This window comes from Eubalaena glacialis, chromosome 17 (assembly GCF_028564815.1).
Source record: "Eubalaena glacialis isolate mEubGla1 chromosome 17, mEubGla1.1.hap2.+ XY, whole genome shotgun sequence".
NCBI classification, from domain to species: domain Eukaryota; kingdom Metazoa; phylum Chordata; class Mammalia; order Artiodactyla; family Balaenidae; genus Eubalaena; species Eubalaena glacialis.
This window is the reverse complement of record NC_083732.1, coordinates 47,963,572-48,107,750: the sequence shown is the minus strand read 5'-3', so window position 1 is coordinate 48,107,750 and position 144,179 is coordinate 47,963,572. Positions and strand designations below refer to the sequence as shown.

Sequence of the window (144,179 nt, the reverse complement as noted above, 5' to 3'; positions counted from 1 at the left end):
GATGGTCACTCTGCAGCTCCAGCCACTAAGGCAAAAATTGCCTGTAGATAGAATTGTGCTTGAAAATCCCTCAAATCACTCATAAGTTAGAGAAACAGTATTGAATCCCCAAAGAATAATGCTTATTAGTACATATGTGCTATGACACCAAGTTAATTGGTATTTACTATGTCATGTCCTTTTTCCAGTTGTGTGTTATATGACGGAGCTGGGAGATTCAAAGAAACAATTACATAGTCATTGCTCTTGAGAAAGAAGTTGGATCCCTGTGAGTTAAGTGCATTTTATACTATTCTCTTGTATATTCCATGACCAAAGTACAACTATGGTAGAGCATCTCATGCAGAAATACAACATAGATCTCACTGAATTAGTGGAAGTCATCTGCAATCAGCTGTTGACCATGAGGACTTTAGAATTTTAATCAAGGTTGATATGGTGGTGAGCCAGAAATGTATCAATTCATCATCAGTCAATTTTTCATAAAAACTGATCAAAAATAGAAGAATGAAGAAAGTAAGAAAAGCAAGGGGAGCCTCAAAAGGATATTGTTGGCTTGCAACAATACCTGAAGTTAAACTGAACCAACAATTGGGATATAGGAAATAAATTCCACTTTGGCAGCATGGTCAGGGCCTGAAATGTTGCTTCTAAATTTCAAATTAGCAGTAAACCTTGGTCTCCAGTTTCTTCTGAACTTCACTCTCCAAAGTTTCAGATCTGACTGTTTCACTACACCAAGGCGTTTGGGAAACAGAATCTTCTTGATGGCATTTCAAGTCTAACATTTTACTCTAATGTGCACTGTACAATTCAATCAATTGTTTAACAGAAACCAGGTATAAGGGTCAGCAAACCTGGCTCAGCTATGAAGCTACTGAAAGAGTCCAAGTTTATAGATTTTTTTTAATCTAAAATAAACTGTTATTGGATTTCAAGGGTTTAAATGAACTCCACAATGAAGCAATCCGATAAAACCACCTCAAGAAAGACAAGCAACAGAGGAATCAGAGTTCTCTAGTGATAACTGAAGTCATTTTGTGCCAGAAAGAATTATCCAGTGAAACTATTAAAATCTAATCAGGACCAACATTTGCATGTTAAAGGGCTCAAATCTAAAGTTCCCTTCTGTAAAATTAACATTTTCTGTCTTTTAAAGAGAGTATTGGGTCTCAAATAGAATAATGATAAAATAACTATTTTCTTTTCCCTGCCTTCCCCCCAACTCTCATCCCCCATATTGTTTTCATGAACAGAGTCCTGTGCAGGGAGAAGGAAGTGGGAAGGTTGTGAAAAAACATTCCATGGGAGGAGAAATTTGCCCAGACCTGGTCATTTAATTTTTGGCTTCTCTTCATCCACTGCAATTGTGTAGTCTGTTTTCAGAAAATGGAGAAGCAAAAAACACTCCCTAAAGTTAGAGTTCTGGTATTTGAGAGCTTGAGTCAGATTTCTATGGAATAAGAGAAGGCAATTTGTTGTCACATGTGTTATTATCAAGTATTATTATCAAGTGAATAAAGACCATATTGGGCCATAAAACATACTGTCCCAAATCCAGGAAAACAAATCTGTGGTGCTGGTGGGGGTGGGGGAAGGCTTCTTTACACTACTGAGGAAACATCTGTGGCTTCTCCAAATTGGTTCAGAAGAGTGACTGGCAGAGGTTTCCCTTAAGAACAGATTGATCTCACAAGTTATATATTCATTTTAAGAAGAAAAAGAATGTATATATATGTATAACTGAATCACTTTGCTATACAGCAGAAATTAGCACAACATTGTAAATCAACTATACGTCAATAAAATAAATTAAAAAAATAAAAAAAATTTCAAAAGAAGAAAATGTTTATTAAGGTTTCAGACTTCTGCTACTTTACAAGGCACAGCTCTAAAAGGGGAGGAACAACCTACATAACTTCACAAAGGAGGACAGGCAAGACTCCAACAGAACAGGGTGTAGTTGTGGTTTGGCTGCCTTTCTTAAATGATGATTCCCACTTTCCCACTTTCTTTCTGAGCTAAGCCACTTAAGAGGGAAATTAAACTCCTTGGTGACAAAGGGGGGAGGGAGAAATATAAGTATCTCATGAAAGACTGACAGACTAGATGTGGTCAGTATCTAGTGGGTTTTAATTATGCAGGCCCTTGACCTGGCTTCCTCCTTTCTTGCCTGCCCTTGAGTCTGGTCATTGCTTCTCGTGCCACCACTAGAGAGATGGCAGGAAAGACCAGGAGTGAAACACAAACTGAAAGTGTAGTCCTGTGGAGCAAACCCAAAGTCTTGGGTCTTGCACAGTTCTTAAGTGTTTCATAAAAACTTCTCTGATAAAATATGAAAGGAAAACAATACTATTACAAATTAGATTGATGTAATGGTCAGAAGTAATATTGTAATTTGAAATTGTTATATCAGAGTACAATTTTAGAAGTCTTTACCTAAATAAAAATAGGGATAATCCACTAGGGATAAAACCTGTAGTTAAATATTAATCAAACTTTAGGAAAAAAAAGTCATCAGTTTAAAAAAAAAATTAATTACATTGCCACATTCTGGCTCCTATCCCTATTTTTTTTTTGTCAGAAACAAATGAGAATTATTAATATATATCAAAGTACTTTGTAAAGTCTGAATAACTACTCATATGAAATAGGGTTTTGGGGGTTTTTTTGTCATTTTTGGTTAGGTTGACCACTCTAAATTTAGTTTCTTGTAATCAGGCTCATAAAACAAGTCTGGAAGTGCTTGTTCCAACCTTCTATGATATTTACTGAGCAGTGCCTATATTCCAGCTATCGTTCTCAGTCCTGGAAATAAATGACAAGGCTTCTGTTCTTACATTAGTTGTGTGGAAGAGGATAGAGCAATAAACAAGAAACCAAACATAAATAAGTTGGATTAAAAGAGTGTTTGGGTTGTAAGAACATCAAACAGGGTGATATAAGAAAGAATGAGTGAAATGAACTACTTTAGCTTAGGTGTTCAGGGAAGGCCTCTTTGACAAGATATCACTGAGCTGAGACTTGAATGTTTAAAAGGAGTCATCAGTGGTGAGAATGAGCTTACTGTTTTGAAGGATAAAAATGCTAGCAAGACTCGAATCTAGTAAACAAGAAGGAGAAGGTTATGAGAAGGTTTCAGAGTTATGCAGCAGCCAGATGCGATAAGATCTGGTAAATCAGAATATGGGGTTTGGATTATATCTAAGAGGAAAAGGCATTGAACATTTTAAACATAGAGCAATAAAATCTGATTTATGCTTTTAAGAGATCACTTTTGTTCACCTTTTGGCCATGACAGACTAGGTTGTTTAGGATCAGTCTTCCGACTAAGAACTAGAAAAAGAACAATAGGACTAATAACAGACTTCTCAACAGACATATGAAATCTAGAACACAGTTGAATGATACTTTAAAATACCGGAGGCGGGGCAAGATGGCGGAAGAGTAAGACGCGGAGATCACCTTCCTCCCCACAGATACATGAGAAATACATCTACACGTGGAACTGCTCCTACAGAACACCCACTGAACGCTGGCAGAAGACCTCAGACCTCCCAAAAGGCAAGAAAATCCCCACGTACTTGGGTAGGGCAAAAGAAAAAAGAAATAACAGAGACAAAAGAATAGGGACGGGACCTGCACCAGTGGGAGGGAGCTGTGAAGGAGGAAAGGTTTCCACACACTAGGAAGCCCCTTCGTGGGCAGAGACTGCGGGTAGCAGAGGGGGGAGGCTTCGGAGCCACGGAGGAGAGCGCAGCCACAGTGGTGCGGAGGGCAAAGCGGAGAGATTCCCGCACAGAGGAGCGGTGCCGACCAGGACTCACCAGCCCGAGAGGCTTGTCTGCTCAGCCGCCGGGGCGGGCGGGGCCTGGGAGCTGGGGCTCGGGCTTCGGTGCTAGCTGGGAGGGAGTCCGGGAAAAAGACTGCAGCTGCCGAAGAGGCAAGAGACTTTTTCTTGCCTCTTTGTTTCGCGGCGCGCAAGGAGAGGGGATTCAGAGCGCCGCCTAAACGAGCTCCAGAGACGGGCGCGAGCCGCGGCTATCAGCGCGGATCCCACAGCAACAGGGACGCAGAGGGAAAAACGGAGAGATTCCCGAACAGAGGCTCGGCGCCGAGCAGCACTCACCAGCCCGAGAGGCTTGTCTGCTCACCCGCCGGGGCGGGCGGGGGCTGGGAGCTGAGGCGCGGGCTTCGGTCGGATCCCAGGGAGAGGACTGGGGTTGGCGGCGTGAACACAGCCTGAAGGGGCTAGCGCACCACAACTAGCCGGGAGGGTGCCCGAGAAAAAGTCTGCGGCTGCCGAAGAGGCAAGAGACTTTTTCTTGCCTCTTTGTTTCACGGCGTGCAAGGAGAGGGGATTCAGAGCGCCACTTAAATGAACTCCAGAGACGGGCGCGAGCCGCGGCTATCAGCGTGGACCCCAGAGACGGGCATGAGACGCTAAGGCTGCTGCTGCCGCCACCAAAAAGCCTGTGGGCGAGCACAGGTCATTCTCCACACCGCCCCTCCCGGGAGCCTGTGCAGCCCGCCATGGCCAGGCTCCCGTAATCTGGGGACAACTTCCCCGGGAGAGCGCACGGCGCGCCTCAGGCTGCTGCAACGTCACGACGCCTCTGCCGCCGCAGGCTCGCCCCGCCTCCTCCATACCGCTCCCTCCCCCCGGCCTGACTGAGCCAGAGCCCCCGAAGCAGCTGCTCCTTTAACCCCGTTCTGTCTGGGCGGGGAACATACGCCCTCAGGCGACCTACATGCAGAAGCGGGTCCAAATCCAAAGCTGAACCCCGGGAGCTATACGAACAAAGAAGAGAAAGGGAAATCTCTCCCAGCAGCCTCAGAAGCAGCGGATTAAAGCTCCACAAACAACTTGATGTGCCTGCATCTGTTGAATACCTGAATAGACAACGAATCATCCCAAATTTAGGAGGTGGACTTTGGGAGCAGGATATATTAACTATTCCCCTTTTCCTTTTTTTGTGAGTGTATATGTGTATGCTTCTGGGTGAGATTTTGTCTGTATAGCTTTGCTCTCACCGTTAGTCCTAGGGTTAGGTCCGTCCTTTTTTTTTTTTTTTTTTTACTTAAAAAATTTTTTTTTCCCTAATAAATGTTTTCTTAATAATTTTTTCCTTATTTTCTATTTTTAAAAAATTTAAAAAAAATTTTTAATAAGTTTTTTCATATTTTTTATTTTAAAAAATTAAAAATTTTTTTTCTTAATAATTTTTTTCTTATTTTTAGTATAAAAAATTAATAAATCTATTTTTAAAAATTAAAAAAAATTTTTTTCTTAATAAATTTATTCTTAATGATTTTTTTTCTTATTTTTTATTATAATTGCTTTATTTTATTTTATCCTCTTTCTTTCTTTCTTTCCATTTTTTCTCCCTTTTATTCTGAGCCGTGTAGATGAAAGGCTCTTGGTGCTCCAGCCAGGCATCAGGGCTGTGCCTCTGAGGTGGGAGAGCCAACTTCAGGACACTGGTCCACAAGAGACCTCCCAGCTCCACGTAATACCAAACGGTGAAAATCTCTCAGAGATCTCCATCTCACCATCAAGACCCAGCTTCACTCAACGACCAGCAAGCTACAGTGCTGGACACCCTATGCCAAACAACTAGCAAGACAGGAACACAGCCCCATCCATTAACAGAGAGGCTGCCTAAAATCATAATAAGGCCACAGACACCCCAAAACACACCACCAGACGTGGACGAGCCCACCAGAAAGACAACATCCAGCCTCATCCACCAGAACACAGGCACTAGTTCCCTCCACCAGGAAACCTACACAACCCACTGAACCAACCTAAGCCACTGGGGACAGATACCAAAAACAACGGGAACTACGAACCTGCAGCCTGTGAAAAGGAGACCCCAAACACAGTAAGATAAGCAAAATGAGAAGACAGAAAAACACACAGCAGATGAAGGAGCAGGGTCAAAACACACCAGACCTAACAAATGAAGAGGAAATAGGTAGTCTACCTGAAAAAGAATTCAGAATAATGATAGTAAGGATGATCCAAAATCTTGGAAATAGAATAGACAAAATGCAAGAAACATTTAACAAGGACGTAGAAGAACTAAAGAGGAACCAAGCAACGATGAAAAGCACAATAAATGAAATTAAAAATACTCTAGATGGGATCAATAGCAGAATAACTGAGGCAGAAGAACGGATAAGTGACTTGGAAGATAAAATGGTGGAAATAACTACTGCAGAGCAGAATAAAGAAAAAAGAATGAAAAGAACTGAGGACAGTCTCAGAGACCTCTGGGACAACATTAAACGCACCAACATTCGAATTATAGGGGTCCCAGAAGAAGAAGAGAAAAAGAAAGGGACTGAGAAAATATTTGAAGAGATTATAGTTGAAAACTTCCCTAATATGGGAAAGGAAATAGTTAATCAAGTCCTGGAAGCACAGCGAGTCCCATACAGGATAAATCCAAAGAGAAACACACCAAGACACATATTAATCAAACTATCAAAAATTAAATATAAAGAAAACATATTAAAAGCAGCAAGGGAAAAACAACAAATAACACACAAGGGCATCCCTATAAGGTTAACAGCTGATCTTTCAGCAGAAACTCTGCAAGCCAGAAGGGAGTGGCAGGATATACTTAAAGTGATGAAGGAGAAAAACCTACAACCAAGATTACTCTACCCAGCAAGGATCTCATTCAGATTTGATGGAGAAATTAAAACCTTTACAGACAAGCAAAAGCTGAGAGAGTTCAGCACCACCAAACCAGCTTTACAACAAATGCTAAAGGAACTTCTCTAGGCAAGAAACACAAGAGAAGGAAAACACCTACAATAACAAACCCAAAACATTTAAGAAAATGGGAATAGGAACATACATATCGGTAATTACCTTAAATGTAAATGGATTAAATGCTCCCACCAAAAGACACAGACTGGCTGAATGGATACAAAAACAAGACCCATATATATGCTGTCTACAAGAGACCCACTTCAGACCTAGAGACACATACAGACTGAAAGTGAGGGGATGGAAAAAGATATTCCATGCAAATGGAAATCAAAAGAAAGCTGGAGTAGCAATTCTCATATCAGACAAAATAGACTTTAAAATAAAGACTATTACAAGAGACAAAGAAGGACACTATATAATGATCAAGGGATCGATCCAAGAGGAAGGTATAACAATTGTAAATATTTATGCACCCAACATAGGAGCACCTCAATACATAAGGCAAATACTAACAGCCATAAAAGGGGAAATCGACAGCAACACAATCATAGTAGGGGACTTTAACACCCCACTTTCACCAATGGACAGATCATCCAAAATGAAAAGAAATAAGGAAACACAAGCTTTAAATGATACATGAAACAAGATGGACTTAATTGATATTTATAGGACATTCCACCCAAAAACAACAGAATACACATTTTTCTCAAGTGCTCATGGAACATTCTCCAGGATAGATCATATCTTGGGTCACAAATCAAGCCTTGGTAAATTTTAAAAAATTGAAATCGTATCAAGTATCTTTTCCGACCACAACGCTATGAGACTAGATATCAATTACAGGAAAAGATCTGTAAAAAATACAAACACATGGAGGCTAAACAATACACTACTTAATAACGAAGTGATCACTGAAGAAATCAAAGGGGAAATCAAAAAATACCTAGAAACAAACGACAATGGAGACACGACGATCCAAAACCTATGGGATGCAGCAAAAGCAGTTCTAAGAGGGAAGTTTATAGCAATACAAGCCTACATCAAGAAACAGGAAACATCTCGAATAAACAACCTAACCTTGCACCTAAAGCAATTAGAGAAAGAAGAACAAAAAAACCCCAAAGCTAGCAGAAGGAAAGAAATCATAAAGATCAGATCAGAAATAAATGAAAAAGAAATGAAGGAAACAATAGCAAAAATCAATGAAACTAAAAGCTGGTTCTTTGAGAAGATAAACAAAATTGATAAACCATTAGCCAGACTCATCAAGAGAAAAAGGGAGAAGACTCAAATTAATAGAATTAGAAATGAAAAAGGAGAAGTAACTACTGACACTGCAGAAATACAAACGATCATGAGAGATTACTACAAGCAACTCTATGCCAAAAAAATGGACAACCTGGAAGAAATGGACAGATTCTTAGAAATGCACAACCTGCCAAGACTGAACCAGGAAGAAATAGAAAATATGAACAGACCAATCACAAGCACTGAAATTGAAACTGTGATTAAAAATCTTCCAACACACAAAAGCCCAGGACCAGATGGCTTCACAGGCGAATTCTATCAAACATTTAGAGAAGAGCTAACACCTATCCTTCTCAAACTCTTCCAAAATATTGCAGAGGGAGGAACACTCCCCAACTCATTCTACGAGGCCACCATCACCCTGATACCAAAACCAGACAAAGATGTCACAAAGAAAGAAAACTACAGGCCAATATCACTGATGAACATAGATGCAAAAATCCTCAACAAAATACTAGCAAACAGAATCCAACAGCACATTAAAAGGATTATAAACCATGATCAAGTGGGGTTTATTCCAGGAATGCAAGGATTCTTCAATATACGCAAATCAATCAATGTGATACATCATATTAACAAATTGAAGGAGAAAAACCATATGATCATCTCAATAGATGCAGAGAAAGCTTTCGACAAAATTCAACACCCATTTATGATAAAAGTCCTGCAGAAAGTAGGCATAGAGGGAACTTTCCTTAACATAATAAAGGCCATATATGACAAACCCACAGCCAACATTGTCCTCAATGGTGAAAAACTGAAACCATTTCCACTAAGATCAGGAACAAGACAAGGTTGCCCACTCTCACCACTGTTATTCAACATAGTTTTGGAAGTGTTAGCCACAGCAATCAGAGAAGAAAAAGAAATAAAAGGAATCCAAATTGGAAAAGAAGAAGTAAAGCTGTCACTGTTTGCAGATGACATGATACTATACATAGAGAATCCAAAAGATGCTACCAGAAAACTGCTAGAGCTAATCAATGAATTTGGTAAAGTAGCAGGATACAAAATTAATGCATTCCTGTATACTAATGATGAAATCTCTTGCATTCCTGTATACTAATGATGAAAAATCTGAAAGTGAAATTAAGAAAACACTCCCGTTTACCATTGCAACAAAAAGAATCAAATATCTAGGAATAAACCTACCTAAGGAGACAAAAGACCTGTATGCAGAAAATTATAGGACACTGATGAAAGAAATTAAAGATGATACAAATAGATGGAGAGATATACCATGTTCTTGGATTGGAAGAATCAACATTGTGAAAATGACTCTGCTACCCAAAGCAATCTACAGATTCAATGCAATCCCTATCAAACTACCACTGGCATTTTTCACAGAACTAGAACAAAAAATTTCACAATTTGTATGGAACACAAAAGACCCCGAATAGCCAAAGCAATCTTGAGAACGAAAAACGGAGCTGGAGGAATCAGGCTCCCTGACTTCAGACTATATTACAAAGCTACAGTAATCAAGACAGTTTGGTACTGGCACAAAAACAGAAATATAGATCAATGGAACAGGATAGAAAGCCCAGAGATAAGCCCACGCACATATGGTCACCTTATCTTTGATAAAAGAGGCAAGCATATACAGTGGAGAAAAGACAGCCTCTTCAATAAGTGGTGCTGGGAAAATTGGACAGGTACATGTAAAAGTATGAAATTAGAACACTCCCTGACACCATACACAAAAATAAACTCAAAATGGATTAAAGACCTAAGTGTAAGGCCAGACACTATCAAACTCTTAGACGAAAACATAGGCAGAACACTCTATGACATAAATCACAGCAAGATCCTTTTTGACCCAGGTCCTAGAGAAATGGAAATAAAAACACAAATAAACAAATGGGACCTAATGAAACTTAAAAGCTTTTGCACAGCAAAGGAAACCATAAACAAGACCAAAAGACAACCCTCAGAATGGGAGAAAATATTTGCAAATGAAGCAACTGACAAAGGATTAATCTCCAAGATTTACAAGCAGCTCATGCAGCTCAATAACAAAAAAACAAAAAACCCAATCCAAAAATGGGCAGAAGACCTAAATAGACATTTCTCCAAAGAAGATATACAGATTGCCAACAGACACATGAAAGAATGCTCAACATCATTAATCATTAGAGAAATGCAAATCAAAACTACAATGAGGTATCATCTCACACCAGTCAGAATGGCCATCATCAAAAAATCTAGAAACAATAAATGCTGGAGAGGGTGTGGAGAAAAGGGAACACTCTTGCACTGTTGGTGGGAATGTAAATTGATACAGCCACTATGGAGAACAGTATGGAGGTTCCTTAAAAAACTAAAAATAGAACTACCATACGACCCAGCAATCCCACTACTGGGCATATACCCTGAGAAAACCATAATTCAGAAAGAGTCATGTACCAAAATATTCATTGCAGCTCTGTTTACAATAGCCAGGACATGGAAGCAACCTAGGTGTCCATCATCGGATGAATGGATAAAGAAGATGTGGCACATATATACAATGGAATATTACTCAGCCATAAAAAGAAATGAAATGGAGGTGTTTGTAATGAGGTGGATGGAGTTAGAGTCTGTCATACAGAGTGAAGTAAGTCAGAAAGAGAAAAAGAAATACAGTATGCTAACACATATATATGGAATCTAAGGGGAAAAAAAAGGTCATGAAGAACCTAGTGGCAAGATGGGAATAAAGACACAGACCTACTAGAGAATGGACTTGAGGATATGGGGAGGGGGAGGGGTGAGATGTGACAGGGTGAGAGAGTGTCATGGACATATATACACTACCAAATGTAAAATAGATAGCTAGTGGGAAGCAGCCGCATAGCACAGGGAGATCAGCTCGGTGGTTTGTGACCACCTAGAGGGGTGGGATAGGGAGGGTGGGAGGGAGGGAGATGCAAGAGGGAAGAGATATGGGAACATATGTATATGTATAACTGATTCACTTTGTTATAAAGCAGAAGCTAACACACCATTGTAAAGCAATTATACTTCAATAAAGATGTTTAAAAAAAATAAAATAAAAAAAAAATAAAAATAAAATACCAATAAAAAATAACTGCCATCTTAGATGTATTTGTGTATCGTCTAGGTATCAATAGAAATGCATACATATGTGTGTGGGTGGACACACACACACACTCACACACAGATGTTCATAGAGGTGTCATTCATAATAACCCAAAGTGCAAACAACCAAAGAGCCATTATTAGTGGATTAGATAAATAAATCAAGGTATACTCATACATTGAAACACTATAGAAAAGTGGAACTGAATTAACTCCTGCTATACATAATAACATGGTTGGATTTCTTGCACATAAAATCCAAATGAACATCATGTCACCAAATGAACATCATTTTTTAAAATGCTAAAAGATATTCTTCAGGCCAAAAAAGAAAAAGTTTGCAGAAGGAAGCTCAGAGATGCAAAAATTTACATAGAGCAATTAAAGTTCAAATGAATATTTATAGTGTGAAACAATGATAGTAATGTCTCATGGGGTTTATAGTACATGTATAATTAAAATACACAACGACTATAGTTGTTAGTATACACAACTATATAGTTGTTAAAATATGCAACAAAAAAGTCTAAAGGTAATAGAGTTAAACTGTTCCAAGGATCATGTGTTGTTCAAGGCCAAAAATAGACCAGATATTCTTAAAAAAGAAAGAGGAAGAGGAGGAGGGGAAAAATGAGGAGAAAGAGGAGAAAAAGAAAAGGAGGGGAACAGCAAAAAGAAAGTAGGACTTAATTTATTGAATCAAGATTTACTCGATAGTTATAGTAATTAATATTAGTGTGGTACAGGCTCAAATACAGACAGACAACAGAATAGAATACAAAATAAATGAATAAGTAAGATTAAAAATACAAAAAGAGTGGTCACCATCCTGTGAAGACAATCAATTATAAAAGAGAATGAAAAAAAAGTGATAAGACCTATTACAAAGCAATTTCAGTGGCCCAGGTGAAGAATGATGGTTATTTGGACTCGGATATTAAAGCACACTCGTGAATGTAAAGATACTTGATTTACAACCAAAGTGACACTGCAGAGTAGTGAGGAAAGAATGGTCCTCTTGGTAAGGGTGATGGTTCAATTGAATATTCATGGAGAAAACATGAAACTGACCTCTATCTCACAACATACATGAAAATGAATTTCCATATGGATTTGTATATCTCATTTTGAAAGATAGAACAATGAATATAGAATATAAATAGAGTATCTTCATAAATTTGATATAGGAAAATATTTTTTAAATGGACGCAAAAAGCTCTAACCCTAAAGACAATAACTGAAAAAAAAAAAGACAAATTCCTAAATCAGACCACCTTAAAATAGAAACTTTGGCACATCTTGAAAGAGGTGAAGAGGTGAGCCACAGAATGGGAGAGCATACTTGTAACAGATGTAATTGACAAAGGCCACATATCTAGAATGTGAAAGAATACCTACAAATCAGCAAGATAGACAACCCAATAAAAAATGAACAAGAGACTCAAACAAGTACTTCACCAAAGAGGATATCCAAATAGCCAATAAACATTTGAAAAAGTGATCAAACTTAGTAGTTATAAAAGTAAAGCAAATAAAAATTGCATTGTAGTACCAATACGCATCTGCCAGCTTGAATAAAATGCAAATGACAGACAATATAAAGTATTGACAAATAGGTGGAGCAAATGGGACTCATACCCTGCTGGTAGAAATATAAAGTGTTATGCACAACCTATGACCCAGAAATTCCACTTCTAGGCATATATCCAACCAAAATGCATACATATAAGCCTATGAAAGTATGCATGCATGCATGTGTATGCACTCCTCCACACACACACACACGGATATTTATAGCTTCATCTTTCATAATAGCATCAAAATGGAAACAAACCAAAGGTCCATTATCAGTGAATTAGATCAATGAATTGATGTATATCCATACATTGGAATACTATAGAACAACAGAACTTGTCAAGCTCCTGCTATGTACAACAACATGGTTGAATTTCATAAACATAATGTTAAACAAAGGAAGTCAGATACAGTGGCATATATATATATATATATATATATATATATATATATATATATATATATATATATATGAATTATTCCATTCATGTAAATATCAAAGAAAGGAAAAACTGATTTATGGCATTAGAAGTCAGGATAATATTTTCCTTTGGGGAAGAAGAAAAGGATAATGATAGGTAGGTATTAAGGGTGAAGGATTTCTGGAGTTCTGGTAATGTTTTATCTCTTGACTTAGGTGTTGATTATGATTGTGTTCATTTTGTTATCATCTAGTGAACTGTACATTTATAATATATTCACTCTGCACTGTGTTATATTCTAAGTTTTTTCTTAAAGTTCACTTTGCTATGAAGAGACTCAGTAGTAGAGGGAATGGGGAAAAAATGAGACGACCTGTTACAAAGAAACTCCAGTGGTCCAGGTGAAGAATTATGGTTATTTGGACTCAGATATTAAGAGTAAAAATGGAGAGAAGTAAGCATATAAACCTATCAGAGAGATATTGGTGATGGAGCCAATCAGCTCTCCTGACAGATTCAATGCAGAGGGTGCGGGAATTAGAAGGATCATGGATAACTCCTACAACTATTTATGTAACAAGACAGTTGAAATAAGAAGTTAGGTATATATCTTTGGAGTGAGATGAGGAATTAATAATTTTTCCTTCAACATTAAAGTTGGAACACTCTGAGACATTTCCATAAGGCAAGTAGGTCAATGGATGTGCACATCTGGAGTGCAGTGGCATGGTCAAAGCTGGAAATTTCTGCTCAGGAATCATCAGGTTGGCACCTCAATTAACAACCTTATCTATGTTTCCCTCATCATCCTATCTTGAAAGAATTGGGAATGATGAAGGAAATAGAATAATACCTAGTCCTAAGCCTTTACTGTTTGTCAACCACTATTCTATATGCTGTATATGTATTAACTTGTTTGGTACTTATAACACCTCCCCTCTGAGATGAAAAATACTGTCTTTATTACCTCTATTTTACAGATAAGGAAATGGAGCTGCTCAGAGATTAAGCAACTTCCACAATTCCCCATAGTTAGAAAGTGTAAAAGCTGAGACTGAAATAAAGAAGACCGAATTTGAAGTCATCATCTTTAACTGCTATGGACACTGCCTCTCCAGGAAGAGAGAAAGGAAGGGGAGAGGTGCCCCAGTTTTGTTCTGCTGCAAAAAACTCAGTGGGTTAAGACAGCAATCATCTTATTATATCTCACAGTTTCTGTGGGTCAGGTATTCAGGAAAAGCTTGCCTGGGATCCTGGCTCAGGGTCTCTCATGCCATTGCAGTCAGACAGTGCCTGGAGCTGGAATAGCTGGGGTCAGGGTAAGGGAATTAAAGTAGCTGGGGGCTGGCCAAGCATTCTATTTCTCCATGTAGCCTCAGATCCTCTCCATGGGATCACTCCATGTGAGCCAGACTGGTCTTCCTCATAGCATGGACACTTCAGGGAAGTCAGACTGTTTTTTGGTAGCTCAAGGTTCCAGGAGAACCAGGTGAAATCTATACTGCCTTTTATGACCTAGCCTCAATACTTACATCACTTCTGCTGTAGTCATAAGCCCACCCATATTCAAGGGGAGGGAACACAGGCTCCCAATTCTAGATGAGAAGAATATAAACATTACATTTTAAGAAGAGCATGTAAGACCAGAGATATTGTTGCAGTCCTCTTTGCAAAATAAAATATGCCAGATGAGGAGAAGAGTTTGGACAGGGAGGAAGGAAGAACAGATGCAGAAGAGAGGGCAAAATTTTTACAACTAATATAGAAAACTTTCATTCAACAAATAATCGTCAACAGCCTGTACGTGCTAGACACCACTAAGAATTATGATGAGCCAAATGTGATCCTTTGGGGAGCCAAATGTGATTCTTGAAATAAAGAAGCCAAAATTGGCTGGGTGGGAAATTTATATATAAAACACAGAGTAGGAGGATTTAGGAGTTCCTATAAGAGGACCACAACAAGACTCAAGTGATTTTACAGTGTAGAACTGGGGTCAGAAAACTACAACTCACTGTCCAAATCCAGCCTACCACCTGTTTTTGCAAATAAAGTCTTATTGGAATACAGCTATACCCATTCATTTACATATTGTCTATGGCTATGTTATGCTACAAAGGCAAAGTTGAATAGTTCGGACAGAGAACATATGGCCCACAAAACCTAAAATATTTACAATCTGGATCTTTACAGAAAAAAATTGTCTAACTCTGGTGTAGAATATTGTGCATCCACTCAGATGAGAGAGAACTGAAGCCAAGAAGGAAAGTCCTAGATTTCCAGCATGGCAGAGAGGAATGCACAAGGGCTTCTAATTCAGGAAAGTGAAATTATTGGCCAACCACTTGCTAGCCTCATGATCTTGAGGAATTTACTTCATTTCTCTAAATCTTAGTTTCCTGTCCTGAAGAAAAATCTTAGTTGTCCTTTTACTGCCCAGGATGATGCTGTGAATCAAGCAAGATGATGTAGGAGCAAATGCTTCATACCCTGCGAAATGCTAAACATATGTACTGTCCTCTTACTCTATATTTCCTCTCAAATAAAGCTTTGCTAATGGTCTTTCATCTCATCTTTATTTTTACACTCAGGGCATTGTTTTTTTTTTTTTCTTTTATAACTTCAAATGAGCACATCTTTTCCTATTTTGATCACAGTTATTCTCTGATCTTTGGTCCTTTCTTGCTTTAAGACACTAGAAACTAATCTTTAAAAATCCTGACTTCTCCAACTACTCTTACTTTCTGTTACTCCTTTCTAATAGAGTCCTCACTCATCTCTCTTTTACCTTGAAATTCTTTTTTTTTTTTTTAATTAATTAATTTATTTTTGGCTGCGTTGGGTCTTTGTTGCTGCGCGCGGGCTTTTCTCTAGTTGCCGCGAGTGGGGGCTACTCTTTGTTGCAGTACGTGGGCTTCTCACTGAAGTGGCTTTTCTTGTTGCGGAGCACGGACTCCAGGTGCGTGGGCTTCAGTAGTTGTGGCACGTGGGCTCAGTAGTTGTGGCTCGCAGGCTCTAGAGTGCAGGCTCAGTAGTGGCGCATGGGCTTAGTTACTCCGCGGCACGTGGGATCTTCCTGGACCAGGGATCAAACCCGTGTCCCCTGCATTGGCAGGTGGATTCTCAAACACTGTGCCACCAGGGAAGCCCTAAATTCTTTTTTTAAAATCTCTTTCCAACCCATATTTCTACTTTTTCACATATTGCTTTTGGAGGAGTGTGCTGTTGGAAGGAGATACCAAAATTCTCTGATTCTTTTTGACAAAGTTCCTTGACTCTGTTCCACAATTGCTCAAAAATATTGGTGCACTTTAAGTATTGGTGCATTCTAAGAAGTCCTGAGAAGATAATTCTATAGGGATATTTGGGAATCTCTTTCAAGTCAATGAGCTCATGACCATAATGACCAGAACAATTTAATTCAACTTCATTATATTCCTATGAGTCTAAACCACACCATCATTCATTGTTGGACCTTGATTTTCTGCATCCTTCATCCTATCACTACATTAGCTGCCAATCCATCCAAGACCAGGACAAGTTGTCACCAGTCATCTCCTTTTACCTTCATCTCACTGAGCATCTTCTATGCAGTTTACGATCTCCAAAGGATTGAACTGGTCAGGAAAATCTGACCACATGGATTTTGAGTAGTTATAAAACTTCCATAGTGAAATATCCCATTCAAAAGGGTAATCATTTCACCACTTGTTTCAGATGAGACTTTGAGCTCAGGCACTTCCGAGCCAGCTGATCATTTAATACACGTTCCATACACAGGAAATGTCCATTACCAGAAACCTCACTAAATAACTATGACAATAAGTTCAAGAATGTCATGGTTAAGGACACAAACAGAGCAGCAGGATTTCAAGAGTTCTTCCAGGGAGAACCACAATACGATTCCTGGTATTTCATGGTGAAGACTAATTGGGAAAGTAACTGAGGATGATAATACAACAGAATTCTGGACCAAAATTTAGTCAGCATCACAACCTAGTTGAGGAAATGAGTGACTGTAATGAAATTCTTGCAGACAGAGTGTAAATGTTGGATTGGGGCCACTGGGAGGAGTACTAATGTATCTGTGTGAACAGGGTAAAGAAAAAGCATCTAGAAAGAGTTTGAAGGGGAGCAAGATTAGATGTAGTGAGTTTTTAAATATCTTACCTAGGGAAAATTTCTACCTCTATGACAAACACACTGTGTTACAAATTCCTTATGAAATTTCTTTAGATGAAATTTGTTTTGGTTTTGGCCACATTACAGGCATGAGCAAATCTTTTAACTTGAAGCAATTTGTATGAAACTGCACATTCACTGGACCTTGAAAATGGTCAATTACATGCTTTGTTGAATGAATCAATTTGTGTCCTGGCAAAAAACAAAAAGCAAAAAAAAGCAAAAAGAACAAAAACAAAAAAAAAACCGTGAGGCCAAGAGCAATGCAATTTCTTTACATTTTTTTCCATTTCTTACTTCTTTGTGTCATATTTAGTCATGTCTGCATGATTTAGTTGTGTATGTTATAACTGTCCTGCCCAAGGTACTCATGACCGGCACTAGAAGGAAGGTGATATGATGTTAGGATAACTCACTGAATTGTAGAATCTTACTTCTCAAGCAGCCTTAGAAATAACCTAGCTCTGTGGTTTCAGAACAACCACACACTGACTAGAGATGTCCAAGATTAAATCCTAACAGGTCCATGGCAAAATGAGAAAAGTAAGGATGATTTTCATGTGTGCATCCATATATGTGTGTGTACCTGTGTGGTATGTTTGCCAACTTTAGTTTCTTAAAAAGAACTGTCCATTTTATTACATTAAAATGCTCTTTCTCTTATGAAGTGCTAATTGTCGCTGATGTTAGCTATGTGTGTGTGTGTCTTCATGCCGTGGCAAACTAAAATTATGGCAATACTCTGTTTGCCCTACCTCCCACCCCCGCCAATTTTTTGAAATTGTACTGGTACGGTACATAAAATCTGAAAATCCTACTTCCCTTGATCCCAAAATTATCCTGTCTAACTAAAAGTTTATTATGCTAATAAATAAATCTAGAGAGATGGTTTGGGAAAAACCCTCCTTTAAAAGTTAGCAGGGGAAAAAGTATGGAATTTCCTCCATTCCTGTTCCTTTCTCCCACAAAGAATCAGAATCCTTTCCTAAACCTTGAGTCTTCTACTTTGGAGAAAGTCTGGGCACAACAGCCCATCCGCCCCCCCTTCACATTCCTAGAATCAGCTGCAGTATTTGTGGGTGGGACTGAGTCTATTGCCTTTCCTGTTGAATCAGCAAAGGGGCAGTTGTTAAATTGTGTTCAATCTTCTACAAGGAAGAAAGTCATGGCATATCTGGAGCTATTCCAGAGATCAGGCTCAGCAGGTATCAAAAATTCATTCCTGGCTGCTCCTGTGGCCTACAAGAACACTAATGTTGGAAACCAGGTCACATTTTCCATTTTTTTCTTTACCTATACCAGGCATGTTTACCAGAAGATAGTATTCAAGAGCACTCTCTCCATGCAAATGAAATAGTATGTCATTGCATCTTGAATGATTTGGGGCCAGAGAGCATGAAAAGAAAATTAGATGTTTTACTTTGGCTCAATGTATACCAAGAAAGAGCCAACCAATATGTATATTTTTATTTTCACATATTGAAAACATCTTCAAAGATGACAGATTGCTAACGACCCAAAGGAACACAGTAAATAGGTAATCTACTCTCTAGGAGTAGATGATTAATTATTGCCCCTCTTATTCAAAGATGACCTTGTGGATAAGGTGTTTACCAATAGGTGTAAGTGTGCCCAACCAGAAGTCCTTTCCACATTGTGCTTCATGAAGGTAGCCCTTGGTTTTATACAACTGGCATTGAGCACCCAAACTTCACAATGTGTTATCTCTGTTTCTGGGACACTAGCCTTCCCAGGATGCCATTCATTTATTTATCAAATATTTATTAAATACCTACTGTGTGCATGTCACTGTGCGGTAATGCAAACAAATGAGATACAGTCCTCACTCTTGAAGACATTAGTCTATTTGAAATATATTGAATATCTACTGTATGTTCAGTGTTATGGACTAAATTGTGCCCCCCAATTCATATGTTGAAGCCCTGTCACCCAAAGTGACTGTATTTGGATATAGGGCCTTCAAAGAGATAATTAAGGTTAAATGAGATCATAAGGGTGGGGCCCTAATCCAATAGAACTGGTGTCCTTATAAGAAGAGGAACAGACACCGGAGATGTCTCTCCATGTATACACAGAGTGAAGTCATGTGAACATAAAGCAAAATGATGGTTGCCTCCAAGAAAGAGAAGAGTCCTCAGCATGAAACATAACTTGCTAGCAAGCACCTTGATCTTGAACTTCCCAGCCTCTAGAACAGTGAAAAATAAATTTCCAGTTGTTTAAGCCACCTAGTCCATGGCATTTTTTAATGGCAGCTCTAAGCAGAGTAAGACACTAGGCAATATACAAGGCATATTACACACAAACTTAGAGCTGTGCTTTAATGTGTGTCCTCTGTTATAACCCAGACTGGTTCTAGTTTGAGGAGTAGGGTTATTTGTTTTGTTTTGTTTTCTCAGGACCCTCTGTGTGACTCTTCTGGTATCTGGCTTCCCACTATAAAGCCATTCTCAAAAAATTCAGTGCTCTTAAGCTGTTGTGTGGCTGCACGGAAGCTGTTCCTGAGGTCCCTCTCCTGAGACGGAATGATCCTCTTTCTCTGTATTCTCTCTCTGTTACTTCCATCAAGACCTCATTCAGAGAGGAGTGTAGGCAGATATACCCATTTATAATACATGAAGATGTCCATAACTGATAACACTTATTTCTCATCTGAAGATTGAGTACACCACTACCTTGCTACTTAATGTGTGGTCTGCAGACCACCAGCAGCAGCCTCAATTGGTAAATTGTTAGATATGCAGAATCTCAGGACCTTCTAGACTGATGTGTATGTGCAATAGAGTTTGAGAAGCTCTGCTCTACCAATAGTTAAAATAATTAGTTAGTCATGTGTCCATGAGTCAGGCAGCACCTCAATGAGACTCAGCTCCAGCTTCCTTAAACTGGAAAAAACCATTCAAATAATCTTCCACTCCATTCTGCCCTTTCCAATCATCTTGCTCCTGTGAAGTTCATTCTCCTTGCCAGATGTTGTTGTGTGCCATGTAGTGTCTTCTGCCTCCTTTCAGGAACATTGGGCCACAAATGCAATCTCCTAACCCATTTGCCCGAGTCCTACTCTGCCTATTCTGAATCATGGTCTCCTCGCTCTATTGAAATAAGCTCCCGATTCCTTCCTCACCTGAGATCTAGACCTGTTGCTATGCTGTCCCTTAAATCCCAAATGTTTTGATGACGAATCTCTCCCCCTTTCCACTTTATTAAGCACTTTTCTCAAATCAACTCAGCAGAAACTCTTCCCAAGGCAAGAAGAGCTAAAGCTTTCATTACTTCAAATCTTTTCACAATTAGAGTTAAAATTTAAACATATTCATGTGTGTACACTTACAACCAACTAAACAACAACAAAAAAATCAAAACCACAAGGGAAAATTTAAAAGAAAATAGGTAAACTGTGTCAAGGGAGTAATATGTGCTCTGCATAGCATTGAGTACATATGTCCTGAGGCAGAATGATCTAATGGTTAATGAGTCTGGAAGACTCAGGGGCCAGACCACCTGAGTTCAATTTCTGATACACCAGAATAGTTATTAAAAAAAAAATAACTCCTAAAAATGCCTGCCTTATGAGCAGGAGTATCTTATGAATTATCTGGTCATTTGAACACTCAAAGATGTAACCTTTTTTCCTAGCTAATGTCATAGTGCCATGAAAGCTAATTCTGCTCCAAGAATATAAGAATATCACAGCTCCAAGAGTATGGGAGTATTACAGACACAAATGTTAGAGCATAGTGGCTGACAGTATGGAACCTGACCTCAGGGTTTGAATCCCATCTCTGCCATTACCAGCTGTGTAGCTTTGAATCAGTTTCTTAACTTCACTATTAATTTTTGTCACTGGCAAAAAAGAGATAATATTAATGTCTCTGTTATAAGATTGTTTAAGTGATTAAATGAGTTGTTTTTTGTAAAAGTGCTTAAACTATTCCTAAATACAGTGTCAAACATGTCAGTTATTATTTTAACATCATAGCCTATTGGGTACAGGGGCTTTTTTAGAAAGTCATCTTCCACAGCAATCCCCAAGCCCAATGAAAAACATGACCTTATATGCATCCCTTACCTGGGGTAGTCAGCCTGCCCATTACTGTTCTAGAGATCCCTGTATCTTAAAGAAATAAAAAAATTTAGGCAGCGGGGTCTCAAACATTGGATAAAATTGATAAAGGTGATAGATAAGTGAATCTATTATTTCAGTTATCCATTCAGCAAATTCATATTATTCACTGGGTGCCTGCTAGGTGTCATGTACTGTCTTCATGGAACTAACAGTATAGCAGCAGAGATGGGCCTGAAAAACTAAACTCCAAAATAAACATACAACTTCACACTGTGGTAAGTGCTTTAAAGGAAAAACAAAAAACATGTTCTCTCTCTGTTAGAGAGAATAATAGGGGAACCTACTTGAGCATTAGGTTATAGCAGCAGTGGAAGAATCCAGAAAAAGAACCTTTTCTCAACACTTAATAATAACGCATTGCCCAAGACGTTTTTAAAGAACCACAAGTTCCATGTGGTCAAATCCTTCTTAAAGGAATTCTTTTAAATTCTTCTTGAAGCTTCATAATTTACATTGTCTTGTTCAATGTAGGTCCTGGGAGGGCCTGCACTAAGGAATACCGTGTTAATGAAGAAACTTTGTTTGTCTGTTCTGTTCACTCCTTTGTCCTCAGAACCTAGAACAGTGTTAAGTATATCAGAGAAATTCAGTAAACACTAGTTGAATAGTTGAATGAGAAAATTAATAAATGAACAAATCATGGAACCATTTCTATATAACATCTATTAAAACCCTCTAGGACTTGTGCTCTGGGGAAGACATGGGGGACCACTGAGGAAACACTGTCATGGAGGGAAAGCCAAGACCCAGCCCCTCAACCCAGTTCATGCACTTCCATAACTAGTTGAGTAGGAGTGAGGCACAAGTGTCATGATGGAAGCTAGGGGAGAGGAATGAAGCTAAAGACTTTTTCCTCCTTCTACTTCATTCTTGTATGGAGACATTACAAAATCCCTGTGCTTGCCATTTCTAAATTTTTTGCATGTATTCCACCCTCACATTCTCCACCCAGTTTTTAGATTTCCCTGATCCTATTCTGATGTCTTCTTCCATTCTGATGCTTGCTTTCATTTAAACCATCCTTGACAGCTGTTTTTAGGTCTTCAGTCCTTGTTGAGTGGGGTTCAGAAATTTTTTCCCTCACAGTGTTCACATTGTCACATGTTAAACCTGGGTTACAAGGAAGCTGGACCATATCAGATCCAAGAGCAATCCATCATGCACTGAATTAATCACCAAGATATTCTCTAACTGTAAGAGCATAAAGTGCTAGTGCCATCCTGTTGCCAGATAGTTGTGGTTACGAGAACTTCATCATTCATCTGTGGAACAAACCACATTCAGAAGTTTGTTCAAATAAGTAGTATGGTTGACATATCTGTCCCCAAATTATGGCCCTTCTGTAGAGACAGAAAGCAGATTAATGGTTGCCAGAGGCTGAGAGGAGTGGGAAATGGGGAGTGACTGCTTAATGAGTCTGAGGATCTCCTTTAGGGGTGATGAAAATATTTTGGAACTAGATAGACCTGATGGTTGCACAACATTGTGAATGTACTAAATGCAACTAAGTTATACACTTTAAAATGGTTAATTTTATGTTATGTGAATTTCACCTCAATTTAAAAATGGCCCTAGAAGACATGAAGAACAGAATGCCCCCTTAACAAAGAATATAATCTCATATACCCAAAATTCTCAGGATGCCTGAACTGTGGCACCCATTCTGCTATACTTCAATGACAAAAAGAAAGATGGAATATTGGCTTTGCTAAGGCAAAGAAGAGCTGTGGTCACTAGGCATTTGTTATCAGGACTTTGTTAATCACTTGAGATATATGAACTTATCTATTTAAAGCAGCTTCTGGATCTCAGGATGGAATCACAGTGAGAGGGCGTTGGTGTAGCAGGAAGAGAGCACAGTTACAAGATCCACTTTTTAAAATGTTCCTGTGAGTCTGGAACTAAAATATGTATGGGCAATAGGTATAGGAGAGGAATTGCTAGGGTGGGAAAAATACAGCTGCAAGGAAGAAAAAAGGGGGTGGGGAGAAATGACTGTTTCTTTAAACACATGTATTAATCACACTTCAGATGCAATCCAAAGTAGGAAGCCACAGCTGTGAAGGGGAGGGCAGAAGGAAGCATGATTATTATTTTAAATATATTTATATTAAATCATTACTGAAAATAGGAAACCAGACTAGGAATTTGCAGCTGGGAGTATGGCAAAGGGAACTTAGTCTTTGAAATGGATGTGCTAAATGGGTCTTCACATGGGTCAAAGAGGGCATCCTCTGCAGCTGGATGTGGGAGAACTGTTGGAGAAGGCTAGTTTGTCTACCTGTCACCTTAAAATATGCTCCTTCCCTTTCAGTGTAGGAGCCTTTTACGAAATAGAGAACTTATGAAAATGAGAGAAAAGAACAATTAGCTTCCTAACTGGGTTATTTTGATTTCTCAGCTTTAAGAAACTCCATGGATTTTTGTAACACAAAGTCATTTTTTTTATTCCTCTGGAGGAAAAAGTATCAACATTCTTAACATTCTTTGGATGTTAGATAGGGAAGTTCTTTAGGGCAGAGACTATTAACCTCCCAGATTAACTTCCATATCCCAGAACCTACCACAACATCTGGCACATTTATGGAAGGATGGATGAATGGGTAGTTGGATGGATGGATGGATGGATGGATGGATGGATGAATAGATGCTCTTACGAAACCAGGACCGATAATACATTGAAAAAGAGACATGGGCAGTACCTACAAAGAAATTAGATTTTGGTTTAAAACTGTAGAGTGACCTTGAAAAGCTTCATAGACAGAAAAAGGATAAGACAACATATACATTAACTTGGGTACCCTTCTTAGAAAGATGTAATAGAGCCAAGGAAAAATGAGCCAGAAGGTGATGACAGAAAGGAGATTTTGGAACAATTTGGAAAGAAAATCTCCACCATGTCCCCAATTATTCCACCTTATGAGGAGACATTAGGTCCACCATGTCACTTAGGAAGTAATGCTGGCTTATCAGGAATAGCACTGGCTTTTACAATCTCACAGACCTGAATTCAAATATTGGTTCTTCCACTTGCTGGCTATGTGATTTTGAGTGAGCAGCTTTTTTTCTGTTTGTTTTTATTCTTGTTGTATGTTTGTTTGTTTTTGAGTAGCTTTATCTTTCTGAATCTCAAGTTTCTTATCTTATAAAAATGATTATGTTAATAACAGCCTTGCAAAATTTTTGTGAAAATGTAAGAGAGTACCTGGCATGTAGGAATATTTTTAAAAGTGTTAATTCTCTCTCAAGTAGATACAGTAGTGCGCTGGAGTCAGGTTGTACCAGCTCATGTGTACAATTGGTTTACATCTCTTATCAACTATGTGTTCAGTATCCTCAAGTTGGTGGCTTGAAATTCACTATATTAGGAGTATTTACACCACAGAAATTGGCAAAGGTGATGATCAGGTTTTTTTCTGGTAATACAATTGTTAAACGTTTGCCAGTATATCACTGACTAACATCCTAAGTGAAAATGTGGATGGTTAGAAAGAATTCTGGTTTGGGGGTCAAGAGAACTAAGTATTAACCCAAGCTTTGCAAAGTACCATTTGTATGGTCTTGAATAATTCACATTCTGGGCCTAAAGTTTCCTTATCTATTATCCCATGCCCTTGGATTGGAAGAATTAATATTGTTAAAATGGCAATACTACAGATTTAATGTGATCCCTATCAAATTACCCATGACATCTTTCACAGAACTAGAACAAATAATCCAAAAATTTATATGGAGGTATAACTCTCCCAGAATTCAGACAATACTACAAAGCTACAGTAATCAAAACACTGTGGTATTGGTACAAAAACAGACATACAAATCAATGGAACAGAATAGAGAGCCCAGAAATAAATCCACATACCTACGGTAAATTAATCTTTGACAAAGGAAGCAAGAATATGAAATGGGAAGAAGATAGTCTCTTCAGCAAGTTATGCTCAGAAAGTTGGACAGCTGCATGTAAACCAATGAAGTTAGAACACACCCTCACACCATGCACAAAAATAAACTCAAAATGGCTTAAAGACTTAAACATCAGACATGACACCATAAAACTCCTAGAGGAGAGCATAGGCAAAACATTCTCTGATATAAATCATACCAATGTTTTCTTAGATCAGTCTCCCAAGGCAATAGAAATAAAAACAAAAATAAACAAATGGGATCTAATCAAATTTACAAGCTTTTGCACAGCAAAGGAAACCAAAAAAAAAAAAAAATGAAGACAACCTACAGAATGGGAGAAAATATTTGTAAATGATGCAACTAACAGAGGCTTAATTTCCAAAATATACAAAGAGCTCATACAACTCGACAACAAAAAAACAAACAACCTAATCAAAAAATGGTCAGAAGACCTTAATAGACATTTCTCCAAGGAAGACATACAGATGGCCAGTAGGCACATGAAAAGATGCTCAACATCACTAATTATCAGAGAAATGTAAATCTAAACTACAATGAGTTACCACTTCATACCAGTCAGAATGGCCATCATTAAAAAGTCTACAAATAACAAATACTGGAGAGGGTGTAGAGAAAAGGAAACCTTCCTACAGTGTTGGTGGTAATGTAAGTTGGTGCAGCCACTATGGAAAACAGTATGGAGGTTCCTCAGAAAACTAAAAGTAGAATTACCATATGATCTAGAAATCCCATTCCTGGGCTTATACCCAGACAAAACTATAATTCAAAAAGATACATGCACCCCTATGTTCATAGCAGCACTATTCACAATAGCCAAAACATGGAAACAACCTAAATGTCCATCGACAGATGAATGGATAAAGATGTGGTACATGTATACAATGGAATACTACTCAGCCATAAAAAAGAACAAAATAATGCCATTTGTAGCAACATGGATGCAACTAGAGATTATCGTACTAAGTGAAGTAAGTCAGAAAGAGAAAGACAAATAGCATATGATATCACTTATGTGTGGAATCTAAAATATGGCACAAATGAACCCATCTACAAAACAGAAACAGACTCACAGACATAGAGATCAGACTTGTGGTTGCCAAGGTGGTGGGGAGGGATAGGGATGGACTGGGAATTTGGGGTTGGTAGATGCAAACTAATACATTTAGAACAGATAAACATCAAGGTCCTACTGTATAGCATAGGGAACTATGCCCAATCTCCTGGGATAAACTATAATGGAAAAGAATATTTAAAAAAAGAATGTATATATGTTTAAAACTGAGTCACTTTGCTGTACAGCAGAGAGTGGCACAACACTGTAAATCAACTATACTTCAATCATGCTTCAAAAAAAACAGAATTCCCTGATTAAAAAAATAATTTATCATGTCTTCTAATAATGTCAAAACAGCATTTTTATAACTTAGGTGGATGAGACTGAGAAGAGTTAAAAAGAAAGAGTAAGAAATAAAGAAATGCATTACTATTACTCCTTGATATTGCTGAGGTGCGTTATAAGGGATTGATAAAATTTTAAGCAAACAAAAATAAAAACAAGCTCTGATTTTAATGTATGTTTCTTCTGAGATGAGAATGATCATTCTTACCAATTAAAAAAAAACTCTAAATGGCAAAAAAAAAAAGTTTTCTTATCTATAAAATGAGAGGGTTGAGATAGATCAGGTTCCAGTTTCTGATAATGATGGGTTGCTATCTGGATAACCCTCCCACTAAAACCTAAGAATGCTGAATAAAATATATTAAAATATACATATATTCTTAAAAACATCAAAGACCTAACAGGAGAATGAGTAATTATCAGGACAAAACTGAAAGAAAACAAGAAATCCATGCCATAAGCAAGAAAAAGTTCCTTGTGCCTTGAGGGCATTTGTCAATTCCAACAAATTTTGATTTTGACTTTGTTGGCCTCAGTGGGAGGTAGAAATTTAAAAGCCTAGACCCACATAATATAAAGTACCTAATAAGTGAATTTCTCCACATTAAGTTGGAACGTTAAGATAAACCTCCTTGGCAAAGATATACAATGGAGAAAAGACAGTTTCTTCAATAAGTGGTGCTGGGAAAACTGGACAGCTACATGTAAAAGAATGAAATCAGAACACTCCCTAACACCATACATAAAAATAAACTCAAAATGGATTTGAGACCTAAACGTAAGACCGAACACTATAAAACTCTTAGAGGAAAACATAGGAAGAACACTCTTTGACATAAATCACAGCAAGATCTTTTTTGATCCACCTCCTAGAGTAATGGAAATAAAAACAAAAATAAACAAATGGGACCTAATGAAACTTCAAAGCTTTTGCACAGCAAAGGAAACCATAAACAAGATGAAAAGACAACCGTCAGAATGGGAGAAAATATTTGCAAACGAATCAATGGACAAAGGATTAATCTCCAAAATATATAAACAGCTCATTCAGCTCAATATTAAAGAAACAAACAACCCAATCCAAAAATGGGCAGAAGACCTAAATAGACATTTCTCCAAAGAAGACATACAGATGGCCAAGAAGCACATGAAAAGCTGCTCAACATCACTAATTATTAGAGAAATGCGAATCAAAACTACAATGAGGTATCACCTCACGCCAGTTAGAATGGGCATCATCAGAAAATCTACAAACAACAAATGCTGGAGAGGGTGTGGAGAAAAGGGAACCCTCTTGCACTGTTGGTGGGAATGTAAATTGATACAGCCACTATGGAGAACAGTATGGAGGTTCCTTAAAAAACTAAAAATAGAACTACCATATGACCCAGCAATCCCACTACTGGGCGTATACCCAGAGAAAACCATAATTCAAAAAGACACATGCACCCCAATGTTCACTGCAACACTATTTACAATAGCCAGGTCATGGAAGCAACCTAAATGCCCATCGACAGATGAATGGATAAAGAAGTTGTGGTACATATATACAATGGAATATTACTCAGCCATAAAAAGGAACGAAATTGAGTCATTTGTTGAGACGTGGATGGATCTAGATACTGTCATACAGAGTGAAGTAAGTCAGAAAGAGAAAAACAAATATCGTATATTAACACATGTATGTGGAACCTAGAAAAATGGTACAGATGAGCCGGTTTGCAGGGCAGAAGTTGAGACACAGACGTAGAGAACAGACATATGGACACCAAGGGGGGATAACTGCGGTGGGGTGGGGATGGTGGTGTGCTGAATTGGGCGATTGGGATTGACATGTATACACTGATGTGTATAAAATTGATGACTAATAAGAACCTGCAGTATAAACAAACAAACAAACAAAACAACTAATACTAAAGTTTCATTGGGTTATTTGTATGGAAATATGTTAATATAAATGTTTCAGACATTACATGAAATTTCTAAAAATCTTATATGTTCTGGTATAATGTTATAAGTCATAATTCTAGTTATTACTTTAAAATGTATATCTCAGAAATAACTAAATTTCCTTGTCAATTGCATTATTATGAACTTTCATCAAATCTTTAACCATCGTCATTTCTAAGTCTTTTGTCATTTACAGTCAGTTCTGGGTGTACTCTGATGCTTTTGCAAATATGTTCATATAAAAGGGTTTCATCTTCAAGGAATTCATGGAAAAGACTCTGACAGGTACAGGTTTCTGGTAAATGTACTGCTGAACTGAATGAATAAGCATTTTCAGAACTCTAATGAAAAACTGATGAACTCATAAAAGTGCTAACAAAAGATCAAGATGAAAAAAAATTAATTACATGGGACTGAGTGAACTGATGAGGATGATTATAATTTTTGTGACTTTCTGTTTGAATTAAAAAAAAAATTCCACAAGGACTCAGAAGCAAAGAATATACAAATCAATTTTCACTGCAAAGTAAAGGAGCTGTTACAGTGGAGGATTACTGGACTGAATGTCAATATTATGACATAGTATGAGTGTGTTTTGTGTTTGGTAATTGCAATCATTGTTGCTTTTGTTGTGGTCATCCATTTACAATGCTTGGTGTCAGTTGATTTATCTCTTGTAAAAATAAAATACAGTGTGTGTGTATGAAAAAAAAAGAAAGATAAACCTCCTCTCCCATGCTCTTGTAATCCACTTTTCAAGGTTCAGGTAATCTGAAGTCTTCAACTTGGGTGAAAGTAGCCTTGGACTTTGGTTCCTTCGTGTGCCTGAGATAAAATCTTCTCAGAAAAAAAAAGTGACTTTATCTTATGCCTCGAGTATTCTAGGAATATATCGTAGTCAGAGATAACCAAACATTTAAGGAAAGAAGGCACCATGGGTGACAAGCAGCAAAAATAACTAGCAGCAGAAAACCTATCCACAAAAATTTCAGATATTAAAATTATCAGCTGCATACTATAAAACAACCAAACTTAAAAGATAAGCTTGAAAATATACGCAAGGGGTAAGGAAACTATAAAAAGTAGTATAGCAGATTTTTTAACTCAATATAACTTCTAGAAAGAAAAAAATAATAATAGCCAAAATTAAGAAATAAGATCTTAAGTCATAAAGTGGCAGTCTGAAGGCCAAATCTAGCCTGAATACTAATGGGGGATTCTGAAGGTATGGCCCACAGTGTTGAAATAAAATCTTGAACCAATCTTTAAAAATAGTAAGATTTCACTTAAAATTCAAATTTTGAGCTTGTCTTCTAAATTGAGATCTGGCAACACTGAGCCAACTCATACAAGACAACGATCCGCTAAGATGGAGCCCACGCCCTCTAGTTTGCCACAGTCTCCACCACTTCCTATCTTCCATCACTGAGGCTATGTGAGTTGCCATTTATCAGGGGTTGGCAAACTCTTTCAATAAAGGGCCATATAGTAAAATATTTTAGGCTTTGCAGGCATTCAGTCTCTGTAATCATAACACAAAAGCAGCCATAGACAATACATAAATAAATGAGTGTTGTTGTGTTCCAATAAAACTTCATTTACAAAAACAGGGAGGAGGGAGGAAGCTGAACTTGGCCATTGGGCTATAGTTTACTGACCCCCACCATATATCTTTTCACTTGGACTACTGTTTTTCTCAGAGTAATATTTCTCCCTACTCATGTCACTGTCAACAGTGGGAAAAATACATATATATATATATATATATATATATATATATATATATATATATATATCTCAGTGTATATATATACTGAGAGGATCATGTCTTTCTAGAAAAATAAGCAAGATCATAAAATTGGGATTCTCCACTCATTTGCATTACCTCTCTGGCCTCTGCAGGCCTTTGTATTTGTGTCACCAACTCTAAAGGATATCTACAGTTCCTTCCAACTCTATAAATTTATAGTTTGATGACCAATGTGGCAGAAGTCAGACCCCTGGGCACTGTGCCCTCCTCATTTCTCTTATCAGCTACCAAGCCCTCTGTAAAGTCATTTGTTTTGAGGTTAGAACCGATATATAAGACAAACCATTTGGGAAAGGGGCAAAATAGTACTTCCCCATGTGCAGAAGCAACTGATAAGGATAAATATGCTTGTTGCTCCTACTTTTGTTTCCTCTGCTATAATCTAATTTTTATAAGGGTTTGCTTACCAAGTACAGAACAGAGGAAAAGATGAAGATGAACCCTATTCAAGTTCTTTGAATGTCAGATAATTTTAAAAATAAAAAGAACTAATACTTAGAGACAAAAATAGATTAATTCCACAGTTTAAAGCCAACTTCCAATCTGAAAGTTCACCACAGGCAGGATTTTGAGTCAGTTCAAGTTGTTCTAATGGTTTTGCCCTTTTCCTTGACTCAAATCATAGTGAAATATATTTTACTGTCTTTTAAACAAAAATCATAGTCTCAATTAAAATGAACACAAAGAAAAAATAAACAAGATTCTCTTTATGACTATTTTCTGAACCCATTCTGAAAGATAATTCCATGTGTACAATCCTTTTATAGCTAAAACCTCTTGTTTTCTTCTGGCTATTTAGATTGGATAAGATGCAATAAAAATTATCTAAACCCAGGTTCTTTTCTAGAGTAAACTAGATTATAATATTAACATATTTCATCAACTCCAAGAGGTACACGTTTCACATTTTAATATTTCCATAATTGAGGTGACTCACAATTATTATTCTCTAGTTAACAGTTGTGATGTAGCTGTCATTTTAGACACATGAACAAGCTTAATTGTTAATCCTGGTGGAATGATTGAACAATGGCAACTTCTCCACAGTTCCATTAACAAACTACTTAAGAACAATTTGAAGAACGAATATGAGCACTGGATGTTGTCTGACCATCTTTTGTTGACCTTATGGTCAGATCAAGGAGGTTTCTATATCAAAATTTGCAGAGTAAGCATTTATAGCTGGAAGAAAATCCTAGATATTATAGCAGGACATTAAGAAATATTGCATCATTAATGCTTCCAATGGTACAAAGGAATATTCTGTGGGAAAAAAACATAGACATCAATAACTATTCATTTAAACCTGATTCAGGACAGGGCTTCCAGCTACAGAAGAGTTAAGAGTTTGGCAAACCTTCTCCCCAGAAAACAAGTTTAAACTGGACAAAATTGTCAAAAATTGTCATTCGAAGGCTCTGAAAAGTCATCATAAATAAACAATATAGTATGATGCATTAATTCGTGACAAGCTACTAGAAGTTTGAATAAGAACATTGGACACCTGTAGAGTTCATGCTCTCTTTTTTTAGGGCATAAAACTATTCTTTCTAATACTACAATGGTGGATATATGTCATTATACATTTGTCAAAACCCATAAAATGTACAACACCAAGAGTGAACCCTAATGTAAACCATGAACTTTGTGTGACAATAATGGGTCAACATAGGTTCTCAGTTAAAACAAATGTACTTCTATGGTGTGGAATGTGAATAGTGGGGGAGTTTATACACGTGTGGGGACAGGAAGTTTATGGAACTCTCTGTATTTTCCACTCAATTTTGCTGTGAACCTAAACCTGCTCTAAGAAAGAAAGTTTATTAAAGAAGACATTCAGAATATATTGTATAAAGAACTCCTACAACTTAATAAGAAGACAAGCAGCACAATTAAAATGGACAAAATATTTGAATAGATATTTCACTGAAGAAGATACATAAGTAGCTATTAAATGCACAAAAATACTCAACACCATTAGTCATTAGGGAAATGCAAATTTCCCACATGGCCAAGCAATTCCATGCCTAGGTATATACCCAAGAGAAATAAAAACATGCATTCACAAAAAGCCTGGCACATGAATGTTTATAGTAGCATCATTCATAATAGCCCCAAACTGGAAACAATTCAAATATTTTTAAACAAAATGTGGCATATCCATACAATGGAATATTACTCAACAATAAAAAGGAGCAAAGCACTGATATGTGACACATTATAGATGAACCTCAAAAACATCATGCTAAGTGAAAGAAGCCAGTCACAGCAGAACTACATACTATATGATTCTATTAATATGACATTTCCAGAAAAGGCAATTCATAGAGACAGAAAGTAGATTACTGATTTCCTTAGGCTAGGGGTGGGAGCACAGATTAAATGAAAACAGGCAGGAGGCAACTTTTCAGACTGATGAAAATGTTCTAAAACTGGATTGTAGTGATGGTTGCACAACTATATATATTTTCTAAAAATAATTGAACTTTACACTTACACTGGGTGAATTTTATGATACACAAGTGATATCTCAATAAACCTATGTATGCACAAGAAGCTAAAGATGTATAGTAATTTACTTATCATGAAGCTAGTTTCATGAAAGTCAGAACCAGAAATAAGAATTCCCAGCCAATCGGCTTTCACTATGATGGTTCTAAGGTTCAGAGGCCAACTGAAAAAAAAAAAATTCAATGGAATAACAGCTTTAAATCACTTTTGAAAAAAAATGTGAGGTATAAATTAGTGATAAATGAATAGAAACATGAGCAGATAAACAGACATATATTTTAGACATTCAATATCAATAAATCCAAGTCGCTAATATTCAAACATGAATTTTATTACAGGGTCTTTATGTTCAGAAATATCTACTGTCTTATTCAGTGTGGTTCATTCTTGCTGCATGTGTAGAAATCCAGTCTCTCAACTCACACTAGAAGCTCTAGATGATCATAGGTCATGGTTTCCTACGCGGGGTGCCTTCCTCAGCCTGCTGCTGTGCACAGAGCACTGCTTCAATTAGCACTTGGGTCCCATACAGCTTCCCATGAGGTCAGCTCTGCTATATTCTCCATTCAGCTGTTTATCCTTTACAGTTTACTGGAATTCCTAATAGGCCACCAGACTTAACCAAAAAGCACCATCTTCATTCTCCTCACTTTTCCTGACTCCAGGGAGACCTCAAGATTTGTCCAGGGAATAAGAATCTCAACTTCATATACATGAAAAGGAGCCTGCTTTGATGTTTCTTTTTTAATCTCCATAAAGAAAATAAAACTGCCCTTGAAACCTAGAAACAAAATTTTCCCTATATATTTTTAAAACTTGGGGTAGATGAATGGAAACCCTTATTTTTGTCTTTAAACTGTGGTATATGGCTTGGGCAAGATAAGCAAGAAATTTTTCTTAAATACCAAGACTCAATCTCTTTTTGCCTGTGTTCAAGAGAAAATATGGAGCCCTCTGGTGGTAGAATTACTATACTCAACAATTAAGTTCCCTAACCTAAACCTCTCTTAGTAATCTAATTGCAAAAAGTTATATTTCACATTCAGAAACTTGACCATTCTTAATCTTCAAAGGGGCCTTTTATCAAAAGTAAGTGCAGGTTTTTATGGCATGTATGTGTTTTCCTGGCAAGAGGTTTGAAGCTAATAAATATTTAAATCCTTGGAATAGCACTTTCTAAATTATATCAAAGTGAAGTTAGAGGTTAGAAATGAGCTTCAGAATCACTCTGATGATTAGAAGTTCACTCTGATAGTCCCTAACACACTTGAATATAAAATAGTTTCACATATCAAAACCTTTTGCAACTATTGTGGCTTATTTACAAATTTTACTGCATCTTATACCCAACATTTAAATCTCTTCATTAGTGGATGAAACTGTTCTTTTGTGTAACATCATGTAATATGTAGCTTCTAAGATGCAGAGGGTTTCTTGAGATAAATTATGCTACCACTTTTGTTCTTTTGAGAGAAAGCAAGAGAAAGAGAGATTCATTATAAGAAATTGGCACATGCAATTCTGGAGACGGACAAGTCCCAAGATTTGCAGTGTGAACGGGCAAGCTGCAGATACAAGAGAGGTAATGGCTTAGTTCCACTCTGAGTCTAAAGGCTTGAGAACTAGGTAAGCAAATTGTGTAGTTCCTGTCTGAAAGCTGGCAGGTTTGAGACCCAGGAAAATCAGACAATTCAGTTCTAGTTTGAAGTCAGGAGGTGAAAAGCCAATGTCCCAATTCAAAGGTCATGGAGCAGGAAGAATTCTCCCTTATTCAGGGGAGCGTCAGCCTTTTTTGTCCTCTTCAGGTCTTCAGCTAAGTGGATGAGACCCACCCACATTAGGGAGGGCAATCTGGTGTACTTAGTCTACCCATTTCAATGTTAATTTCATCCAAAAACACCCTCACAGCAGCATCCAGAATAATGTTTGACCAAATATCTGGGCCTTCAGTGGTCCAATCAAGGTGACGCAGAAAACTAACCATCACATATCCAGAAGAGAAAAAAGATACATAATTACACACAGAGGACCAAAGATAAGAATTACAGTAGACTTCTTATCAGAAACCATGCAAACAAAAGACAACAAACTAGTATCTCAAGTGTTGAAGAAACTGTCAACCCAGAATTCTGTATGCAGCAAAAATATCCCTCAAAAATTAATCCATACATGGTATAAAATTGTACAGAAGTAAACACACACACATACACACACACACACACACACACACACACAGACAAACAATGATGCCACTAGTTTTGTAAGATGCCTTCTAATTCCTAGAAATTGACCTATATCGTTTGGACCATAAATCTAACTGGCTTTGCTGATTGACGGGAAGCAGAAAAAACTACCCCCTTTGGCTCCCATATTTTTCCCCTCTCACTACAAAGATGACAGTAACATAGTCATTAGCAGTGAAGGTCCAAATGCCTGATAGAAACAAGGAATAAAAAAGTCAACAATTGCCTAATCTGACCCTGAATGTTTTTGTTTTATTTTATGTAATCACCTAGGGCTCAGTTTGCAATTTGTTGACTCATCCAGTACCAGTTAAGGGGTATCGCTTCCTGACCGTGTAGATTTGCTTCAAAGGCTTTGCTGAGGTAAAAGGTCAGAAGTAGGTTAGACATGTGCATTTTATATAGCTCACCACATAAGCACACTTTATCTAATCATTACTTGCATTATTTCCTTAGAGCTTGCACTGGCTAATTCTTAGACTCGTGTGTTATTTTCAGAAAATCAAGTCTCCTCTCTTCTTCGGATTTAGTCACACAAATTGCATCAGTTCTTAAAGAAAGCCATACCTCAAGACCTCACAAAGAGGTATCTATTACCAGGAGCTCTAAGCAAATGTTCTTTTAATTAGCTACATTTATCTTTAATCCCTGTTTTGACAGAAACTCTAACATAAACATACATTACCAATACATAAAACCCAGCTCAAAGTATGGTTAATTTTTATATTTGACAGAGCCAGTTGGAAAAAATAACTTTGACCTTTCTCCATCTTTGTGTGATGTCACTACAACCTAGTCTCCAAACCTAAATCAGAAACAGTGGCATCTGCAGCTAAAGTACAATAATGATTCTTAAACTGCTCCTTAAAAGTGGCAATAAAAACTCTAATAAGACCTCTGGGTCTTATGTAGAAGCAGCTGCAAAATCATGTTAAATAATTTCTGCAAGGACTACAGTAATTATAAAACTGATTAAAGTTTACCTACACTTCATTCCTAGAGGGTTTTCACCAAGGACTTAGAAACCAGATGGTCCAAAACTATGCATGATGGATATATTCCATGAAGCATGTCCGTTGTCATGGAAACAACAGAAATAACATTATCTTTACTGTCCATTCCTTCACAAAACCATGTATTTTAAAAGTTGCCGCCAATTTAAGCACAATTCAAAGGAACACTTAGGTACCAGGTCAAAAACGGGTGCCTGTACCCACTTTTAATACTAAATCCTGATGACTGAATTCACTAAAATATCTTTAGTGAAGCAGTTTACTTTCTACAGGGGTGTTTAAAGACAGCCTTCATAATTTTTGGAATTTTAATACCCTGTAGAGAATCAGAAGGACTAAAGATCCTGAAGAAGTGAAGCTGGTGCTTAGAGAGGGCTCCTCTTCTAGAAGAACAGTGTTTGGGGGTGAAGCATCCTTCCCTGCAGAAAAGCCAGTCTTGCTTCTCCCTAGAGCTATCTCCTCCAGCTACACCCTGAGCTTATCCTTATCCTTCTACTAAGAAAGAGTCTTACCAAACTTTTCTCCTCTTCAATGTCTTCAGCCTCAGTCATGACACCAATAATAATAATCGAACATTTCTTGAGCACTTACTACGTGCCTAACAAGCATCATGCCATTTCATCCTCACAACTACTCTATATCACCCTTATCCCTATTTTATAGATGCGGGAACTGTGGCTTACAGCAGTGCTTCTCTAACCATAATGTGTATATGAATCATTCAGCGATCTTTTCAAAATACAAGTCCTCGGGCAAGGACCAAACTTCTGCATTTCTAATAAGCTCCAGGTGATGAAGATGGATGCTAGTCCATAGACCACACTTTGAGTAGCAAAGGCTTTGATGGTTAACAAACATACCCCAAAACACTCAACTATTAAGAACAAGATCCTGCGTTTCTAGCCCATAATTTCCTGACTCTAGAACTCCAGCTCTTAATCAGTATGCTCTCCTATCTCCCAATCCCATCATGTACACCACAGCAGCCTCTACTTTAAAGTAAACAAGAGCAATAACAACAAAAAGACAAGTTCTTAACAGCCCTGACAACTTCTACCCCATCCTCTCCCCTCAGCCAAGTTTTACAAACCAATAGTTTATACCTGGTTCTGGTGTTTCCGTGCTATCCACTTCATTGCCACTCTGAAATCTCATTTCCAAACCTATGACAGAAATTGCTGTCTCTTTCTATCATTGATTGTTAAAAATAGCCCTGGTCTTACTTGTGTTCAAATTGCCTACATGCTTTTTCTGGAGTACTGAGTACTGAATATTGAGTATTGAGGTATGAATTGGATTCTTTAACAAGTAAATGTAAGATAGGTAAGAAACTGAAGATAAGCTACTATTTAAGTAAGGAAATGAACCTAAGCATAGTTTGGAAAATAGAAAAATCAAGAGAAAATTTACCTCAAGGGGACTTTTGTCATTAGGGGGATCTTGGTAGACCCAGGGACTTCAGGCAGATGGGACATGACTCTGAACATTCAGGAGGTGGAAGATGGAATGTTCCAGATATGGCCTGGAGATCTAAAAGAGAAACCAGACTGATCTGGAAAGGTCTGGGTTAGTAAACAAAGTTTTCAGGGAATTAGACCAAGAGGATCAACCACCAGTGCTACCTTCCCCCAACTAGACTAAGCAGTCTCTAATTCCACGGTGTACCTGAGATTTGCACATCTGTATTTAGAGGATGAACCTTGAGAATTTTCAACCAGTGGTAAAATATTCCAGACTACTTCAGGCATACAGACCATGTAAGGATCTGCCCATGGAAGTTAATTTTAGGGGGTTCCAGAAACATTTCCTAAACTAAGTCATTGCCCCTCTAGATGTCTCTCCCATGTTCTCCCCTGCTCTAAAACTTTTCCTACAATTAAGAAAGGCTTTGGAGTCAGGCAAATGAAATCAACTCCCAGCTCTACAACTCATAAACTGCATAACCTTGGGCAGGGTACTAATCTCTCTTAGCCCCAGTTTCACCAACTGTCAAATGGCAGTACTAATACCTTACATTGCTGGAATACTGTAAGATTTAAATGGGCTAATATATGTTTTTAAAATGTCTAAAACCACACCTGGAACCTATGGGGTTGGGTTCAAACTGTGTTAGTTTCTTTCAAGTCCCTTTTTGATGTACCTATGCCCATTTTCCTTTGCTTCTGTAATACTGAACCTCTGACCTCAAAATTTCAATTGTTATGCTAAGATTCCCATGCACCTACTTTCCTTTCTTGTTTCTCTCCTGGTTCACACATGCTTTGAGCTTGAGTGAGCCTGTTCTTCCTGGTGGCATGCAAAGCTACGTCTGCAAGCCCAATGCTTTAACTGATTTTAGCCCCAATTTCAAATTTCCTAAAGGAAATCTAAAACAAATCAAAAATTTACCCCTGAAACCTCCGTTTTCAAAGTTCCTATTCTAGCACCACCATTTTTTGAGAGGTCCCTAGTCTTCAAACCTTGCAGCCATTTTGGCTCTCTGTTCAAATTCATTCCCTATGACAGTCAGTCATCAAACCCTGTGAATCCTTCCTTCACAGAATCCCTCCTATCTGACCCTTCTTCTCCATGTCCACTGCCACCATCAGGACCCAGACCCTCATTGCCTCAAGAGTATTTTCACAGCCACCACGCTTGCTTCCCTGCCTCCATTGCCTCCCCACATGAAGAACTGAGCATCACTGCCAAGCTTCTCTGTATCTTTCCTTATTTCTTTCTTTATCTTCTACTGAAGCTCCACCGCCTCAATCTTCCCATGGTGTGCACCAGTGTATTTTTTTTCTTACACAAGAAGACTAATAGAATGGTAGTTTTCTGCAATCATCAAACGTGTTGGGCTTTAGCCTAGTGCAGCTACTAATAAGCAACCACAAAAAGATTATCAATTTCTGAGGGTACACTGTGTGCCATGTGCTTTGTCATCATTATTTCAATCCAGCCTAGATGAAATTCTGGAAATGATCCAAGGAAAAATAGAAAATAGGGGCTTTGCTATCTAATACATTTGGAAAACATTATATAATTGTCTCATAGGTAGTAGCTTTTGCCTTTGGATGGGTGAGGTAAGCTACCAGCATCAGAACCCATTTCTCATGTTCTTATGCATCTTGGTGACAGTGGAGGCCACTTCCCACTAGAGAGACTGAAAACTCCTCACACTAATTTTCCCAAACTTCCCATTTGGGGCTTGGACACATAGCCTAGACTGCGTCAATCAATTTAAGAATTCTGTATTAATTTTCCATTGTTACCGTAATAAATTACTATAAACTTAGTGTTTTACAAAATTTTGAATGTATTTTCTTACTTTTCTGGAGATCAAGAGTGCAAAGTGGGTTTCACTGTGCTACAGTCAGGGTGTTAGCAGTGCTGGTTCCTTATGGAGGCTCTGAGGGGAAAATCTGTTTCCTTGTCTTCTGTGGCTCCTGGAGGCTTCCTGCAATCCTTGGTGCATGGCCCCTACCTCATATCACTTCACATTCTTGCTTCTGTCATCACATCTCTTACTTTTTTTTAAATTGAAGTAGAGTTGATTTACAATGTTGTGTTAGTTTCAGGTGTACAGCAAAGTGATTCAGTTATACACATACATATATATGTCTATTTTTTCTCAGATTCTTTTCCATTATAAGTTATTACAAGATATTGAATATAGTTCTCTGTGCTGTACTGTAGGTCCTGGTTGTTTATTTACACATCTCTTACTATTCACTGATCTTCATACTTTCCTTTTATGAGAACCTTTGTGATTATCTTGGGCCTACCCAGAAAATCCAGGATAATCTCCCTATCTCCAAATTCTTAATCACATATGCAAAATCTCTTTTACCATGCAATATAATATATTCATTCACAGGTTACAGATATTAGGACATGGATATCTTTGGGGCCATTATTAAGGTTACTACAGACCCCAAGATTTTGAATTGGAAGATAATAAGACAATGAACGAAAGCTGTGGAGAATCCATAGTGACAGCAGAAAGTGACTCCAGAGGCATCATCTAGTTCCCAGAGGTGGCGGCAGCACCCAGTGTCAGCACCCACAGTAAAGGCAGTCAAGCAGGTGCACCAAGGACTCAGTGACAGGGGCAATGTGTGTTCCCCAGACTGGCTTAGTCTATCAAGGTGGCCCCCGTGCCCCTCAACCTTCGTTGTCTCTGCCCTTTCTCCAAACCTGGATCTACAGTATTCCTGCCATTTCTATGAGCCACCCAACATCCTTCTAATACATTCCCTTTCTACTTACATCAATCAGAATGAGTTTGTGTTGCCTGCAACTAAGAAGCACTTTTAAATGTTCCCTTCCTACATACTCAAAAGGCAAACTAGCTGAACACAGGATTTTGGACATACCAGAATAAAGATACTTATTTAATTGTACTTTTTTTTTTCTAGTGTTTCCCAATTTTATTTGACCACAACATCTCTCTTCTTTGCAATATTCTCTTCCTAAACAGTGTGCCATAGAACAGAATTGAAAAGATGTTACCCCCAATTTTATAGATAAGGAAATAAAGGTTCAGAGGGTTTAAGTAAGTTACCCAAGGTTACACAACTAACATGTGCCAGATCCAGGATTTAAAACCTTATCTAATGCCAAAGCTACTCCATCACATCTCCCCCATTAAAATGCCTGTGTAGCAATAATTTAAATTACAAATGAAATGATATATATCTAAATATTTGAATGTCATGATTTTTTAAAGTTTATTATAATTATTTAGTCTTTTCATGTGCTTTCAAGTCACAGGCTTTACCAATATGATAGCACTACCAGAGAACATGATGGGGGGAAAGAGCTTTCTGGGGTGATTATCACTTACTATATATAAAGAAAGACCATTTACAAGGGTACTATTTTAATATTAAACCATGTGGGGGTGGTCCTATTCCCCATACCCACTCCCATTCAAGTGGCAGTAAGGTCTCTCAATATGCATTCCCCTTAGGGAAGGTACTATAGAGAAAGAAATAAACCCTACACTGCTGGCTTTTTAGCTCTGAAATCAATTTTCGTAAATCCATGGCAGAAACAACAGTCTTAAAAGCAGTCGATTTCAGTTATAAGACTCAGGTAATTGAAAGAGAACATTTTTTTTTTGAAATTCAAGAGGTTGATTTCAGTACCAAGGGCCAAATCGTGGGGGACCCAGAATAGATAATTTATACCATAAAGTGGGGACAAATGTGGAGTGACATAATGCTCTCCACCCACCCAAAAGGAAAAGAGGGCTCCATCACCTTATAAGAGAGGAAAGAGAGCAGCAACACCACCCCAAGCTGGACCCCAGAAGCAGTATGATCACAGAAACTTCAGGGTAGTCTGAGGGGTCTCCACCAGAATAGACCATTTCCTGGCTACTTCCCAGAGAATAAGCTAGAAGACTGCAATCCACATAGGGAACCTCTCCCTCCCATATGGTCCCTAAGCAGTAAATGAGCAATGACTGAAGAAGATTTCTAGGAAGACAGACCTCCAAGAAGCAGCCTCAGAGAATCTTGAACATTCCAAAGTGTTGTGGGGAAAACCTCCAACCCCACTCTCTTACTCACCCCCTTCCTCCCCTTACCCAATCAGGCACACAAGTGTGGCTGGAGGGACTGACAGATAATAAATAGGCCAGAAGAGGTCTCCTGGTTGGTATGAGAACAGCACAGAGTCAAGAGAGAACAGAGTGAGAGAAGCCTACACCTGGGACCTTGGAGGAGCTGCGGACACCAGCAGTGAGTGACGCAGCCTTAGACAGCAATGCCCAAGGCCTGATGGGATGGTTACGTCTGGAACAGGCCAACAAGGACAGGAGGTGATCAAGGACTCACGCCAACCTCCCCACACACCCACTGTGTATGCCATCTGTGATTTACACCCTCCTCCAACCCAGGAAGAAGAGAAAAATCTAGATAGAGGGGAGAATCTTGATTTGGGTGATTAATTACCACTCCCTCCACACTAAGGGATTAAGTGTTAGATTAGAAGTTAGTGAATTTTCTAGAACTGGCAAGATTAAATTCCCTACTACGAAGCCAGCATGGATTTTTAAATCTAGTATGAGTTTAGTTATAGACAGAAAAAAATCCTTTTTTTTTCTGGTATACCCTGAGCTTGTGACTATGTAAAATTCATACTCAGTTCCCAAGTTCCATACTCAGTTCCATTTCTTAAAGAAGTGTGGGCTTCCTGTTGGTATGGTATGACTTGTTAGGGAATTCTTTTTTATTATTCAAAGTACTCTGATACACCCCAACTATAGCATTATAAGTCATAAACTTGAAAGGTTTGTTTCTGTGGTGGAGGGAGAAACCGTGGAAAAGGTGGGCATCGGCTCTGACAGTGGCTAGGAAGCATAAGAAGGCTTCAATGGTGACCACTTTGCTTGTGAAGGCAGGAGCGGGGAGCTGCTGGGCAACTTATAGGCCACTTGAAACAGCTTTGTGAGCCACTCATGGCTCATGAGGGAACAGGTGGGGAACCACTGGTGCGGGGAGGAAGCAATAAAAATGCATGAGTGTAGAAGAGAGTTGGTACAGCAAAAAGACAAAATAAGCTATAGTTTCATTGAAAAAGAAATAAATGTAAGCACCAAGAAATAGATTCTGTGGATTCAGGGGGGACTCTTCAAAGATGTGAAAGCAAAAAGAACCCAATTTTTTAAATTAAATAGAAAAGGGAAAGGGGTTTTTAGCAAAAAGGGCTGAAGATCATTCTAAATAAATTAACACTATTCAAATTCTTAAGAGAAATTAAGATTTCCAGAAATAATATGTGTAGGAATATAAACAAACCAAAAGGTTCTATTAAGAGGAAGTGTCTCATGTTAAATAATTTTCCTAATAAAATAAAATCATTAGTTAATGCAGCAGAAGGAGGCCTAAGCCCCTATATCATAAACCAGATATACTAAATTGTTCATTAAAATTGTTGTTTTAATATTTAGAAGAAAAAATTAAATGATCAACTGAAGTATAAATACTCTGTGGGTTCAAATATTGCGATGTCTATTTAATGTAAAAAGGTAATTTTATAAATTAAAGTTAACTCATCAACCCTTTTATTATTCTATTTATTCTCTCCATTGTAGGGACATGAGACAGACAATAGTTAAACACATTGATCAAGGCCCAAGTGTGGCAGTTATAGACAAGTTTATCCCTCAGTTTCTCATTTTATAAAAGAAATTGTAGTCATTGTGAGTTAGGAGATCAAGACGGTAGAGTAGGAAGCCGCTGGGCTAACTTCCCTTCACGAACACATCAGAACTACAAAGACATGTAGAATAACTCTCGATGAAATTGACCTGGGGACTAGCAGAGCAGCTCTCTTATAATCAAGGCTGGAAATAAAGATTCACTCAGAATCTGGTAGGAAGGGAGGAGAAGCAGTCTGGTCTGGGGCCTGCACTCCTAGTTGGAGACACAGAAGAGGAGGGGGATTTCACAGGCTTGTGGATGCTCCCTGGGGAGCAAGTGGTTCAAGCTACATGTTAAGCATCCTAGCCCTGCAGTCCAACACCAGAAAGACAAGTCCCCTTAGCTGATTTGAAGATCAGTGGGGAGTACTGGAGGGTTATAAGAAGGTGAGACTCTGCTCTTAAAAAGCACACACAGTCTTGCTTACTCCCAGTATCACTACAGAGGCAGCAGATTGAAAACTGCCTGGGGCTCTGGCTGGCCTGCCAGTACAGCTCTGGCACGCTCTCCAGCCTGCACCGGACTCCTGCTCCAGCCCCAGCCCTTCTTGCTCTGGTGTTGCTCCCCTCTAAGGCAGAGGCTGCTGTTGCCAACCAGACTGCACATACTTAGAGGAACTGGAGCCAGTGAGGGCCTGGTCCCGCCTCTGACCAGGACAGAGGGAGCCATTGTGCACATACTCAGAAGGGAGTGAGGCTAAGTGCAAGGAGGAGGCTGCCATCACCAGAGTGACTGTCCCTGTGCATACTTGGAAGGGAGTGAGGCTAGCACAATGGAGGAGACTGCCACTGCCAGAGCGCACACTTGGGAGGGAGCGGGGTCAGCTCGGTGGTGTGACGCAAACCCCTCCGGCTGCAACCCAGCCTCTAACCAAGGTGAACACTTCAGGAAAAAGTGAAACCAGCACAGAAGTGCAGACCCAAGCCCTCTGGGCCCAGCCATTCCTAAACCAAGGGGGAGATTGCCATCACAACCAGGAGAAACCTAACTCCCTCAGGACTCCTGCTCCAGCCACTTAGGCCCCAACACCACCCCTGGTAGGGCAGTGACATTCATTGACCATAGAAGAAACCCTAGCTTTCACCCAGTTCTGCCTCTAGCCCCTCCAACTCCAGCCCTACCCCCCACCAAAACACTGGCTGCCAGCTCACCCCAGGGGAAGACACACACAATGCTCACTTCAGATCCCGCTCTCCCACCAAAGCTACTGTACACGTGCAGACTGCATAAGGATGTTCCCACACAAGGACACACCTTCAAAACAGGGATAGGTAACTGTTTCACCTAATTTTATTAGAGACAGAGAAAGTTAAACAAAATGAGAACACAGAATAATATGTTTCAAATGAAGGAACAAGAAAAAAAACATGAAAAAAACCCCTTAATGAAACAGATAAATACTATAATTTATCTTGCCAAGAGTTCAAAGCAATAGTAATAATGATTCTAACTGAACTGAGGAAAAGAGGGAATTAAGAGCATATGAGGTGATCCAGAAGAATGCATAAGCAATCTGAAAGATAGAATAATGCAAATCACCCAATCAGAACAACAAAAAGAAAAATAAATTGTAAAAAATGGGAATAGTTTAAGGGACCTCTGGACAACATCAAGCATCCTAACATTCACATTATAGTGGTGAAGAAAGAGAGGAGAGAGAAAGGGGTGGAAAATGTATTTGATAAAATTGTGGCTGAAAACTTCCCAGACCTGAAGAAGGAAACAAATATCTAGGTACAGGAATCACAGAGTGTCCCAAACAAGATGTACTTGAAAATACCCAAGCCAAGACATATCAAAATTAAAATGGCAAAAGTTAAAGATAGAGAATTCTAAAGTCAGCAAGAGAAAAACAAAGAGTCATATTCAAAGGAAACCTCACAAGGATATCAGCTGATTTTTCAGCAGAAAATTTGCCAACCAGAAGGGAGTGGCATGATATATTTAAAGTGATGAAAGGAAAAAGAACTACCACCTAGGATACTCTACCCAACAAGGTTTTCATTCAGAATCAAAGGAGAGATAAAGAACTTCTCAAACAAGCAAAAACTAAAAATGTTTATCAATAATAAACCGACCTTACAAGAAGTGTTAAAGGGTCTTCTTTAAGTGAAAAAGAAAAGGCTTTATCAAGAAATAAGAAATTATAGTAAGGGAAAATTCCCACTAATAAAGGCAAATATATAGTAAAGGCTGTGAATCAACCACTTAAATAAGATAGTAGGAAGGTTGAAAAACAAAAACTGTAAAATCAACTATAACTACAATAAACAGCTAAAGGATAGACATGAAAATGTAAAATATGACATAAAAAAAACAGAAAACGTGGTGAGGGAGGAGTAAAAAATGTAGAGCTTTTAGAATTTGAACTTAAATGACCATCAGTTTAAAATAAATAGATATAGTTATAGGTCAACATATATGAACTCCATGATAACCACAAATCAAAAACCTACAATAGGGCTTCTCTGGTGGCACAGTGGTTGAGAATCTGCCTGCTAATGCAGGGGACATGGGTTCGAGCCCTGGTCTGGGAAGATCCCACATGCCGCAGAGCAACTAGGCCCATGAGCCACAACTACTGAGCCTGCGCGTCTGGAGCCTGTGCTCCGCAACAAGAGAGGCCGTGATAGTGAGAGGCCCATGCACTGTGATGAAGAGTGGCCCCCGTTTGCCACAACTAGAGAAAGCCCTCGCACAGAAACAAAGACCCAACACAGCCAAAAATAAAGAAATAAATAAATTAATTTTTAAAAAAACCTACAATAGATATACAAAAGCTAGAGAAAAAAGAACACACACATAACACTAAAGAAAATCATCAAACCACATGGTAAGAGATTAAAAGAAGAAGAAAAGAACAAAGAAGAACAACATAAACAACCAGAAAACAAACAGCAAAATGTCAATAAGTACATACCTATCAATAATCACTCTAAATGTCAATGGACTAAATGCTCCAATCCAAAGACTTAAGTAGCTGATGGGATTAAAAAATAAGACTCATCTATATGCTGCCTACAAGAGACTCACTTCAGAGCTAATGACACACACAGACTGAAAATGAGGAGATGGAAAAAGATATTTCATGCAAATGGAGAGGAAAAGAAAGCTGGGGTGATAGCCATTATTTTGTAATAACATTCAGTGGAGTATAATCTGTAAAAATACTAAATAACTATACTGTACACCTGAAAGTAATATAATATTATAAATCAAATATGCTTCAATACATTTTTTAAATAAAAAAGAATGCTGAGGTAGCAATACTCATATCAGACAGAGTAGACTTTAAAACAAAGTCTATAATAAGAGACAAAGAAGGGCATAATATAATGATAAACGGATCAATACAAGAAGAGGATATAACATTTGTAAACATAAATGCACCTAATATAAGAGCATCTAAATATATAAAGCAAATATTAACAGACAAAAAGGGAGAAACTGACAATAATGCAGTAATAGTAGGGAACTTTAACACCCTACTTATATCAATGGACAGATCACCCAGACAGAAGATCAATAAGAAAACAGTAGCCTTAAATGACACATTAGGCCAGTTGGACTTAATAGATATCTACAGGACATTCCATCTGAAAACAGCAGAATACACATTCTTTTCAAGTGCACATGGAATATCTCTGGGATAGATCACATGCTAGGCCACAAAACAAGTCTCAAGAAAGTTAAAAGAATAGAAATTATATTAAGCAACTTTTCTGACTACAATGGTATGAAACTAAAAATCAATTACAGGAAATAAAATGAGAAAACACAAGCATGAGGAGACTAAACAACATGCTACTAAAAAACCAATGAGTCAACAAAGAAACCAAAGAAGAAAGTACAAAATACCTTGAGACTAACAAAAATAAAAGCACAACTTTCCAAAATCTATGGGACACAGCAAAAGCAGTTCTAGGGAAGTTTATAGTAATACAGGCCTACCTCAAGAAACAAGAAAAATCTCAAATAAACAACCTAACCTACTATTCTTAAAATTAGCAAAAGTAAAACAAACAAAGCCCAAAGCCTGCAGAAGGAAGGAAATAATAAAGATCAAAGTGGAAATAAATAAAATGCAGGCCAAAAAGAAAAGAAAAGAAAAGATCAATGAAACCAAGAGATGGTCTCTTGAAAATATTAAAAAATTGATAAGCCTTCAGCCAGGTTGATTAAGAATAAAAGAGAGAGGACTCAAATAAACAAAATAAGAAATGAAAGAGAGAAATGACAACCAAAATCACAGAAAAAAATGCAATCATAAGGGACTACTATGAACAGTTATAGACAAACAAATTGGAAAACCTAAAAGAAATGGATAAATTCCTTGAAACATACAATCTTCCAAGACTGAATAAGGAAGAAAAAAGATAATCTGAACAGAATTCATTACAGCTCTATTTCCAATACCCAGGACATGGAAGCAACTTTAGTGTCCATCAACAGATGAATGGATAAAGAAGATGTGGCACATATATACAATGGAATATTACTCAGCCATAAAAAGAAACGAAACTGAGTTATTTGTAGTGAGGTGGATGGACCTAGAGACTATCATACAGAGTGAAGTAAGTCAGAAAGAAAAGCAAATACCGTATGCTAACACATATATATGGAATCTAAAAAAAAAAAAAGGTTCTGAAGAACCTAGGGGCAGGACAGGAATAAGGACGCAGATGTAGAGAATGGACTTGAGGACATGGGGAGGGGGAAGGGTAAGCTGGGATGAAGTGAGAGAGTGGCATGGACATATATACACTACCAAATGTAAATTCGATAGCTAGTGGGAAGCAGAAGCATAGCACAGGGAGATCAGCTTGGTGCTTTGTGTCCAACTAGAGGGGTGGGATAGGGAGGGTGAGAGGGAGACACAAGAGGGAGGAGATATGGGGATATATGTATACGTATAGGTGATTCACTTTGTTATACAGCAGAAACTAACACACCATTGTAAAGCAATTATACTCCAATAAAGATGTCAAAAAGAAAAAAAGAATATATATGACAAAAGAGAAAAACAGAAATAAAAAGAATCAGGTAGACAGAGAAGATTGACAATATCCCAGAATGTAGAGGGTGGGACAAATTTTAGGGGAAGCATATATTAGTATCTTATTTTTAGCCTGGAAGAGTCCCCAAACTTCCAAACCCAGAAGTGTAATTTTTGCTAAAAGAAAATTTCCAGAAACAAGAAGTAAAAACAGTAACACTTGGTTTTCAGATTAAAAAACAAACAACAAAAAAGGATCAGGTCTAGAAGAATATAAATTAGCTTGGAAGGTCAAGCAAGAATGCTGGCTACAGAGTTCACTGAGGTCATGCTGGAGGTTGGGTCTGGAGTTAACAGGAGGTCAAAGGAAACAGAACCTGGAGCACAAGCCATTGCATCCCACACAACAATTTAAGTTCTGCACATCTACGTACACTGGCCCCAGGTTGTGAACAAGGGCAAAGTAAGGGCTTCAAGCCTTATTTCTTCTTCTGTTGCAGGTCACCATTGTTCTTCAGGGTTTGCTGAGTTTATGTATAATTTTCATATATTTTAGGAGTGATAAGGGATAAACCAGTATGAGCCAACTCTCAGTTAATTAGAAAGTTTGACTAAAGGAGAGTCCTTATTTCCCCAGCATGCAAGAAACCTAACTTTGATTGTAAAATGTTAAGTTTGTTATACACCTAACACTCTCACAGAACATGCTGTGGTCCAATTGTTTACTAGGCAAGGCAATGCATATTTCTCACTAATAAACAGAAAAACTTTGACAAGTGAAAAAAAAAAAAAGAAAAGAAAAGAAAAGAAAGTGAATCAGTAAGCAAAAAACTCTGAACAGAAGTCCAAGACCAGACAGTTTCACAGGGGAATTCCACCAAACACTTAAAGAAAGTTAATACCTATCCTTCTGAAACAATTCCAAACAATTGAAGAGAAGGGAACACTTCGAAATTCATTCAACAATGCCACCATTACTCTGATACCAAAACCAGACAAAGACACTACAAACAAAAAGAGAAAATTACAGGCCAATATCCCTGATGAATATATATGCAAAAAATCCTGAACAAAATATTAGCAAACCAAATTTGACAATATGTGAAAAGAATCATACACCATGATCAAGTGGGATTTATCCCAGAGATGCAAGGATGTTTCAGTACCTTCAAATCGGTCAATTTGATACACCACATTAAAAAAATGAAGGATAAAAATCACATGATCATCTCAATAGATGCAGAAAAAGCATTTGACAAAATTCAACACCATTTATGATAAAAACTCTCAACAAAGTTGATATAGAGGGAACATATCTCAACATGATGAAGGCCATTTATGACAAACCCACAGTTAGTATTATACTTAATGGTGAAAAACTGAAAGCTTTTCCTCTAAAATCAGGAAAGAGACAAGGATGCCCCCCTCACTATTCCTATTTAAATAGTATTGGAAATTCTAGCCACAGCAATCAGACAAGAAAAAGAAATAAAAGGTATCCAAATTGTAATGAAAGAAGTAAAACTGTCACTATTTGCAGATAACATGACATATGTGGATATAGAAAACCCTAAAGTCTCTACCAAAAAAACTACTATAACTAATAAATGAATCCAGTAAAGTTGCAGCATACAAGATTAATATTCAGAAACCTGTTGCATTTCTATACACTAATAACGTACTAACAGAAAGAGAAAGTAAGAAAACTATCAATTTACAATTGCATCAAAAAGAATAAAATATCTAGGAATAAACTAACCAAGGAGGTGAAAGACCTATACAGTAAGTCCCCTACACATGAATGAGTTCCATTCCGAGAGTGTTTTCATAAGTCCAATTAGTTCATAAGTCCAACAAAGTTAGCCTAGGTACCCAACTAACACAATCAGCTATATAGTACTGTACTGTAATAGGTTTATAATGCTTTTCACACAAATAATACATAAACAAACAAACACAGGAAATAAAGAAAAATTTTTTAATCTTACAGTACAGTACCTTGAAAAGTACTGTAGTATAGTACAACAGCTGGCATACAGGGGCTGGCATCGAGTGAACAGGAAAGAAGAGTTACTGACTGGAGGAGGGAGAGGAGGTGGGAGATGGTAAAGCTGAAAGATCATCAGCAATAGATGGAGGGCAAGCTGCAATTACACTCATGCCTGACACAGGTTCTGGTTCCTTGTTGGATTCAATTCTATCTACTCTCTTGAAAAACTGATCCAGTGATGTCTGGGTAGTAGCTTTTTTTTTCTCATCATAGATGACACAGTAGCACTGGACTGCATTCTGAACGGCTACCGTAGCCTTTGTGTACCATTCTACTTTTGGGTCCTGTGCCTCAAAACTAACAGTGTCTCCTCAAATAAAGAAAATCCCCTTGCCATTTCCTACATCATGAATCTCTTCAGTTCTTCAGTTACTTCTTCCTCTTGTCTCTCTTCATCCTTTCTCTGGGGCTCCAATTCCATAAGGTCTTTATTAGTAAGCTTCCCATGTTGCACACAAAGGAGTTCAATGAAGTCATCCTCTTGCAGATCTAGCTTGAAATAAAGATACTGTACTACTGTACTCTATGCACTACTGTACAGTAAAGTACACTAAAGCACAACCACTTGTAGAGGATGCATGCACCTGACAATGTATGCCAGACATGTGAACTAACTTACGTGATTGGACATGCAAAAGCACATTCACATCTTTGAAAGTTCGCAACTTGAAGGTTCGTATGTAGGGGACTTACTGTACTCTGAAAACTTATAGTTTTATAAGTTTTATAGACACTGATGAAGGAAATCGAAGATGATACAAAGAAATGTAAAGATATCCCATGTTCATCGACTGGAAGAATTAATATTGTTAAAATGTCCATACTACCCAAGGCAATCTACAGATTTAATTAAATCTCCATCAAAATTCCCAGGATATTTTTCCAGAACCAGAACAAATAACTGTAAAATTTGTATGGAATGACAAAAGACCATGAATAGCCAAAGCAATCTTAAGAAAAAAGAACAGAGCTGGAGGTGTCATGCTCTCTGACTTCAGATTATACTACAAAGCTACAGTAATCAAAACAGTATGTGGTACTGGCACAAAAACAGACATAGATCAATGGAGCAGAATAGCGAGCCCAGAAATAAACCCATGCACATATGGTCAATTAATCTACAACAAAGAAGGCAAAAATATACAATGGGAAAAAGAGTCTCTTTAATAAGTGGTGTTGGCAAAACTAGACAGCTGTATATAAAAGAATGAAATTAAAACATTTTCTCACACCATATGCAAAAATAAACTCAAAATTGAAAACCTAAATTAAGACCAGAAACTTAAACTCCTAGAAAAAAAAAACAGGCAGTACACCCTTTGGCATAAGTCTTTTTTTTTTGGATATGTCTCCTCAGGAGACAGAAGGACAGAAACAAAAGCAAAAGTAAACAAATGAGGCCTAATTAAACTTAACAGCCTTTGCATAGCAAAAGAAACTATCAACAAAACAAAAAGACAACCTTCTGAATGGGAGAAAATATTTGCAAATGACATGTCTGATTAGGGGTTAATATCCAAAATATATAAAGAGCTCATACAACTCAATATCAAAAAACAAACAACCCATTTTAAAAGTGGGCAGAAAACCTGAATAGACATTTTTCCAAAGAAGACATACAGATAGACAATAGGCACATGAAAAGGTGCTCAACACCACTAATCATCAGGTAAAAGTAAGTCAAAACCACAACAAGATATCACCTCACACTGTCAGAATGGTTATCATAAAAAGACAATAAATAATAAATTTTGGAGAGGATATGGAGAAACTTCAACCCTAGTTTTCTGTTGGTGGAAATGTAAATTGATTGATGCAGCCACTATGGAAAACAGTATAAAAGTTCCTCAAAAAATTAAAAATAGAACTACCATATGATCCAGCAATTCCACTCCTTGGTATAAATGCAATGAATACTAAAACACTAACTTGAAAGGATATATGCACCCCACTGTTCATAGCAGCATTATTTATAATAGCCAAGATATGAAAGCAATCTAGTGTCAAAAATGAATGGATAAAGAAACTCTGAGATATATATATATGTGTGTGTATATATATATATATATATATATATATATATATATATATATATATATATACACATATATATGGATATATATAACTCAGCCACATAAAGAATAAAATTTTTCCATTTATAACAATATGGACAACCTGGAGGGTAGTATGCTTAATGAAGTAAGTCAGAGAAAGACAAATACTGTATGTTTCACTTATATGTGGAATTTTAAAAATAAACAAACAAATGAGTATAACAAACCAAAACAGATTAATAGATACAGAGAACAAACTAGTGTTTACCAGTGGGGAGGTGGGGAGGGGAGGGGCAAGATAAGGGAAGAGGATTAAGAGGTACAAACTACTAGGTATAAAATAAATAAGATACAAGGATGTAATGTACAGCACAGGGAATACAACAAATATTTTGTGATAACTTTAAATAAATATAAGCTATAAAAATATTGAATCACTGTGTTATACACCTGAAACTAAGATAACAATGTACAGCAACTCACTTCATTTTGAAAAATTGTATACAAATTGTATATGACTACAATGTGAAGTGTGTGGTATTGATACTGTGAGAGACATATAGAGTAACAAAACAGACCCACCTATATGGACTTTTTAAGATGATGCTAGAAAAATTGGGCATCCATACTATTTTTAAAAAATTTAATTGGATGCCTCTACTTCACATTGTACACAGAAACCAACTCCAAATTGGTTAAACATTTGAATATAAAATGAAAAAACTACAAAGCTTTTAGAATATAACATAGGAAAATATCTTCATGACCATGGGATACATGGCAAACACAGTGCTTTGTGTTCACCAAATCCAGTATATTTTTCATTGTGGGCACTCCGAGAGCACACTTCCTAGCCTCATTTGTATTTCCTAGGGACCGCATAACTGACATCTGATTATTGGAATATAGGCAGAAGTGACTGATAATCAACACTGCCTGGCCTGGCTCCTATAAAACTATCCACATGATCCTCCTTCTCCCACATTATGTCTCTCTTCCCTCACCTTCTTGGCAAATGCAGAGGATATGTGGAGGACTCCAAGGTCCTACAAGGTGTTGGAGCCTGGGTCTCTGAATGACCACATGGCACAGAGTCTCTCCCCACTCCCAGCACTCTATAATGTAAGGATCAATAAGAAAAAATAGAGAACCAAAAGGAAAAATGGACAATCAGTTAAACAAAAGAAGACAGCTAAATGGGAAATAATCAGGTTATAAGGCATGATACCTCTTTAGTAATCAGGGATATAAAAATTTAAATCATGTTTCATACTCACCAGATGGGCAAAAATGGTAAAGTCTAATAATGTCAAACATTGGCAAAAATGCAGAGCAATGAGAACTCATATATTTCTGGTGGAAGTGTACATTGGTGCAACCACTTTGCAAAACAGTTTGTCATTACTTAATAAAAATGAAGATATAGACACTCAATTAGCTGACAAAATTAAGTATATATATCCAAGAGGAACTCATGTACTGTATGCTGGGATGTATACCCAAAAATATGCACTTGGAAGATTTATTCATTAATAGTAGAGTGGATAAATAAATTTTGAAAATGATCTACAACTACATGCAAAAATGTTGATAAGTCTCACAAATGTAACATTGAATGAAAGAAGCAAGCCACAAACAATACATGTAGTGTTGTCCTGTGTAAATAAATTTCAAAGATAAGCAAAACTAAGTTATATTGTTTAGGTATGCAAAAATATATAGTTTTTAAAAAGCAAAGTAAACATAAAAAAACTCAAGATAATGGTTACTTCAAGAAGTGGTTGGTGGTTTCACAGATGTTTGTTCTATAATGAGTTGTTAAACTGTATCTGTATACTTCATGCACTTTTCAGCATATAAATTATATTTTTATATGTAATATAAATTTCATTATATATTGTAATTATATATATAATTTATTACATATACAACAGAAATGTGAAAAAGAGAAAAATGATAGATTTAAATAATATATCTAGCAACCAAGTTAAAATTAAGAAAACTCTGGGGAAGTAAGAGTAAATATCACTACAAAATGAAGAGAAGAAATTCAATACCAGAGATAAAGAAGAGCCATTATTGAAAATGAAAATATTATAATGTCTTAAATATCATTCAGTAGCAGAGAGATGATTGTTTTAAATCAACAATAAATTAACATCTAACTTGTGGGTTTAGTCATAAGTGACAATAATTTCTCTTTGGTCCAACTTCAAAATTCCAACTCTTACAAATATCTTTTAGAACAAAATACACACTACATAAATCAAAGGACAAAATTCCTGTGAGGAGGCGAAATTTAAGCTGTGACCTGAAGATAACCAGAAATTAGCCTGCTGAAGAGTGTTCTGGGCTGAGGGAATAGCAAATGGGAAGGTTCAGAGGTGCAAAAGGCCCTAACTCATTCCAAGAACTAGAAGAAGACCATCTTGACAGAAATGTAACGGCAATTACTGAAGGAACACTGTCTGAAGAGCAAGTGTGGGAGAAAAGAGATTTCAGAAACTTGGGTTTTGCTAAAGTGTTACTGGGTGAATCTCTACTCTGTTCCATCAACTCTGATAAATGCCCCGCACCTCCCCCGCACACACACAGTTTTGAGACGAACAGGAGATTTGCATTTGTAGGGAAAAGGTATTTTAATTCCATACAGATTTCCCATCTCTAATTTCCGTGTTTCTGTAAATCTCATAAATAATAAACTCGTACTAAAAAGAAGGAAGGGATTGGGGATTAGCCAGGGGAAATAACAAATCCTTTCCCTTAACTCTGTGTTTAATGCTGAACACCTAGATAAACTATTTGTGGGCTTGGGTCTTCCCAGAGATACAAATCCTAGGACTACTGAGAGGGTAAGTGGTTTCCATCTGAACTTAAGCTTTCCCTTTCCCACTGCAATGTTTGTAGACTTTCAAATAAGATTTTTAGGATTCAAGGCAGTGCTTTTCCAAATGCGAGCAGACAGGTTTCCAAGGTGTGATCTACTTACTCTCTTTATTGCAAGAAAATGCCTGACTCTTTATACTTACCTGAGTTAATAAATTTTATACTTGTTGACAGGAAGAATAATAGCTTTGAAATAAATAAGCATACTGAGCTTAAAAAGTCCACTCTGTTTCCCTGCTTCATTTTCATATACAATACACACATTATTTCAGATAGACATTTAGAAGGACAGATATATACCTGGTGCTTTAAAATAAATTATACATTTTCTGGTGCCAGAGCACACAGATGGTCCATTTACCACTTCAGGAGATTTGCCACTGTTTTTGAAGCAGTAAAATTTCTTTTCTCACTTTTTTTAAACTACCTATTCTCTTTCATGATATTCACTAACACTGTGAAATTCTCCAGATGTTTGGGAAGCCATTAAAAAGTGGAGTAAATTTCTGTTCTTGTGGACTGTGGATCTAATATTTGTTTTTAAACCAAACAGGTGTGTTGAGAAAGGAGGCACAGGGATTTACACTTGTATAGTAACATGGCCTTCAGTTCAAAGGCAGGCGCACCAACATCAAATCACTTCAAATAGTCATTTGCACATATGAGGAACTCAAGGCCTGTTGGTTAGTTGATCGATTAATGTACCAAGTTCAGCTTGCTTTCTTTGTCTGGAAGAGTTCTATGGAAATTAGGAAGGGATAAAGAATACCAAAGACTCTTAATATAGGACACAATCATCCCATAAACAATATTGAAAGTCATATTTTGTGAAACTCTTTGCAAAGAAGTAGTTAAAGCTGCCCTTTAGAATCCCAGATATTCTTTCAAATTGATTATATAAAATATTTAATAATGCTTCATTAGGAATTATATAAAATATAAAGTCTGAGTATAGCTATATTCATGAGCAGACAGAAATGAGTCAGTCACTCTACTAAACAACACAATTCCAAAAGATTACAGAAGAAAAAAGAAAGATATTTATACTTTAAAGAAACAATAAATATCTATTTAGCAACAATTGTTTTCCAGTCATAGTCTGGGTACTGGGGATACCGCACTAAATAAGGCATTCGTAATACATGCTTTCATAGAGTAAGAAGCTGATAATAAAAAAGTATGAAGAGAGTTCCAAACAAGGATTAGAGGGGATGGAATTGTACCAGGGACAGGGTAGTGAGGTCAGAGCAACTTTTCTTGTTTTCAGTAACATTTTGTTTCATATATTAACAACAAGAATTATAGTTGTAAATTGTAAATTCATTATTAAAGGAATTAAGATTGCATAAGTCATCAGGGCTAAAGAAAATGGGGTAAAGTGATTAATTAAGCATTTTATCAAAATGGAAACTAGGATTTTCCTCACTGATTCTCTGCTATAATCCTTCAATCTCTTATGCTCATGGTTGCTGAAATAGAAAACAAAGGAAAGGACAGTGAAAAGATGGAAGGATGGATGTTAATTGCTTGAATTGGTTGGTTGGTTGATTTTTTCAAGGTAGAGTGAATTATACTGATGGTATGGAAAACCTTTCAAGTATCTAGGTATCCAACAAAAATAATTCTTTCATCCTAGTTCAGGATGTGATTGGGTTCCACATTAGATGGCAATTTAATGATTCTCCAAGTCTCATCATGCAAATTTTTGCCAACCATGCTTAGAGATAATTAATCTGTAGATGTTATTTTTTTAATTTTTTTTTTTTTTTTTTTTTTTTTTTTTTAGCTGCATCGGGTCTTAGTTGCGGCATGCAGGATCTGCGTTGTGGCACATGGGATCTTTCCATGTGGCGCGCGGGCTTCTCTCTCTAGTTGTGGCACGGGTGCTCAGTAGTTGCAGTGTGCGGGCTTAGTTGCCCCGTGGCATGTGGGATCCTAGTTCCCCAACCAGGGATCGAACCTGCATCCCCTGCATTGGGAGGCGGATTCTTAACCACTGGACTACCAGCGAAGTCCCCTTAGATGTTATTTGTATGAAGCCTTTAGTTCACACATGTTTCCCTCTTGCCCCTCTGTTGTCCCTCTATGTATATTGTCCCTTTACTAAAATTTTGCTTTACCTAAGCATATCAACTTGTGAATATATTTATTCATGCAGAAATTCTATATTTCATGGATTGTCCAGGAACCCAGAAGGCATTCTAAGAGCGAAAACAAAAATCCATCATGAAAGTCAACCAAAATAACATATTATAACAAATGTCTTAACAGTCCAGTAGCAAAACAACTGTATTTTTTTAATAGTCAACAAATTCTACTCTTTGTGTCATCTGGGTAATTCAGCAGTCATTCAAAGGCCAAAATAGTTGGAAGCTCTGAGATTTCATCTAATTCAGTTTAAAAAGCATGCCCTTTAATTCTCTGCTGGAGCATCTCCCTTTCTATTCCTTTGACCATTGCAGCCAGTCCAGGCAAGTGTGGTTTTGTCCACCACCAATCCTGAGTACACAAATAGGATTAACAGCTAAGAAACACTTAAAATTAAGGAATATTTTCATTAGCGCAAATTGAGGGGCTTGGCACAGTCACAGATTTAAGACAAGTTGTCCTTCCTCAGCACAGCCCACAAAGTTTCTCAAAACTACCTTCTGATCTACAACAAAGCCCATCACTTGATCATGACATATAGAAGTCTGAAAAGGTGAAGCCTAGCTGTGTTGTGCAATACAATAGCTATTAACCATATGTGGCTACTAAAATTAAAATCAGTTAGAAATAAATAAAATTTAGGTCCATTGACAGATGAATGGAGAAAGACGACGTGGTACATATATACAATGGAATTCTACTCAGCTATAAAAATGAGTGATTAAAAAAAAAAAAGAAAAAAAAATGAGTGATGCCATTTGTAGCAACATGGATGGACTTAGGGAGTATCATACTAAGTGAAGTAAGTCAGAAAGAGAAAGACAAATACCATATAATATCAGTTATATGTGGAATCTAAAATATGACACAAATGAACTTATCTATGAAACAGAAATAGACTCACAGACATAGAGAACAGACTTGTTGTTGCCAAGGGGGAGGGTGTGGGCGGGGATGGATTGGGAGTTTGAGACTAGCAGTTGCAAACTATTATATATAGGATGGATAAACAACAAAGTCCTACTGTATAGCACAGGGAACTATATTCAATATCCTGTGATAAACCATAATGGAAAAAAATATGAAAAAGGATATATATATATAAATATATATCTGAATCACTTTGCTATATAGCAGAAATTAACACAACATTGTAAATCAACTATACTTCTATAAAATAAATTTTTAAAAAAGAAATAAATAAAATTTAGAATTCAGTTAGTCACATTAGCCACATTTCAAGTGTTCAGTAGCCACATGTGGCTAGTGGCCACAGTCTTGGGCAGTGCAGAAGCTCATTTTTCATTATCTCAGAATGTTCCATTGGTCAGTGCTGTACAACCTTCCTAGGAAGTTCTGCTCCTTACTTGGAGGAGAGAAAATGAGACTGCAACAAATCCTGTTGGATTAAAAAACAATTATATTTGCTTCTCCATAATTCCTGGAAGCTTTCAGTACTCATCCCAAAATCAGAAACATGTTAACTTTCTCCCTTCTTCTCTTTTTCTTTCATTTCGAGTTTGGCTACCTGTACCGCTCAATCCCACTTCCTTAAGTTTTGCATCTCACTTTACCATTTCCCCTGGGTCACTTTCTACCAAATCAGTCCAGATCTTGTTATATTTTCTCATCATAACAATATGCTTTTTCATTTGGAAAGGTTCTTCTCATGAAATCCAATATGCTGCTATCCAGCAGAAAAGGAAAGAAGTGGGCACTTAAAATAATAGAATTCATTAAACCATTCCAGAGCAAACATTTTGCAGTCTTTTCCTCTCGGCCAACCACATCTACCCCAAATAATAAGTACTTAATTGTAGTGTCTCAGGCTAATAAGAGATAAATTCATGATTACACGAAAGTCAAACTTTTCCCTTATGTTTCTTGACCTTGACATGAAGAAAATGTTATAACTTAAATTTCAGATTGTGTTCTTATGGGCAAGGATTTCTCTTATCCAAATATACCTTTGAAGCCAGTAGAAAGGACTTGCTGATAAATGTTTCAACACCACACTTTATTAAAACAAGTTATTTCTGTTGTTTACTATGTGGTTAGATCATGATGAAAAGCAGATCTTCACCAGTGCATTTTTGTGCAAATTCCTTACCTTGGTGTTTACAAAAGAAAGTGAAGACCTTTCAGGGCTATTTGTCACCATGCCCTAGTAGCCAACAAAGCACACTGCCAACTGCTAAAGGTTTCACTTCCTAATTAACTTTCCTAGAAACATAAGAACTGTACAAAAACAGAAAGCTCTCCCATTTAACCTTCCTTCATTCCACTCGGCTCGAGTCCCAGTGGGGTGATGAGCACAGCATTGAACAATAAAATCCTCAAGTGTGGTTGGAACCACCTTGTGCACAGAGAAAGTCATCTGAGAAGGCTTTCTGCAAGACAAATTCGTTATCTGCTTCACTCAGAACCTTTTTTAAAGGATTACAACATCAAAGCAGTCCTGCTCCAAACCCATGCAAAAATGTTGAAGGTATTCTCAAACACACTTATATCCTTTATTCCCAAAGTGAGATTCATTTTCACTTAATCACTAGCAATATTTTCCAGTCCTTGGCTGAGGGATTCCAGATCACACATGCACACAATATCGCAACATAATAGTAATGGTGAACTTAGAATCATTATTAGAAGAAGAATTTTCTTTTAAATCCTTTTTTGATTTAGGTGTTTGTAACAAAATCCACCCCACTAAAGAATTAAATAACTACTCAAGTACCCTACAGTTATTACACTACTGTCCATTTTAATTGAGGGAAATCTTTTTGGCAAAATTTTTGGATATGTTTGTAAAAAGTACAATACCGCAGTCATTTTACATAATTTCTCATAGATGCAAAGATTATTTTGTCCATTTTACAAGAAAAGGAAATAAGGAACAGGAAAGTTAAGTCATGAACCTCAAGTTGCACAATCTGTCAGCCATGAAATCTAGAGCTCTCCTGCCTGAGGCACATGTGTTTTAAAGGAAATCTCTTATCCCACCCACTTTAGGATACTCCACCCATCTTAGAGAAGAAACAAAGACAGTTTCTCAGGCAGCAAGTTCTCATTCATTTCAGAATATCCTAAAATCTTTGCAATACTTTTATAATAACTAGAGGTGGTGAGAGAAGGGTAACTGTAATACCCCTGGCATTCCTGAAGGCATGATTCTGACTTTACTTTGTGGTAAAACCACTTATTTCCACAAGTCTCACAGTTCCAGAAAACATAACCTCAGTCATGAAGAGCTCTGCCTTTTTTATAGACCATAGTAAGAAATCATTATTGAGTAGATATGTCAAGATAACATTTCCAATTCTATGATATCCCCAACTTAATTGGGCTGCCCAAATCACCAGTTATTGCATAATCATCTGCTTTTCACTACTAAAAATCACTCTGCATAGAATATAAAAAATTCAGTTAGCATCACTAGTTCTTTCCCATAACCTACAATGCCTATGATAGAAAAGTCAAGTGGCCGAGGACACTGAGTTTGGCAGAAGAAGGCAGCTGGAAGACTAAAGGCAATGCGGTGTAGATCCAAGATGGGAGTTATTTTCACTGGGTCTTAGCACCACTTGGTCACAGGGAAAAGCCCAACTGAAAACCAGCAGAGCCTCTATCCCTCGTATGACTCAAGGGTAGAGAAAGAATGCCCATCTTGGTGAAGCTCCTGGGGAACAGTAGCTAAATTTGCACACAGATCCTCTTCTGACCTAGGTTTTCTTTGGCAGTTTTCTATTGACTTGGGAATTTGAGGGCAAAAGTAAAGTTAGTTCACTCAGAAAACCCAGGGAGGAGATTCAGATCTTGAAGTCAAATGTATTGTACATGATCTGCTTCTTTAAAAGATATTTAGAAAGGCTGGTTGGGTCTAAGTGTTGCTGTTCAAAACATAGCAACCATTTGTACAGTGGAAGAGGCAGTGACACCAATAACTTGTAATCTTCGTAGAAGCAATCTGGTCATTTGCCAGGTCAGCTTAAATTGACCGTGACCAGGGGGAAAAAAAGACTTTCAAGGACTGTGAAGAACAAACCGGCCTTGCCGCAAATGAGAATCTGAGCAATTATTTATCTAAACATTCTCATGCAGAAGAGTGGCACTGCTTTCTTACTTGAAGCCTTGCCTAGGTAAATATATAAGAAAACATTAAATCCCACCAGAGCCACATTTTATTCTAGCCTATACACATTGCCAAGATGTAAAGAGATAACTATGTGTAAAATTGTTGTGCAGAGCCTTTAACTAAGAAGCAAAGGGAAAGGAAGATGAAAGATTTTAGAATTGTGTGGCTGATTAAACAACAGCCAAAATAAAGTTTGCTTTCCAAAGTCAACTAAGTGCAAACTCTACCTTCCTGCATGAAAGGGCACTTTGGACCATACGTTTCACACTTGGATGTTATTTTCAGCAGATCTTAAGCAGGTGAGGGAAGTAATTAAGAGGAAGTGATGTTCACTTATCTAAATCTTGAATACAGTAGGGGAAGGGAGGCAACAAAAAGGTGATGCCTCTTTTTGGTTATGGGAGCTGTGATAGAACCAGGTGTAACAGATACCAGGGACAGACTAGGTTGATAAAGGGGAGCAGGTGCCAGGATGAGGTGAGGTGAGGTGAGGCATGAGTCCCACAATAGACATGCACACGAGGGAACCTTGAGAGCCTTCAGAGGAAAAAGTGCAAAGATAAGGTTAATTTGAAGCCAGTGGGTGATCTGATATAGAACATGGAAGGAATCAGGTACCAGATAATTTTACCTGAATGTTTTGTTTCAGTGTCAGTGGGCTCCTATGAACCCAATACAGGATCCACATCTCTTGCCATGAGGAGAAAACTAATAATTGACAATTTGTATACCTAATTAAGAAACAAAGCTTTCAGCTACAAAATGGGAAACAGAAGAGAAGTAGACTCAAAATAGTAGTTTCTGAGGTCAAGCAAAAATTTCATGTGCTAATACACATTGTTCATAACATCTTTTTTTTTTCAGAACAACACAGACATACATGAGCTCACATAAATTAACATCAGTGTCTCCACATACTTAGAAACAAGAAGTTACATGACAGCGTAGGAGAAAGGCAAGAATGTCAGGAGATGTGCTTTTAGAACTTCTCAAGGTATAAATATCTGCCCTTCAGTATAATTTAGAAATTTTTTAAAGTATTTTACATTTTTATTTGCCAATTACACTTCAGTAAACTGGGAGGCCGGGAAAGGTACAGATTAAAGGGAGGAGTTGGGGCCAATTCAGGAAAGATCTCTGAACTTTCCTGACGTGCCTTTGCCTTATTGGATTGATAAAGTCTGACTGGGGCAGTTCCTTTTTTTTTTTTTAAGTTGATTTTTCATTTTAAATTGGGGTATAGTAAAAGCACTCCATGTGATGAAATGTCAGTGGTGATTCTGAGATGTTGAAGAGAAACAATAGCAGGTTCTATGCAGATGAACAGTAGCACAGAATAGTGTTGAGAGAGGAAAATGAGGGAAGAACAAGAAGCAAACAGAACATAATAATGGCATGTCTAAGGTCAGAAATAGGAGGAAATGTAAATGTATTATTAGTCACTGCTACTTCAGGGGTTCTGCTAAAGGTCACTGTGTAACAACTGTATTTGAAAAAATCACAAATGATAATATCCCTCATTGAAAAGTTTACTCGTTTTAGTATCACCCTCCTGTAACATTGATCACACTTTATTTAATTTACATGCTTAATGTCCTTCTTCTTTGCTAGGAGCTATGCTCTATGAGGCCAGGGTCCTTGTTGGTTTTGTTCACCACTGTATTTCTGGCCACTGGAACTTTGCCTCACACTGTAAGTGCTAAATAAATATTTTTGGAGGAAGGGAGGATGAAGGAAGGAAAGTAGGAAGGAAGGGGGCAAAGAAGGGAAGAGATGAAGGAATGTCATGTAATTTTAAGTAGTAATCAAGGTGCTTAATGTCTAAATAGTATAATTTGATTTAAATAGAGTATGTGGGGTTTTTTCTTTTGCTCCACAAAGCATGCAGGATCTTAGTTCCCTGACCAGGGATCAAACTCATGCCCCCTTCAGTGGAAGTGCAGAGTCCTAACCACTGGACAGCCAGGGAATTCCCCAATAGAGTTATTTTAAAATAATGTAAAATGCATTGTAAAACTTTTGAAAAATAGAAGTTTGTAGGGGATATCAACTTATGATGAATAAGATTTGAATTCTAAGCACTGAGATGAATGAATCACCTGAGTGAATAAACTGCAATGATGTGAAATTTAACGACGATAAATATCAACTATTTTGGTATTCACCCATAATGTAATAGTACTTTCTTATACCTTTGAAGAGTTCTTATAAAAGAGTAAATTCTAATTAAGAATACAGGCCTTGGGACTTCCCTGGTGGTCCAGTGGTAAAGAATCCGCCTTCCAATGCAGGGGACACGGGTTCGATCCCTGATGGGGGAACTAAGATCCCACATGCCTCAGGGCAACTAATTCCACAAGCCACAACTATTGAGCTCTCATGCCTCAACTAGAGAGCCCGTGTGCCACAAATTACAGAGCCCGTGCCCAAAAACTAGAGAGAGAAAAACCCACACGCCTCAGCTAGAGAGAAGCCCGGGGACCACAACTAGAGAGAAACTCGAGCAGACCACGCACCATAACAAAAAAGATCCCACGTGCCTCAACAAATATCCCATATGCCGCAACTAAGACCTGACACAGCCAAAAAAATAAGGAAAATAAATAAATAAAATAAATATTTAAAAAAAAAAAAGAATACAGGCCTTATTTACAATTATCAAGATATGGAAGCAACCAAAGTGTCCATCAACAGATGAATGGATAAGATGTGCGATATATATATATATATATATATATATATAAAGGAATACTACTCAGCAATAAAAAAGAACAGAATTTTGCCATCTACAATAACATGGATGGACTTGCAGGGTATTATTCTAAGTGAAATAAGTCAGACAGAGATAGACAAATACTGTATGATACCACTTATACATGGAATCTGAAAAATAAAACAAACAAGTGAATATAACAAAACAAGAAATAGACACACAGATACAGAAAACACACTAGTGATTACCAGTGGAGAGAGGGAAGGGAGGAGGGGCAAGATGGGGTAGGGGATTAAGAAGTACAAACTATTATGTATAAAATAAATAAGCTACAAGAATATATTGCACAATACAGAAAATATAGCCAATATTTTATAACTATAAATGGAATATAACCTTTAAAAATTGTGAATCACTATGTTGTACATCTGTAACTTATATAATATTGTACATCAGCTATACTTATACAATCAAAAATGAAAAAATAAAAAAAGAATACAGGCATTAGTAAACAATAACTAAAGTACCAGGTCTAGGGCAGTATGGTGTTAGGGTAAAATCATTTGATTCAAGACACTTGGAAGTTTAGTCCTAATAATCTCATATGCCAAATAGGTTTCAATTTCTTCACCTGTGAAATGAAAATAATGAATCTGATTATTTCTGAAGCAGTTTTGAATTATAAATGTCTTTGATTTTAGGATTAAGTTTTATATTTTCGTGAGAATGCCAGTAAAACAGCTACAATAAATAGTATATTCTCAATGTATGGAGACATTTATAGTCTGTGTCTGTTAAGGAAAGTTAGATAGTTTGGTATTTAAAACATAAAAAATGGTTAAACAAAGGCTTTAGCCGTTTTTTTAGCTCTTAGTTTTGTATAAATGGCATCACTTTGATTTTTTTCTCCGTATAATTTAAGTTATTTGTCTGCTCAACTACCCAATTGAACCAGAAGTATTAGCTCTGATGAAAGAACTATGTTATCTGATGTGCGGCCTCAGAAAGCAAAATCCCTTAGGCAAGATGGTCGCATGGATGCAGGGGGTCCTCCACGATTACCATAGATAGTACTGTTTGATACCCAGCAAAGAGCTAACGTAGAGTCACACATTATCTTATTTGATTCTCACCACAATCCTTTAGAGTAGAAATTCTTATTTTCATTTTAAGAATAAGAAAATAGAGATGTGGGGAGCTTAAGTGACTTGACTATGGATATGCAGCCAATAAATGGTGGAACTGGGCTGTGAATCCAGGTCTAAGCCTGTGCTCTTAACCAATACTGTATGCTGTCTCCATGCTCTCTCACATGCTCCAGCTTAATGAAGAGTAAAGGAAAAGCCAAAGTAATGGGATCAAATTGTTCTATAAGGTCTTTTATGAATTGAATGTTTGTGCCCCCACTCCCAAATTCATATGTTGAAACCTAATCCCCAGTGTAATGGTATTAAGAGGTGGGGCTTTGGGGATGATTAGGTCATGAAGATGAAGTCTTCGTAAATAGGATTAGTGTCCTTATTAAAGAGACCACAGAGAGGTCCCTCATCCATTCTTCCATGTGAAGACACAATGAGAAGATGGTCATCTATGAACCAGGAAGTAGTCCCACACCAGAGGCCAAATCTGCCAACACTTTGATCTTGGACTTCCAGACTTCAGAACCATGGGAAATAATGTATGTTTTTTAAGTCACCCCGTCCATGTTATTTATTATAGTAGCCTGAACGGACTAAGACACAATCCTTTAACCACTCATAGGCATTACTGATATCTCTAAGTAACATATGTCTATGGGCAGTAGACATAAGGGCTCACAAAACCACCCCATCAATTGATCCTTCAGATTGAGGTCCATCGTCACTTTCCGGGATATAACCAAGTCACCACAGCAGATAGAAATAGGGTTCTATTAAACTTTCTGTTCTGAAAGTGGCACAGATGACTTTCACTCACAACTCATTGATAAAAATTGATCATATGACCACTAACACCAGGGGCCAAGAATTCAATCTTATCATGGAAGAGAGGAAACCAGAAACATTTGAGAAATCATACTAATGGTTACCGCAATAATTACAACACCGAGTCATGTGAGCTGCAATCTAAGTGTGTAAAAGTGCTGTGGGAGCATAGAGAAGGAGGAGCAGAGAAGATTCCATACAAGAGGTGACAATTAGATTGGCCCTTAAAATACTGGAAGGATTCGCTTTTTAAAGAAAAGTGTATTCCAGGAGAGGGAAGAGAACTACAAAACAGGCTCCTGCCGTGAAGGTCCCCTGCATGTTCAGGACAGCAAGGAAGAAGTTGGGGAAGATAGAGCAGCAATGCTTAAATTTTATTATGCTTAGGAGTCTCCTGAGGAGCTTGGGGCCCCATCCTCAGATATACTGATTCTGCAGATTTTGAGCAGGACCTAGATACATCCATCCCTACCCTCTATATCTTTCAGTGATTCCAGGGAAGCAGGTCCAAGGACCACGCCATGAGATATACTAAAAGAGAAAGTGCGAGGAGAAGGAACTAGTGAGGCTCTAGAAAGGAAGGGCTGGATCCAGAACCTGAAGGTCCCAGTTTTCCTAGCTAGAGAATTGTCCTCACACTTTCGGGAAGAGAAATAATTGGTACCTTTAACCAGTAGAGATTTTTAGAGCTGTTGGTGGCAGTATGAAGGACAGATTGGAATAAGAAGAGAATGAAATGAGAACAACTGCCTTTGGAAGCTACTGCATTAATCTAGCATATAGTTAGTGAAAGCCTGAACTACAGATGCTAACCTGAAGTTTGGATATATGTTATTTTAAAAATCAGTAGCAACAGCAACAATTGTTTAGGACTTAGACTAACAAAAGATTTTTTCAGAGAGAAGTATTTTATCATTGACACTGTTAGGATTGCCAATGCATAGAGATGATAAAAATCAGACTGACGTTTAGTCAGTTTTATTATTATTGTAAATTCTCTCCAGATTATAAATGCCCTTATTGCCTCTACTTTCCAGTGGAGCACTCCAATCACTCTACCTTTGGGATGCCTCTTGTGGACAACCAGATTGCAGTTCAAAAGGAGCTTTGACAAATATATACATCCATGAAGCCACCACCACAATCAAAATATGAAACATATTCATCAGCAAATGGTTCCCTGTGCCCCTTCCCCAATCTCCACCCCTGGCCACTGATCAGTTTTCTATCAATATAGATTTGATTTGTCTTATCTAGAGTTTCATATAAATGGAATCATATATATTCTTTTTTGTCTGGCTTCTTTCACTCAGCATACTGTTCTTGAGATTCATCCACATTGTTGCACAAACGAGTAGTTCAACCATTTTAATCCTGAGCAGTATTCCATTGTATAGATGTGCCACAGTTGTTTATCTGTTCACCTGCTGATGAACATTTGAGTTGATTCCAGTTTAAGGTTATCGTAAATAAAGCTAATTTGAACAAATTTTTGTGTAGACATGATTTTTACTTTTGGAGGGTAAAATCCTAGGGCTGCTAAAATTGATGTGTCATAAGCTAAGTGTATGTTGAACTTTACAAGAAACTGTTAAAACTGTTTTCCAAAGTGGTACCATTCTGTATTCCCATTAGCAATGTATAAGAGTTCCAGTTGCTTCACGTTTTAGTAGGTACTTGGCATTGTTAGATTTTCTAATTTTAGCCATTCTAGTGGATGTAATGATACTTCATTATGGATCCTTTCCTTTGGCTATAAATTTTTCATTAAATTAGGGATTGTACTAGATCATCCTAATTCTTTTTTAATTAGGGACTTGTACTAGATCATCCTAATTCTTTTCTTAACACTCTCTATCCCAGATGTAGCTAAAGGAAAAATTCAACTGTGAACCTTTATAAGGATAACATATCTCTTCAATAATAATAGGTAGACTCAGGTTTTAATGATGAAAGAAAAATAAAATTCTATAAACTTCTTTTTGGTCAACCCAACATTTTACTTATACTTATCCAAAGAAAAGTGGATATTCCTGAAGTTCTGCAGCACTTCTTTTTCCTACCTCGTATATATATGAGGTATATCTTATATAAAGTATTTGCTTTTCTCTATAGAGCTTATTTCTTTTCTGTATTCCACGTAAATTTCATTTTTTTTGTTTGAACTAAGAGTAATAGACTTAATTAAACTTAAAAGAAGTTTCAGAGAAAAATGAAGAGACACACCACGCAATTATTTTAGATTACAAAGTGGTTTTTTAAGGAAGACCCCAAACCCAACTGCTCCAGAGTGAGGCAGAAAGCAGAGCTGAAGTGATACTGCTGTAAATCGGTTAAGAACATTTTACTTTACCTGGTAACTAACGTAACACTTTCGAATTGTTGAAGAATCACATCCTCAGTTGAAGATGATGATTTGGTTCCTGTGGGAAAACACACCCATGCACACACAAAAGCATGCTCAATACACTCTCAGCTGACATCACTAAGGTCTAGGTATGGGTTTACACAATTCTGCATTTAAACATCTGGTGAGAGGGACAAAAATTATTGGCATTGATAATAAAACAGTAAGGATAAGCTAATTGGGATATTATTTAATAAGCAGTGTACATATGCAACAGCGTCTTTCTTATTTTGCAACATAAATGCAGAAACTCTTTCTATTCGCATACACCTTTCTCCTACCTCTAAGCAGACATATATAATCTTACAAATTTAAAGCTGATGGTTCAGCTATCTAGTCCAACAACCTCATTTTCCAAACTGAAGAAATTGAGGTCCACACCAGTTAAGTGACCTGTCCCAAGTCCCTTCTGTAATTAGTGGCAGAGTTGGATCTAGAACCACTGATGGATATACCTCCACTGATCAATTTACCATATCATCCTGTGTCCCATAACAGTTAAAAGATAGAATTGGATTATTGACCATAGGTGCATGGGTTTATCTCTGGACTTTCCATCCTGTTCCATTCATCTATATTTCTGTTTTTGTGCCAGTACCATACTGTTTTGATTACTGCAGCTTTGTAGTATAGTCTGAAGTCAGGGAGCCTGATTCCTCCAGCTCCGTTTTTCTTTCTCAAGATTCCTTTGGCTATTCGGGGTCTTTTGTTTTTCCATATAGATTGTAAAATTTTTTGTTCTAATTCTGTGAAAAATGCCATTAATAATTTGATAGGGATTGCATTGGATCTGTAGATTGATTTGGGTAGTATAGTCATTTTGATAATATTGATTCTTCCAATCCAAGAACATGGTATATCTCACCATCTGTTTCTGTAAGCTTTGATTTCTTTCATCAGTATCTTATAGTATTCTGAGTACAGGTCTTTTGTCTCCTTAGGTAAATTTATTCCTATGTATTTTACTCTTTTTGATGTGACTGCAAATGGGATTGTTTCCTTAATTTCTCTTTCTGATCATTATGACAAAGGAGGCAAGAATATACAGTGGAGAAAAGACAGTCTCTTCAATAATTGGTGCTGGGAAAACTGGACAGCTACATGTAAAAGAATGAAATTAGAACACTCCCTAACACCATACACAAAAATAAACTCAAAGGGGATTAAAGACCTAAATGTAAGGTCGGATACTATAAAACTCTTAGAGGAAAACACAGGCAGAACACTCTCTGACATAAATCGCAGCAAGATCTTTTTTGACCCATCTCCTAGAGTAATAAAAATAAAAACAAAAATAAACAAATGGGAACTAATTAAACTCAAAGCTTCTGCACAGCAAAGGAAACCATAAACAAAATGGAAAGACAACCCTCAGAATGGGAGAAAATATTTGCAAACGAAGCGACCAACAAAGCATTAATCTCCAAAATATACAAACAGCTCATGCTGCTCAATAACAAAAACACAAACAACCCAATCAAAAAGTGGACGGAAGACCTAGACATTTCTCCAAAGAAGACATACAGATGGCCAAAAAACACATGAAAATATGCTCAACATCACTAATTATTAGAGAAATGCAAATCAAAACTACAATGAGGTATCACCTCACACTGGTCAGAATAGCCATTATCAAAAAATCTACAAAAAATAAATGCTGGAGACGGTGTGGAGAAAAGGGAACCCTCCCACACTGTTGGTGGGAATGTAAATTGGTACAGCCACTACTATGGAGAGCAGTATGGAGGTTCCTTAAAGAACTAAAAAGAGAGCTACCATATGATCCAGCAATCCCACTCCTGGGTATATATCCAGAGAAAACCACAATTTAAAAAGATACATGCTCCCCAACATTCTTTGCAGCACTATTTACAACAGACAGGACATGGAAGCAACCTAAATGTCTACTGACAGGAATGGATAAAGAATATGTGGTACATCTATACAGTGGAATATTACTCAGCCATTAAAAAAAAGAACAAAATAATGCCATTTGCAGCAACATAGATGGACCTAGAGATTTTCATATTGAGTGAAGTAAGTCAGAGAAGAAAAAATATCATGTGATATCGCTTATATGTGGAATCTAAAAATAATTGTACAAATGAACTTATTTACAAAACAGAAATAGATTTACAGATGTAGAAAACAATCATGGTTACCAGGGGGGAAACAGGGAGAGGGATAAACTGGGAGATTGGGATCAACATATACACACTACTATATATAAAATAGATAACTAATAAGCACCTACTGTATAGCAAAGATAACTCTACTCAATACTCTGTAATGACCTATATGGGAAAAGAATCTAAAAAAGAGTGGGTATATGTATAACTGATTCACTTTGCTGTACAGCAGAAACTAACACAATATTGTAAATCAACTATACTCCAATAAAAAATGTTTTAAAAAAAGACAGAATTGGAGCATAAAGATAAAAAATTAGCATACATATTTGTAAAACATTTAAATAAATGTGATTTCCTAATGACTTAGCAAGATGTAAGTAAAATTTCTTTTTAAAATAGAGCTAAAGTTAATTCCAGATGGCATCAATTTATTCCTTTCCCAGTTTCCATGATAGAAAAATGAGGAAGTCAGGGTGAAGAGTTCCCTTTTCTCAAAAAATTGCTTGGAAAGGAACTCTACACCATCTCCAACTTTCTAACACTCTTAGCTTAACAAGGAAGTTAACTCTTCTTTGCAATCAACAATACAAAAAAGGTATGATGTTGTTCTTTGCATTCTGGGTGAACTCATGGGTCTTGCCCTCTTGCATTCAAGAATATGTGAGGGTACAAACAGACCAATGTCCTGCAAAACCCTAGACTGACAGATAAAGCAGATATCGGGAGGATCTTGTTTGGGAGGAATTCTCATGAATTTATATATCTTAGACTGCTCCCCCTTTACAGTTTTGGATCAAACAAATGATTCTGAATTAAATGATTTTCTCATGTCTCCTACCTGACATTCCACAGAGTCCAGGTTTCTTCACAATTTGGCTCAAATTTCCTGGAAATTCTGCCAAAATTCAATCTTAGTTTGTGAATCTTGGCAAAGGATTCTGCTGGCCGCTCCAAGCTACCCCCAGCCAGGAACATGCACTGCCTTCCCAAACTGGAGGATCTGGAGGGCCAGCCTTACTGTGTGTTTGTGTTGGTTATCCTCCCCAAGTCCAGGGTGATGTCTCCTTTCCTGAGTTCCAGGTCTACAATTCCCTAATGTTGATCACCACAACCCAGAGGAAAGATAAAAATCCTGGGGCCATACTAATGGTGAAAAGTTCCTCTGACATGGCCAGTTTAGTCTTGGGCTCCGTCCATTGCCAGCCCCCCTGGATAGCACTCTTAACATGTTTCCACCATCCCTTGACATCCCTTTAGGGTGTCCTAAACACCCTTTTAACTACTCTTCCTTTACCATGTGCCTCACAACACCATGGGTTGATGGAGTTATAGTGTATCACTCCTATTTTATCGTTTGGGGATTCTTGTAATAAGTTAAAATAGTTTTCTCTATAGTATCTCTCCTTGCATGAAGAATTTCAACCAGGGAAATTTCAAAACTTAAACCTAATTCTCTTTTCAAAATATAAGCTGCTATCTCCTCAAATTAATAATTACATTTAGAGCAATCGCAATTGTAATTTTGTGATTGCATTAAATCCCAAAGTGTCTTTCTAAATGTAATGATTCTAAAATCCATGGTAAACTAAGCAAGTGAAAACACTCAATAAAATTTGGGGTGAGGGAAATACTGATATAACTTAAAAGCATAAAAAAGCTATAACAAGGAGAACATTTCTGTCTTAACATAGAATTCAGTAGATGGACTATGAAATTTTTTAAAAATCCAAGAAAACATAAGAATGTAATAAATATTAAGGGTTAAAACTCAAATTGGAATATTTGTTTATCCAAAGAAAAAGTTATCTCACAGTATACACTAAAATACTTTATAGAGTTAATTTTTTAAAAAACAATAAAAGGGAATTTTTTTTTTGCTTAACTCAGTCTTTATAAGCATAAATTATACTCAAAATATAAAAAAGATGAGCTGGTTATGTATGACTTCAGGAGGGTGAGAATAAATAAACTTATGGATGTCAAAATTACCACAAACAAAATATATTGACAAAAGACAAACCAACAAAAAGACAGAAGTATCTATAGCATATATAATGGCAATGGATATATGTATGTATACATTATAGTTAATATGTAAATGGTTTTTATAAATCAAACAGGAGAAAATGAACATACCAATCAAAAGCTGGTGAAGAATATCTATAGGAAATTCATAAGAAACCACATTAAATTGGTCCATAAACATACAAAATATGTATAACCTAAGAATCAGTGCGTCTAGTCTAAAAACCAGTATTTCAAAGAAAAATTAAAATAAGATGCAATTTTTCACCTACTAAATTTACAAATATTAAAGAAAGTACAATGTTGATGGTGATGTAAAAATACTGTAAAAATACCATTCATTACTACTGATTGTTCAAATTGGTAATTTCTGAAAAGCAACCAGAAACATGTATCAAGAGCCTTACAAATGTCACATTTTTTGACCTAGATATTCAAATGTTGGACTTTAGTCCTGGGACAATAAAAGAAATTATGCAGAGGTGTGGATACAAAGATGCTCATCATAATAGCATAATTTGTAGGAAAGGTTAGATTTTTTAATGGAAATATGTAGGCAAGTCAGTGTCAGGACATAAAGTCAGTAGGTAAAGACTCTTGCTTCTTACAACTATTTTTATCCACACATTTCCACAGGAATGCTGGGGCCAGACATTCAAAGTTGTTAAAAAAAAACAAAACAAAAACATGTTATAAGGATGTCCCTGATTGAGGCTAGTTTATATGAAAGACCAATAAGGGATTAAGGTTTAAAGTCAATGAAAAAACCTTTACATTAAGATCATGTCAGTTCTAGATCTCTGAGACTTCAACATGCCTGATTGGCTCCATAGAAACTGACTGCCTGGAAATATTGGTAGACATTCGCAACCAGGGAGACCTTCTGGGCTCACAAAGAAGTGTGTACCTGTAGTCTACTGATACTAGGGTGATCATTCTCCCCATTCTGCCTGAGACAGTCCTGGTTTACTCTTATTGTCTGGGTATAAATGTTTAATTTGTTCTCAAAACTTCCCCATTATTTGGATGATAAATTATATGTCATCCTAATGACCCATTTATTTTAAGTAAATAAATTCCACTCATTTTAGTTAAATGGTGTTTTAACGCAATGGAACGTATTGAAGAGCATTAAACGAAATAGCTCTCCTCAGGTAGGTTTATTCCTAGGTATTTATTCTTTTTGTTGAAATGGTAAATGGGAGTGTTTCCTTAATTTCTCTTTCAGATTTTTCATTGTTAGTGTATAGGAATGCAAGAGATTTCTGTGCATTAATTTTGCATCCTGCTACTTTATCAAATTCATTGATTTGCTCTAGTAGTTTTCTGGTAGCAACTTTAGGATTCTCTATGTATAGTATCATGTCACCTGCAAACAGTGACAGTTTTCTTCTTTTCCAATTTGGCTTCCTTTTATTTCTTTTTCTTCTCTGATTGCCATGGCTAAAACTTCCAAAACTATGTTGAATAATAGTGGTGAGAGTGGGCACCCTTGTCTTGTTTCTGATCTTAGAGGAAATGGTTTCAGTTATTCACCATTGAGAATGATGTTGGCTGTGGGTTTGTCATATATGGCCTTTATTACAGTGCTTTGTGACCACCTAGAGGGGTGGGATAGGGAGGCTGGGAGGGAGGCTCAAGAGGGAAGGGATATGGGGATATATGTATACATATAGATGACTCACTTTGTTATACAGCAGAAACTAACACAACATTGTAATTATACTCCAATAAAGATGTAAAAAAAATAATAAAATAAAATTAATAACAGATGTCAAACTAATATACATTTTATTTTGGAATCAATATGTATATGCATTGCTTATGTCTAATTATCTCCCTCACCTAAATATATGTGTGTATGTGTGTGTGTTTTGTGTGTGTACGTACATATCCCCATACATGTTGTACATTTATCTCAAAGCTGTTTTATATTCTCCTATCTCATTACTGACTAAGGTCCTTTACCATAATACTTTGATTTACTTCTAGTAATGTCTGTTTGCCACAAGGCATTTAAGAATGTGAAACCTGAAAAGGAGATTAATTTGAAGTCATGAAATGAGGCTAATAAAATGTACATGAAATTGCCTTGAAAACAATAGTGAAAAGATTTTCTATAGATGAGTACATACATGGGAAAAAAAAAAAAGGAATAGCTCAATGTAAGTCATTACAGTATTTGCCAAGGGTACTGTCTGTTATATTATGTTGTTCTTCTCTTTGAGAACTCATGAGAGGCATTTCTCTCTGGACTCATTGACAGTGTAGCTATGTTTCTCCTGAGTATCTGGTGTAGTTTTGTCTCCTGGACTCAACTGTAGAACTGGTCCTGTTTCCCACTTTGCATTCAGACATTGCTAGATGCTTGGAGCCAACCATTATATTCACCTTCAGTCCAACCATGGCCCTAGAGTTCTGGGAGATAAATTATTAGGTCTAAAATTTAGACCTAATGTTTTACCTTCCCTTCAAACTGCAAATACTTGTTTTTCATTTTAAGGGTTTAAAAGTAGCAGAAATATCATTCCAACCACCCACCATTAAACAATGTTTTCCAAAAGATACATATTACCATAAGAATGTTATAGGTGTCAGCCAGCATACGTTGTATTTGTCAGGTCACCCTTCAAACAGCCCATGTCTTACCATTGCTACATTAATGATGTACTCCCAGAGTGCAGTTAAGAAAAAAAAAAAACCAATGGCTTATGTTATGATCAGGAGTTGATTGGGGAGTTTATTCCTGTAACTAGTATCTCCCTCCTGTTCCTTTATTTAGGTCAGTTTTATTGGTTCTGCAGCCACAGAAAGCTTTCACTCCAAATGGCATCTGACAACTTAGTCTCTGGTCAGTGTAAGGATATGATATAATTCTTCCTCCAATATCTAGAAGGTAATAGAGGCAGCTATTGACAGAGCTTCAAGTAGCAGGGCAAGCCTAGAATTGACTAATGCCATTTTCAACATTGGTTGGCAGAATGTAGGGACTTAAAATAGAAAATAGAGGGTTTAGGCAACAATATGCTCAGAGTTTGTTTTCCTTCCTGGTATCTTTGGACTAAGCATCATCATTTCCTCAGCTATAAAGACATATTTTTAAAAAGACATGGTCGTGCTATCTTTGCAACTTTTCTGTAAATCTAAAACTATTCTAAAGTAAAAAGTTTATTTTAAAAAAAGGACAGTTGCCAACTACAAATTGGTACTTGCCATCTACCTCTACAAGGATTAAATCATGAGCTGCTGCAGCTGCTGACCTTCAACACCCCCTGAAAAAAGTTCAGGGTGGAGATCAGGAATGAGGCGCTCTATGCCCGGGGAAAACTGGCAGAACAGGTTTTCAGATAGTTAGATATTTTCAGAAGATTTTATGAGCCCAATTCTTGCATCTCCTCTTATCTAGAAAAGCACTAAAATCCTTCGTGGTGACATCTGCTCCTCGTGACTATCAGTAACCTTCTTCAAAAAATATGTGCTTGGTTGCATGTACTCCCCCTTCACCAAAATCACATATATACTGACCTTCCCCCCTACATCTTTGGAGCAGTTTCTCAGAGCTATCTGAAATGTTGTCTCTGGGCTATAGTCCTCATTTTGCCCCAAATAAAACTTAACTCACAACTCTAATGTCAACACAGTGTATTTTTTAAAAAATTATAAACACTCTTTGTGCTAGTTATAATGCTGCTAAACAAATATTTGCAGTTCTTCAAACTCCAGGCACATGGTAGGATTGCACTTTCTGGACCCCTGAAGTTACTAGGGCCATGTGACCACCTCTTGTCAATGAATTGGAGCCAGAAGTACTTCCTGGCATTGCAGTTAGGTGCTGTTATAAGACACTGCTTTCTCTCTGGCACAGTGATTGAGAATGTTCTAGCTAGGGGATGTTCCACCACGCTGGGTCTTGAGCAATGATGACAAAGGAGCAGAGCGAAGTCCCAGCTGACCATCGATGGACATGCAGTGTGATATGAACCTTTATCTTTCAAGCCACTGAAATTTGAGGGCTGCTTTTTCCCACAGCATAATTGAGCATATACTGATGCAACATGCCAGGACTTCAGATAGAATGGCGGAATCCAAGTTTATTTGACTGTACCGTGTGTGTGTGTGTGTGTGTGTGTGTGTGTGTGTGTGTGTGTATGTGAAGTTTATTAAATGGGTCCTTAAGCACTATTTAGTATAATTATGTTCTTGTTTGTCCAGCAGAGTTCAGGTTAACATCTATTGCCCTGGAGTATCACAAAGTTGCCTTTCATTGTCAGAAGTGTCTCAGTTTACACAACAAATTGTACAGTCATAACAGAGCAACTGCATGTTTCTAGCAAATATATGAGACTTCATAGTATGCATTTTGCACACAAACCTCAATAAAAGCCTCCATTTTATTTTCCTATCTTTATTTTTAATTTCCTTTATTTTTCCAATTTATTTAAAATTTTCTCCATTTTGCTCTAATGTAGTATTTTTAATTTTCCATTGGGAAACAAACTGATATAGTAATGTGTGTAAACAATTTATTTTAATTACTTAGTTTTAAGTTAATTTATTAAAAATAATTTTTATTTTTAAACGTGTTTGAAGAATTGTAAATGGCTTTCCTTCTTGGATGGATTCACAGTGTTACATGTTACATGTCCTTCATCTAATATCATTTCCCTTCACATTCCAGTAAAGCAGCCCATTCTGGTGACTGATTAGCCCTGAGATTAACTACATGATGTGCTATGACAGTTGCATCAGTCAGGGCTTTTAACTGCAAGCAACGGAGGTAGATTCTGGCTGAGTTAAGAAGAAAAAGGAATTAAGAAGATATCAGGTAACTCCCAGAATCATTGGAAGATCTTGAAGCTAAGCAGCCATGGAAAATCCCCCCAAATCTAGAACTTTATTCAGTGAGGAAACAGCTTTAGCTGATTGGCCCTGCAGCCATGAAGAGAAGGTTCTTATTCTTTACTTCCTGAGTTACGAGTTCCTGAATCAAATTCTGATGTAGATATCCCTGACTGATATTCTGGGTGCTTGTGTTCTACTGCAGAGAAGGTTGGAAAAGCAAACATCTGGCATTTTCAGCAACTACAGTAAAAGACAGTCTTTGTTCTGTACAAAGGTACGTAGTATGGGGAATTAAGTAAATATTCCCTTGGCCTTTTGTTAAGGGTTTAGATGCTGAATCAGAATAATTGGGGAACCAAAATAAATGACAAATGTCTGTTTTAGGCAATGAAATTCAATACAGAATTACAAGTGGTCGTTATAGTGTACACACATGTGGCTTTGATCTACTGTTTGGCCAAATATCCACAGTCCTATTTATTCCCATGCACTGAGACCACAGCCACTATTTGAAAAGCCAGATGCATTCATCTACTTTACACCAATTAGAACGTTCTTTCTTCATTAATGACTGCATAGAACAAAACTAAAAGGAAGGCAAATATCCTTCTCTCTTACCGTAAAAAAGTCTTCAATAACATCTTCATCCACATATTTAGGTGAAGTAACAGCAATTCTTAAGAGAAAAGCTCGCCCCAGAGGTAGGAACAAGCCTACTTGCCCACTGTGAATCCATTTACCCAAGGTCCTAGCTAAATAAACTACCAACATTAAATAAAATGTAACTCTTCAAACTGAAGTTAGAAAACCAGCTCTACTACTCAGTCACAACATGTCTTTAGATATCCACTGGTGTCATTTTTACCACCCATGAAATGAGGCATTTGAGAGCAATAAGATCCCCAAAGTGTTTCCAGATTTCAAATTCTATGATTCAGTAAATATAAGACAAATAGGCAGGATTGTGGCCAGGTATAGTCTCTGGACCTAAGCATGATATTAATATATGGCAGATACTTACTGAAGGTTGGTTGAATGAATGAATAAATTATGAATGGATGAATTAAGTTAATGAATTATGAATGAACAAGTATTTCTTTAATTCTTTGTTGAATGAAACATAACCAGATCAAGGACTACCACTCAATTGAACTTCCTCTGATTATGTTTCCTCTTTTCAACTGATCCATAAGTTTTCTCCTTTTTCTAAACCAACACTATCACTAAGAACTGCTCAGCTAAAATGCTCTAACTGCACCTTTATTTCTATTTACTTTTTTAAAGTTTAGTTGAGTTATATTTTATACACTATACTATTTACCCACTTAAAGTGTACAGTTCAATGCTTTTTAGTATATCCACATTAGCTGTAAAACCATTACCACAATCTAATTTTAGAACTTTTAAAAATTCTTCCTCCAAAACCCTGATACCCATTAGCAATCACTCTCCATCCACCTCGTACCCCCAGCCGTGGGCCAACACTAATCTACTTTTGGTCCCAATAAATTTGTCTCTCCTGGACATTTCATATAAATGGAATCATAAAATATGTGCTCTTTATAACTGGCTTCTTTCAGTTAGCATAATATTTTCAAGGTTTGTCCATGTTGTAGCACTAGTCAATGAATCATTCCTTTCTTTGGCCAAATGACATTTACTTGTATGAGTATATGATATTTTATTTATTCATTCATCAGGTGATGAATATTTGAGTTGTTTCCACTTGTTTTGCTATTATGAATAATGCCACTATGAATATTTAGGTAATTGTTTGTTTTGTTTTGGTTTTTATGAATGGATGTTTTCATTTCTCTTGAGCATATACCTAGGAATGGAATTGCTGGGTCTTACGGCAACTCTATGTTTAACCTTTTGCAGAACTATGAGACTATTTTCCAAAGTGGCTGCACCATTCTACATTCCCAGCAGCAATTTATGAGGGTTCTGATTTCTCCATCCCCTCACCAACACTTGTTATTATGCCTTTTGATCATAGGCTTCCTAGTGGATGTGAAGTTACATCCCATTGTGGTTTTGATTTACATTTCTTTGATAGCTAATGATGTTGAGAATCTTTTCATATGTGTATTGCCCATTTGTATATCTTCCTTGGAGAAATGTCTGTTAAGATCCTTTCATCATTTTTAATTGGGTTGTCTTTTTATTGTTGAGTTGTGCAAGCTCTTTATATATTCTGTATACAGGTCACTTAGCCGATATATGATTTGAAAATATTTTCTCTCATTCTGTGGATTGTTTTTTGCACTTCTCTATGGTGTCATCTGAAGCACAATTTTTTAAAAATTTTGATGAATATCAGTTAATCTATTTTTTCTTTTGTCAATTATACTATTTCTTCTTTAGTCAGTTCCACAAAATTATGGGTTTCTAGGAATTTAATTTTTGGCATAGAGTTGCTCAAAATTCTCTTTATTTGTTCAAGATCAGTAGTGATGTCCTTCTTCCATTCTTGATTTTTTTGATTTGATTCTTCTCTTTCTGGTATCATTGATTTTCTCTATTGTTTTTGAATAGATCATGCCACTCCCTTCTGGCCTGCAAAGTTTCTGCTAAAAGTCAGCTGATAGTCTTATAGGAGTTCCCTTGTATGTATCTAGTTGCTTTTCTCTTGCTGCTTTTAAGATTCTATCTTTATCTAACTTTTGCCATTTTAATTATAATCTGTCTTGGTGTGGACCTCTTTTAGGGTTCATTGTGTCCAAATAGAGGAAGACTCTCTGTGTTTCCTGGACCTGGATATCTGTTTGCTTTCCCAGGTCAGGGAAGTTTTCATTTATTATTTCTTCAGATAAGTTCTCTTCCCTTTCTCTCTCTCTCTTCTCCTTTTGGGATTCCTATAATGGGAATGTTAGTATGCTTGATGTTGTCTCAGAGATCTCTTAAAGTATCCTCTTTTTTAAAATTCTTTTTTCTTTTTCCTCTTCAGCTTGGGTGATCTCCACTACTCTGTCTTCCAGTTCAGTCATCCATTCCTCTGTAACATCTAATCTACTGTTAATTTCTTCTAGTGTAGTTTTATTTCAGTTATTGTATTCTTCAGCTGTTTGATTCTTCTTTATATTTTCTAACTCTCTGTTAAACTTCTCACTGTGTTTATCCATTCTTCTCCCAAGTTCATTGAGCATCTTTATGATCATTAACTTGAACTCTTTATCAGGTAAATTGCTTATCTCCATTTTGCTTAGTTCTTTTTCTGGGATTTTGTCTTGTTCCTTCTTTTGCAGCATGTTTCTCTATGTCATCATTGTGCTTAAGTCTCTGTTTATTTTTATTTTTATATATTAGTTAGGTCAGTTGTATTTCCTGATCTCAGAGAAGTGGCTTTATGTAGGAGACATCCTATGGGGCCCAACAGCACATTTCTCTCTGGTCACCAGAGCTGTATGTTCTAGAGCTGGCCCCTACATAAACTGTGTGGGCCCTTCTGTTATGGTAAGGCCAACTACTGTGGGTGTGCTGGTGGGCAGGGCTTGGTCCCAGCATGGCTTGCTGCATAGCCCTGCACATCCTGGGGCTTGTGCTGAGCTGCCAGTGGGCAGGGCTGGCCCCAGCCCATTAGCTGCCAGTCTGTGTCTCATGCAGTGGCTGCTGGCCCACTGGTGAACAGGGTCAGGTTTGAGGGATCTTTTTAATTTTTTCTTTCCTTGATTCTCTCTGGTGAGCTTCTAACTGGCTTACAGTTTAGCTTGATGCTTTCATTAAGCTACCAAATTTCTTTTAATTGGTTACCACCACAACCTCCATTGTTTATGAGAATACACTTAGGCATGAATTTCCCCATTCTCTGTGTTAAATAGAGTCAGTTACTTTGGGGAGAACTCATAGCTCTCTGCTCTATGGCCTGTCCTCTCCCTGACACAATCTCTGCACCACTGTTCCAGATTGGGTGTGGGGGAACAGTGACCCACTTCTTTAAAATGACACCACTGCCTTGTGAGCAGTATCCTAGCCTAAGGAAGCAACCTCTAGTCTTCTCAGCATGCCTTTTCTAGTGTGTAACCTCCACCCTATAAGCAAGATTGGACAAGGTTCGTCAGGACCCCAGTATTCTTTGCCTGCCATGCCTAGGGTAATTTCCACCTTATGGGCAAGGGATGGGTAGAGGAGGAGAGATTCAAAACCCTCAGTCACTCTTTCTGGGAACAGAGGCTCTGTAAAATAGATTCAGGAAGCGGACTGTATCCTTTGAGGCGTGAAATGAGAGACTGCACAGTGTGGGAGGTGCAGGGTCATAGCACAGCCCTCAACTGGGAGCTGAGGGGGAGAGGGAGACCTGTGCTCTTGGCTGTACCCACCTGGAGTAGAGCTTCCATCATGATGAGCTGGGAGCAGGGAAGAAGGACGTGGGTTGTGGCTCAAATGCCACAAACTCTTGCTCTTCTTATTGAGGTATAGTTTCTTAAATAAATGTTTATTTATTCATTTATAAACGTACTTCTTTCAAATACATTTCTAATTGTATGTCCTTAAGTGAGTTTCCAAACAGATTAACTTTTTACAGTGACTTTTTCCAGTTATGGTTGTTTCATTGGGCAGAGGAAGTTTACAAAGCTCATTACTTCACCATTCCAGAAATCATCTCTCATTTAGCTTAAATAGTTGTTTAAAGTTCAAGAAGTTTTGATTAGCATGTCATACAGTTTATATTATAAAAACTTCCTGAAGTTAAAGTATGCTGCCTCCCTTGACATCTTCTTTACTCTCATGCTTTTCATTCTATCAAATAATCAAGTTGGAAGAACCAGAAAAATCAATGAAGATTTTGAAAAGAAAGCCTAAATATATCAAGTAATGACGATGAATAGAATAAAAGTGATTCCTGGGGCATAATGTGTCTGTACATGTCAATTTTGTGCCCATGTCATTTTCCATTCACATATCTAAATTCAGGAATAACTGGGATGGGGACAGGCAACCAGTCCATATTACTGTAAGTGGTCAACTTGAGGAATAATTTTCATTCATTTGAAAGGATCTGTAAATTAGTGTCATTCTGTAGACTCTCAAGATGCACACTCAGATCTCATGACAGTATTTTTTTAGTCTGTTTCTGTCAAGCTCATATAAACCACTTTTCCACTTTCATTTAGTTTAGTGCTTTGGTGATAAAGGGTTTTGAGGCCAAAATATTAGTTATTCTGATTTAAAAGCAGCTGAGAACACATAAATGGCTAAATTTTCTTTCGAGTCTTAGAACTGGTAAATGTTTTAGCCTTGGAAACCTTCAAATTTAATGTGGTCTAAATCAATGCTACACAAAACATGGTCTGCAGACCAGCCCTGGCTCATGGACTGTTTGTTATAGATCTGCAAAAAGCATAAAAATTGAGAATAAATGTTTATAAACATTTATACCAACTTGACAATGTAGCTTTATTTGAATCTAGTAATAGCAAATTTGGGATTAATGTTTGTATGTCTTTGTGTTTTTGTTTCACTTTTATACTTATTCATTTTCATCATACTTTGTAAAAGAATCAGTCCATGATAGATTGAAAATAAACAAAACAGTGCTTCACAGCAAGTAGTTTGAGATATTTGAGCACACGTCTATGCCCTCTCCTATCTTCTCACCAATTCTCCTATGAAGAATGATGATGCATAATAAATGTAAATGTTCCCATTTACATTTTCCATAAAATATAATCTTATGCTCTGTATCAGTTTTGTATTTTGTATAGCAAATTGCCACAAGCTTAGCAGTTTAAAACAATGTCCATTTATCACTCACAGTTCTTTAGGTCAAAAGGCTGACACACGTGGCTGTGTTCTTTACTTAGGGTATCCCATGGCCAAAATCAAGGTGTTGGCTAGACTGAGTTCTTGGCTGGAGGCTAAAGGGAAAAGTAAACTCCTAACCTCATTCTTGCTGTTAGCAGAATTTAGCTCTTTGCAATGGCAGGACTAAGGTCCCTGTTTCCTTACTGGCTATCAGCCAGAGCCTGCTTTCAGCTCCGAGACTCTGCCCATAATTTTTTGTCACTTGGTCTCTTTCATCTTTAAGCTAGTAACAATACATGGAATCCTTCTGCTTCAAATCTCTGACTTCCTCTTCTGTGACCTAAGCCATGTGGTTAGGTCAAGCCCACACGGATAATCTCCCTACATTAAGGGCAACTATGCCATGTAATATAACCTAATCACAGAGTAAAATCTCTCATGTTCACGTACCCAGGGATTATGTGGCCATGTCCATGGGGAGTTGGGGAGGAGGGAATATTTGAGGCCATCTTAGAATTCTGCCTACCACATGCTCTGCTGAATTTCATATCTGAATTTGGCAATTGTTTCCCTTGAATTCTGGCCAATAAAGACTCTTGACTATTAAATAACATTCTTTACATAAATCTACCCTTTGTTTGGAGGAGGTCTTTTTCTGTATAAAATAGGTTAAAATTGTTTCATTTCAATGACCCAAATGATATTCACTAAATACCTCCTATTTAAAAAAAAATAACAACTGCACCTGTGTACTATATATCATAATGTTTAATTTCAATGTCTCAGATTTCACAGAGAGTGAATAAAATAAAATTACTTCTTTAAAAGTTCATTTTTTGTAAACTTTATTCTTTTAAAAAACATTTCCCATTAAGAGTTATTTCGAAGGAACGCCTGTGGTTTCTGCTAACTTATTATAGACCCATCTTTTTATAACATAAACCACGGACTGTGTGATAAAGCATACCAGTTAGAACTATAAACAGATATGTTATAGATAACTTAAGTAATGTTTTTCTCTCCTGTGAATACAATTTGTGTCACTTAAAAGCTGGAATCAAAGGAAGCTTATTTTTAGAGATATTTTGAGTTAGGAGATGTAGCAAGCAATAGCAACACTAGCTAATTAAATCAAATACCATCCATGGTCTCTGTTACCATTTTAGGGTTCAAGATGAAACAAGATGGAAAAAGCCTAGGATCCCTTGATAAGTATAACTTGCAACAAGCTGGCAAACTGCTAGGAATTAAAAGCCAAAAATAGCAGTTTTGCTGTGTAATTTTTTTTTTTTTTTGCAATGACATTATAGCTCCACATCCCAGCTTGCATTACTCATTTTGTATAATAAAGAGAAAACTATATTTTTAAAAAAACTTATTTTAAATAAATTACCCCACCAAATTGACCAGTTAAAAAGAAAATATTCCATGGGCTGATGGCATCTGAGGTTCTATACAGGAAAAAAAGAGAACCAAATAATCTTTGACACTGAGAATAATACAGCCAAATATAAAGTAATAATTGCAGTCGGTGCAACTTAACCTCTGATTAGTATTATGGCTGTTTTTATTAACAGGAAAACATCTAAACCAGTACCTCATTTCTGAATTGTATTTTAATTTAATTAACATTTTCATTGTTTTTCCATGTTGATGTTTCTATATTAAATTCATCTTAAGCAATGCAATCAAGAGACCAAGGACTATATTTCCCAGACATAAAAAGCCGACTTCAGAATATGGTAATTCTTAAAGATCGTGCTTCACCATGGAGAAAGATAGATGTGTAAAGACAAAGTAAGATAGCGTCCATTTTTTATTGGATAAGTTCAGGTTCATGATCTTTGCCTGGTGTCTGGATCATGAAGCTTGCTCCAAGAATCAAATGATCAAGTCAGTTCTATGCTTACTGATTCCTTATTATAATTATGTTTTGCCTTCCCATGCATCTGCAGGTGGGTGGTCCCCAGGAATTTGAATAAACATTTGACCACAGGATGAGCCAAGTACTGGCCAATAAACAAGAGTTATGAATGTACAAGGTCTGATAACCTCCTATTAACCTTTAAAAAGGGTACTGCACCCAATTTCAATATGTCTATGTGTAGTTGGGGGTGGGGCGGGGGTTTCCCAACTATCAACAAGCAATGCTCCAACACCAGCTGAGTCTCTCTCAATTCAACTCAGTTCTGACACTATTTACCAGAAAATAGCATCAGATCCCACAGGTTAAGGAAGGGCTCAGTCCTACAAGACTGCCCCCTGCTTCAGATGTCATTCACAAGTCCAGGTTGTTACCTGTGCTTCTGCTTCACTGGCTACCTATTGGAGGTTCCCATGGCCCCTTCCTTGGACTTCAGACACAAGTCACAAGTCCAAGTTTTACCTGTATGGACCAGCTATAAATCAGAGGTTCCCACAACCCCCTCTTAGGGTTTAATTAATTTGCTAGAGTGGCTCACAGAACTCAGGAAACCCATTTACTCACTAGATTACCAATTTATTACATAGGTTATTAAAGGATACAAATCAATAGTCAGATGAAGAGATACATTGGGTGTGGTCCTGAGAGTGGAGTTTGGAACCCTGCACAGTGACACATGGAAGCATTCTGGTTCCCCAACCTGGAAGCTCTTCAAATCCCCTCCTTTTGGGTTTGTATGGAGGCTTCATTACATAGGCATAATTGATTTAATCATTGCCAATGGTGATTGATTCAACCTCCAGCCCCCTTCTCCCCACCCCAGAAGTCAAGGGAGGGGGTGGGACTGAAAGTTCTAACCCTCTATTTGTGGTTGGTTGCCCTGGTGACCAGCCCCCATCCTTAGATGTTCTCCAAAAGTCACTCCATTAACATAAACCCAGTTGTGGTGGAAAGGGACTTGTTATGAATAACCAGACACTCGTTTCACCTTTATGGTTCTAAAGCAATTTCAGGAATTGAAGACAAGAGACCAATTATTATAATAAGAGATGTTCCCTTTGCTCTTATTGCTCAGGAAATTCCAAGGGTTTGGGGAGCTGTAAACCAGGAACTGTGGATGAAGACCAAATATATATGAGAAATATATTTTGGTCATCTGAATGACCAAATACATTTCTTATAAATCACAGTATTACCACCCTGTTGGTGAAGAAAGTGTACCCCACCTTAAATGGTGTGAGATGGCTGAACATACAACAATTCTTGGCATTGGATAGATGAGATCAACAGCAGTTGATTAATCACATGTACTCACAGCCTGGGGGAGGACACTGCGTGCCAGGTGGGGCCATGCAGGAGTTGCACTTGGTAATAGGCTAAAGAACCAGGGGCTGTGGGAGACAGGCTATGTAGTATCAAGAGGGTGAGGTGCCCCCTGGTTCCCATGGTCTATTAGAATAATTTTCCCAACTAGCAGGGAAGCAAAGCCTGTTAGGTTGAGGATTGAATGGACTGCAACTGATATGGCTGATGGAAGAATGAGCTAGGTGAGGAGTCTTTTCCGCTGGGTGGGGGGCATATCTGGTGAAAGCAGGAGAACTCACAGTGAGGCCTTTGGGGCCTTGTCAGTTTCAAATATTTCAAGACAGCCCTTGAAATATTGTCTTACAATACAGCTCAAGTGAAGAAAGAGTTTGAACAAATCAAAACCCCAATCAGCCCTATCAGGACATGGAGCACACCCTGGCCACCGCAAATTTCCTCTGAAAATGATAATAATAACAACAACAATAATTCCACAACCTTATCTTAAAGTTCTAGGAGGAAGGACATTCCTTAACCTCCTCCTGCCTAGCTGCTTTATCATCCTTTATGACAACTCTTGATTATAATTCTCATTATGATATTTATTCACATATTTGTCTTCCTCAATTTTCCTGCATAAATAATCCCATTTTTTTGTCCATGGGCAAGACCAGGCTACTCCAGGAAGTGACTTGGTTCATGTTCAAACTGCTCCTTACTCACTTCCCTCTTGGCACAGAGACTGTCATTTCTATGATGGTTTTTTTCTGTTTTTTTCCCAGAAAAGTACTATTGAAGTTTTATTTACATGAAGTGATTCATTTCCACCTTTTTTGTCCCCCCTCCCAGGTAGCTTAGAAATTGCCAAAAAACCCAAAGTACCTCATGCTGATGCTGAATCATCTTTAGATGTTCTTGGAATATGACTCTGAGTTCATGAATGTGCCTGTCACAGGAGAAACTGGCCCTCCACCTCAGCAGACCCTAAATGAAGCTGTCTTCTCTAAACTTGTCCATCACCACCATGGAAAGATGGAGAGTGTGTGCAAGAAATGGAGGGAGGGAAAATGAAAGGGAAAGTGAGAGAGTGGGGTGGGGGGGAGAAAAGGAGAGAGACAGAAAGAGAATTTTGCAAGAATCAAGTGGATTCCAGAAGGCAGTGCCATTAATAACATGTGTCACCCTTGATGACATTAGGAGCCAAATTCTAGACTTCACAGCCAGCCACCAGGGGAACATTTTACCAGTACAGTCACTACATAAACTCCCATTTGGTCTTTTTTGGTACCCCCTACCCCGCAGGCATCCTGTAAATTTTCTTGACTTTATTTCATAAGATTTCTGAACTTGCACGTCCTCCCTGTACAGTAAGTGCCAGCAAGGCTGAGGTCACAGCAACACCCACTGCTGGAGTTTGGGGGAAGGTGATGGGAAGCAGCTGTTCTGTTCTTGGCTCCTGCAAATCACCTGCTGCCTTATAGAGGATAAAACCCACTCCGTAAGAATTCAGCTTCCCTGCTTTTGTGCTACCTTCATTCACTCATGCATTCATTTATGTATTCAAAAACTACTTACTGAGCACCAACTATAGGCCAGGTATTCCTACCACACTGTTTTATCTTGTCTGGATCTGCTAAGGGAAAGAGGAAGAGAGGAAAGATGGAAACACAGGTGCACTAATTCCGTCCCACCCTCCTTCTTTGCCAATTCAAGTACTGGAGAAAATGGAACATAAATTTTAAAATAGCAGAAGGTTAAGGTTAAATAATTTTTAGAGTGAAGAGTTTTCTTCAGGGCACTATCTATTTAAGTCAACACTAGGTCAAATGGATTCCGGGTTGGAAAATTAACCTTAAATTACAGAAGTCAGTTTGGTCATCTCACTTTGATCAGATAGTAGTACTTACCCCTGTGAATCTTATCTTTTAATATATGCAAGTATTTGCTATGGTTTTTCTAAGAACTCTTTCTCCAAGATTGCTATTGATTTTCAAGGTACTGGATCAGATTCTAACTTCCAGCAAACGTATTATTTTTCAAATCTTACACAGGCAAACTATTGGATCCTAAAAGAGGCTGAGGGGAATTTTTTTTCCTAAAATACTAAGAAATAAATAGGTACTAATTGCAACACCATATTAAGAAAAGATAACAGTGTCCCCATTGGTTTGAAAGGAAATTGAGGGTTGTTTTCTTCTTCTGAGCAGTATGTTAATGAATGTCCACTCCCATGGTTGATATAATCACATAGCCTGTTGAAAATCCTCATTTTCACACCCTAACCTCAGAAATAAACATTACAATTAGCAAACTCCTGAGTCTTTTGAGAAAAAGTGGTCAGTAAGAGAGCCTGGGAAGTATATGATGAGTCTAATAGTAGGAGATTTATTTTTTATAATTTTTGTAAACTGAGTAAGAAAAGCCTTCTTGAAAACCAATTAGATAGTTCATTGTTGATGTGATCATGTATGAAATACACTAAATATTTCAGATGACCCTGAGATCAATGAGAAAAAGCAAGGGTCTTAGCATCTCAATCTTCAGTGGGGTGAGGTCATGAAGTTACAAGAATTTAATTTAAATAAAAACACACGTTCACACACACGCAAAGCATTAGTCTTTTCAAACCTATAAAAAAATTGTGTGTGTGTGTGTGTGTTTTCATAAAGAGAGGGCATGAGCTCTTAAGTAAGAAGATTAAACCATTGTTCAAGCTGAGGAAAAAGGGAGAAGGATTATGTCTGTTGTTAAGATCAATGCCACAGTGAAGAAAACTGCAGAGAGAGTAGAAATCATCCCCATCATTTGAAGATGGTCTTTTTCTCTATTTGATAGCCTGAGAGGGGTTATAGAAATGAAGGCTGATTTCCCCAGCCTCCAAATAAGACCCCTGGTGGCCATTAGCTGTACATGAGCCTTGTGAGACCCTGAGCAGAGAACACAGCCAAGCTGCCTGGACTTCTGACCTGCAAAACTGTGAAATAATAAAAGAATTTTGTTTGAAGCTGTGAAATTTGCAGTAATTTGATACATGGCAATTAGGTAAAGCAGGCAATCAAACACTGATTCTCTGCTTCCAAACGAAGTTCCAAATAGACCAAAAAGAGTCATGCCTCCAATCTGCTCTATCTCACTGCCAAAACTCCTGGTCACAGCTTTACGTCCTTTTTGCCCATTCCCTACTTGCCATGCCTGTCATATGGGATGCATGGTACCGTTTTTCAAGCTCCTTCCCCCGTGCTCTTGTATCTCCATCCTGACATCGTATCCTTGGATCCACTTCATATGAAGCCTCTCCCGGCAAAACATTGGACTCCAGACCCTTGGAGCTCTTCTAACTCCCTCTCAGTTTGCCCCAACTGAGAAGGCAGGACCCTTGTAAATTCTTACACAGTTCATCACAATCACAGTTTCTTCATTACAGAAAAATGCTTTCCTGGAGGAAAAAAAATAGATGGATATAGAAAACATTTCAGAAGACAAATAGTCAGGTTTGGAACTGACAGGATGAAGAAAAAGAGTCAGTATTGTGGAGCCTGGGAAGCATGAAGAATGGTGAGGTCACCATCAGACTTCAGAAACTTAGAGCTGGCCTTTTAGGATGAGATTGATTTTATCATGCTGAGTGTGAAGTGTTCGAGGGACATCCAAGTTGGCCATATACCCCTTGGAACTGTAAGATCCTTGTGGCCAAGGACCTTATCTTACCGTGGTAGCTCCAGAGCCTTTCATAATGGTGAGTGCATTTTAAGTGCTTGCTCCTCGAGTGAATTAATAGAGATAGAAATTATTCAGTCAACAATTATAAGTGCTCAATTGGAGTTTGAAGGGAAAGGTGTTAGAGGTAACCATGAAGAGTAGGAAAGCACCAGTCTTAAGCCACAAATTAACACTTAATAAAAAAATCTTACAGGAAGCCTAGAAGAGATAAAAGCTAAACACAAGTTAACTATTAGATGGCATTACAGACTGATTATTAATTTTGGGGGAGGGGCTTGTGTGTGATTGTTTTTGTAGATTTTTAAAACATCTTCTGTTGGAGAGACATACTAAAATAATGGTGGGTGGAGTAATTTGGGGTGAAATGTCTTGGTTTTGATTTAAAATACTTCCAAAAAACTGTGAAGAAAGAGGGGGTTGAGAATAACGAAGCAGAAAATTGGATGGTTATTAAAGCTGGGTGATACGTGCATGGGGATTCAATAGACAACTCTCTTTACTTGGTGCTTGAAAATTGCTGTGATGAAAGGAAAGAAAGAAAGAGAAAAAGAGAGAGAAAGAAGGGAGGGAAGGAGGAAGGAAGGCCACTCAGAAAACAAGTGAAGAGTTGCAACAGGTTGCCAACTATTTTTCATTGACATTACTCACTGAACCTTCTTAGTCTACTCTAAATCCAATTTGTCGTACTCTAGGGATTTACATCTGCTTCTAAGCCTTTAGAGTTTTCATTCTTCTATTCATCGAATGTTTACTACATGGTGACCCTGGGTGAGACCCTATGCTAGGATCGGGTTGATTGAGTAACAGATAACCACGTTGTGTGGGAAACCCACAAAGATGTTATTTTTGCCATAAAATATAATTACTCTGCAATTCACCATGGGAACAGCCTCATTGAACAGCTGTAAAATACATGGGCACAATGCTCCTTTCTCCATTTTCCAATGTCCTGAAAACAAAAATTCACCATTATTACTCTATTGTGTCACTACTTAAAACCAAGGCCTCCAGTGAACCTGACTCCATCAGAGGAAGGCAGGTTTGGAAGAAGAGACTACCTGCTCCAGAGAGGGAGCTGCAAGGGGATGGGCAATGCCCACCCAGGCAGAAAAGATACCAGACAGCCCCAAGCAGCCTCCTGACCTAGTCCTATAACAACCCCAACAGAGAAGTGAACCACCTTAATGGAAAATAGATATGTTTCTTACTTACACCTATTACAGTTCTACTCTTAAACATTTCCTGACCCCTAAATACTCTGCTCAGCTAAGGGGAGGTAAAGGAGTGGGGAATCCCTGATGTCTCCAAGTGCAGTCAGGATGAAGCACAGCAGACAAGATTACCTGGAAAATGCCTTCTTCTCTACTCATCCCTTCCTACTCAGGCAGTGCAAGAGAAAGAAAGGAGCTTGGGGTGGGAAAATGTGGTGAGTAGGCAAAGAATACCTCGTTCTTTGTTTCTGATTAATTCTGTTTCTCTGGTGGCACAGGACTGTGACCCAAAAAGGATGAATTCTGCAGGCTTTATTAGATTTCAGTATCATATTTGGAGGAGACATGCAGCATTTCGGACATGTGCACAGAGTCCTCTTTTAGGTCTAACAGAAGAGGAAAACGACATCATGCTAAGGACAGGAGCTCAGAAAAAATGATCTAGAAAGTCTAATTTAGTAACCATCTGGCTCTAGCCTCTTGAGAATAAATCACAGTGTAATGTTTCAAAAGGCTTCAGGGCTTTAGGCAAACCCAAGACTCAAGATTGGATATTGGCTCTGCCACTTACTGGTGTGAAAAATTCTCTTAACTTCCTTGACCCTTAGCTTCCTAACTTTCAAGTCAGGTTAGTGGGCTAATAATGCAGTCCAGGGTGGTTGTGATGATTAAACGGGGTATTCATGTGCACAGGCAAGGTGTTATTCATGTGACTGAATGATGTAGATAGGAACTCCTCAGACCAAAGCTCAGGTGTGTGAAAATGTAAGCTTACCTTTTTCTACGGTTGAATTTAGACAGTATAATTAAATCTAGTCTGTTCCAGGTAAATCAGGTTGATTCAAAGTATTCTCAGTCAAAAGTGGTGGACGTGGTCATATTTGACAGTATGAGTGTGAACCTTTTTCCTTTGAGTGGGGCAGGGGGTGGGGGATGCTACAATAAATGGGAATGGGGACCATTCCCTCTGGATCAAACCCAAGCAGCTGGAGATGGCCACATGGCTGATGTTGGCCAACAGGCTAGTCTCACCCAGTACATCAAATCAGCAGTGAACAGGAAGTGAGGGACACTAGAGAATTTATCCTGGCAGCAGCGGCAGCAATGGCGTCCAAAGTCCTATTCTGGGAGTGGCAGAGGTTGACAGCAGTGATGTCCTGTGCCCATTTCTGACAGGGGTGATGCAGTGGTGGTGTCATCCACATTCACCAGAAACTTCCTGTGCTGTGGTTTTGGCTGGAGGTAATTCACCCTTTTTCTTGAGCCCACTGATTCTGAGAACTCTCTGGTATCCTTACTGTAAATTCCTTTAATGCTTATGTTAACCAGAGTTGTTTCTTTGTTTCTAACCAAGGATTCTGACAATTCACTTAAACATTTCTCCTGGAATCTCCCTGAGAGGGTGGTGGGGTGAGGCACCCAAGCTCCACAGGGATTTACATGGCAGCAGCTCATCCAGAGGGGTCTCCTGGATGTCGTTCATGATCAGTTCCACACAGGCATCTGCAGAGATGCATGTGGTTCTATCTAGTCTTTAGTCATCATCCCCTCTCCACAGCAGCCACACCTGAGATGTCCTTGTTCCTATCCGGCCCCTCGTCTTATGGTTCACACCACATCTACTATGGGCAACTCCATTCTGCAGGTCTTCCAGCCTCATTCTCAGATGCTGGACAATGTCAGTCCCATGGAAAGAATCTGCTGTCCCTGCACCGCATTAAGGGATAAGGATGATCTGTGGTTTTGCCTCAAGTCAGTCTGCCTTGGTGCTTCTGTTTGTCTAATCCATAGTGGCACAAGGAACTATGGGGTCTTGCTGCCTCCCAAGACCCTGACAAGAAGTGGAACATAAAACTCCTCGATATTTGGATCCCCAAATCTGTCTGGGACTTCTATGGCCATCCCCTGGGATTCAGTCCAGCGTAGGAGGAGGGCAGGTTGCAAGGACTGGTTCTTGAGGACATTCACCAGATCCTAGTGTTTTCCAACTCTCCCCCACCCCCAGATCCAAGGATTGTACGCTTCTCGGAGAGGGGGGGAAAGAGCGGCCCAGATGTACCACATATTCATCCAATTTTATTCCATGTTTATTGTCTAGACCAGGACTTTGGCACATATATCACTGTTTATTTAAAAAATGTATGCGCATGGCTACTTTATAAATCATATTAAAATGTATGTCGTGCAAAACAGTAGCTTTTATCTCACCTTTACCATCCCCCAAGTTATTACTTTTAAATACTTTAGCCGTTTCTTTTACAATAAGATTATATTGCTATTTATTGATTTATCTATTACCTTTCTCTTATGAAATATGTATATTTAGCTCTATCACATTTCCCTCTTCTTCTGACCACCCTTCCATTAAAAATGTTATGAAAACACATTAAAAGACAAAGATATAGCACTGAAAGTTAGGACAGTGATTTGACTGTCAAGCAGCTTAATGCCAGAATATGGAAGAAACAGCTCTATATTTACATAGGTGAACTAAGAATTGCAGCTGATAAAATTTGATGTGAATATCAAAAATGATTATTAAAAGAGAATATAGATAAAACAAATATACTCATAAAATTATACAAACTTAAGAGGAGGCAAAGGAAGGTGTGGGGTGGTGATAGGAGGAAACACATGTTAAAATATTCATTTTACACAGAAAAGAATCAAAATACAGTACACACATTTTCTGCTTTGTTTAACAGAAAAGATACTTTTGAATAACTTAAGGATAATCACAAGCAGAATTAAATCAGGATTATTATTTCCTAAATGAATAGAGAAAAGAAAAAAAAGAAGAAATCCCAGAAAATAAGGAAGGGTAGTTGACATGAGTGCATAAAGATAACATAAGAAAAGGCCTATTTTTACTTGTTTTTTTTTTTTTAATGTTCTAGAGTTTTTCCCCCAGCTTTATTGAGGTATAATTAACAAATAAAAATTGTATCTATTTAGGTTATACAACATGACATTTTAAGGTGTACAATGTGATGACTTAACATATGTATACATTGTGAAATTATTACCACACGCAAGTTAATTAACACCTCCATCATCTCACATGGTTACCATTTGTGTGTGTATGTGTTTGGTGAGAACACTTAAGATCTACTCTCTTGGTAAATTTCAAGTATATAATACAGTATAATTAACTATAGACCCATGATGTACATTAGCTCCATACAACTTATTCATCTTACAGCCAAAAGTTTGTACCCTTTGACTGACATTTTCCCATTTCCCCGGGCCCCAGCCCCTGGTAACTACCATTCTATTCTCTCTTCTATGAGTTTTATATTTTTAGATTTCACATATAAATGAGATCATACAGTATTTGTCTTTTGGTGTCTGGCTAATATCATTTAGCATAACACCTTCCAGGTTCATCCATGTTGCTCCAGATGGCAAATTTCCTTCTTTTTATGGATAAATAATATTCCATTGTATGTATATGCCACATTTTCTTTATCCATTCATCCATCCATAGACAGTTAGGTCGTTTACATATCTCAGCTCTTGTGAATAATGCTTCAGTGAACATGGGAGTGCAGATAACCTCTTCTAGATCCTGATTTCATTTCCTTTGGATGTATACCCAGAAGTAGGATTGCTAGATTGTATGGATTGTATGGAGGTTCTATTTTTAATTTTTTGAGGAACCTCCCTCCTGTTTTCCATAATGGCTGTACCAATTTACATTCCCACCAAGTGTACAAGGGTTCCCTTTCTTCACACCCTTGCCAACACTTGTTATCTCCTGTCTTTCTAATACTGGAAACAAACTTATTTTAAAATCCAAGCTCTGCATAGTCTAGCTGTGTGGTTTAGTCAAGTCTCTGAACATCTTTGTAACTCAGTTTTCTCATCTGTATAATGAAAATAAAATGCCCACTTCATATGGTTATTGCAAGATTGAATGAGATCAAACATGCCTCCTATTGCATGGAGTCAGTAAAATTTCACATTCAAAGTAGCATAGTCCAGGCATCTCTTGAAGAACATAAAGGAAGTTCAATTCAAAACTTAAAGTATGACTTCATAAAATACAGTTTTCTCATAGCCCATAGCTTCTTGAGAATCCCCATTCAAGTCCCCCATTAGTTTACACATCACCAAGCTCTCCTTGGTCCATATCAGCTCTTGTTCTCATAGTCCTTTCCACCCTTCCTCCTGAACCATCCAGTCTTGTCTCTCTCTACCCACTTTCCTGATGCTCTATTTAAAAATCATAAGAAAATGACCACAAATTCAGATCTCTTCTTACAGGAGAGAGGATGAGAGAAGTTGCAAAACTCAGGCAGAGAAAAGAAGGAAGTGAAATTGGAATTACGCTTTAATAAATTTTATCCCCATAACATATGTAAAGTGCCTTACACATAATAAATACTTAATACATAATTATTTCCTTTCTCAATGGCCCCCAACATTTCATAAATGCTTAGTCTTTGTTTTTGATATGTCGTCCATAAATAAAAATAATTATTTAATCCTTGAACACTAAATTTCTCAACACTCTCTCTCCAACTCTACCAAATTAGCAATATGAGAATGGGCACTGCTTCACAGGAGAGTGACTGCTGTTTTAAAGCAAACCTATGATTCAGATAAAATTAAAAACCTATATTACAATATGAATAATCACCTCCTCAAGTCTCTAATCTATGCTTGATATTTTTTTTCATTGCATTTTCTTAAAGCAAGGCACACCTGCACCCCATACCATCCCCGAGGGGGCCTAGAGTGAAACTAGACTCTGCAAAAGACCCCCTTGGTGATTCCAACTTTTTTAAAAGTAAGAGTTTTTTCTCCTGACATTTTAGAAGTGTTATTAAAACTCACTGGATTCTTGGGATTTGGAGAGGGAAGAAAAGAAACAACTGAAACCTTGATTTTCCTCCCCTGGATATCATGTTTGTTTTGACATGTGGGTGTGGTGTGCTTTTCTGGCAATGACTGCACAAATTCAACCCTGGGTGTCTACAGGACACAGCACAGCCATGTCTATGTTGCTTGGACAAGGAGTATTGCTTTTCTGTCTGCAGGTCATTCACCCACAGCTGCTGGGTTCAGGTGTCATAGCACCAAGTTGCTCTGCTCTTTCATTAAGATCTTAAGCTACATACTTATGTGTCTGATAACAAACAGGGAGAGGGACTGTCGAAAAGTTTAATGTAGTGGTGGATGGAGATGGGCTTTGGGGTCATGGATCTGTAGGAAAGGTACAGGTTGCAAGTTTCTGACCCTTTGGACAAGACACCATTGTCTTTTGTACGACACGTTTCTAACTGAGTGTCAGGATGCCATCACTTCTGCCCCATCTCTTTTTCATTCTGCAGTTCTTTCTGCCTCCTATCTCAGTGGAAGGCCTTCTCAGATGTCTTTGAAAGTTTGAGGTTGCATCTCCCTCATATATCTTGGCACTTATGTAGAGAGTGATATATGGGTTTTTTTGCAGAATTTCTTCTGCTGAAATGAGTTCTAATATTTTATCTGCTTCAGTCATCATCTTTCCCTTCCTCCGGCCATGGATTATTCTGCTTCAGCCATACACAGTGGACTACTTGGGGTTCACGCATTCATCATATTATTTCACACCTCCATACCTTTGCATGTGCTGCCCCCTCTACTTAGAATTCCTTTTCCTTAGAGCCACAGACATAGAAAACAAACTTATGGTTGCCAAAGGGGGAAGGGAGGGGGGGATGGATAAATTAGGAATTTGGGATTAACATATACACTCTACTGTATATAAAATAGATAACCAACAAGGGCCTACTGTATGGCACAGAGAACTATACTAAATATTTTGTAATAACCTATAAGAGAAAAGAATCTGAAAAAGTATATATAAAACTGAATATATATATATGTATAACTGAATCACTTTGCTGTACACCTGAAAATAATACAACATTGTAAATCAACTATACTTCAATTTAAAAACATTTTTTTAAAGAATTACTTTTCTTCACTTCATTTAGCTATCACCAGTGCTTGTCTCTCAAAACTCAAGTCGTGCCACTTCTTCCTGGAAATCTTCCTTGACTCTCCCATTGTGCTCCCCTAGCAGCCTGTAAATACCACATAAAACCAATATTTCCTGAGCACTTATTAAGAGTTAAGCATTGGGTTAAGCACATAACCTCTATTAATTCATTTAATCCTCATGACAATCTTATGTTGAAAGAACTGTTAGTTAGAATCCTTTTACAGACAACAGGAAGAGATGATGAAACATTAAGGAACATGCCCCAGGCCAAGCTGGTGGTGAGGTCTAAACTCAAGTGCAGGTCTGCCTGACTTCAAAGCCTGTCCTCTTTAGCAATAGATTATTTTACCTTTTCTAATAATTAAGGTATATTTGCTGATATACTTTAATTATGGGAATGCTTTCCTGGCTCTTCCATTAATTTGAAAGTTCCTTGGGGGTCAGAGCTTAAATCTTACTTCAGCATATACTAGCAAAGTGCCTGGCTTAGATCAAGGGCTCAACACAAAGAGCTGTTGAATAAATAAGAGTGGAGGTCTCTGTTCTGTCACTTTCTGTGTTCAGTTTACATTAGAGTACGTCTTTTCTCAGTAAAATTGAAACTCAACTTCACCAGGTCAAACCATACCATATGCTAGTGAGGAAAAGCAGAAGGAATCCGAGGTAACTGCCATATTGGCAGCTCTGAGTCGAGTGAACAGGAAAAACAATGTGTAAGTGCCCATGGATGCCAAGCTCCAGGGATGAATTAGTTTGTGCAGCTGGGAGTCAGTGGCAGCCAGCCCACCAATTTCACACAGGAAGCAATCATCAATAGAGGAACACAGACAAAGGGCAGGAGAAAGATACCCTGTGAAACCAAAAACTGATTGAGAGAAATCCACGTAAGTCCAAATAAAGAACAAGATGGTGTAGACAAGATTAAATGTAGTGTCTATTTCAGTAGTGACCTTACAGGACGGACTACAGGATGTGCCTGAGCATTTGCGGTAATCAAATCACCTATGGTTAGGACTTAGTAGTGACTCCCAGAGAAACAGAGATCCAGGATTTGCTTAGAGAATTGCACCAAGGAGAGAAAGGATCTGCACTCATGGAAATAACTATGTGGTAGTTTTCTAGGCAGTTTTGAATCCCAAGCTCACTTACTTAAAGAATGAATGAGAGTGAATAAAAGCAAATATGTGGCATAATTAAACAGATAAGGTGATGAATGAACAGTCCTACTAAAAGTAACAGACTAGGAATTTGCATGAGAAAAAATATGATTGTGGATGAGATCTGTGATGAGGAGAGGAGAGAGTTAGGTATTTTCCAGGAATTTTGAATGTAGGAATTTTAGCGGGTCATGTGTTATATGCATAGCTGGAGAAGTCATACAAGTGTAACAAACAGGGAAGAAGAGTTATGTAGTTAGGTAAGATTGAAAGGTGACCGCAGAATGGGTTTCAGATGAGACAAAAGGGAGAGTATAGATGAATGTGTATTTCAAGTTTTGAAATTAAGAAGAAAATATAAAATTATTGGGAATAAACAACATGCAGCAAGAGAACAGTGAAGAAAATCAGGAAACTATTTCTTTTTGGATATCAAAACCATGGAGATAAAAATCCTGGCTTCAAAAGAAGGAATTTCAATAAAAGAAAAGGGGGCAGGAGAGTTCTGGGAAAATGAATGAAAGGGCAAAAATTAAAATGATAAAAATAAAACAGCAGCCCACTGTAGGAAACCTAAATTCCAAATCTATAGAAAGAGAGCAGTGATATTAAGCTTGAGACAGCAAAGTACAAAAGGAAGGGGGCCACTCAAAGCGGAGCCAAAAAGATTAAATAAAATGTGAAGAGCACAAATATGGAGAAAATGTGCCTTCAAGTTGGAAATGGGATTTAAATAGTGCACAGGTACAGAGCCCAAGAGGAGAAAAGAAGACTCAATGTTTCAGAACAAGAAAAAAAGTTGAAAAGACACTGCTTTAGGGGCTCTCTGTACATATCGGTCTAGGAATACAGGTATATGGGGTATAGTGGTTAATGAAAGTTTGAAAATCATGTCATTTCTGGTCAAATTACGGCTTTGAATTGTAGGAAAAGAGCTAGTATATAAAATATTACTGTCCCAAAAGAAACGAGAAAGAGGACAATTATGGAAGGAAATTATACTTATCCTATAAACCAGTGGTTCTCCATGGCAGCATGTTAGAATCCTATGGGAGCTTTTTTTAACTGTACCTGTCTAGACCCTGGCTCCAGATATTCTAAATTAATTTGTTTGGGGTGGGGTCCCAGCATCAGTATTTTTAAAAGCCCCCTTCAGGGGAATCCACTATGGGGTCAAGGTTGAAACCACTGCTACGTGCCCATGAGTCACTTGATAGTAAGAAGGAATTGCATCTGTGTTAGCTAGGAAACATGAAAGGTGACTGTCTGAAATATAAGATTTAGGATCAATCTGTAAGAGAAGTCTAATTGAAGAATGCTTATTTATATAAAACTATTTACCATGTAGAATGACAAATCTAAAAGAGAATCAATAGAGGACATATTTATGTGTAAATAAAAGTAAGTGAAATTTAAAGTTGAAAAATATCTAAAATAAAAAACTGAGAAATTTGGCAGGGATATATAAGGAACCAGCAAATCTTCTTAGAATATGAAGATATTTACAATAAAGTGAAAGGAAAAAGCAAAGAGAAGGAAGACTATGATCTTATAGAAATGATTTATGTCTTTGTCTCCCCAGTAGATAGAGCAGGGCCTGGCATGAAATTGGAATTCATAAATTTTGCTGAATAAAGGAAATCTGCATAAGGGTAGGCATGAGAAAACTGGGTAGGAAATCAGGGAGGCAGTGTAATGGATAATGAAAAGCAATGAACTGGCAGTCAGTGCTGGGCTCCACCCACCAGCAGGTCGTTATGTGAGAGGACAAATCAATACATCTCTGTGGCTTACTGTTGGACTATGTGGGCTCAAAGCTCACCTAGCTCTGAAAGTTTATGATCATATCATAGCTTAAAAAATAAATAGACCATCAAAGGGAAAGAAGAAGTCAAAAACCTTAAAAAAGCAAAATGGAGTGTGCCAGATGCACATAATAGAATTCATAGATAGATAAACTGAAGGTGAGGAAATGAAAGCCAAAACACCAAAAACAGGAGTAAATAAAAGGAGTTTAGAGGTGCACTAAGATGTAAGCTCCCTGAGGGCAGGAGCTTTGTCCATCTTGCTTCTCACTCTATCCCCAACACCTAGAACAATGTTTGGCTCATAGTGGGTGTTGACTTGACTGGAAAGATGGGGAAGGCCAGATTTTTATAGAGACCCAAACAGGGCACTGACCTGGAAAGTGTCATGGAGGAAATGGTCAAAAGAAAAAATGTCCAATAAGCACAAAGTATTCACAAGTCATCAACATCAATGTATCTGTATGACTGATGTCTTACATGGGGATTGCCATCAACTTACCTTGGTCATACCACGTGCAGTAAGTGCACCAGGACATGGGCCACATGAAACATTGGCTTGAAGCTAAGTGTGGTGACATGGAATTAATTCAGATATTGAAAGGACTTTAAAGCAGTACAGTACTTGCCAAGTTCGTTTTTTTTTTTTTTTCTTCAGCCAAAAGCATGTGCTTTTCCACAGAAGAACACCAAGGGACCTTGATCATGAATCCATTTTTGTACTGCAGGACAATTCCTGAGGGAATACCTCAATTATACTAAAAACCTTCTCCAAATAACTCCAATGTCTTCAAGGTTTAGCCCCAATTATTTTTTCTCCAAGTAAAGCAGGTCCTCTAATTTACAACTCACAGCTTTCCAAAGAGTAGGAACTTTAACAAGGAGTCTACATTTACCTATCTTAAGTTCAAAGACTATATGGACTTACTTAAGCTTTCCTGTCTCATTTCATCACCCACAAGTCAAGAGCTTGGATACAATAATGAGGTAAACCAAACCAGAGGTCCACAGGCATTGTCAGAGGACGCTGGCCAATAAGTTGGGCCAAGTTTTCCAGGGTTCAACATGGCATTCCTTTCATCCAGCAGCCAACACACTTGCATTGAACACCTGGATTGGACACTGTACTAGGTGCTAGAAAGATTCATAAGTCAAAGTGTCTCCCCAGAGGCTTTATGGTCTAGTGGGAGAGACAGACAGGTCCACGTCTAAACAGGAAGGGAAAAGAAAGAGAACTGATATTTGATAAATATCTGCTGGAGGCCAGGTTCTGTGATATAGGCATTATCTTCTCTTCTTTATTTAATCCTACAGTCTCTTTTACAGACAAACTGAGGTTCAAAGAGGGTATTTACTTACCCTAAGTCACAAACCTGAGTGTAGCATAATACAATGGGCATCCAGAGTTTTTTCTCCTTGAAAATCCTTTCTCTCGTCCCTCTACCATACTCAAATGCAATTTTCAAAAAGTTAAAATAACAGTGGTGATAAATGCTATACTAGTAGTAGTTTGAACAAAGGGCTATGGGAGTGCAAAGGGCACAGTGAAACTGTGACTAGGAGAGGAAGGGTGTCAGGGAAGGCATCACCGAGGATGTGACATTTGAGTTGGGCCATGTTAAACAGCTGGAGTTAGTCCTGCTGGATTACTAATGTGTTGATTTTTTGACTACACCTCTTGGGCACTTACCAGAGCCACAAAGTGAAGGAAGCAATAATTCTTCTCTGGTCACCAAAACTGCTGAAATGGAGTCACCTGCTATTTCTACACCCACTGGTTTCACACAGACAGTTTCTCAAATAGGGTTACAGTTAGAGCATGTTAGCTTAGGGAGTAGCAGGTGTGTGGATGGAGAGGGATGTGGGCCATGTCTGTTGGGAAGGGGAGCGTCATGGTGCTTTTGAGCCCTTCTTGTTTGCATGCTGGGACTAGAGGTACCAGGAATAGATAAATGGAAGCTCGGAAGAGGATCTGCAAAGGCACATGGTACAATTTTCGTCTGAGAGTTGTTTTACAAAGAAAGATCTCCACATGGATATTTTTTTTTTTAGAAGCAGAGTTTCTGTTTACTTATTGATGATAAATCAACAGGGTTGCATGGCAGCCAAATGGGTCTTTGAATGTGCTGCTTCATTTTTCCCATTAGGTCTAAGGAGTGTCCCAGAAATGGAAAAAATAAGGCATTAAACTTCAGTGAAGCAAAATTTGGAAAAATGTGTGTGATCCACTGAACAAAAGACACTGGGTTGGACATTAATGGAAAGAAACTTAGAGTAAATTATGGAAAGTTTAGTGACTATGTACTCTGAAAATTAAGGAAAATAATGGAATGCCCACATAAAGCACATAGAGTCACCAAGTGGGGAGGGAAAGGGAAAAAAAATTGAAAAGGTTTTTAAAGCACTATGATGTTTCTCTATAGGAGAAGGTGCACAAAGGCAATAGCTGAATAACTACAAGCCAAGTGGCTGAAGAAGAGAATGACTGAGCATTTCCCAGGTAATCTTCCCTCCCAGGTTAACTCCCCTCTTATAAATGATTCCTCCCACTGTGACCAGTGATCTCTCTAAAATTCAGATCTGATTATATCACTCCTCTGCTTAAATGCCTTCAATGACCTAGTCTCAAGAAAAAGTCCAAATTCCATGGTGTGCCATGCAAAAACTACCATAATGTAGCCATTCTTACTATCCAGCTTTGTCTCTCCCCTTTCCCAACTCACACTTTATTCTCTAATTACACTGAACTATCTGAAGATACCCCCAAATCGACCTTTGAAATGTTGAAAATATTATTTCTCCTACCTGGAATGCTATGCTTCACCACTATCTTCTTTTTTGAAATACTTGAGAATAATGTTTGAAATAAATGTTTCAAATATTTTGGGTGTTTCAAACATTTTGTATGAACAAACCTTTCAATTCTCACAAGAACTCGGAGGTAGAAGACAATTCTTATTATCATTCCTATTTTATTGTGAGAAAACCGAGATTAAGTCTTTTGCCCATTACTTAAATCCAGCCAATCTTGTTTCCCCGTTCATGATCTTAACATCTTAATAGGCAAACTATGTGCTGTAGTGGAGTTATGTATAAAGTGCTCTCTCAAATCAAAGACAAGAACTGAGCCCAGAACTGAAATTCAGGAAAACTTTCTTGGAGGAGCTGAGTCCTTTCTTGTGCTAACCTCAGGGTCAATACAATGAATCACTGCCTTAGCTAGTTGAATGAGCAGACCTACTTACCTCAAATTAGGTGAGTAGGAAGAAACCAGGGTGGCAGTCAGATGATTCACACAGGTGTGACATACTCTTTGTTAAATATTAATATTTTTATACCATTTGGGAAATAACTATTGCCCCTAATATCCCCAAGTCCCACCCTTGTCATCCTGGCCATCCTAGCTGCAATGCCAGCTTTATAAGATTTAAGCTTCCAAACAGGTGTGAATCCACTTCTATTTTTGCTATTCTATTACATTGACCTAATTCTCTACACCAAAAACACACTGCTGTAATTAACTATAGGTTTGTAATAAATCTTGATATCAGCTAGGCTAAGTCCTCCTACTTTGTTTTTCTTCAGAAGTGTCTCAGCTATTCATGGCCCTTTGTTATTCTGTTTATGTATTTTTTATGTTTATCAATGTACTTTGTTTTAGGTATCTATTGCTATAGAACAAATTATTCCATTAGTGGCTGGAAACAACTCATACTTATCTCACAGTTTTTGTGGGTCAGGAATCCTGGAGTGGCTTAGCTGGAGGCCTCTGGCTCAGGGTCTCTCATGCTCAAGCTGTGGGCAAGAGCTGGATAGTCATCTCAAAACTTGACCTGGGGAGGAGTCACCTTCAATTTCCCTCAAGTGGCTGTTGACAAGCCTCAGAAGATCCATGTCCAAGTTCGGTCACTCCGGCCTCTCCACAGGGCTGCCTGGAGACGTAGAAGCTGGCTTCCTCCAGAGCAAGCAATCCAGAGAGAGTGAGAGCCAGCACCTGAGGCAGAAGCCACAGAAGTGACATCCCGTCATGTCTTCCATATTCTATCCATTAGAAAAGAGTCATTAAGTCCAGTCCACCCCAAGGGGAGGGGATCACACAAGATATGAGGAAGCGGGGATCATTGGCAGCCATCTTAGAGGCTGTCTACTACAATTTATTTTAACTGTAAATTTTTAAAATAGAAAATACCTTCTCATAGTTAAAAATTTTACATGTACCAGAGGCCATATAGTAAGAAGTGTCCCTCACACCGCATTTGTCAAGTTCTATGAAAAATATTACTGAAATTTTGACTGTAATTGCATTGAATCTAGAGATTTGAGAATTGGTATTTTTGTGATATTGAGTCTTTCTCTCTCCATGAAAAGATGAAGTGTCTTTTGTCTAGATCTTGTTAATATCTTTCAGTATATTGTCATAATATTTTTAATTTATTTAAGTCTTATTAATATCGTTCAATAGATTATCATAATCTTCTCTTTAACGATTCTGCACATCTATTAGATTTATTTCTAGTACTTTATTTTTGTTGCCATTGTAAATAACAACTTTTAAATATATATATTTTCTGACTACTTGTTGCTGATTGTATATATGCAATTGACTCATATATTGACATATATCCAGCACCTTTGCTAAACTCTCTTATTAATTCAAAAGAAATTGTCAGTGTATCTTCTATGTGGATAATTTTGTCAACCTCAGTGATGACAGTTTTGTTTCTTCCTTTCCAAATTGTATACCTTTTATTTATTTTTCTTCTTTTACTGTGTTGGTTAGGGCTGACAGTGAACTACCGTTTTGTTTCTGATTTTAAAGGGAATGTTTTGACATGTCATGATTTAAATAAATCTTATGTAGTTCTTTTGTAGATACCACTTAGCAGATCAAAGATGTTCTTTTTTATTTCTAGTTTACTGAGATATTTTAAAATAGTTAATGGACTGGGAATTTTAATTATTCTTTTATTTTCCATATATTAAGATGATTATATCATTTTCTTCTTTAATCTGTTAATATGGTGATTTTCTATTATTGAATTAACTTCATAATTAGTAAACAATCTTAGTAATGATGTATATTTCATTGGATTTTATTTGCCTATTATTTCCTTTAGAATTTTTGTATCTATATTAGTGAATGAGATTGTCCTGTAATTGACCTTTTTCATACCATCATTGTCTGGTTTTGATAATGAGGTTTAATAGCCTCATAAAATAAGATGGGAATATTCTCTCTTTTCTTATTTCCTAGAAAATTTTGTAGAAATACCTGTTATTTAAATATTTGAAAGTATATGAAAGAATTTGCTTGTAAAATCATCTGACCCTAGCATTCTCTTTGTGAGAAGATTTTAAACTTACACTGATTAAAATTATTTTATGGTAATGTGACTATTCAGGCTTGCTCTTTTCTGTTGATTTTGATATGTTATATTTTTTCAAGTAATTTGCCCATTTCATCTAATCTTTTAATGGATTGGCATAAGTTGTATATAATATCCCGTTATCTTTTTAAGTTCTTCTGCATCTGAAGTTACATCCTCCTTTTTTATTTATTTATAATATAGGTTTTTTGATGCCTATCTCATTTTTTAATCAATCTTACCGGACATTGAGCAATTTTGTCACCTCACAAAAACCCAACTTAGTTGATTCTCCTTGCTTTCTATTTCATTTATTTCTTTCATTTCTACGTTTATCCTGATTATTTCTTTTTCTCCACTTCTGACTTTATTGCTATTTTTAGTTTCTTTTTTACTGAAGTATAATTTACATACAATGTTATGTTAGTTTCAGGTGTACAACATAGTGATTTGACATTTATATACATTATGAGATGATCACCATTGTAAGTCTAGTTACCATCTGTCACCATTTAAAGTTATTACAATATTATTGACTATATTCCTTATCCTGTATATTAAATCCCCGTGACTTATTTACTTTATAACTGGAAGTTTGTGCCTCTTAATGTCCTTCACCTATTTTGCCCATCTTCCCTCCATCTCCATCTCAGTTTGTTCTCTCTATCTATGAATCTGTTTCTGTTTTGTTTTATTTATTAATTTGTTTGGTTTTTTTAGATACCACATATAAGTGATATATGGTATTTGCCTTTCTCTGTCTGACTCATTTCAATTAGCATAATACCCTTTAGGTCTATTCATGTTTTCACAAATGTTTATAATGGCTGACTAATATTTCATTATTTTATATACATGTACCATATCTTCTTTATCCATTCACCTATTGATGGACACTTAGGTTGTTTTCATATCTTTGCTATTGTAAATAATGGTGCAATAAACATAGCATTGCATATTAGCATTTTCATTTTCTTCAAATAAATTAGCATTTTCATTTTCTTTTTCAAATTAACATTTTCATTTTCTTCAAATAAATACCCAGAAGTGGAATTGCTGGATCATATGATAGTTCTATTTTTAATTTTTTGAGTAATCTCCATACTGTTTTCCATAGTGGCTGCACCAATTTCCATTCTCACCAACAGTGAATGAGGGTTCATTTTTCTCCACATCCTCTCCAACACTTGTTTGTTTTTTTTTTTTTTTGTCTTTTTGATAGCAGCCATTCTCACAGCTGTGAGGTGATATCTCATTGTGATTTTGATATGCATTTCCCTGATGATTAATAATGTTGAGGACCTTTTCATGTACCTGTTGGCCAGCTGTATGTCTTCTTTGGAAAAATTTCTGTTCAGGTCTTTTGACAATTTTTTTTAATTGGATTGTTTGGGTTTTTTGATATTAAGTTGTGTAAGTTCTTTATATATTCCAGATATTAACCTCTTATCAGACATGTGATTTGCAAATATTTTCTCCCATTCATGAGGTTGCCTCTTTGTTTTGCTGCTGGTTTCCTTCACTTGAAAAAAAAATTCAGTGTGATGTAGTCCCATTGCTTATTTTTGCTTTTGTTGCCCTTGCCTAAGGAGATAGATCCCCAAAAATATGCTAAGACCAAAGTCAAAGATCTGACTGCCTATGTTTTCTTCTAGAAGTTTAGTAGTTTCTGGTTTTCCATTCAAGTCTTTTTTCCATTTTGAGTTAATTTTTGTATATGGTGTAAAATAGTGGTCCAGATTCATTCTTTTGCATGTAGCTATCCTATTTTCCCAACATCATTTATTGAAGAGACTATATTTTCCCCATTGTATAGTCTTACCACCTTTGCTGTAGATTAATTTTCCATATGTGAATGGGTTTATTTCTGTTGTATTGATCTATGTGTCTGCTTTTATGCCAGTGCCATACTGTTTTGATTACTATAGTTTTGCAGTATAGTTCAAAGTCAGGGAGTGTGAGACCTCCAATTTTGTACTTTTTTCTCAAGATTGCTTTAGCAATTCAGAGTCTTTTGTGGTTCCATACAAATTCTAGGTCTATTTGTGTTTTTTCTATGAAAAATGCCATTGGTATCTTGATAAGGATTGCACTGAATCTTTATATTGCTTTTGGTAGTATAGGCATTTTAACAATATTAATTCTTCCAATCCATGAGAACAGTATAAATTTCCAACTATTTTTGTCATCTTTAATTTTTTTCATCAATGCCATAGCTTTCAGAGTACAGGTCTTTCACCTCCTTGGTTAAATTTACTCTGAGGTATTTAAATTGGTGCAATTGTAAGTGGAATTGTTTTCTTAATTTCTATTTTTGATAGTTCATTGTTAGTGTATACAAATGCAACAGATTTCTGTATGTTAATCTGTATCCTGCAACTTTGCTGAATTCATTTATTAGTTCCAATAGTTTTTGGTGGAGTCTTTAGGGTTTCCTGTTTATAGTATCATGTCATCTGCAAATATTGACAGTTTTACTTCTTTCTTTCCAATTTGGATGTCGTTTCTTTTTCTTGTCTGACTGCTGTGTCTAGGACTTCTATAATAAAAGTGGTGAGAGTGGGCATCTTTGTCTTGTTTCTGACCTTACAGGAAATGCTTTTAGCTTTTTGTCATTGAGTATGATGTTAGTCATTGATCATTGAGTGCGGCCTTTATTTTGTTGCAGTATGTTCCCACTATACCCACTTTGTTAAGAGTTTTTATCATGAATTATGTTGAATTTTGACAAATGCTTTTTCTGCATCTATTGAGATGATCAATGATATTTATCCTTTGTTTTGTTAATATTGTGTATTATGTTGATTCATTTGTGGTTGTTGAACCATCCTTGCATTCCTGGAATAAATCCCACTTGATCATGATGTATGATCCTTTTAATGTACTGTTAAATTCTGTTTGCTAATATTTTGTTGAGGATTTTTGTACCTATGGCCTGTAATTTTCTCTGTGTGTGGTGTCCATCTGGTTTTGCTATCAGGGTAAGTCTGGCCTCATAGAATGATTTTGGAACTGTTCCCTCCTCTTCAATTATTTTTAGAATAGTTTGAGAAGGATAGGTATTAACTCTTCTTTAAATGTTTGGTAGAATTCAACTGTGAAGCCATCTGCTCCTGGACTTTTGTTTATTGGGATTTTTTGAGTTACTGACTCAGTTTCATTACTAGTAATTGGTCTATTTAGATTTTCTGTCTCTTCCTGATTCAGTCTTGGTAGGTTGTATGTTTCTAGGAATTTATTCATTTCTTCTAGGTTTTCCAATTTGTTGGTGTATAACTGCTTATAGTAGTCTCTTATGATACTTTGTTTTTCTATGGTATCAACTGTAACTTTTCGTCTTTCATTTCTGATTTTATTTGGGCTCTGACTCTTTTTTCTTGATAAGTCTGGCCAGAGGTTTAAAATTTTGTTTATCTTTTCAAAGAACAAGCTTTTAGTTCTATTGATCTTTTCTAGTTTTTTTAGTCTCTATTTTTTATTTCCACTCTGACCTTTTTTTTTTCCTTCCTTCTGCTAACTTTGGGCTTTGTTTATTCTTTTTTTTTCTAGTCCCCTTAGGGGTAAGGTTAGATTTTTTGAGATTTTTCATGCTTCTTGAGGTCAGTCTGTATTGCTATAAACTTCCCTCTTAGAACTGCTTTTGCTGCATCCCATAGATTTTGGAAGGGTATATTTTCTCTTCTTGTTTGTTTCAAAGTTATTTTAATTTCCTCCTGATTTCTTCATTGACCATTAATTGTCTAGTAGCATATTGTTTAGACTCCACATATTTTTATTTTATCCAGTTTTCTTTTTGTAGTTGATTTCTAGTTTCTACCATTGTAATTGGAAAAGATTCTTGATGTGATTTCAATCTTCTTCAATTTACTGAGACTTGTTTTGTGGCCTAACTTGTGACCTCTTCTGGAGAATGTTCCCTGTGGACTCGAAAAGAATGTGTATTCTGCTGGTTGGGGATGGAATGTTCTGTATGTATCTATTAAGTCTATCGAGTCTAATGTGGCACTTAAGGCCAGTGTTTTCTTAGTGATTTTCTGTCTGGATCCATTACCATAAGTGGGGTATTAAAGTCTCCACTATTACTGTCAATTTATCTTTTTTATTTCTGTTAATATTTGCTCTATATATTTAGGTGCTCCTATGTTGGGTGCATAAATGTTTACAAGTGTTATATTCTCTTGTTGGATTGTCGTAATTATGTAATTATGTAATGCCCTTTGTCTCTCTGTTGCTATTTTTAATTTAATTTTTGAGTTGTAGTGTTAGCTTATTAATCTTCAATCATTCTTTTCTAATACAAATATTTAAGTACTGCTTTATCTGCATTCCAAAAACTTAATATGTAATATTTTCATTTTCAATCAATTATAAGTATTTCCCAAATTTCATTATGATCTTTATTTGACCCATGAGTTATTTAGCCTTTAAATTTTCAAATGTATGGTGTGGTTTAGTAATCTTTCTGTAAAATAGTTCTAACTTAATTGCATTGTTATCACAGAACATAGTCTGCATGATAAGAATTCTCTAAAATTTGATGAGTCTAAATTCTGTTTAGTTTTCATAAATGTTCAATGAATGCTTGAAAAGAATGGTTTTCTCTAATTGTTTGGTGTGGGAGTCAATATGTCAAGTTTGTTGACAGTGGTGGGCAAATGTCCTTTATTCTAAGTTATTGATTGTTCTGCTTGATTTATCAATTGCTGAGAATTGTTTTCATATTGGTTATAATAATGGTGGATTTTTCTCTTTTTCTTATAGTTTTTAGTATTTACTTTATATGTTTTGAAGGTATGTAATTATGTGCATGCATGTTTTGAACTGTTATTCCAAGGGAATTCAACCTTTTACCATTATATAGTGGATATTTTTATTTCTAGTAGTGATTCTTGTCTTAAAGTCTTGTTTTGTCTGAAGTTCCCATAACCACACCAATTTACTTTTCATTATTATTTTCTGGTATATCTTCTTCCAGCATTTTACTTTCAATTTTTATATCCTTATATTTTGGTCAAGTCTCTTATAAACAACATGGAGTTAGATCTTTTTTTAACCCAGTCAGACAAACTTAACCTTCTAACTGAAAAGTTTAGTTCATTGATATTTACTGAGATTGTTGATGTATTGAATTTCTCTTTACCACCTTATTTTTGCCCTTTTATTTGCCCTGCTTTTTTTGTTTATATTTTTCATTGCCATCTTTTGGATTGCTTAAGGTTTTTGTTATTTTTCTTTTTTTAACCTTTATTCATTTGGAAGTTTACACTGTATTTCTATTATTTCAGTAGCTGTTTAGAAATTTTAACATGTAAACATATTAAAGTCTAAAATGCTTTAATATTAGTTGTTCCAACTTACATGCTATTATCAGGAAACATTTTACTTGTATTCAAAATTGTTTTCATATTCCACAAATGAAACATTATTATTGTCATTGTTGTTTTAAATATTGTTTTATACAATAAGTATTTATCTAGATTTACCCACATGTTCACTCCTTTCTTCACTATCCTCTCTTTCTTCCTTCTCAGACCTTCCCTCTGGGATCATTTTCATTCTTCTTGAAGTGTATTCTTCAGTAGTTACTCTACTGATGGTAATAAACACCATATTTGATGGTAAACAGTTTTTTGTTTTCTGAGAATGTCTTCATTATACTCACATTCTTAAAAGACAGTTTTGCTGTGTGTTTACATTTATTTTCTCTCAGACTTTGAAAACAGTATAACACTATATGCTATTTTTCATTTTTGTCTTTGTTATTTGTTTCTAATCTGCTTTTTCTCTCTGACTACTCATTAAATTTCTTCTCCTTTGTTATTTTGCAGCTTCACTGCACTGTAACTAGATATATAGATATAGATATAGATATAGATATAATGTTTGCATCTTTCCTGCTTGGAACTTAGTGATTCCTAAATCATAGGATGTGTGTCTTTTATCAGTTTTGGAAAATTTTCACAGTTATCTCTTAGAATATTATCCATTTTTCATTTTCATGGCCACTCCTTCTGTAACTCTGATTACATGTATGTTGGACATTTGCTTTCATTTTATGATGCATGATTTTTGATGTCTCCTTCATGGTTACCATATCTTTGACATTGGTATGCATCTGGCCATTTCTGTAGGGTCATCCTATAATTCAGTCCTTCTCTTGAGTTGTATGGAATCTGCTTTTAAAACTAACCGAGTTTATTTCAATTATGCTTTTCAAGTCTATAATTTCTTCTTCAAATGTGCCTTATCATCACTGAGAGTCTCTAAACTCATACTTTCAGTACTGTTTTATGTTCCTTTAAACTTATAAAATGTGCTCTTTTTCTATTATATATTTGAATATTTGAATATCATAAGTCTTTGTATGTTTGATATTTGTTTATTTGTTTCAACTATTGGGTATTTCTGCTGATTCTCAGCCATGTTTCTTGTTCCCACATCTGTTTTGTAATGTTTAACTGTTGAGTTGTTTATCTGATATACTTTTATCTGAATGAATTCTCAGAGGCATGAAGTTGAGAGTTCTTTCACCCACATAAGATTTATACCTGCTTATGGAATCCACCTTTAAACCTATTATTTTCTAATAATTTTGTTTTAAGATAAAATAAGCAAATTTCCCATGTAAATTAGGATTTACCTCTAGTTCACTGTTCACTGAAGATGTGGCCCTTTTTGTTAGGTAGGGTCTTGGCTTCACATGCAGGTCTTTTATGTGACTCCTTACATTATATGGACACCAATATTTGTTCCCTGCTACCTATGAGGCCATTAAAACATAATCTCTGGATCACCAGAAATCCACAGGTGCCCAGAAAGCAGTCATGGACTTTTCTCCGAGGATTTATGCTTTTGTTTCATGTTTGAGTGCTGGGGATTTCCTTACTCTGTTGCCAGCTCAACCATGAAATGAATAGTTTTTCCAAACACTTTATATAGTATCTGGGATTATTCTGTAGTGTAAAGCTTTGCAGAGTATCAAGTTTGTAAAACTGCCAGAAATGGAAACCTAATTTATTCTTTTTAAATTTTGCCTAAATTAGAACAGTTCCTTTTTTAGATGACTAAGTCATTTTCTATCAAAAATTCTTTATAATAAAAATATGTTTCTGTAAAACAGAAAATTACAGAAACTTCATAGAAAGAGAATATTGCTGAAAATTTTACCACTTCCCCAAAATATTCATGTATTAGGTTAAACCATTCAAAATAGTCCTTCTATAGGTCAAAATTAACTTTACATGGTTCAAATAAATATTTCCTTCCAGTGTTTTTTTCAATAACTGTGTTATATAGTTAAAATAATAATTTATATATAATCTTATATATTTTTCCCTTTGTAGAAACATTTCCCCATTAAACTTCTCACAATAGCTTGCTTATGCAATACTTATATACATGATATTTAGCCTAATTGTTTTAATCATTTCCATATTTTCAGACATTTAAATTGTTTCCACATTTTTATATAGCTAATACTATCGTGAACATCTTTATGCCTAGAACAATTTTCTGAATTTTGTATTTTCTCTTAGAATGGAGAAATGGAAATGAAATTGCTGATTTAGAAGCTTAAAGTTTTTAAGAATCTTATTATCTACCAGCAAATTACACTCCCACTTGCAGATGTAAAATATCAGAATAGAATATTTGGAGTCTCTCTCAGTTTCCAATTTGGTATTTCAACACCTCATTAGAAAAGTCATGTGATGCTTTAGCTCTAACCTACATCTCACCTATTGCGATGTGTTCTCATTTTCATATTATCTGTTCTTGGTTTAAATATCTCCCAGATACTCACCCATTTTGTGTAATTACTGAAAGAATCTCATCCAACTTCCCTTAGGAATTTTTTCAAAAGTACTATAAAAGTCAAATTACTTAAATCTACCTAAATTAACTCTTCAAAGAGGTATGCCAATTCTCACCAAAGGCCTAAAATTTAGTTCCAAGCAAATGTCGAGATTTCATTTCATTTCCATTTGTGGAAACACCATTTTGTTCCTCTCTCCCAAATTCTTCTCTATGTAACAAAAAAGGCAATAACTCATACATTTTTTTCTCACTAGATTGTTTCAATAACAATAATAAGAGCTACTTTTTATTGGGTGCCTAATCTATGCCAGGAATCATGTTAGGCACTTTACATGATCTCTAATTCCCATAATAAACTTGCAAAGTATCATCATGCCCTCTTGATATTTGAGGAAAACTGAGTCTCAGAGAGGTTAAAGAGCCATGGAAAATAAAGGGTGGGATCAGAGTTGAAGTGGATTTGGCCAAAGTCAAGCCTTCCTCTACAGAAATATAAACACACACACACTAGTCAAAGTTATGGCTCAAAAAAGCAGGAGAGGGGGTCTCTTTTGTGCAGCACACCAGATGTCTTGGGGCAACAAAAGGAGTCATGGACATAATGGTTCACCCTTTATGTCATAGATAGAATTTAAAGGCCACTATAAAGAAACCTAGCTAACCAACCTTGTTAAATAGCTGCTGAGAAACAAACAAAACAGTTGAGAAAATGAATGCATAGTCTGAAGATGGTTTTCCCTGTGGCTTAGTTTAATCAGCTAATAACACCCAAGAACAGCACAGCTAAGCTAGTTTTTCATTCAATGCCATATTCAAGCGATGTTTCACAGCTTTAATAGCCCTGTCAACATTCATCAGGGAATCAGTGCAGCCCTCCAGAATCCTGCCATGAAAACACAGTGGCTTTTTTTAATTAGAGTTATGCAATCTTCAGCACACCCCAACTCTATGTTGAATTGATGTGTCTCACTCTCACCTTAAGCTCACCAAGATTCAGATGAGTCCAAGGGAAGCAGAGAGGGGTCAACATGGGCCCAGATGAACAAATGTATTTTCATAGGTTTCACAGTAAGCTTTTAACTCTTGATGCCATGGCTTTTTAAAAAATGAATAAATTATGGTAGGAAAATCTAACTCTCACCAACATGACAGTTGTTAGGTAATCTATATGCTGGACAGAAGTTCTGTGAAACATAGAAAAGTAGATGTAAGTTCAAGATTCTGGTGGCATCAAGGTTGCTATATGCGTGTATACCTGCACAGAGAATGTTATTCAGGCAGGAAATTGGGAGCCTAATTTAATTTGTTTTGTTATTTTTTTAAAAAATGATATTATTTACCAAAAGTCTTGCATCCATGTTATTTTTAAAAATATAATGAGTCTTCTATGATTATCATCCCTGGTTTTTGAATGGATCTGTGTACTCACTGAAAATCTATAGCTGGAGGTATTAGGAAAAAGGAGGGTATTCAACAGTAAAGTATAGACACTTGCTGCTTTTCCTAAAAATCGGATTGCAGAATCCTAGATACTTTGCTATTAAAACCACAATACATTGGGCTTCCCTTGTGGTGCAATGGTTAAGAATCTGCCTGCCAGTGCAGGGGGCACGGGTTCAAGCCCTGGTCCGGGAAGATCCCACATGCCACGGAGCAGCTAAGCCCGTGTGCCACAGCTACTGAGCCTGTGCTCTAGAGCCCATAAGCCACAACTACTGAGCCCGTGAGCCACAACTACTGAAGCCCATGCACCTAGAGCCCTGTGCTCTGCAACAAGAGAAGCCACCGCAATGAGAAGCCCGCGCACCACAATGAAGAGTAGCCCCTGCTCACCAAGACTAGAGAAAGCCCGTGCACAGCAACAAAGACCCAATGCAGCCAAAAATAAATAAATAAATTAAATTAATTTGTAAAAAAAAAAAAAAAACAAACATAAAACCACAATACATTATGGTGATGGTCACTTCTGGGTTTGAAGCTTCCATTGTCCATGAATTAAATGGAAAAAGTTTGTTCTTTTTATTTTTGCAATTCACTACTCAGGAGCTGTATTCAAAAATAAATAGCTCTAGGCAACTATAGGAAGAAAACTTCCAGTTGAACTGATATGAAACCCATTTGCTAAATACGGGGGTAAATTAAGTTTTTAAATTATACAATTTAAAAATAAATAGCTCTTACAATGGCAAGAAATAGAAAAATGCATACTCTGAATCTCCACCTATTAGTGATCTTTTTGCCACAGCTCTCATTTTCTCTAAGATTAAATAATATGTTAAACATGATTTGGTCTTTTTTTTAAGTGTATATTTACTATAAATCAATTATCTTGAATTTGATCTCAAATTTAATTTTTCTTCAAATAAACATATACAGCATCAAGTAGTATAGATATAAAAAAAAAAAAAACTTTCCTCACTTACTCTACTCAGAGTATGCCAATCATGAAATCAAAATTCTGTTTCATTTTTTAAAATAAACCAAAACTTTCTACAAAATGTTGCTTTCCAAAAATTCATGTACAAATTTTGACCTCACTTTTGTAATTTTCCTTGGCAAAATTTCTGGAATAAATTAATCAAATGCAACCCTCCACAGGAAAACACTTCCAGAAAATAACTTCCTCCACTGAAATGGAGTCTACAGAATGACAAGTGACTTCTCCACTTGACAATGTAAAATTTAATGCTTATTTGCCAAAATATTCATTTTTATTGATAAAAGGAGACTTTGACTGGCAATTCATTAGATATGTGAAATAATTTATTTCCTGTTATATCCCAAATATTCAGGTACAAATATATCTGACTATCTAGAATAGATGCGTTGGAAAGAGAAGAGCAAATCTGGGGTCATATTTTTATTCAGGGTAGTAATCTAAGAATATTCCTACCTTTTGATAAATTAGGTTTGAGGCCAAAGTGGAATAAAACAGGTAAAGAAATTAAACTTGTCAAATTTTTTGTAATCGTTGTAATGGGAAGTAACATCTCATAAACTTGTCTAGGAAGAAAATTCTGACCTCCTGTAATAAAGTCAATATGTGCAGAGAAATGGCATGAGTGTCAAATTAAGGGTTGATCTGTCTTCCCTGGAAGAAATACCAGGCCACCTTTGGTCAAGGACTAACTTCATAAATGATCCTAGCATGTAGTTACCTAACCTGTATGTTCTGAAAACTCTAGCAATGCTGCCTTTCTCAAAACATCTTTCCAGTGTCTGTTACTGGTACTTGAAATTCCACCATTAGAAAATTATTATCCTCCTTTCATGTTTTGTCCCATGCTAAAATGTAAATACTACAGAGAATAATAATATATGAAGCTTATCAGTCATTTCTGTCTTCATGGTGATGAGTTGTTAATTGAAGAGATAAATAAAGTTTGAAATAATCATCTGTAATGGGAAAGGAAATGCTAGTAAAAGGAGAAGGCCCTGGAAGATTCTGGAAGGCACTGGGAATTATGGGAGGTCACGGGGAGAGAAGCGAAGGCAATTTTTTAAAACTTTTTATTTTATATTGGAGTATAGTTGATTAACAATGTTGTGTTGGTTTCAGGTGTACAGCAAAGTGATTCAGCTATACATATACATGAATCTATTCTTTTTCAACTTCTTTTCCCATTTAGGTTAGTACATAATATTGACCAGAGTTCCCTGTACTATACAGTAGGTCCTTGTCAGTTATCAATTTTAAATATAGGGAAGGCAATTAAGCCAATGGAAGCTTCACAGTTTCTAATTAAATGGAGTTATAATCCTCCTGGGGCATAGCTGCATTGGGGGAAATGTTGCTGGTTGGGTCAAACTCTGCTTCTAAGAGCTAGGAAAATAACACAAGTAAGGTCTTTTGAAGCAGAAAATAAAGTATAAAATAGCTAAGAAAACAAACCGTCTTTTTTTTTTTTTAAATTTATTTATTTATTTATGGCTGTGCTGGGTCTTCGTTTCTGTGCGAGGGCCTTCCCCAGCCGCGGCAAGCGGGGGCCACTCCTCATCGCGGTGCGCGGGCCTCTCACTATCGCGGCCTCTCCTGTTGCGGAGCACAGGCTCCAGACGCGCACGCTCAGCAGTTGTGGCTCACGGGCCCAGTTGCTCCGCGGCACGTGGGATCCTCCCAGACCAGGGCTCGAACCCGCGTCCCCTGCATTGGCAGGCAGACTCCCAACCACTGCGCCACCAGGGAAGCCCACAAACCGTCTTTTGATTTGAAAATATGATCCTCAAAGAGTCAGTATCTACAGACATCTGTAACTGCAGCATTTCTTTTTCTGTGTCTACAACATGGTTAGAAGGCAAGAAACCCAGCAGCCACTCTTTCAGAGGAGGGTCCAAGGGAACATAACATAAGTATTTCTCTAAGTGTGTTCCATGGAATACTTAAGTGGATAGATGCTAGAGTGATGAGTGGGAGGGAGTTCTTTAGATAGTAAGTTTGAGAAAAGCTTTATACCATAGGTCTCTCTTAAAGGGTTAAAACATGTGTGTGGCAGGGACTATTGCATGTTCATGAAAATCCATCTCCTTGTTCTCCAGATCACATTTCCCAGCATTAATTTGCAGTTAGGTGTGGCCATGTGCTGGGTTCCAGACAATGAGATGTGCTTTCTGGGTAGAAGTCATGTGTACTACTCTCTGGATTGGCCCATAAAACCTCCCATGCACCATCTTCCTTGCTCTTTGCTCCTTCCAAATGTCTGGAATGGAATAAATCTGGGGTGATTTGAGGACCTCTTCATTGAGGATGATGAAATTGATGGACGGTGAGTGGCTTTATGAATTACCTTTTGGAGGCAGCCGCCTAATCAAGAGCTCTACTGTTGGACCATGTCATGAGCCAGAAATATATCTTATAATGTTAAGCCACTGAGATTTCAGTATTTTTTCCTATTACAACGCTTTAGGTATTTACCCTAACTAATAAAATGCTTTGCATCTTAAACGTTTGAAAGGCACTGCAGTTAAAAAATCATATTTACTTTTATTAAACCCAATTTTTCCCACTGATTTAATCACAGTACCTTTATGGTTTTGTTTTGTTTTTACTTTAACAACTATTAGCTAGTAGAACTATTACTTTTTTTATTGGGGAAAAACTATGTCTTTCTTTAGGGAAGACTCACTAAGCCTTTCTTCACTCCCTCTAGCCTTCTAGAAGTTTATTCTAGCTAGAAGAGAAGTTTATTCTAGGTAGAAGAGGAGAGGACTAAGAAACAAACTATGGCCAGGATTATGGGAATGTACAGCACCAGGGATTTTAATTATAAACTCACCCACAGAGCCATGTTAGATATTCCAGTGCAGAATTAACTAGGTGAGTGCAGAGAACAGAGGCATATGGTCTCTGAGGAAGCAGCTCAGAGACAGCCTCTCCCACAACTGGGAGCTGGGCCTGGCCCAGGGGATCTTTGCCTTAATCCACGAGGACTTTGGTGTCAAAGAGACCTTCTTCAATTTCTCCAAGAGGGAAGTGACTGACCCCTTTTGACCCTGTTCTCATCAAGGTGAAAATTTTCCACCTGGACAAGTACAAACAAGTCAAGGTGCCCATGATGTACTGGGCAGGCAAGTTGGCCTCCACAGTTGATAAGATTTTCGTTGCCACATCCTCAAACTGCCTTATTGAGGAAATGCCACCATGCTGGTGGTCCTCATGGAGAAGATGGGTGACCATCTTGCCCTTGAAGACTACCTGACCACAGACCCGGTGGACACAGAGTTCAAAAACATGAAAACCAGAAAAATGGAAGTTTTCTTTCCAAAGTTCAGATTATATCAGAAGTATGAGGTACATCTACAGGGACTGAGGAATATGTAAAACACAGCATGGAAAGGCGATCAGCACAATCCAGGTGGTGGGGAATAATTTGCAAGAGAAAAATATTCCATTTCTTTGACAAATTAGTTATAAGGGAAAAAAGGAAGTGGGAGTGGTCTATATATTGAAAAAGCCTTAAGAAATATATCTGCCATTTGCAATGTGTCGTCTTTATCTAGACCATGATTCAAACAAACTATAGTGAAATATGACATTTGTGAGAGAATGATTTAACAGTGGATGCTATTAAGTATTCTTAATAATATATGACAATTGTATTGAATTTATGATCATAAAAAGTCTTTAGGGACTTCCCTGGTGGCACAGTGGTTAAGATTCTGCGCTCCCAATGCAGGTTCCTGGGTTCGATCCCTGGTCAGGGAACTAGATCCCGCCTGCAGCAACTAAGAGTTCGCATGCCACAACTAAGGAGCCAGCGAGCTGCAACTAAGGAGCCCGCCTGCCGCAACTAAGACCCAGTGCAACCAAATAAATAAATAAATATATATATATAAAATTTTAAAAAAGAGTCTTTATCTTCTAAAAAAAGGATGAGGTACATGAACTGCTGAAGGAGATGGGAATCAGCAGAATCTTCTCACCCTGGGCTGACCTGCGTGAACTCTCAGTTACTGCGAGAAATATTAAAATAACCAAGGTTTTACAAAGAGCAATGATTGAGGTTAGTAAGGAACTGAAGCAGTGGCGGGAAACCTGTCAGAAATCACTGCTTATTCCATGTCTTCCATCATCAAAGTGGACCGACCATTTCATTTCATGATCTGTGAAGAAACCTCTAGAATGCTGCTATTTCTGGGCAGGGTGGTGAATCCAACTCTCCTGTGACCTATGACATGCGTGAGTATTTAGAACTATAGCAAATGTTGCATCCAAGGTGTTTGAACCTACACAGGACAGTGGCACTGGGTGTCGAAAAGCGAGGGTGTCCCCCCTTGTCCTCAAATGCTAGTTTGAGTCGTTCTGCGATAAATCTGAGTATTAAATTCAAACTTATTTTAAGGAGAAAAAATAAAGTAAAAGGAGGGGAAAAAGCGAGAATCATATATAGAAGCTAAGGATTAGTGAGAAGAGACAAGTGTGGTGACAAGGTTCTAATTTTTTTAAATTTTGCCTTACTTTCCTCTTTTCATATAAGGAATCATTATACAGGAATAGTAATTACTAATAATGGCCTTGTTCAGTTACTTTAATAAAAATAACTATTGTGATCTTGTATCTATTAGGACTCTATCAGAATGAGCAACTCAAATGAAGGGGATTTATTGGTCTCAGAGGCAGGACAAACCTTAGTACTGGTTTGCTCCAACTGCTCTATGATGTCCTCAAGGACGGGCCTTCTGGCCTTGCTGTTCTTCCTCCTGTGAGATTAACAGCATTTTCAGTTTGCTTTCCATTGTGGTAGCAAGAACTGCAGTGGTTCTACGGTTTGCATCCATACATCAGAGGAGAACTTATTTCCCCCAAGAAAACTTCACCCACATTTTGTTGATCTAATGTAGGTCAACACCCCTTCTTTTTTTTTTTTAACATCTTTATTGGAGTATAATTGCTTTACAATGCTGTTTTAGTTTCTGCTTTATAACAAAGTGAATCAGTTATACATATACATATGTCCCCATATCTCTTCCCTCTTGTGTCTCCCTCCCTCCCACCCTCCCTATCCCACCCCTCTAGGTGGTCACAAAGCACCAAGCTGATCTCCCTGTGCCATGCAGCTGCTTCCCACTAGCTAGCTATTTTACGTTTGGTAGTGTATATATGTCCATGCAACTCTCTCACTTTGTCAGCGTACCATTCCCCCTCCCCGTATCCTCAAGTCCATTTTCTAGTAGGTCTGCGTCTTTATTCTCGTCTTGCCCCTAGGTTCTTCATGACCATTTTTTTTTTTTTTTTTAGATTCCATATATATGTGTTAGTATACGGTATTTGTTTTTCTCTTTCTGACTTACTTCACTCTGTAGGACAGACTCTAGGTCCATCCGCCTCACTACAAATAACTCAATTTCGTTTCTTTTTATGGCTGAGTAATATTCCATTCTATATATGTGCCACATCTTCTTTATCCATTCATCTGTTGATGGGCACTTAGGTTGCTTCCATGTCCTGGCTATTGTAAATAGAGCTGCAATGAACATTTTGGTACATGACTCTTTGAATTATGGTTTTCTCAGGGTATATGCCCAGTAGTGGGATTGCTGGGTCGTATGGTAGTTATTTTGAGTTTTTTAAGGAAGCTCTGTACTGTTCTCCATAGTGGCTGTATCAATTTACATTCCCACCAACAGTGCAAGAGGGTTCCCTTTTCTCCACACCCTCTCCAGCATTTATTGTTTGTAGATTTTTTGATGATGGCCATTCTGACCGAACACCCCTTCTTGTACCTGCACAAATTCCAGTGTTTGGGAAAATGCCGTATACTGATTGACTTGTGTTTGCATAACCTGGACCAGTCACTATGGCAAAAGGGACCATCTGATTAATTACACAAGTCAGGCCCCTCACTTGTAGCTGGTGGTAGGTTAAATCCTTCCCCACACCATATGGCTGTCACACAACAGGGGAGAGGTGGAATTATTGGTGAAGGGACAGTCACAGATCAAATTTTGAATAAATTATATAATAATAAGAGTTAACACTTACACACCAGACACTTACTATATACCAGGCACTATTCTCACAGATCAAATTTTGAATAAATTATATAATAATAAGAGTTAACACTTACACACCAGACACTTACTATATACAGGCACTATTCTAAGTGTTTAAATATAAAATAAAAATATAAGTAACTCATTAAATTAGTTAACTCACAGCAACATCATAAAATAGGCACTATATTAACCTCACTTTACAAATGAGGAAACTGAGGCATAGGTAGTTTTTTTTTGTTTTGTTTTGTTTTTTGCCCAAAATCAAAGCACGTGGGTAACAGAGCTTGGCTTTGATTCTAGACAGTCAAGATTTACATATACATATGTAAATATACTCTTAATAATATGTATAAATACATTTATACTTTTACACACACATGTATGCTTATATACATATTTATACCACATACACACACTCACTCACTCACACTCACATATTGGGTAAGTCCAGCTCTTCAGATCTTATGATTATAACAAAGGTGCCACCTGGTGTTAGAACCCTCTAATTGCAGAAAAAGCACCCAAGTGGAAATGAAGACCCTCAAACAATAGAAACTTAACTTCAAAGTAGTCTAAAATCCTAACATCAGAGCTCTGTCTCTCTCTTTGAGTCATCCTTATCATGCCCGAAAACACATTTAACCTTTCACAGTGTTGCTTCCAGCTGGCCCTGCATACTTATTCTCTATATGACTGTGAAAACCACTCCTGAATGGGAATCATTTCATTCTCATGTCCATGGAAAGAGCATAACATGTAATTTTTTATTTTGGGGATAAAATGAGTTGTCCTATATTACACACCAAGTCCTCCCATCTTTAGCACCCAGTCCAGCCCTGTGCATATGTCTGCCTGCCCCAAGTGGCTGACTTTGGAGGCAACATGGTACTTTTCTTCCTCTTTCAGTTAGTGGATAAAATGTGATGACTGCAAATCTTTCCCAGGACATGGGAGTACATTGTGGCAGAATCCCTGTTTAATTTCTCTAACTGCTTTGTTAAACTTGGGACTTGATATTGGTCTGACATAGTGGGGGAGCTCTCCAGGGATGATACCTTGGATGGAAACCCAACCCTGTGTTTTTTCTTCTCTTTCAGAACAATTAATTCTAGATTTTTGAAACTACTTCCATAATTAACCTTGAATTGAAACAAGGTCACCAGGAGTAGTACCCTCTAGCCCACACCTTCTTGTCAGCCCACTGTAACTTACCCAGTCAGAATTTCCTCCAGTTAATGATTTAATAAGCCTTCTGGTAAACCAAAGGAGCAACTTAACATGCTCACACTGACTCCTCTCCTTAAAAGTGCTATTAAATATAGAGTGCCTGCCTCACTCTCAAGGGAGCACCCTGTTAAAATAAATGATTAGTTACTATATACACACACACACACTCATTCACACAGACTCACACACAAGAGTCCAACACTGTAGGCTTAACCTTTGGGCTGCTGAACATCACGTTTCTCATAGCACGTAAGGTGTTAATAGTGTGGTGTTATTTCAATGCATTTAAGTGAGCTGAAAGTTTTTGGCAAAGTAGAACATTCTCTTAGTTCTCTTTGTTCAAGTAACAAAGGTTGCATAAATGCAGATTACACAATTTCACAGCCGTATAACATCAGCATGTTTTTAAAAAGACATGAAAGAGAAGGTGCTGAGCAGAAGTTCACTGATACATGGCAAGCAGTGTGGTTTTCAAAGGTTTTCCCTTGAATCAGTATCTCATTAAATAGTTTGGCAATAAGGATTTATCATAATCAGTGTGAACTGCAAATGTTCCAAGGTCATGAGCTTTTCAGTGGGTAACAAGTGTCATTAAAGGAGCCTCCATTCTACTCAAAAGCTGCTTCTGCTCCTTTGGTCTGCTGGTAGACCCCAAATCCTTGCTTCCGGGAACTTAGGTCCAGAGTTCTATACACAAGTCAGGGATAAAGAAGTAATGATATTTACATACTCTTTCTTTACATAATCTGGAAGACTCAGAGTTCAAACTACCTATTCTAACAAGAGACTATGAAAATATTTCTTCAACACCAGTGAAAATTCTGCACTTAATTAACATTTTTATTTCTTAATCTTTTCAGTTCAGCTGAGTTTTCTTTTTGGAGTAAACTCTTCCCCTTGATTACAAGGGCCATTCATGAACCTACCTGTCAGGGAGTCTTCAGTGTTCTTTTGTGGGCTAAGATACCATATCACCCCACTACTCCTCCTACCAGACCCAGTCCTACCATCTCCCTTCTGCCCTAGACTCCTTGTACAATAGCCAAGGTCTGAAGACCTGGATTCAAGTTCTAAAATGAACAAATAATGAGGGCACTTTCTGCCATGATGGAAATATTCAATTTCTTGCTTTGAGCAGTAGACAGAAGAGTTTATAGACTTTTCAAAACTCATTGAAATAAATACTTAATACCTATGCTCTCTTTGTATATAAATTAGACCTCAATTTTTTTAAATGAGTAAATAGCCTCTATACCCGTTAGGAAATTCTCTTTGGGGGACATGATTTTATTGCCCTCTATGGAACACCCATCTACCTGGGCAAAACTGAAAGAAGCACAGGCCTTATTTTCAAGTTGGGCTCTGTGACTATGTGTTGATGATGGAGGTTCCTAAAGAGAAACCTTAGTGACTCATGACCCAAGTCCAGAGATGACACCACCTTCAGGGTAAGAATGTCCAATGTGAAGGCTTGCAATGTCTCCCCTCTAAAATGCCTCGTATTCACACACAGAATGTTATGACTCCTTAGACATGGTAGAAAAAGTAACTTCTGCTGAAGGCTCAGTCTTGTAACACCCAAAAAAGTCCTGTGAGGAGAAGGTATAAGGAAGGATCTAACTCTAATTATGCTGCCATTCCAGGACCTGCCAGCCTGCCTCTCATTCTGGTTACCTCCAAGTAATGGCAAGCATCTATTGAGCACTATGTACTAGATGTAGTTCTAGATACTTGACTTGTAATAACTCACCTAATCATCACATCTTCTTTAGTTGGTACAGAGGAGAAGAGTAGAAGGACGGAAGGTGCTATGGTGTGATTGCCTTACCTACCTCGACAACTTGATCTTCTTTCTCCTTTCCCACCATTTCCTCATGAAATCAAAGAAATGGGGATAAACATGATCTCTGAAGTGCAAGTCAAGAATGGAAACAGGAGGACAAAGGCAGTCAGGAGCATAGGTCACTTCCACAGTTAGAATCAGAAGGAACCCCAGGAGTGGCATGTGAAGGGCAGAGAAGTATACTCTACCTTGTGGGCACATTTCCTGTAGAGAATTTAAAAACAATAATAAAGCTGATCTGCTCTTTATTATCACCATGTGATGATAACTCTAAATAATATCAATGAGAAGTTACTGTTTCCCCCCAAAATCTTTTGTCTAAGTTCTAAACAATTATTATAGTTTCCATTGAGTTTTACCATTAATATGCAAACCTGAAATTAGTACATTTTTATTAGTTAGTCTTTAGTAGTTATTGTATTATGCATAAAGTTAATTCAGAAAACTCCTAGTTATATAGTCAGCCCTCAACACATGTGGACTAAGCTACACACATTTGTTTTGAGAGTAAGTTGGTAATAGTTCAGAATCAATCTTTCAAGCTCACTTTGGGCACGGTTCACCTCTCCAACCCCATGGTACTACATATTACTGTGTTTATGCAGTAAATAAAAATAAACAAGGACATCACAGTGGTTGTAAAGGCAAAGAAAGAGAACTTGAAATACTTTAATTTGGCATTCGGTGTGGGCACTTGAAGTTTTTACTTTTTGGAACTTTCAGAAAAAGTCAATTCATTCATTCCAGTATTACTTCCTTGTTGGAAAATGCTGCAGAATGTAAGTATAACAGTGAAAAGGCTTTCCCAGGGAAGAGGAAGCTATGCCCACAGAAAGACACAAAAGAAAATATGGTACAAGAGAATCAGTTCAAATTTTATTCTCTCTTTGATGTAGTTTTTCTTTTCTGTTATTTTTTTTCTGATGTAAAGCTTTAGATGAGATTAACCAAACACAAAAATATTTGCAAACAACCAGCATCAGCTTTGAACAATGCATAGTGAGACATCAAGCTTTAAAATGGATTTCTTTAGACCGCTAACACAGATCGTGTAAGGCTATTAACCACGCAACAAAAAATATAGGGAAAGGGACATTTCTTAGAAAACAGAATGAAATTTCGAAGAATGCCAGGAGAAACCACAAAAAATGCAGCTCTTACATTGCCAGAAGCAATTAAACAATAACATATGAATCCCACAATCATTTTCACCAAGAACTAGACACTTATTCTAAAGCCATTGGTCAAAAAACGTCCATTTCCTTTGTCACTTAGCTATTTTTAAATGATTTTTGCAGAAGAATTAAAACTTTGGAAGTTCTTACCAGAAATAATAGAGATTTCTTTTTTTTTTTTTAACATCTTTATTGGAGTATAATTGCTTTACAATGGTGTGTTAGTTTCTGCTTTATAACAAAGTGAATCAGTTATACATATACATATGTTCCCATATCTCTTCCCTCTTGTGTCTCCCTCCCTCCCACCCTCCCTATCCCACCCCTCTAGGTGGTCACAAAGCACCGAGCTGATCTCCTTGTGCTATGCGGCTGCTTCCCACTAGCTATCTATTTTACGTATGGTAGTGTATATATGTCCTCTGATAAATTTTCTAGTGAAGATATTTTAGTGGAGATATTTCTGCTGAGAGGTATTTGAAAGGCATATACCCAGAGAAAACCATAATTCAAAAAGACATATGCACCCCAATGTTCATTGCAGCACTATTTATAATAGCCAGGTCATGGAAGCAACCTAAATGTCCATTGACAGATGAATGGATAAAGAAGATGTGGTACATATGTACAATGGAATATTACTCAGCCATAAAAATGAATGAAATTGGTTCATTTGTAGAGACTTAGATGGATCTAGAGACTGTCATACAGAGTGAAGTAAGTTAGAAAGAGAAAAACAAATATTGTATATTAACACATATATGTGCAAACTAGAAAAATGGTACAGATGAACCTGTTTGCAAGGCAGGAATAGAGACACAGACGTAGAGAACAAACATATGGATGCCAAGGAGGGAAAGGGGGGGTGGGAGGAATGGGAGATTGGGATTGACATATATACACTAATATGTATGAAATAGATAACTAATGAGAACCTGCTGTATAGCACAGGGAACTCTACTTAGTGCTCTGTGGTGACCTAAATGGGAAGGAAGTCCAGAAAAGAGGGGATATATGTATACAAATGGCTGATTCACTTCACTGTACAGTAGAAGCTAACACAACATTGTAAAACAACTATACCCCAATAGAAAAAAAAAAAAAGCCACTAGAAATGTGTCTGAATGAAAAAAAAAATGAACAGTATTGCAATTTCTAGAATATTGTGATTGGGATTTTTATGAATTTCTACCAAATTTATCCTTATGTGTGAGACTTTTCTATGTGTATACATGTTGTTTCACATGAAAAAAAATTGAAATTAATAAAGTGTTCTTCCATAAGATAGGATGGCAAATCTGGTCATACTATTTTTGGAATGTGAATATGCAAAGAAGATAAGCTTGTCATTGACAAATTTGCAGAAGTTAAAGCTCAGAAATAGAAACCGTAATACTATTAATCATTACAGTTTCAGAAAAACACAGGTATAAGGATTTTCCCTTCCCCCCAAAAATATATTACTATAGTTAAAAGTATTACTCCATTACTTTTTCCTTTTTGTACTGTATGTAATATTTATTTTCACTAGTATGATTATATACATATACATCAAGAGAATTAAATTTTCACGGTGTTTCTTTTCTGGCTAGTATTATTATTTAGCTCATTAATTAGTTTAGCATAGAGAAGGAAGATTTTTTTTTTAAATAATCCTCTGTGAGTGTTAAACATACTACAAACATCACTGAAGCCAGTTATAAAAAGCCAGGTATAAAACTGGAAGTGAATTGTGGACAGCCCTGTGGTCTGACGTCCTTTTTTATTATCTAATATCTAGTGTATTATAATAGCTTCCAACATTTTAAAATATTTCCCTTCACTCCATATTTACCCTTTATATTCCTGTCAGACCCATCAACCAAATGTTCATGGTGAAAGTCAGCAGTGACTCCAAAATTTGTATATAAGAGGAGCTTTCTTAGAAGTGTCCATCTGCTTGGAGGGGACATCAGAGGCCTTGTCTAAGGACGAATTTGCTTAGCAAGGGCAAGGGTTTAACTAACATGTTTATTTAGAGGCATAGGAGGTAGGGAGGAACAGGTGGGGAGGAGTCAAAAGCCAGCTTTCCTGACTACTGCTGAGTGATAGCATGGAGGTGTACTAACTCCACAAGTCCAGAGATCAGGAAACCCAGGTGATATCCAGTATATCAGCTAATCATGTGACTGTGGACAAGTTTTTACTCTCAGTCTCCTCATCTGAAAAATGAGGGGGTGGGCCTAGATGGTCTTAAAGCCCCTTCCAACCATAACATTCAATGGTTATGACTCATTTGCCATGGCAGTCTTCAACTATGGATGGCCCTAGATTTATGCCAAATTTACATTGCATCAAAGTGGAGAGACAAACAGCCACGGAGCCAGAGACTATGAGTTAATCGGCAAGCCACAGTTGGATAAATGAGAAAGTATCAGGTTCCTGTTTAAGAGACCAGGTGTTTTACATAGTGTGTGTTGTTCTTCCATAAACTTTGGCTTCTTAGATCATGTCTACGTTCACAAGTCCTTCTGTAAACCGTGTCACTATCAACTGAGACAAACACTTAAGTTTTCTATTTCTGTGTCACCTGGAACTCCTTTAATCCCACTGGACAAAAATTGGGTAGAAGTAATTTTAAAAATTGCTGCATATCAGTCTAGTTTACACAACAAATATTTCCATATGGGCAGGAGCCAGTTTTCTGGTATTTGGAGGACAGGCCAGATCTCAGAGTGGTCTTTTAACTCAAAAACCAAATGTGGGGTGAGCTCATTCACTGGAACTTTGTTAAGGAGAATTCATTTCATTTCCTTGGCATAAATTAAGCTGTAGTGAGCGAATGAAAGATTCCACCACCTTTCACTGAGATGGTAAATTGAGCTCTGCAGTGGAGGTCAGAAAGAGACCTGAGCCCTCTGGAGAATGTGGAGGAAGTGGGACCCAATGGCGTGTGTTGGTTTCCTGGCTGGAAGCCAGGGAGAATCAAACAAGTGGCCAGTGAAACTGCAGGCCGACATCCTTCAGTGGGAGAAGAGCTAGTGAGAATCTCTGGATCCTGCCCAGGCTGCAGTGGGGGAAAGAGGAGAAGGGAGAGACTTGTCTACAGGAGAAGGAGGTGTGCCTACATCACAGCCCTCTTCTCGGACTGGAGACACCCCTACCAAAGGCAAGGAGTAGTCCTGGGGGCCCCTCTGTCCCTGGTGAGTGCAGGCAGGCTTCTGGGGCCTCCAGGCAAGGAAGAGCCTCCATTGCCAGCTCCTCTGCTTGTTGAACCCTTTGAATGTGGATGTGCCATGGGCTTTCTCCTCAGACTTCTGAGCTCCTCAGAGCAGCTTCCAACTCCCACATCTGTAGTCAGTTGTCATCTGTGTATCGCCAAAACTCCTCACCCGCTGCTCAACCCAGACCATTCTCCTGTGGGCTATACTCCAAACCCCAGCAGCTTACTGTACTTCTCCACACCTTTAGGTACCCCCAAATCCTATCTGAATCCAAACTAGATATCTGCACACTCACACAAGCCCTGTGTCCTCTCAGAATATGCCACCAACACCCTTTCACTCACCTGCCTCAGAAACCAGAAATTCAACCTCATCACAACCCCATCCAATTAGTCACATCATCATATAGACTTCATTTCCTTACAGTCACAAATTTATTTTTCCCTCTCCATTCCCACCACCACTGAATTAATTCAGTCCCTCACCATTCATTTCCTGGAGTAGTGCACCACCTCCAACTTCCAATAGTTACCCTGCTGCCAATCTTGTTCCTTCCAATCAGTTCTCCATATGCTCACAGAATGAGCTTTCAGAAATGCATATATAATCCCGTTACTCCCCTGCTTAAAACCCTTTGATGATGCCTAAAACAAAGTCAAAAGGCAAATGATAAAATGGGAGGAAATATATGCATCACATATGATAAAGAGTTAACATCCCTAATATATTCAGAGTACCCATATATTGGTGAGAAGACAAACAGAAAAATGGGCAAAGGCTATAAACAGGCCTTTCATCCACTAGGAATGAAATGATCAACAAACCTATGATAAGAACCTGCTGTATAGCATAGGGAACTCTACTCAATACTCTAAAATGGCCTAGATGAGAAAAGAATCTAAAAAAAAAAAAGAGTGGACATATGTATATGTATAACTGATTCACTTTGCTGTACACCTGAAACTAACACAATATTGTAAATCAACTATACTCCAATAAAAATAATAATAAAAATAAAAACCTGTGAAAAATGTGTGAGCTCTCATCGTCAAGCAAACGCAAATCAAAAGAACAATGAGATTCTAATTTTTCACCTTATAAGATTGGCACAAATTAAGTTTGAGAACATCTAGGAAGATGTGAAGAGGGTGTGAGGACTTATGCATTCTCATATATTTCCACAACCTTTATGAAAAGTAGTCTGCCAGGATACGTTCAAATTTAAAAAGGAATGGAACATTCGGGGCAGCTATCACACCTAGAACTCTTTCCAACAAAAAGAAAAGTACCAATATGTAAGAATATTGGTATATGAATGTTTATTACAGCACTGTTTGTAACAGCAGAAAAACTAGAAACAACCTGAATGACCTTCAATAGAAAAAAAAGTTAAATAAAATACATTCATATTATGGAACAATATTATGCAGCCATTTAAAAGAAATGAATGATCAAAATGTATTATCATGGAAGGGTACCCATAATGTATTATTAAGTTTAAAAAAGGCAGGTTACAAAGCAATGTGTATAGCCTTATCTTGTATTTGTGAAAATTAAGCAGTCATATATTTGCACATATTTATTTTATAATCAAGATGTGAAAGAATGTATACTACGGGGGAAACGGAGGTGGAGGCTAGAAGAAGAGATTTTTTTAAATATAGCTCTGATTGTTTAACACTCATTTCTCCTCATCCCAGGACCCTGTGTATTTTCTTCACAGCATGCCTTCATCACAGTCCATAAGGAATTTCTTATGTTTATTTCTAACATGGGCTTTGTCTACCTCTTTCCAATAGAATATAAATTTTGTGAGAACAGAGACCCTTACCCAACTTGGTAACCACTAACTCCTCAGCATCTTACAGGGCCTGGCACTTAAAAATACTTATTGATTCCATATATATGTGTTAGCATACGGTATTTGTTTTTCTCTTTCTGATACTCCAATAAAGATTTTAAAAATAAATAAAATAAAGTTAATAAGCTAAAAAAATACTTATTGAATTGGTTTATTAATTAATAATGCAATGGTTTCTGTAATTAAAAAAAGAAATTAAAAGGTCAAACTCCTATAATGGCTATTTACAGTTTCTGGAATAAAAGCTTGGAGCACATTCATTCATCATCAGCTTCCTGGCTTTCTCTGCAGCTTCATCTCCCCGCTCCCCTCACCATGGTCCCCCATTCTGCCCCAGGAGTTCTTCTCTTCAAGGCTAAGATTCCTTGAGGGCAGGGACCATGTCTTACTAGATTTTGGATCCCTATGCCTTATACAGTGCCCAATATGTTATAGTTCCTCAGGGAATGTTTGTTAAATGATCACTTCAATTGCAGACAGGGGAGGAGGGGAATGAATGAAATGGCTTAGACATGAAGGAGGGGATCCCCTCTCAATGGGAGCTGCCTTGCCTTACAAGCTCTGGGACCTTGGGAAAATCACTTATAAAATGGATATAACTAAAACATTAACCCCTTTACAGGGTTATTAGTACCCAATGAGATAGCAGGCATGAATGTAGAGTGTAAACTTTAAAGAACTGTACATATATTGTTATTTTTATTAGATAGATATAGATAGATAGGCTTAATGTCACATTTATTTCTCAAAATCAAATTTAATCTGTACCAGATGCCACTGAATATCAAGAAATTCAATTTCATTATTGTTGGTGTTTCCTTCCACTGCCCCCAGCATCATTCAGAAGTGCCAAGCGCCTTTCCCTGGTCTTCATATTTAAAGAGGGCCCTCTCATCTTCAGCTCCTACCACTCATTGTGAATATGCTTATGGTCCAAGCCCAGGAGGTCCCCATGTAGACAGGAGGCTCTGTGCTTCCATGCCAATCTGGGACATGCAGTTTTGCCCCGGCTGGGAGCTCTGGCATCTGGAAGCCAACCTGACCAGGTGGACCATGAAGCTTTCCCTTCTAGGGTCCTGGCAGCACTGTGAAGAGCCAGGATGCTGTTCATAGCTCAAGAACCCATAGGCTTGCACCCATTGGCAGCTTCGGAAATAGTTCTTCCTTTCCCAAGTTGACCACCGTCTCCACCCTGCCAGCATGCTTCTCTCCCTCTCTGAACAAACGTAGCACAATCTCCTCACAGAGAAGTCTCCAAGCAACTTCTAAGATCCCTGAGACAAAGGAACGCAAAGATCTGGTTACCTTCCTAAAGCTAAAAGAAGGACAGAGCAAACATTAACAGCCCTTGAAATTAGTCTGACACCTTATCATTATTAAAACAATAATCAGGATAGAGGAATAATAGGAAACCTACTATAATGCAGTTGACTACAATTCCTGTGAAAGCTTTCTCTTAAATGACTCCCCAAACTATAGCTTAAGAATTTGAAAAGGACCCTTGAGAGGACTCACCTAGTTCAAAACGTAAAGTAACTCTTTCCAACATTCTTGCTACAGTCATCATGGTAGAAAAAAACCCCTCATGCAATTCTGACTAGATGATTCTGTTCTTAAAATAAGATTTAAATTCACTGAAGAAATCTGTTGTCTTGGGTGCTCCCTGTTCAAAAGAAGGAATTTTGCTCCAAAAGAATGCACTTTTCTTTACCCCTCACTTATACTTAAGCTTGCTGTGCCAGTTTTTCTGTAGGCGATTCTGTGATACGTCTCTGCTCTCAGTGAATTGTGGTACCTTCATCAGCACCCCAAGAATTCTCAGTCAAGATGTGCTATCTTTGATAGTAGAGGCCCCTGCTTAATGAATGAGTTATCCAGTGGCTCCCCTGCCTTGGGATCTCATGCAAAGCTGTGTCACCTGCTTTAGTGCATAGAATTCCTTTCACGATGATGTATCACCATTTTTCTGATATCCAAGGTTATCGCTGTTTGCTATAGGTTCAAGGTGCTTTTTTCCATGTCACATTGTCCCATAGATACAAATAGGAGGTTGTGATACACAATTGAATTTGGATGTCCTGGAACTGGACCTTAAATGATGCAGAGTAAAATCTGTGAACAGCTCCCTAGCCCATTGTCCAGTGTGTATACTGTTGCCACAATGTCTCAGCCATGTGACCTTGGCCAAGACACAATCCGGTCATACTTCAGATGCCTTATCTACAAAACAGGAGAGTAACTCCACACAACTTAAAGCTAAGTAGCTAGACCAAAAGCCTGCAGAATCAACTACATTATACTGTGTATGATAATAATTTCACAGATGTAATTTCATAAGATGCCTTCCAGTTCTAAAATCTAATATATCATTTACTGGTGAGTTGTGTTTTGCTTTGTTTGAGTCTTAGTTTGCTCTTGCATAAAACAAAAATAATAATCCCTGCTTGAATCACAAGATTATTGTAAAGAGGATTATATAAAATAAACTATGCAAATATATTTTGAAAAGTACAAAGTGTTTTTTTTAATTGAAGTATAGTTGACTTACAATATTATATTAGTTTCAGGTGTGCAACATAGTGATTCAATATTTTTATAGATTATACTCGATATAAAATTATTATAAAATATTGACTGTATTCCCGGTGTTATACATTACATCCTTGTAATTTATTTATTTTATACCTAGTTGTTTGTACTTCCTAATCCCCTTCACCTATTTTGCCCTTCCTCCCACCCCTCCACCCCCTGCTGGTAACCACTAGCTTGTTAACTGTATCTGTGAGTCTGTTTCTGTTTTGTTATAATTGTTCATTTATTTTATTTTTTAAATTCCACAGATAAGTGAAAAAATACAGTATTTGTCTTTCTCTCTCTGACTTATTTCACTGAGCATTTCCATCTATATTGTCACAAATGGCAAAATTTCATTATTTTTTATGGCTGAAGAATATTCCATTGTGTGTGCATTTGTATGAGTGTTTGTATATATATGTATATATACCATATCTCCTTTTTACTAATTTTTATTGGAGTATAGTTGATTTACAATGTCATGTTAGTTTCTGCTGTACAGCAAAGTGAATCTGTTATACATATACTTATATCCATTCTTTTTTAGATTCTTTTCCCATATAGGTCATTACAGAGTACTGAGTAAAGTTCCCTGTGATATACAGTAGGTTCTTTTTAGTTATCTATTTTATATATAGAGGTGTGTATATATCTTCTTTATTCATTCACCTGTTGATGGACACTTAGGTTGCTTCTATATCCTGGTTATTGTACATAATGCTGCTATGAATATTAGAATGCATATATCTTTTCAAATTAGTGGGTTTTTTTTTTTTCTTCAGATAAATACCCAGGATAGGAATTGCTGAATCATCTGGTAGTTCTATAGTTCTATTTTTAATTTTTTTTTTTTTTTGGCCATGCCACGCGGCATGCGGGCTCTTAGTTCCCTGACCAGGGATTGAACCCGTGTCCCCTGAATTGGGTGCACAGAGTCTTAACCACTGGACCACCAGGGAAGTACCCTCCATACAGTTTTCCATAGTGACTGTACCAATTTACATTTCCACCAACAGTGCATGAGGGGTCCTTTTTCTCCACATCCTTGCCAACACATTTTATTTCTTGTCTTTTTGATGATAGCCACTCTGACAGGTATGAGGTATGTCACTGTGGTTTTGATTTGCATTTCCCTGATGACTAGTGATGTTGAACATCTTTTCATGTGCCTGTCATCCATCTGCGTGTCTTCTTTGGAAAAATACCTATTCAGGTCCTCTGCTAGTTTTATAACCCGATCGATTGTTTTGAGGTTTTAAAATATTAAATTGTATGAGTTCTTTATATATTTTGGATGTTAACTTCTTATAAGACATATAGTTTGCAAATATCTTCTCCCATTCAGTAGGTTGCCTTTTCAGTTTGTTGAAGGTTTCCTTCACTATGCAAAAGCTTTTATATTTGATTAGGTCCCATTTGTTTATTTTTGCTAGTTTCCCTTTCTTAAGGAGACAGATCCAAAAAACAATTATTGCTAAGACCAGTGTCAAAGAGTGTACTGCCTATGTTTTCTTCTAGGAGTTTTATGGTTTTGGGTCTTACATTTAGGTCTTTAATCCATTCTGAGTTTATTTTTGTATAATTACATACAGCTGTCCAATTTTCCCAGCACCACTTATTGAAGAAACTGTTTTTACCCCATTGTATACCCTTGCCTTTTTGTCATAGATTAATTTACCATATTAGTGTGGGTTCATTTCTGCAATCTCTCTTCTGTTCCATTATCTATGTGTCTGTTTTTGTACCAGTACCATATCATTTTGATTACTGTAGCTTTATATTGTAGCATAGTCTGAAGACAGCTTGATATCTCCAGCTTTGTTCATTTTTCTCAGGACTGCTTTGGCTATTTAGGGTCTTTTGTGGTTCCATACAAATTTTAAGATTTTTTGCTCTAATTCTGTGAAAAATGTCATGGGATTACATTGACTCTGTAGATTTCCTTGGGTGGTATGGACATTTTAACATATTAATTCTTCCAATTCTTGAGCATGGGATATCTTTCCATCAATTTGTATCATCTTCAATTTCCTTTTTTTTCTTAACTTTTTACAATTTTTATTTTATATTAGACTATAGTTGATTTACAATGTTGTGTTAGTTTCAGGTGTACAGCAAACAATTCAGTTATACGTATACATATATCTATTCTTCTTCAAATTCTTTTCCCATTTAGGTTATTACATAATATTGAGCAGATTTCCCTGTGCTATATAGTAGGTCCTTCTTGGTTATCTATACATCTTCACTTTCCTTCATCAGTGTTTTATAGTTTTCAAAGTACAGGTCTTTCACTTCCTTGGCTAATATTATTTCTAGGGATTTTAATTCTTTTTGAATCTATTGTAAATGGGATTGTTTTCTTGATTTCTCTTTCATCATTAGCGTATAGATATGCTACAGGTTTCTGTATATTAATCTTGTATCCTCCAAACTTACTGAATTCATTTATTAGCTCTAACAGTTTTTTGGTGGAGTCTTTAGGGTGTTCTATATATAGTATCATGTCATCCACAGATAGTGAGTTTTACTTCTTCCTTTCCAATTTAAATGCCTTTCATTTCTTTTTCCTGTCTGATTGCTGTGGTTAGGACTCCAAAACTATGTTAAATAGAAATGGTGAAAGTTGACATCCTTGTCTTGTTCTTGATCTTAGAGGAAAAGCTTTCAGCTTTTCACCATTGAGTATGATGTTAGCTGTGGATTTGTCATAAATGGCCTTTTTAATGTTATGTTCCCTCTATACTCACTTTGTTGAGAGTTTTTATCATGAATGGATGTTGAATTTTGTCAAATGCTTTTTCTGCATCTATTGAGAGGATCATGTGATTTTTTAATTCTTTGTATTGTTAATGTGGTGTATCATGTTGACTGATTTGTGGATATTGAACCATCCTTTCATCCCTAGAATAAATCCCACTTGAACATGATGTATGATCCTTTTTATGTATTGATGAATTCAGTTTGCTAATATTTTATTGAGGATTTTGGCAATTATGATCATCAGGAATATTGGCCTGTAATTTTCCTTTTTTGTAGTGTCTTTGTCTGGTTTGGGTATCAGGGTGATGCTGACCACATAGAATGAATTTGGAAGTGTTCGCTCCTCTTCAATTTTTTGGAATAGTTTGAGAAGGACAGGTATTAATTCTTTTTTAAATGTTTGGTAGAATTCCCCTGTGAAACTGTCTAGTCCAGAATTTCTTTGGGGGGATTTTTTTTTTTGATTACTGATTCAATTTCATTACTAGTAATCAGTCTGTTCAGATTATCTATTTCTTCCTGATTTACTTTTGGACAATTGTATGTTTCTACGAATTTATCCATTTTTTTCTAGGTTGTCCATGGCCATAATTATTTTCATATAACTGGACTTCAAACGATTTGTATTATTTACATAATTATTTCTTGGTCAAAAGACATGAACTATCAAACAAAGTAGTTAAGTAACTTTAGACATCTCCATTAACCCCATACAATTTTATTTAAAGCTAGAGAGGGAAGAAATTGTACTCAATTATTCCATTCTTCCCCTGGACTATAGGATGGTCTAACTCTAAGGTTTTCACCTATGGTAAGGAAATATTTATAATCTATATCTTCTTACATCAATTTATATGCTCTATCATAATTACTTCCTTTAGTCTGAAATTTGGGTGCAAAATTAGGTGACATTCAAACCTGGACTATATTAAATACCTTTCGGTTTGATTGAGTCGGATTTGTAAACAAATGACTTTCCTAAAAACATGAAGTCATATAAAATCTTTTACTGTTAATGCCTTGTTCTCTCCTGACACCATAAATAAACCTCATTTCCCCTCAAGGATTAGTGAGAAAAGCACATTTTGAAAAATCTCTCTTTCTGCAAAGATATTAGGTAATTGCTACCCGCTGCCTTGTACTTTCTTCCCTTTAGTTCCTAATGAAGAAAGTAAACAATGTTTCAAGTCGAGCGTGTCTTGGAGCTCAGCATTTTAAGCGGACTTCCACTATCTTGGCATTTCTACAAGGTCTGTTACATGATTTACAGTGAAACTGGCTGTGGTGAGCAGCCTAATCTCTACCAATGCCATGTAAAATCAGTCTTGCAACATTTTAGCATTGTCTGCTATTGCTTCTGATGCACTCTCAAGTTTCCTTTCTAGCTGCCTATCATTTTTATTTGGTTACCCCAAGAGCCTCCTTACATTAGCCTGAGCATTCCAAATTCTTGCTTTTCTTTTATTTACTTCTCTTTTCTTTGCTCCTTTAATACACACTTATTGGGTCTGCTGTACGCAGTTCACTGAACCCATTTCTGTGGGAAGTTCTAGAAGGACCAGGACATACTGGGTCCCAAGTGTCTTGCAGTAGCATAGAGCAAGCCCAATACTCCTACAAGGTTGAAAGTGACAAGAGGTACAGACAAACTGTGAAATCATATTTGCAGCACAGAAGACTTTTTGGAATAGGCATCCTTTAGACTGAACAGTAAAAGATCAATATGATTTGGACCTGTGGGGATGGAACAGGGAACACCAGACAAAAGAAGTGGTGTGGGCAAAGGCAGTGAAAACTCCCCAACATGTATGCAGGCTGGAGCAGTTCAGGCTGGCTAAATCATTAGGCACCTGGAGGGAAGTAAATTAAGGTTAGAAAGGTAGTTACCAGATCATGGGTATATGTGGTTAGTATTGTGATCATTCTGTGTTACTAATCAACTTAGAAATCTATTCTCTCCCCTATTAAATTCTAGATTAAGTCTCTATGCTAGGTGGAGGGAAGAAAGGAGAGGGAAAGGGAGTAAAAAGAACAAGCAAGTCATGGTCCCTGCCTTCAAGGAATTTAATGGAGGAGAGAGACACGCAGAGATCCTTATAGCACAATGGGTCCTATTATCTACTGTGGGTCTTTGAACTTGTGTGAGAACACAATGTCTACAAATGCTAAAACCCACCCAATTTTCATCTGTCCCCAATAGAGGAATACCACATGACATTTCTCTGTGTATTTTGTTAGCAAGATCCTTTTCTCTTTTTCTTTCTCTCTCATGCCTATATGTGCCAGACAGAAAACAAAACTATGTAAAGCAAACCATTAGATTTGAAATTAAATTGAAAATAGTTGAAATTAAGTTGAAGCTAATGGGGGCTAATTTAATTTAATAGATTAAACTGAAAATAGTAGAGTCTCTGGTGAACTGAAGATCCTGTCTAAAGGCTTTTTTTTTTTCTTTTGAGACAATTATATATTCATTTACAGTTGTAAGAAATGATACAAAGATACCATGTACCCTTTACCTAGATTCCCACAAAGGTAACCTCTTGAAAAACAAGGTTTTTCACATCACAACCAGGATAGTTTCATTGGTATAGTCAGAATACACTACATTTCCATCTCCACAAGGATCCCTCATGTTACCCTTTTATAGTCACACACACCTCCTGCTCCCACTCTCTCCTGAATGCCTGGCAATTCTTAATTTGTTCTCCATTTCTATAATGTTGTCATGTCACAAATGTTATAGAAATAGAATCAGAGCATATGAGCTTTTAGGATTGTTTTTTTTAAACCTCTGGATTATTCTCTGGAGATTTATCCAGGTTACTGCATTTATCAATATTTTTGTTTCTTTTTATTACTGAGTAGTATTCCATGATATGGATGTACCACAGTTTGTTTAACCATTCATCCATTTAAAGTTTGAATAAAGCTTATATAAACATTCATGTACAGGTTTTTGTATGATCAAAATTTTTTATTTCTCTGGAATAAATGCCCAGGAGTGCAATTGCCAGGTTATATGTTAGTTGTATGGTTATATTTTTAAGAAACTGCCAAACTATTTTTCAGAATGGCTGTACCATTTTACATTCCCACCAGCAATGTATGAGTGATCCAGTTTCTCTGTAATCCTGTCAGCATTTGATGTCACTATTTTTTATTTTAGCCACTTTGACAAGTAAGTAGAGATATCTCATTGTAATTTTAATTTACATTTCCCTAATGGCTAATGATATTGAACATCTTTCAATGTGCTTCTTTGATATCTGTATATCCTCTTTGGTAAATGTCTCTTTGTGTCTTTTGCTCATTCTCTAGCTGGATCTTTTGGTGTTTTGTTTTGTTACTGTTGAGTTTTGAGATTTTTTTTTTTTTTTTGCAACTCTATTTTGTACTTTCTATTCACCATGCTTTTTTTTTTTTATAACATCTTTATTGGAGTATAATTGCTTTATGATGGTGTGTTAGTTTCTGCTCTATAACAAAGTGAATCAGCTATATGCATACATATATCTCCATATCCCCTCCCTCTTGGATCTCCCTCCCACCCTCCCTATCCCACCCCTCTAGGTGGTCACATAGCACCGAGCTGATCTCCCTGTGTGATGCAGCTGCTTCCCACTAGCTATCTATTTTACATTTGGTAGTGTATATATATCAGTGCTACTCTCTCACTTTGTCCCAGCTTACCTTTCTCCCTCCCCGTGCCATCAAGTTCATTCTCTACATCTGCATCTGTATTCCTGTCCTGTCCCTAGGTTTGTTAGAACCTTTTTTTTTTTTTTAGATTCCATATATATGTGTTAGCACAGGGTATTTTGTTTTTCTCTTTCTGACTTACTTCACTCTGTATGACAGACTCTAGGTCCATCCACCTCACTACAAATATTGAGTTTTGAGATTTTAAAAAATATATTCTAGATACTAGTTCTTTGTCAGAAATGTAGTTTGAAGATATTTTTCAGCCAATTTTTAGCTTATCTTTCATCCTCCTAACAGTCTTTCACAGAGCATAAGGTTTTAGTTTTGATGAAGTCCAATTTATCCAATTTGCCTTTTAAGGATCATGCTTTTGATGTCAAGTCTAAGAACTTTTTGCCTAGCTTTAGTCTCCAGAGATTTCTTCTATATTGTTTCTAAGCTTATTGGCTGTTTATATGTTACAGTTAAGTCTTTTTGAGTTAATTCTTATATAAACTGTGAGTCTTAGGGTGAGGTTTATTTCTGTGTGTCTGGATATCTACTTGCTCTGGCACCATTTGTTTTTGCATCTTTGTCAAAAACTTACTGGGGAATATCTATGTGGGTCTATTTCCAGGTTCTATATTTTATTCCATTTATTGATATGTCTATCCCACAACTAATAGCACACAGTTATGATTACTGTAACTATACAATAAGCCTTGAAATTGGGTAGACTGATTCCTCCTACTGTGGTGTTCTTTTCAAGGAATTTAAGCTATTCTAGTCACTTTGCCTTTCCATAAAATTTTAAAATAATGTTTTCTACATCTTCAAAAAATAATGCTGTCTTTGGTTAAGCTTATTCCTACTTGTATTTTATTCTTTTTGATGCTATTGTAAATGGAATTGTTCTCTTAATTTCTTTTTTCAGATTGTTCATTGTTAATGTACAGAAATGCAAGTGATGCGTATATGTTGATTTTATACTCTGCAAACAAACTTTGCTAAGTTGGTTTATTAGTTCTAATAAATTTTTTGTGAAATATTAAAAAAAAATAATGCTGGCATTTTGAATTGCATTAAAACTGTATGTCAATTTGAGGAGAACTGGTATGGTTAGTATGTTAAGTCTTCCAATCCATGAACACACTATATCTCCATTTATTTAGGTCTTATTATATTTCTTTCATCAATGCTTTTTACTTTTCAACCTATAAGTCCTGTTTATGTTTTGTTGGATTTACACCTAAGTAGTTTTTAGCAATTGTAAAAGGTATTTTAATTTCAGTATCCACATGTCCATTGCTACTGTATGTTTATCCTGTATCCTATCACCTAAGTAAACTTAGTTCTAAGAGTTCCTTAGTAGATTTCTCTAGATTTTCTACATAGACAATCACATCATCTGCAAATAGGGACAGTGTTACTTCTTCTTTCCAATCTGTATGTCTTTGATTTTCTTTTTTTGCCTTGTTCAACTAGCCAGAACTCCCAGTTCTCCCTTGAATAACAGTGATAAGAGTGGACATCCTTGCCTTTTTCCTGATCTGAAGAGTAAAGCATTCAGTCTTTCACCATTAAGTATAATGTTAGCTGTAGGTTTTTGTACATGTTCTTTATGTACAAAAACACTTTATGAATGAGTGTATTTATTTTTTTTAACATTGCATATGACAAACAAAATCCATCTGTAGGATATTTTCAGCTTCCAGGTCAGCATCTTGCAACCCCTACAATGATCTTGTCCAAATCTTGATTTTTTCCAACCATTTCAAAGCAAGAGGGGAAGATGGAATGAAAGAAGCTAGTAACTGCAGAGGAAGCTAATAATATTCATTATCTTTCCTAAATTACCATATGGTTTTATCCTTCATGTTTACTGAAAGTGCCACGCAGTTGACTGTACCTTCTATGTTCAAATAGCAGTATCTCCCCTTCTAAGGTAGTCATCTCTTGCCATTCCCAGGAACACCATTCCCCTATGTTAAATAATATCAGGGAAAGAACATATATTTTGATTCTTTTCCCACTTAGTACCTTTCCCCCAATTCCTTGGCCTTCTGCTGTCAAAAGCCTTAGACCTTATCCAAGACTTCAGCAAGGCTCTTGGTTGCCACTCTTCACAAGAGCTCTAAGTTGAAATGCCTAAATTCAAATTAATAAAGAAATTAAATCTAAGAAATCTTAGCCAAGAATAGACTAAACTGAGAAAGACTAAAATATGATGCAAACTAGAAATGAGAAAGAGAAACAGAGAACTACTAAGAAAAGATTTTTCATGGGATGATTGCTCTTTCTCTCAGTATGTTTTCTGAATGAAACCAACTTAAAATAAAGCCATCTGAAAATACCAAAGAACTATCACAGAACTGAAATCTTATGGAAACAGAAAATATAGGCTAATTCTTAACTTAGGTCATCCTCATCAGTTTGGTTAAATATTTATGTTTTATTCTTGAGCTTTAGTTATGAAATCTAGCTAAACAATTGTACAGGACAACGATGTTCCTCTCAATATCAACATATTTTAGGGAATTTGCCATCAGTTTAGGGAATCATTTACTCCAAGGCTTCCCTTCAAGGACACAGATTTGCTCTTTACTTTTGTACACAGGAATCAAGAACAAAGTGATTACCCTTGATCACCTCTCAACTTTGGATTTAGCCATCACTTAAGTGAGTACTATTTTCCAGCCACACAACATTTTAATCTTTCCCATTACAGCATGTAATTATAATAAAGTCTTTCTGAATTGCATTTTGAACTCTGTATTCTGAGGTAAGTAATCTTTGTCAATTTATCCTAATGTCTTTCAAAAATTTCTATCCTAAGTGGTACAGATTGAGTAATTCTTCTGATCTCATAGGGCCATGGGCCTTGGTAATGCCATGTCCATTTCAGTTCGATTAACTTCGAATGAAGAAGAGAGTTCTGCTTTGGATACTTGGCAATGTAACCATAAACAGAAGACTAATCATTCAATAATACAAGTTTAAGAAAACAAGAGGTGACTGGAACTCTGTTGTAATGAAATTGCCCATGCATGGCAGTTTCAGAAGGTTTCTTTTTTTCTTCTGGGGGAGTTGAGAGAGCCACACTGCCTCTATCCAATGAAGGTAATTGAGTGAATGATTTCACTTGTTTCTTCTTTGGACTGAATTAGCTTGTCGCCATCTGTGGAGTGTGCTAAATACCTTAGGGGAAGAAGGCTGTTTTCTCATGTCATTTATGTAATGGCTGTGTTGTCACTTGCCACCTTTGAGCAAAATCAATGTGCAGCAGAAGTTGGGCCAGGTTTTCCAAAGCTGAAGTAAAATAGGGAATTGGGGCAATTGTTCAGTTAAATTGCGAACATTTTTAAAAAGCAACACTTTCCTTCAAATTACTCAAATGCTTCAGGGAACATTTCTAATTGCCCTAGCCTAACACTTTTCTTCAGCTGTTGACATCTGGCCACCAAGCTTTTTGCAGGAGCCACAACCAA

At 37.1% G+C, this 144,179-nt stretch overlaps 1 pseudogene; it reads left to right on the top strand.

The window, feature by feature from the left end:
- The first annotated feature begins 44,254 nt into the window (after positions 1-44,254).
- Positions 44,255-120,532, top strand: LOC133077041 (protein Z-dependent protease inhibitor-like; annotated as a pseudogene).
- The last annotated feature ends 23,647 nt before the right edge of the window (positions 120,533-144,179 follow it).